The sequence below is a fragment of the Siniperca chuatsi genome, linkage group LG2, assembly GCF_020085105.1.
Source record: "Siniperca chuatsi isolate FFG_IHB_CAS linkage group LG2, ASM2008510v1, whole genome shotgun sequence".
NCBI lineage: Eukaryota > Metazoa > Chordata > Actinopteri > Centrarchiformes > Sinipercidae > Siniperca > Siniperca chuatsi.
In genome coordinates this window covers 24,734,939-24,879,117 of record NC_058043.1, presented here as the reverse complement: position 1 = coordinate 24,879,117, position 144,179 = coordinate 24,734,939, and the positions used below count along the sequence as shown (strand labels likewise).

The 144,179-nt window shown below is 42.2% G+C and overlaps 2 protein-coding genes and 1 long non-coding RNA gene across 4 annotated transcripts in view; 1 reads left to right on the top strand and 2 right to left on the bottom strand.

Annotated features, from left to right (window-relative positions):
* The first annotated feature begins 36,158 nt into the window (after positions 1–36,158).
* lrig1 (leucine-rich repeats and immunoglobulin-like domains 1) lies at positions 36,159–74,367 on the top strand. The gene is made up of 18 exons (XM_044170498.1): positions 36,159–37,263; positions 48,671–48,742; positions 49,684–49,758; positions 56,976–57,113; positions 57,478–57,621; positions 58,722–58,865; positions 59,361–59,504; positions 61,139–61,282; positions 63,484–63,564; positions 65,359–65,430; positions 65,947–66,018; positions 66,240–66,403; positions 66,819–67,172; positions 68,049–68,330; positions 69,845–70,279; positions 71,040–71,174; positions 71,403–71,690; positions 72,268–74,367. Exons 1-18 carry the CDS (start codon positions 37,061–37,063, stop codon positions 72,468–72,470), a joined length of 3,150 nt encoding a protein of 1,049 aa, XP_044026433.1. The 5' UTR covers positions 36,159–37,060; the 3' UTR covers positions 72,471–74,367.
* A 1,812-nt stretch (positions 74,368–76,179) lies between these two features.
* On the bottom strand, positions 76,180–137,127 carry slc25a26 (solute carrier family 25 member 26). Of its 2 annotated transcripts, XR_006375089.1 has the most exons (11): positions 136,916–137,127; positions 135,176–135,332; positions 133,674–133,792; positions 123,930–124,034; positions 122,911–122,958; positions 95,017–95,061; positions 90,972–91,041; positions 86,995–87,059; positions 83,182–83,255; positions 82,153–82,306; positions 76,511–76,648 (listed from the first exon to the last, which is right to left on the bottom strand). XR_006375089.1 is itself a non-coding variant. In XM_044170556.1 (10 exons), exons 1-10 carry the CDS (start codon positions 136,946–136,948, stop codon positions 76,552–76,554), a joined length of 813 nt encoding a protein of 270 aa, XP_044026491.1. In that variant the 5' UTR covers positions 136,949–137,122; the 3' UTR covers positions 76,180–76,551. The 2 variants fall into 2 exon arrangements, 1 of the variants encoding a protein (XP_044026491.1); XM_044170556.1 differs by lacking the exon at positions 82,153–82,306 and having other exon boundaries at positions 76,180–76,648; positions 136,916–137,122.
* Positions 137,128–143,410: 6,283 nt separating this feature from the next.
* The window catches only part of LOC122863808, a 9,244-nt gene continuing 8,475 nt past the window's right edge, over positions 143,411–144,179 (bottom strand). Inside the window, exon 3 of the long non-coding RNA XR_006375092.1 lies at positions 143,411–144,179. This exon is cut by the window's right edge and continues 276 nt beyond it. This is a non-coding gene — a long non-coding RNA (uncharacterized LOC122863808).

Sequence of the window (144,179 nt, the reverse complement as noted above, 5' to 3'; positions counted from 1 at the left end):
TACGCTGCAGTTCCTTAAACAACAGATCTGTCTTGTAAGTATGACAAAAAGGGGCACAATTATTTGGCTCAAGTATTCAGGTTTGAGCCTGGCCTGCAGTTGAGTCTATTGTTCAAACAAGGCTTTAAAGCAGAGCATCTCCTTTTTTTCTTCAAAGGCATGCATGCCTTTCCTTTCACCTCAGAAATTAATTTCCCACCCTGATATACAAACTTGGCCGTTTCATCCACTTTTCAGTGATTTTTTTTTTTTCTTGGTCGAGGCAGGAAGCAAACACAGGAGGTTTTGTGCTACGCTGTGGACCCCCCACCCCTTCCAGCGACTCCACTTGATGTTGGGAGATGAGACGGGAAACAGGTGTCACCCATGACCTTCAGTGCTCAAACACCACAGGCCTCACAATCTGGGGCGCTCCGGGGGGTTCCTCACAAGCTACTTTACCATTTCTCCTCTCATTGTTTTCCTTCTCTCTGACAAATATTAGGTAACCCCACACTCCCATGTTTGTCATCAAAGATTATTTCCATCAGAGTCAATGAGCGTTCAGTATTGTGTGTTTAACATCAATACTGCATTACCCAGTTCCACTGCGTTTCTCTTGTGTTCACCCCGATCTCACCTCAGCTCAGAAAGATGACCCCTCAGACAAAGAAGGGAACACAAAGTAATAACCTCTAAATCCCAACGACTGGCTTATGTGAAGCCGGAGACGATTGGGAAGTCTGCTCTTGAGAAGGATAGATGTGGGAGCTGACGGTGTCTGTCAGCGCTGCTCCTATCGCCCACTCTGTTTTCCTCATAAGAAAAAGATTAATTCTGCAGATTATCAAGCTTCAATAAAGTACACACTGTTAACCAGTAGCTGGGAGAAGTTGATGCCTTGTCCAGACGTGCATGATGGAAAGGACACAAATGACAGCAATACACCTTTGATAAATCTGAAAGCGCACTTAGTACACCTGTAAACACAACAACATAGAGTTTCTTAAAATTAGGAGGGAAAAAGGCAGACTGACTTTAGGTATAGAGCCAAAAAACAATTGAATTGACCATCAGACCAAAGAAGGAATGTATCCAAATGTGAAGTTCAGCAGTTAGCTGAAATAGCGTGGCACCATGTGTGCTCATGGCACCATAAGACCTGTATATACGGTCATGCAATTTACAGTTCTTGTTCCATTTTGGCTTTTCAGAATGTCTTAACATAAGAAAGCTATATGTAAAATATGAAATGAATAAGGAAACTAAAATATACAAGACAAAATTATCTAGCCAATTCAAGTATTATTGCCTGCATAGTTAGTGAAATTTCAAACCTAAGTTTGAATGCTGTTGGCCATCCAGTTCCTTTTAGAGAGAAGAAGAAAAAGAAGAGGAAGAAAAAGAAAAAGAAGATTCCAGCACTCCTAAATATAACAGTAACATTTAATGTTCCCTTAGGTCTATTGCAGGATTATTAAGAACATACCACGAATTCTAATAAGCAAGTAATAATCCAACAAACAGCCCTTAAAGGAATACTGTAAGAACATGTGGGTGATTTCTGATAGGGGAAAGTCTCCACATGACTTGCCATCATGCTGAAAGAGCAAGCCACATCGCGTTATCCTACATGATCCTCAATAAGTCACCCAGTTATTCTTTGACACATAAACAAACCCTCTTTAAAGGCATGTTTTCTTGATTCCAGTTCCATTTAGTCCATATTTCACAAGAACAGCTGTATGTCATAGCTTTATGGCCATTATCTCACCGCAGACATGACCATAGAAATCCCTAACCATTTGTCTATAGAAGGGCGCCTGTTTATGGACTAATGGTTATCCTGGTTGTGTGCCTATGGCATGAGCCTGACAGCCAACTGTTTGACACTGAGGCCACAGAGACAGATGGCAACCAAATGCCTTTTATTGCCTGACTTTACCACTTGTGTGTCCCGATCACATCAGTCATGAACACTGCAGGGACAACATGTCAGGAAGCTCTCAGTCTACAAAGCTCCAGGCCGTCAGCCTAGAAGATCAACATGCTGCGGCTCAATCAGTGATTTATATTTTCCATATTAAAACCTGCAGCATTCTGTATGCATGTCCGTGTGCACCATTTCTACTGTATGTGTATACGTGTATATCTGTGTGCACATATACTGTGTGTGTACATACGGTAAATGTTTGTGTGTATGTGTGTGTTTGTGCTTTAAAGTGTCATATTGCCACGCTATGTGCTGACACAGCGCCTAGAGCTACAGGTTGCACCTGGTGTGTGAGAGCAGTTCACCAGCTGCTGATGCTTGAGTGTCAGATGCACAAACACACAGACACACACACACATTCATACCACATGCACGCAACTGTATATTTGTTCATTCCATTCCTTACACATGTGCGCATGTATACATATGCCCTTGCATTGACATATGCTCCTTTGTGTCACGCATGGCCTGTAATGCATGAATGCATATTTCCATGTGCCACAAAGAACGACACACACTGCAATGATATATTGAATGCAGTTCCTCCTGGGACACAATGGACCTGAATGTACTCTGTGACCTGATCTAAAACACATTTAGTGCATTTTAAAAGTGATCTATATATTCTTTATTACATTTGTTATAAAGAGTGATTCACTAATTGTAAAATTAGGGAATTATGTCAACACATGCATAAATATATATATATATATAGAAGTTATAATGTACCCATACACAAATATTGAATGTTTCACCCGCCTTAATACCCATACTTTAATATAATACTGAAATCCTGAAAATATCATCACCATAGTTCAACATTTCGGGAAATACACTGGTCCGCTTTCTTGCTGAGCATTAGATGAGAAGATTGATATCAGTCTTATGTGTGTCCATTCAATATAAAGCTGGAGCCAGCAGCCAGTTAGCTTAGCATAAAGACAGGAAACAGGAGGAAACAGCGGTAACAAAATCTGCCTACTGACAATTCTAAAGATCACTGAATAAAATATTTTATCTCATTTGTTTTTATCTCATCCATTCAAAGAACAAAGTGTAAAAATCACCATTTGGGGTTTTACAGGGGGTTGTGCATGGGACTATTTCTTGGCCAGGTGCAGTAACTCCCTCAAGTCTCTGCTGGTTGCCTGGCAACCTCAGGGTGATGACAAGACTTCGATTTTGACACTTCGGTTTTCCCAAAGGTGGATTTCTGTTAACTTCTGGCTGGAGCCAGGCTAGCTGTTTCCCCCTGTTTCCTGTCTTTATGCTAAGCTAACTGGCTGCTGGTTGTAGCTTCAGATTTACCGTACAGACATGAGAGTGGTATCGATCTTCTCATCTAACTCTTGGCAGGAAAGGAATAAACATATTTCCCAAAACTATTCCTAACCAGTACAAAGTTATGATTTTCTGTTAAATTCCCTTGCGGTATAATTTTATTATAGTGGTAATAAACTCTAAATCAAAAAGCCTCCCCTTTTGGAAGGCACATAATGATCTGCCCTATCCTTCATTCAAAAAAAAATTGTTTAATGTGCTTTGTGGACTAATCCCCTCTTGACCACAAAAACGTATTAAGGTTGTTTGGCAAACGATTACTAGGCCCTATGTGGAATTATTTCATTCTCTGACTCAAACAGTAGGTAAGTACACTTTAACAGTGTCGTTGACATTGTTCCTCTGGCTGTTTACTTTGTCCAAGCCAAAAACCAAGCCAAGCCAAGTGTTGAGGTTTGTACCCGTACACACAGCTTTCCACTGATAGCACGTTAAGGGAATTCACACATTGTCCTAACCGCTTCAAACAAGAAACGTAAGATCAAAGACTGTCTAGACTCATACCTACTGCAGTACTCTGCTGTCAAAGTAAAGCGTGGAGCCGCCTGACATTTTGTTGAGATAAAACAGGCACGTCACAATCCTGAATCAAACAGCAATTTGCCAAAAGTGTTTGGCTGAAGTTGGAGATAAGGAATCAAAGTTGAGCTGGCACCAGTTGAGCCACCATTAGGGCTTGAAAGGTGACACTAGCAGAGCTACAATCACTTTTTTCCAATGCAGGCTAATCTAATCAGTTGTATTACAGTAAAGACAGACTGGAGGTGAAGCTGTATAGACGCCAGAAGCCCAACACTCCAGAGATTAAACTCACATCAGACGAGACTGGAGACAGTCTATAGGAAGGAATATAGAGTGAAAGCGGCACCTTCAATGCACGTACATGAGAGATTAAAACTATTTGTAGAAGATATATATTTATGTTTTATTTACTTTACATATCAACTTTATGTTATTGCTCATACAGCCTTGTTTTTAACTCAAGAAGTGCCTCTTTTCTAACAGGCCTATGTTTCTCCAAAGGAATTTCCTCCATGCTCAGTTCTTGTTGACACATATTTGTTTGTGGTGGGGCAGGGAGGAGAGAGGAGGGCGAGGTGAGAGGCAAGGAAACCATCATACCCCCTTCCGAGATGGACAAGCCCCTATTATCCCCTCATCCACCCCCCCTTCTCCTTCGCTGAGTGGGGGCTCATAATTGGACCTTTGTGCTGTGTGTGAATTCTTTGCCTGCACACACTTTCCCAGACTGTGTCCGGCCACCAAACAGATGGGGTCTGTATGCAGAGGACACACACATACTGCCCACAAACATCCACACACATACACACAGTGCGTCGGTCCACGGGGCATGTCACACACTCATGCCAGACCCTTCTCATGCTCCATTAATAAAAAAAAAGCAGCACAATAACAAGAGAAGGAGTTTGAGGAGCCCTCGGCCCCTGCAAGGAGGCCTTGCACCCCTGAATCCGTGGGTCTGAAACGCACAGAACATTCAATAATGTTTTTGTAACTGGGACGTTTGAAGTCATTGAGGGAGAATGCATAATTTTTGGGAAAAGGGGGAGAGAGAAAGGCAATGACCAAAGGTCTATTGTGTGGTCTTTCCTTGGCTTTGTTCACATTATTGAACATTGTGGTAAGTAGCATGGCTTGGAAGAAAGCAACATATTGCCAAGGCAACTAGAGCCTGTAATTGTCTGTTAGTACTTTAGAGCTTGCAGCTGCACAGGCTCTTCTCTAACAGAGCCCTGTTTTGGCCATTGGGTTGGGTTGTGTGTGTGGGTTGACAGGAGCCCCCACTTTTTCTGTCTTTCAGAAGTATCAAGCTTTACTCTCCTTTTTTATCCTCTGCATCTATTCTCTCATTCCTTCAGTTCATTTCTGTCACTCGCTCACATTCCCACCTCATCCCTGACTTTGACGCAAGCTCTGTCACATGCCCTCTTTACTCTTTTCACTCATTCTGTCATTCACTCCCCTTGTGTTTCTCTCGCTTCCCCTCTCTCTCTGTCAGGTACCTTTGCATGTGACGAGATAACCATGCGCTGTACAGCCGATTTGCTCCATAAGTCAGCCCCTTGTTAGGCTGTCGGATCTGCTTCGTTTGGACACTCCTATCCGTCAGCAAACAAGCTCTGCGATCCATATCTCCTGAGCCACGCTGAGCCCATTTTGCATCAGCACAGTGGCAGGAAAAACACCACCTTTTCATTTTAAATGCCTGTATTGTGATTGTTAGAGACAAGAGAATATGATTCATGTCCCAGATAGCAGTAACCTGTTGATTTGTATGAAAGAGACAGATTATAGAGCAGGGCAGGTCTGTCTGTCTCCTTAAAGCATTTATGTCTTATGACAACTAGGAAACAGCTTCCAGCACCTCGCAAAAAGTATGCCTGCTTCCCGCCATTTAAGAGCAGGACAAATTGAAGCAGGGTACTTTCACATTTCAAAGAAAACAAAATGATGGATTCTGGCAGGGATTTCCTCCAAATCAATAGTCATGCCTTTTTCGGATGGAATGTAGCTGGAACATCTGCTGCCCAACGAGGTCTGACCAACAGGTGCTACAGAGCGGCACAGTGTCGTGAGAACACAGAGACCGCTGGGAGCAGGGCAAGGCCAGGTGCTCCAGATCCATGTTCATCTGTGGGGGAATCAGCTTTATTAAACCAAGCAGAACTGCAAACTTGACCCAGGACAGAGCAGAGAGTTTAACACAGGGCCAGCTCGCCTACGCAGGCTAATATTGCCTTGTGCGGTATTGCATGAATAGTAGACGAGTTCCTCACCAAGCTTCTGTCACAACAACCGCTGTTGATACAAAGCAAGCAAAAAGATGTCTAATTTACAATTTTTGTAGGAAATGTGGAAAACGCAGAGGAAACATACTGAAATATTTGCAGGAAAATAGTTTTGTCTGGCCACATAGTCTGCATACTGGGGGAAATTTACAGAGGGAAAACTATTCAGAGGAAAAACTAACTGAAACGACACCTCACCCAGAAATGTTTGTTTTTCCCATTTTGGTGGTATTGACATAGCTGTTCCTTCGTTCCGGCCTGTCCTGTCCTTTCACAAACACACCCAGGTACATGTTGGAAGTGGAGCAGCCAGCCAACCTTGTCGCTGCAAGCCTTTACCACGGCAACAAGCCCAATGGAATTGATGATTTTCAACACTTCACCCTCAGGGAGTGTGTAGATTGCTGACAATGGGGACTGCAAGGTGTGTCGACGTCAAAGAAAAGACTATTACACACAAAAATACGATTAAAAACTGGGTTATTATTGAATGCTCTTGAATCAGGCGGAATACTACCCGGACGTAGTGATTTTCACACAAGCATGACGATTGCTTGTTCCTCCAGCTCGGTATTCAGACATGCTGAGCAAATCCTTTTTGTTAATTTGGGTTTTGGTGCCAGAAATGTGGTGTGATATTTCACTGAGAGGGGAGAATTGTAAAGTCCAGCTGTTGGGTTTGACAGCTTTAGGGCACAGCTGGTCTCGGCCTGTTCATGTGTATGTGTGTGTGTGTGTGTGGGGGGGGGATTCATCATTATTTAAACACCTCTGGGCAGGAACTTTGGAGTACTTTGCAGAATATAATAGGAACATGTAATTATGAATATTTGATTTACCCACTAAGATTTCGAAGATTTATTCAATCTTTTCTAATCATGCTTACTTGTCATCAACCCTTCCTCCCTATGGGACTCCACAGGGATGAGTGAGGCAAGGGGTCCTGTCCCATGGGTGTGGTGGAGAGTTAGGTGAGCCTTGGCTGTACCCTACAGGGTTCAAAGGCAGCATAGTCAGACCCAAACACCATCCTCTCCTCTCCTCCCGTCTCCTCTCCTCTCCTCCCGTCGCCTCTTCTCCTCTCCCCCATTGTTCTCGCCTCTCCTTCTTATCTGATCGGGCATCCACTCACTCTTATTTGCAATTCTAATGAAAATCAGACACCTGCCCTGCCAACCTTCGCCCCTCTCTGCAGATCTCTGCCACAACAACAAGGAGAAAAAGACAGAGAAGAAAAGAGGCAGAGAGAAAAGCGAGTGAGGTGAAGGGAGCAGGAGAAAGCCCCTATCAGAAGAGGGATATTATGTTACTCCTGGCCTGGTAGATTGGATTGTCAGATGGCCCAGCAAGGGTGAAAAAAATGGTCCCTTTCATTCTGGGTTGCTACGACAGAGGTCTTCTCACACAGTGAAAGAATCACAATATGATGTTGGCTGTCGGACTAGTCGGGGGACCTAATCACCCCCATGGGAGGTCTAACATCGGGGTGATCCTGGCCTCTGTCATTCCCTTCCATGTTGGGGGAAGAGGTGAAGAGCCTCTAAGGTGGTGATGTTATGAAGTCCACAAGGATTGTAAAGCCATCAGCACTGATATGCATCGACAAACCTTCAGATATCACCTCCAGAGTGTCATTTCAATTTTGTGTCCCCCTAAAGGTTTATTTATGAGCTTGTATCAGTGAGGGTGAATACATACCATATAATGTTACAGAATGTGTAATACCAGTTAAAGACAGTGTTCACTCTGAACAAGTTTACTTTGTATTCTTCCCATTACCTTACCTCATCTATCAGAGCACACAATCTGCACCTCTCCCTGGCCCTCACTTGCTGATAGCCAAAGGTTGAGAGTATCAACGGCCCTAAATGGGGCCTTTAACAGCCAGCAGACTAAAGAGAGGAAAAGAAGCAGGTGGGGAAGGAGGGAGGTCAGCATGATGCTATCAGTCCATTACAGACCCCCGAGGACAAAAGCAGCTTCTCTCCCTTTCAGTCTGGCCTAGTTGTGGCCTATGCAGGGCCACTGCGCTCCACATATGGGTACCTAGACAAAGAGGCCTTGATACAGGTGTCAAGAGGTGCCAGTCATTTTGACTGGTCTGTGCGCTGAGTTCAATGCCAGTTTTAGGTTACTTTATACTAAGGGACAAAGCAACAGAGATCCAAAAAGGCCTTCTACTGTGGCCAGTCAAAAGAAAGACCATTTTTAAGTAGACCACCCTATTTGTAAGTTGATGATGCACTGGAATTTAGATACTGTTTGGATTCAGATCCTGATATCTTGTGACATTTCAGCATGTGTAATAGTCACAGAATAAGTTACAACGTTTAAATTTATTTCTGCCTTGACTATTACCAGCCCCCTAGTTTGTTCCCCTCCCAGTAACCCCAGTGCTACTTTGCTGGGACAAAGAGAAATGTTTTTGTGTGGGGGCCTAGCGGACAGTTAAGAAAAAACAACACACACCTGTTTCTCTCCCCTTTTTGCCTTTCCCACCCCCTCCCCTTGGAGCAGTCACTGGGGCGTGGAGAGTGGATTGAACCGGTGCTTAATCCAGACGGGCAAGGACAGTGGTATTGTCACCCATTTAGAAGGTGCCGGGGACACGTGGCTCACCCTTTAGCACGCTTGAGGGGTATGGGTGAAAGCAGGCTGCGGGCCGCAGTGGCAGGTGCTGTGACGGATGTCCTGTGGAGTGCCAAAGCAAACACAGGGAGGCGAGGTGGGGTCAGGGTGGGGCAGTCAGAAGGGTAAAACGGGTATGGGAAGATTAGTGTGCCATGGCCCTGCCCTTTAGAATGAGGAGAAGGGGAGGGAGAGGTGTGGGCAGTGAAAAAGAGAGGTGTCAGGACACAGGGTCACATTCTGCTGCATCATGCCTGTGTGTTTTCAAGCAAGGTGCCGAATGAATGACCTCAGAATAGAGTTCAGTATGAAATAATGCAAAAAAGAAAATGAGAAATGTCCAAGTCCAAATGTCAAGCTTTAATTTCTCAAACAAAGACGCAGTATTTGAACGGCAATCAACTCTTCTTCTACTTACACTTGTAAGACCACTTTGAAGTCCAGCTCCAACTTGCAGCAGCAGCAGTGGGAGGAAGTATGAATCAGGTAGAGTTTCACTTGCCTCATGTCCTCTAATGGCCCTCCCAATCACCAAGACATGAGCATTACACAGAACATGTGCACAGGAAGCCTGGAGGTATTGCTGTTACACAACAGAAACTGGATATGCCTTGTTCGCTAACCTTGGATCCTTGTCCTGCCCTCAGCCCCCCTCGCACCATTATAAGGGCGACGAAACAAGGGCACAGAGAATGTGTGAGCTTCAACCTATTCTGAACGGAACACTGGTGGGCAGATCCATTGGTTGTAAGGACATATTTGTGGATGAAAGCTTGTATGGAGGTTGTGGACAGTTTGCATTGCTAGCCAAAGGTCCTAGACACATCTGGAAAAGTCTTTAATGTTACCATGGCAATGACATGCAGGGGGATAGGGCGTTTAGGAATAGGGCGTTTAGGGGTTTAGGGATGAATGGGAGAGGAGCAAGAGAACTAGAGAAGCTTAGGTTAGCATGCAGGCTGTGATTTTGATCAGGCAGATATAGGGGCCTACACAGCCTCTGTCTGTGTGCTGATCAGGGATTTTGACAGTGGGCCTGTCTGGCCAAAGCTGGACATTGAACCGAAAATGGATGGAAGTAATAACCTGATCACAATGGTGCAAATACAATGCATTCTCTACTGGTTGAGCACCATTGCCAGGGCAATCATCACAGAGGGATACAGGAATGAGAGTAGCAGGTGGAAATATAACTTCCTGTTGCCTCGACCTCACCATGGATCTTAGGGAGCCCCCTAGTCCAGTAAAACTTGACAACTGTCAGTAAAACTTGTTTCTGTTGTTTTGACCAATCTTTTTCTTTGCTAGTCTGGCTCTCTTGCCATTCATCATTGTAAATGCCAGGATATGCTTGAAACAAACTACCACCGACCGTGTGTGAATGGAGAATGACGAGGAGCCAAAAAAAACGTAATCTTTCAGATCATCTTTCCTCAAAGGCATTCATAGTGTTGCACTTGTATGTACATACGCAAAGTGACGAAAGTTGTGTGAAGAATGAAAAAGAGAGCATGAGAGAGAAGTACTTACCTACTTGTCTATTGTCGGATACAGCTCCCCCAATTCCAAGAGTTGGAAAGGTGTGGGGGGACAGGGTTTCAGACACTGTTCAACTATTTGACAAGCACTTCAGTTGAAGCATACTCATGCCTTTACTTTATCTTGTATAATTTTTCATTATGTATCCACAGCATAGGGTTACAAAACCAGGGTTGAGATGTCTAGTCAACCAAGCAGTACATGAGTGGTAAACATGAGCTGAGGAATGTCTGACAGAAGGTCAGAGGTCAGAACGAAGCATGCCTTGGCAGGGACAGAGGGACATAGCCACCTGGTCATCTGGGTTAATTATAAATATTGCAGGCCGCAAGGGGGGAAGATGAGCTGGACAGCTGTCTCTCCAGACACACATGTAGACACACACACTCAGGATCACAGCCCATATGCATGGTCCGCTCCGCTGAGCATCAGATCCCAGGGGCCCGTCGTGGCTGAAAAGCCCTCCACCGCAGCCAGGTGGAACTGGGGAAAAGTTCACCATCACAGCCGCCAAACTCTTTTTCACTCTCTCTTTCTCCTTCTCTGTTTCTCTCTTAGAGCCTCCCACGGAAATACAAGATGAAGTATGTTCCTTGGATTCATCTACTGTAATTCTCTGGTATTCCCATGACTATCCCGATAGAAAATAGAACTTAGGAGGCTTTGGAACACAGAATCTACTGATTTATCAAGAGTTAGACATTGTTGATCGGGTGATGAAATGAGCAGTGGAGATCAGTGCTCGAGAGGTGAAATTCTTATTATTCATGCCCTATGAAATTAAAAATTCAATCTCTTGTCTCGAGCATAATTTCAACCAGTGTATGGAGAATTCTTTCAGTAATATATTTGAGAGGAGAGCTGTACCTCCTTGTCCCCAGATCACAGTCACAGATAAACAAACACTGAAGATGTTCATAATAGGGCCTACGCCATTCAAATAGCAATTTGTCACAGGCTCCCCTTAGCTGTGCCCATGGGGCTCTGTGCTAATAGGTTGTGCTTGGTTTAATTGTGAAATAAGTGTTCCTCCGTGCACAGGCGGGAATCTGAAATCCCACAGGTGCAACTGCGAGACACACACCAGCACACGCACAGTTTGATCATGACATGATGACGAGCCACACAGCAACAGAAAGAGGATGCAGAGGTACTGACACAGAAGAGGGAAGAGGGGGGGGAAGCTAAGTGACAGGAGAAGATGAGAAATGGTAAAGGTGAAAAGGGGAAAAAGTGATGGATAGGGATACGTGTTAAAGAGACACCAAGAGAGTGAGAAATATGAAATTAAAAATCAAGCAAGAAATAGAGTAGGGGTGATCATTTGCCAAAGAGAGTGATACCAGTCATATGTCTTCCTCACAGGTTGTGAAACTGGACACACGTCGGATTATGAATATCAGTCATATTCAGCACCTGTGTTTTTACTTGATAATATTTCACTGGCCGAGTGTTGATGGGGGTAAAATGATAAGGCTGATTATTTTTTGCTGATCTTGTACATAAAGCAATGTGCTGCTCGAGACATCAGACACACAGCCACTGAAAAATTATACTGTGGTCTCAGCTGATAGCAAGTTACATGAAATATGTCTTGGTTTTCTCTGCCAGGTACAAGAGATCTAGAAAGCAGACAGTTGAGCTTGAGCTTTTGTGGAGGGATTGTCCAAAAAAGCACTGACAGTAGAGAAACAGTCTCCCCCCCCGCCCATGAAAGAGCTGTACTGTATGCAAGTGTCCAGTCACTGGAAAAGCAATTGCAGTAAAGTGGAGGAGTAATCCTGGCAGGGCCTGTCTTTTCACTTAGGAAACCCATAAGCCCTGAGCAGAATGCCTCCCCTGAGGCCCATAGCTGAGATAGCAAAGACGGCACTAGGGCCACTGTGTTTTAAATAAACACAAAACCTGTGTCCACTGGGCACAATAAGACTGATGCTGGGGTAATCGCTCTCATGGCAACAAGGGAATACTTTCTTTGTGTTGCAAACAAGTGTGTGTGTACGAGTACTGTGTGTGTTTTAAAAAATATCTGAGGTTTCATGCAAATCAAAGTGCCCATTAGAAGGATGCATGACAGCTTCCTCGTTCAAGGACGCATCACATTAATATCATACCCTTCCTCCAACCTCCTGGTAGCATGAATGCCAAACCATAAAAAGGGAAAATCCACCATTCATGTTTTGATTGTCATACCAATCAAAGCTTCTTTTGAAGTCCAATCCATAAGGATCAGCGCACTTCACTCCAATGTCGTTTGTCAGATCGAAGAAGAGGAACATCCTTAGCCTTTAATTTCCAACCGCACAATGACAGCTGGGGGCTACCTGCTGTGTATCAACCATGCCAACTCACTTCTTCTCACAGGCATCTGCCTTTGAGAAACGCCAATGTCACCTGTCACTGATGATCGCAATTAAACCAATCAGGCCCCCAGGAGATCTGATTAGGTGGGCCTGCCAGCATTTAACTCACTAAGAAAATGAAATGCCCTGCTGTTGTCCCTGCTTATCATGGTTGAAACATGCTTTCAACAGCACACAGAAGTTGGCCAGAAACACAAGATGGATAGCTCTCAGGTAGAGATGTAGTCTGATAGAATTTTTTTATGGATGCATGGATTAATTCTGGTTGTGTTAAATTGTGCAGTAATTACTCAGAAAGGATCAATAAAGTAATTTACTTGATGGTAAAATAATTAGCTCTCTAATGGCTGTTGAGTATCATCATTCTTGTTTCTCGTATGTTTGCAAATTTTAGCGATAGTAACTACCTTATGAAAGGGCAGCAAGGTGGAGTGAAGAGTCTGTCCTTCAACACAGCACACATGGGTCCTGCTGAAGTTTTTGCTTAGCAAGTCTTTGAACTGCACCCAGATTCAAGAGTGGTCTGCAATTGACCCTGAACTTTGAACTTCCCAGAGTAAAAAGAGACTTTCCCTGTACGAATCCTTAAAGTGCACAATAAAAACTGTTTCATCTCTCTATTAAAACATAACTTTGAAAATGAGCACTTTGCTTGTGTCACATCTCAGCCTGAGACACAACTTTCTCTGGTCAGAAAAGCTGGCCTCAATCCTGTCACCAAGCTACAGCATCCAGCCACAGCCAAACAAAGCAAAAGTGCAGATCAGCTGCAAGTTGAGCCCAGCTGTTGCTGGGGCTGGGAGACACGGAGAGTAGGGTGGGGTGGCGACTAAATGTCCAGTGCAGGGAGAAGGGAAAGGGCGGCGGTAAGGTGGCGGCGGCGGTGGGAGTGCAGAAAGGGAATACAGGGGATGGAAGGGATCAGCCTGGAGTGTTGGATGAGGGATCGGGTGATGTTTGGCCAAGGCCTGAGGAAGTATCATATGCGACACCATCATGCGAGAAGGTTACTCCGGGCTGATGCAGCCTCCTGGACCACAGGCCTCAGGAAAAGCTGTCCACACAGACACACATGCACATAAACACACACAAACAAACACTCTCTGCTCACATTCACACACAAATATTCAAAGATAAAGGCAGGCACTGCATCACATTCTCAGCAAAAGTCCTGTTTGCCAGCGCACACACTCATTGATTAATCCATATGGGCTAGCACAAACACAGCAGCTTCTAACAGCTGAGTGGTGAAATTGGAGGGCTCCACCCAAACAAAGCTTAGCAGGTCACAACCAGTTCAATAGTCTGCTGTCCCTCACAGGGCCTTGGGACCACAGGAACTCTGCACCATGTGCAAAATCCTAAACAAGCATTTATAATCTCATCGAAACAGACATTACACACATGATAGCAAATACTTAAGCAGGAAATAATAAGATAATATAAAGCAGAAGTCTCTTAGAAGACAATTGAAGCGTTAGGCATATCAAAAGATGGGCTTTCAATATGATGCAGGAAGCATTCCTCATGCTACAAGGATAAAAGAATCCCATTAATCTTGAATGTCAGGTCATATGCATCCATTATCATGCCAAAAGATGAAAAGGACACTTTCTATTTTATCTATATATCACTCTTTCATCCATTTATCCGTATTGGATCAGCTTTAGCACGTATATGGTGCATTTATTACAAAGAAAATTCTGCAGAGCTCAGATAAACTCCTTTACCTGTGGGTCGAAGTGTCCAATCAGCAGGTGGTGGTCTGGCGATTGACATCTGAGCGAGATGTGATCACAGATAGCCCTCCCTGTCTATTCCACCTGGAGCTGGCCCGGCACTCGTGACTGACAGCTCTGCTCTTAATAATTCATCTGGCCCTGGGTGTCTGAAGGTCAGGAGATCATCTGCTTGGGCTTGGGCACTGAGGAGAGGTGGCACTGTCATCAAATATTTATTGACCTGCTGTACTCCCAATACACTCTCAAAATACACTCTTTCGCTAAACACAGCACAGATTCGCACCCAGCAGCTTCAGCGGAATAGCAACAGCACTGATACTGTTTGGCCGTGTGTGAGGGTTGCTGGTGGTGGAAGTGGCGTACAAAGGAGCGTGGTGGCTGCGTGCATGCTGTGTGTGTATGTTGTTTTGCTTTGTGCGCATATGGATTATGAGTCAGTAAACAGATGTAACTGCTGATGAGCCAGTGTGTTATACTGCTTTAATTGTATGGCCAGATGGAAAATAGCACTGAATGCACCAACACTCGACATTACAGTGCAGTATTTGCTGCATTCACAGAGTAATACCACAAATGAAATTGCACTTGTTGAAAGGGAAATTCCAGAATTTGTCAAGCTGCGCAATTTTCACATATTGTTATCACTATTGGTCATAACGTTTACTCACTGCCTCCTTTGTAGAGATTTGGGAAACGTGGATTCCAGCAAGAATCACACGTGGCAAGGAGAATTTGCCTCCTCCAGCTTTTCAAAAACCTTGAGTGTAACAGAGATCATCTCTGTCCCATGAAAATCCCTGTAGGTGTTGTAGCACACTGCATAGCATAGGGGATCCACTCCCTGGTCAACTTCCTAGCTTGTTTCCATTAGCGTGAAGCCGTGCCTTGCTTTCAAATTAACTTGTGTGAATGCTGGAGAAGTAGCAGCAAATGAGATAACGCGATTAGTGTCTCCAACTTTCCGAATTGCAAAAATAAAATGACAACACTACACACTGTGCGGTTTTAACTGACTGCCACTATACTCTAATGCAAGACTCCAATTGTAGCAAATTGCTCTACAACTGCTGTGCAGTTTGTTACAACAGTTACAGGGATTTCCAGAGGACTACTCTCTGTGTTTAGTGGTGGCAAGTGTTTAAGATTATTTCTGTTACATAGACGTTTTTTGAAAATCTGTAGGAGGCTGATTTTCCCCGATTGATGTTGTCTTTGCTAGAGTCTGGTTTCCCAAAGGTCTACAACAGAGGTGTTGAGTGAAATCATATCATGACCAAAGTCATCATGAAAAAAGAATATGTTTACAAATACTAGAATCTCTCTTTATTGAAAGTATCTTTCATGCATTGATACAGTAGTCCTTTACAGCACTCAAAAGTCCATATATAAACAGTGGCCCTTTAAGCTCAAGGCACTGCAACTTAAGAAAACACATGCAAAAAGACAAAACCCAAGCAAATGAAGAAAATGTCTTCATGAACACGTGCACTTAGGGGGGGAAAACTGCAACAATCGAGTTTTCTTAGGTTGCAGTGCCTTGAGCTTTCAGGGCCACCGTACATATACCAGCCACATCATTTGGCAATTTAATATTTGTTATCGGGAATATAAAAAAATCACCAAAAAGCGGACCCGTTACAACCCAGAAAGTCACATTTCTGGTTCCAATTCAGAGCAAAGTGCTGTTCATATGAAATATTTTGTGAGCAGCAAGAACCTCCATATGTGGACATGTCTCCACCAGTCAAGCCCGGCAGCTGTAGAGACGCCAGCAGAACTGATGACCTAATGCTAGTCCTGCTTCATCATGATCACTCCTGAAGGAACATACAAACACACACGCACGCACACACTCACACACTCAAATACACATCCCCTCTCTGAAGCCAAGGCATTACGCTCCACTCACTCCCAGACTTCAGACAGGTGCTGCTGTTGTTTATCGGAGCGTTTGGCAGTACAGTTTTGGACTGCAGCATTTTGGTGCATCTGTATCAGCTTGATACGAGCAATTACGTGTTCTTAGTGGTATGCTGCAGACCTAACTCACAGGTCGTAACTGTTCCAGTACAAGGTTTCTCAATCTGAATGAATGTTTCGTGCCTCTTAGAGAATGACTGTTTGCACTTGACAGAATAGTTATCTGACAGCATTCAATGTCTTTGTCTGTGTGCACTTGTGTATGCATCTGCATACTGTTATGGACTTATGCGAGTGCACATGCAGTATGTACGGTCATTCGTGTGGTTATTCCACATCACCAAGGCGTGTTTCCTCGAGGTTTCCAAGAGTGAGCCAAGCAAGAATATTTTCAGGCTCTGCTGCTGCTTATAAATCTGCATACAACACTTTAACAAACCAAACTGAGGGAGTCAGGGCATTGATACACTTGTGTGTAACTGGAATAAGAGTGTGTGGTTGTGTGTGCATCTCTCTAACAATTACCCGTAAGAAGTTTCCATTGTAAATTACAAAGCTGATTATTTATTTTATTCATGAGATAAGACAGGGATTGTTTATCATGCAGTAGGTGAGTGAATATCTGCCTCAGATTGAGTGTACTCATGCGTGAGTGTGGAGCAATTTTCTCCCGCTTAGAGGCTGATGAGTTGCGCATGTTTGACTAGAGGCGTGCACATCAGAGGTGGATGTATCCACAATGACACAGTTGGTGTAGTGCCAGAGAGTGGAAGTGGGTTTGGGGAAAGACAGAATTGGAGGAGAGGAGAGAGTATGCTTAGTCCAGATGTCTTGTGTTCACAAACACAACCTACCTCAATAAACCTCTGGGGGCACACATCTGTATAGCTTTTATACCTTTGATCAGCTCTCTAAGTTGTGTATATTTTCATGAAGGATTGTCATCCCACATATTAACATCAGCCAACACACCTCTGTTCACACCTTTTATTTAAATATTTGTGAGGCAGGGTTTAGATGTTACAAACTAGTTCTGTACGTGGAAGAGTTTATGTTACTTTGCAATGTGCATGTGGCACAGTGTGATTTAATGTGCTGTCATATGCTGTTATATCCAGGCCATATAATTTACATCTCTGTAACTTTATCACATTAATTAGTCGGATTAATGAATCAAAATGTTAAATTGCTTAGCTAGTGATGTATTTTGTTTGCTATTTGGCGCCCTGGTGGAGATGTCACATTAATTGGCTTGATGAATACACTTGAAAACCAACAAGCAATCAAACAAAAAGATTTATAAAATACAGAAATGGCTAGCTGGTGCATGCAATCTGCTTAACTAAGCACGATAATTTTTGAGGCATACGAAAAGGCAAGTGCACTAGTTCACAGTACTGTAAATCATGTTTTTTTTTCAGAATGCCGTCTGCTTGTATTCATGTGTACATAAAAATATAATGAATGTTTTTAATTTCTGTTCTTGTTTTTTTTTTCATCCTAAAGTTCTAAAAAGGTTCCAAGACAGATATTACTCATGCAGCTTTTCACAAAAATCAAACAAACAAATTGTCGCTGCATTCAGGTGACCAAAGAACAAACATGACAAATGACTGCACATTGTGTGAGGATATATGGAAGATATGAACAGTCGTGTTGGAGCTCAACGGATGGAGCCACAGGTGTTAAACAGCTAAGCGCTTTAGCTGCTCCGGGGGAAAAGATGTTATTGAACCAGGAAAGCTTCTCAAACAGCCCCTCTCTGCAGGGCAACTCAAAGCCCAGGGGTCAAAGGTCACTGTGAGCAGCAATGGAAGCCATTTGTTTGGTTGTCATGGCTCAACAGGTGAGCCCTGGGTGGGTGACCAGGCTTCTCAAAACATCTCACCCGGCAAGAAAAAAAATAGCACCACAGGCTCAATATCAGGAATGTCCACCACACACGGCCACTCACTCAACACACACGTCACAACAACCCGTGTTTACCCTTATTCCACCCCGTGTTCACACTGCTCTGTTTGCTTTGTAGCTTTGTGAGGGAATGCTGCCCTGAAAAAATGCTGAAGCAGAGAGAAGGAGAAAAAATGGAAAGAACAAACATGGCCACCGTCGGTGCACAGTTCAGTGCTTGTTTTTGTTTGAATGTCACAGGGTCAAGGTTTTTTTTTTTCCTTTTCTTTTTAGTTGAGGGAAACACCAGAGCTGCACCTGTGCTTCAAGTGCCTCCGGACTGGTAGCTACTCTCTAGCTGGGTTGTTTTGTATGGGATCCAGCCTAATCATCACATTGAACATGTTGCTGCACACATTCCTCCTCTCTTTAGTCTATTGTACAAACTGTGTGGCCACTGAAGCATTTTCTATAGAAGCTGCATAACTCATTTATACAGCTTTTGGGTGACTTCCATGTCTTCACAATGAGGCCTGATTGCTTGTTGGCCACAAGTCATTTAATGCTCATTTTTAAATGATGTCCTACATTTATGGGCAAATGATTTTGTGTGAATGGCTGCAGTGTCCAAGTTAATGTATTTAAAATGGAGCATAAAAAATCTGTCAACACACCATTTCTTGTATTCAACTACCAGCAATGATGAAAAGTAACTAAACACACTTACTCAAGTACTGTACTTAAGATATTAAGAATTTTGATTTGTTAATAAAATATGATGCATTGTAATAGATTAAACAATTCAACAGTATATAAAGTACTTAAAAATTTGCTCCACTTCAAACAGCTACAATCTTAAAATGCTGCTTGAATGTCAATGCATCAATAATAATAACGCATAACACATAAAAAGTACTTTTACTGTTGATATTTAAAGCTGCACTAATCAAGATTTTCACGTTAACAATAGATCAAATAACTGCGTAATGTGAAAGGGGTCGCTTGTTTTGACAAACTCACATAGTATTACAACCTGACTTTGCAGTTCCCCTGAGTTCTACTGAGCATTTTAGTGTTTTTCAGCTAATTGTTTTGTATTTAGGGTACACAACTTTACTGTTTTGGTTCAGTCTCACTGTTCCCATCAACGTCATATCCAGACACAGCAGGAAGCTGTTTTCAACAAAAAGCTCTGATAAACCCACTGTACGCTACCCGCCCTGCACCAAATGGCACACAAAGTTAGCAAATAGCATGTAAACGTAGTGGAGCATTTAGCAGCTGAAGTGCCAGATATTTCTCTTAGTAGTTGATGTAGGCCAAACCAGAGCTAAAAGGAGAGCGAATATAGGTCTTACATTCATCAAGTGGTTAAAAACACAACTCCAAATAAATGCTAATGTAGCTTTGAGTATGCTGGGTGTGTAAAAAGGCAATGGTTTGCTAACATAAACACTTTATAATGTGATAATATGTAAATGTTGTGTTTACAGCTTGTTCCGCTGCCCCCAAGAAAATCAATTAACACTGCTTTAAAGCTGGAGAGCAGGACTTTTACATATAAATGAACATCCGTTACATTCAAGCCCTTGCCAAACGAGTTCACACAGTGCTGATTAAGTCTATCACCGGCAGGGAAATCTCTTTGTATTTTTAAATCTGGTGTCTGTGGCGAAATACCCATGCTGGTGCACCGGTAGTGCTGCAATGAATGGTTTGCCAGAGCTGAAGGGGGGAGCAACCATAGCGACGGAGTAGGTTACAGCAACCATAAGTATGTGTCTGTATGTGACAGTGTTTGTGTGATTACTCACTGCCAGAAAGGGGAGAAAGTTCCGCACTACAGGTTTAAATACATTTTGCTGTTAAAGATACCGCACCTTTGACAAAACCATCCCTACTCAAGGTCCACTTACTGGCTTGTTCTAGAGCTTTCGACCGTATCAAATGGTCTTCAAAATGGAAGAGAAATCCTAAAACTTTGAACATGTACAGTTCCATGACAACTGAGCCAACGTCATCTGCTGATGAAGATTGTGTGATACTTCCAAAAGCTCAAGAACAAGCGAGGAAGTGCACTTTCAGTGGACCTTGAGTTTGTCAACTGCTTTTTTTCCAAGGCCAAGAATGAACTGTCAAGCTCTACTGCACTTTTACTTTAAGGTCCAGTGTGTAGGATTTAGTGGCATCTACCAGTGAAATTGCAGTTTGCAACCATTTGAATACCGCTCACATCACCCGCCCTTTCCAAGCGTGTAGGAGAAACTACGGTGGCCACAAAACTTGCGAAAAACACTAACAGCCCTATCTAGAGCCAGGGTTTGTCCGTTTTGGGTTAGTGTAGAAACATGGCGGTGCAACATGGCGACCTCCGTGGAAGGGGACCCGCTCCCTATGTAGATAAAAACTGCTTAATCTAAGGTAATGAAAACACAACGGTTCTTATTTTCAGGTGATTATACATTAATAAAACATACTTATTATACAATATTATTGTTATTATCGTACAAATATTATATTCCATTTCTGCCAATAGATCCTCCTAAATGTTACATACTGGACCATTAAGTACATTTTGAATGTCTGACTTTTATTTGTAATGGAGTATTTTTACATTGTACAATTGCTACTACTACTTAAATCAATTATGTGAATATTTGTTCATCCACTGACTACCAGCCGTAGAAGCTGCCTAATGGTTTACACAACACAGTCTGTTCTTTTAGAGAGCAGATCAGTCTACTAACAAGCATGAAGTTATGGTCCAAAGCTGAACACGACAGCGCATTAGATGAATTATCTGAAGGGGCCGTGACTATTTCAAAGCTGTAAAAACAAGGCGGTACACATGAAAACATCTGTTGTGTGTGTGTGTGTGTATCTGAGTTAGAGAGAGTGAAAAATATAGCAATTTCAGACCAAGAAAAATACATGGAACATCATCATCTCAATTTTCCAGCAGTCCCCAGGCTCAACAGCACATATGCAAGTGAATACACACACACACACACACTCACAGATGTCCTATGCCGTCCCGTCTTGATGGGCTCTGCAATAGAGATAATTATGTTTAAATGCAGCCATTTAAAGATAAATGAGCAATAGTAAGTAATGATGGCTTATTTCCCATCTGTCTGTGTAGAAATCGCTCAGTAGCTGAGCGTTGTGAATGAACATCAGTGTTCTGAATGCACAGAACTACTTCAAAGCCTAAATTTATCTCACCCATTACAAGCACGTAATATCAAGCAGTTCAGAGGCTGTGTTGCACCCACAAAACCGTCCCACTATTAGAAAAATCTCACCTTGAAAGAGAAAGATGGAAGATATTTCATGCTAAATAATGTGGAGCAAACACGAATGAAAAACAGAAAGGATGGACTTGTTGATCTTTGTTACCACAACAGTCTTCCTGGTTCTGACTCATGGGCCTGTAAACCAGATAGTGAGAGAAGAGTGTTTAAGGAGGTCTTAATGCTTTGCAGGTTGATTGAAACCAGGCCATTGACATGCAGGAGAGTGTTGCTAGGTGATTGAAAAAGCAACTGTGCAGAGGAGGCCCCTGAAAAACATCCAGCACGCACTCTTAACTGAAACTTTACAGCCTTTCCCTGAAAGAGTGTGGGAGAAAATGGCCGCCTGGAGCCTCAGCCACCTGTGTCGATGTGTTTTTTCTCTTTTTGTTTGTCTTGGTTTCATCTCTTTTACCGGCTGTTTCTTCTAAACTTTTTCTCTTCCTCTTTCTCTTCTTCTCATGCAAACATATACACACATACACACGCACCAAACTATTCTAGGGCGTGCAGGTGTGAAGGTTGTGTAAGCAACTTATCCCAGGTGCAGATCAAGTGTTTCTCCTATGACCAACGCTGCATTGCATTTCCACATTCCAATGCATTATTAACCCTCTGTTTCACTCTTATTGTTTGAAAATCAGGAACTGAAAGGCAGATTTGAACATTTGATACATCTGTTGTTTATGTCAATACAGAGACTTCAAAGTTCTTTTGGCAAGGTTAAGCTGGCTGTAAAATCGGTTTGGAAAAAGAATCTAAAACTTTTCTGGTCAGTTAAGTTCGAGTGAAGCCTGTTCTCGCCCACTGTTTTTGGCAGAGGCTGCAATCAAATCAAAACCTTGTATTGCACTGGGCATGCAATCGGAAAGCAGACAAAATTAGCATTTGGTGAAATATGTGCTTAAACTGTTGCACAGAGCATGACGGGCAGCTCTTTTTGTCTGCTGAGCCTGACCTGCATTTAGAGGAGCAGACTACAGTGTGATTGATAATCTTCTAAAGAGGAATTAGATCGAAGAGGTAAGCTTGGCATAGACACACAGACTCCCGGCTGACAGTGTCTTCCACATGAGCCCATATAACTGTCACCAGATGCAGAGTTTTCATTAGACCCTGTGGAGTTACGATGACAAACTGGCACTATGAGGAATAACTCTCTCACAGTTTAACAAGGAATAGTAAAATGCCATATATTCCATAAATTCACAGGTGAAGCAAACCTTTTTTTGTGGCTTAATGGACTAATTTCCTGTCACATGCACTTTAACTTCAGAATTAAAGAGTCAGTGACAGAAATCTCAGATGCATATCTCAAAACTTGGACAAATAAAACCAAAGCTATCACTCATCCAGTGAATTATTTCTACATCTAGTAAATGAATTAGCACATAATTTTCTACAGACATTCATCCAGACAATGAATCCTACTGACTTTGGAGATCCCCCAACTTTGGCTCTACTGCCACCATGAGATTACCAATTGTGGTTTTGAGTGAAATATCTCAACAAGTATTTAATGGATTGCCATGAAATTTGGTACAGACATCCATGTCCCCCTCAGGAGGAATTTGGTGATCCCTTAATATTTTATCCAGGACAGGACTATCGTCAGGTCAAAATGTTCATTTCTCCAAAACTTTTGTTTTCTGACCAAATACCTGCAAATCTAAAAAAAATCCCATCAGCCTAAGATGGTGAACTTGATAAAAAAAAGTATACTTGCTAAACATCAACAACACTAAAGCAAACCCAAAGCATTTTTTTTTTTGCACAGCAAATCTAAAAGAATACACGCGGCAGGGGAGTGGATCTCCTCACCTTTATGGATCTTTACACGATTCTTCAACAGCTAGCAGAGACTTCACTAATGTCTCCAATCTGGCAGGCATTTCCTGTCCGATCTACTGTCAAAGAGAGAGGAAAGAGAGAGGAGAGGATGATGGAGAGAGGGTGGAGAAAACCTACAGGAAATGTTGGTGTCATTACTGCATTGGACTGTCTGTGTCTGCAGGCACGCACACACATATTCACACCTGCAAATGGGTCAGTAACCCGCAGCCAAATGTTCATTCGCATGCCTGCATGTATGCATTCATCCATGTTGACATATACACACACATAACAGGCAGGGCATGTGCAATATGGCAAGCATGCATGTCCATAGAAACCTGAAAGACAGCCAAAAGTAAACATACTGTACACACAAACATTATATAAGCCACAAATAAATGTCAGTTTTAATTCATTTTAACTCCATCTAATTCATCCAAGCTAAATAATGACCTTGCAAGTAGGGGAGGCCCTATTCCAAACAGGTCCAAGATGAAATCTGAGATGAGTGTGTATAATCCAAGATAATCAATCTTCTCCCCTCAATGACTGCCAGACTCACCTCAGCCCAGAGTTTGATTTCCACTGCAAATTTCCTGTTATGGTCATGTTTTAATCAACCTTGGTGTGTTTGACTTGGAGGCTCCTCACAGGTGTCAAGAAACGGATTATTCTGAGGACACGCTCGAAATGTTGGATTATTTCACAGCACTGGTGTTTTAAAAGAGTAAAACGCAGGTGTGCTAAGCATTGCTCTACTGGGTTTTTTAATGTTTACTATTTATTATATCATTATTGTAATAGTTTTGCGGTTTACATTATAGTGCATTTTAGACCTATTTTGGACATTTGCTATCAGTGTGAACATACAAAGAGACCGATTTAAAGAAAGAGAGCAGGATGTAAAGACTGACAGAGAGGCAGAGAGACATTGTGAGTGTCTGGTTAGAGTTAGACATGCAGAACTGTGGTGCATCTGCCTCATCACGCTTCCGGCCTCAGACTGCCTGAGGTCCCCACGCTAAATAAGCACAACAAATTCAGCACAGGAGGGGGGCGGGTGTGAACAGGAATGGGGAACATCAGGCAAGTTTGACACATAGCAGCACCTTACCGGCAAAACTAATCACCTCGTCATGTCTGGAGTGCAAAAGGTTAAATTGATCTGCTGGAGTTAGTCAAGATGGAAAAGATCCAGACTTGTGTGAATGACAATTCATTGCTGTCAGCGGCTGTAATGAGCTAATGAGGAATAAATGCAACCTGTTGAATGACTTCAGCCGTGAAATAAAGTGATGTTTATAACATAGGTCTCAGATGTCCATATCTTATTATTAACTTGATTTTAATGCCTGCCCTCCTCCACAAACCCAGGCATCTGCTGTGTGTTCATAGTTACAGTACACATTGAGCAACCCGAAACCACCAAGAAACTTCTAATTCGAGGGTGTTTTGTGGTTTTTTGCATCACCCCCAAATGCTACCAGCCCAGTAGAGGATTCAGTTTTTAAGAGTCTGGCGTATGGAAGACATTGTCAAGATCTTGTGTAATGCTAGATGTTAAATTATCACATTTGATGGCATGCCAAATTGGATTTTGCAAACTTGTTTTGCATAGCATTTCAAATTTGTCAAGGTGCTGAGGAATGCTAATTTGCACCGCATGGCTGATTCTTATTTTTGTTTTTTGGATGATAGTTTTATGATTCATTCTAATGAGTTTTCCTATCTTTGAATTTGATATCGCCAGCGACGTGCATACGGTGCTTATCTATGTTTGCATGCGTGTGTTATTGCGTGTGCATGTGTGTAAGAGAGCGAGTATGCTCAAGCATGCACATGCTCACACATTGTGTGTGTCAATGTGAGTGTGTGCGTTCGTATGTATTTTGGCTCTACATGTGAAGGTCTTGATGTGAGTTCAGTTCACTGTGTTTGATTTCTTGAACTCCAGCATTCTTCCAGCACCAGCTCCAAAGAATAAAGTAGAGGTGCATGCTAAAATGTTATGAGTGTCCATCGAGAACTTTTCCAGCTGGATGCAAAACCCTGACAGTTTCTGGCTCTGCTTTCGCCCCACTTTATCTCCAGTGCTCGCTCTTTTGCGGGGGAGAAAACATTAGCCGAGGGAAATCTCACTTTACCTTTCTCTTTCACTCATTCCCTGAGTTCCCCTCATACATGTGCCTTGCTGTTTAACTTTGACAGTGTTTCAGGGAGGAAGACTCAGGGCTTGCAGGCCTCAAAGCTCAGTTGTGTGGCGAGAGGTCCCCTGCGCTGTAAAGGAACTGGACGTACATCAGAGGCAGTGAACATCTGCTAGGTAGTTTAAACAGCACCTTCAAAATATGGCCGAAACTCAAGGAAGCTCAAAAGGCCTTTTGTTATTGTCCACTCGTTTTCCAATAAACAGACGCAGATAAATGGAGAACATTTTCAGTACACTATAAATCCTTCTCTATCTCACCTACTTCACCATTCAATACTATCTGTAAAAGTGTCAGCAATTTGACATCCAACTTCTTCCCTACCTTTAAAGATTCCTAGATGTTGTTTTTTGAAATTGGGGATAAGAAACACAATTGGAAAACCTAACTTGAACTAATATGTTCTGGATATACTTTGATTAAATCCTGTTTATCACATTCCGTATTTGGAAAAGTTTAAAGAAACTCTATTCAGTCAGTTTATACAGGTACACAGTATAAGTTATAGACCATAGCCCCAGGGCTGAGTGGCCATGGTGAATGGTGGGTACTTCAATGTCTGTAGATGAGGGCTTAAGCGCCCTTAACTGGGCTTCTAATAAAGCCTAAGTAGAAAATGGTGAAACTTTGTCTCTGCAGTCTTTAAACTGTTTAATGCCCCGTGGAATCCTGAATGTAAAAGCTAAGTATGTGTAATTTTCTTAATTTTTACTTTGGAGGTGATGTAGAAATTCACTCCCTGTGCGATCCCTGCAAAGAATTGAGGAGGCAGGCACACACACATGCACACAGCCCTCAGTGCTGCTCTGTGGGTCTTAAGTGTGCATAACATGGCAGCCATTATCCTATTAGCAGCAGCAGAGGCCTGGGGGCAGGCAGGGGGGAAGGAGCGAAGAAAGGAGCAAAGAAAACTGGCATCAAAAAAAAGGAGGTACAGTCAACGGAAGGAGGTGAAGAAGCAGTCCAAGGGTAAAAGGAGGGGGGAAGATATTGGTGAGGGGGGTGGAGAGGAAGGAATGAGAAGAGCACAAGGGAGGAAAATAAGCTGACATAAGCTTAGCAGCTGTGACTACAGCAGTGCAACAATACCATTAGAATTGTGGAAACTAGAAGGACCAAGACACGGGTTAATGAAGGATGCAGTTGTGTAAAAAAAAAAGACAGAGATGGCATGGAGAGGACTGAACTTTACAAACGATTCACACAAAAATCTCCAAATAGCCACTTGGATAAAAGCACTGAGAGACCTGCTGCGTGAATAGCATTACTACTGTACCAGGCATGCATTTGAAAGCTCTTTAAAGTACTCATTTTCTGTTGGAGCTTTAGCAGAGGCCCTGCCAAGCTTGATTTGGCCAGCATCCACAGATCCCAGCTCCAAAGTCAATCTCCCCTTTGAACTGCCCAAATAATTGACTTCTCCTACCGCTTCATTATAACATGCTAATTTCCATTATGATTGATTAAACCAAGCTGCTCTTCTTCCAACCCCAAGAGCTCTGTGCACAGTGGGGGCATAACTATGGGCTTATGCAAACTCTGTACCCTCTCTCCTCACAATTACCCCCCCCCCCCTTCTTCCTGCTTTGCCTCCCTAACTTCTATTCCTTACTTTCTCTCTCCGTATTCAGCTACCCTGTCCAGGCTCCTTTCACAAGGTCTCTATTGAAGCCAGGGAAAAAGGCTCAGCAGCAGCAGCTGGCCACTCTTTTCTGCAGGGCAGGTATAGAGGGGCTGGGAGCTCTCTGCATGAGCGAGCCCCACTCCTTCAGCTCCATTCAGCTCTGCTTTTGCCTCCGCTATTCACCAAGGCCCTACTTTGTCAAGAGCAAGGGAGCACAGAGAAAAAGGAGGGATCACCCTTTTTTCTCTTTGTACTCCACATAGCTATACAAGCGTTCCCAAAGCCTCCACTAATGAGTTGGCCTCCGCAGTGCCGTGAGTGGAGAGAGAAGCAGGTTTGTGAAAGAGAAAAGGTTTGATTAATATGGGTTCATTCTCTTCACGGATGGAACGTCAGTCTTGTGTTCATTAGCCTACTGGGTGGTTTCGCTTTTTAAGTACATTTGTGTTGTGTATGCCTGCTTTAGAATATTTATAGGGAGAGCTCACCAATTAAAGTTTTTATTAAATGTACAAGCGCAAATGCAGTTTTATTGAATCACAGTAATTTGTGCGGTTCAGAGGGAAAACTTTTGTGTCCAAGCAATTCTCAAAAAAAAAAATGTGTTTCTCTTAACCTTTCCTCTTTCCCCAGTGTCTGGTAAACACACACACACACACACACACACACACACACACACTGCGGTATTAGTTAACACATCATCTAATTGCCATTTCTCCACAGTTAATAACACACATAAGATTGCTGATGCTTGATGCTGAATGAATTGCTCGTAAACATACATACAACGCACACCAAGGGCGAGGCCATATGGTCCACCATGCAGTAAATGGGTATTCAGTTACTTCAAATAAATTGAATTTTCCACCTCTGGCCTGTGGTGCCATTGAGTGTGTTTGAAGACCTAATTGAATTTAGACTGGCGGACCATTCTGATTTAGCTGGCTAATTAAACCACTCAGTGGATGTCTATAAACACTGGGCCTATGTGTAACCAACCATGAAATGTGATAGGACAAAGGTAGGTGTAGTGATTTTATATTTCATGGGTTTAAATAAAGTCATTTTAAGAGTTCAATGTGAAACACTACGGTTGAAAATGGATTTTCTAATGTAAGCCCTTAGAGTAAAACATGTAGGGTTGAGTACGTTAACTGGGTTTAATAATTCTAACAGCGATAATTATATTCCATACAACAACAAAAGCTGTGTTTAAACACCTTCAGACACTGAGGAGAGGGCAAGAGTGAGAGACAAAGACAAAAGAGAGAATGAGATGCCTTCTTGGTACAAATGCATTTACACTAAAAACACAGAAACAAAGAGTGCTGGCAGACAAAAAGCTGTTTGGCTGCCGCAGCCTTGCAACACAGAAGTCACCTTTCAAAGAGTGAAACAAGCACATTCCTCTTCTTGTACAGAACAAAAACTGTTCCAGGACATCGCTTCTTTTATGAAATATTCTATTGAAAAGGCCTATTAAAACAACTATAGCCAAATACACAAGAGAGTCACCCTTCTCCACCCTGCCTGTCAAAGAAGCTGTAAACCAACAAGCCATGGCTTCAACTTTGTCTTCGCAGGTTGAGGATGTGAGCAATGTAGACACAAGTAAACACCTGTTGAAAGGGTATGGAAACTAACTGGCATTTTGGCCCTTCTTTCAACAATGCATACCTTCATTGCGGCTGACACTGTGGCTTGAGGTGTAAGCATAACAGACAGGGTGAACACCTCTAACAACGCCTACCTCGTGATGGAACAGGTTAGGGAGCTGGTATGGTTTGTCTCGTTTGCCGTTGGGCTGCCAAGCTGCAAGCCTTGCCTACTGACAGGAACTTGGCACAGCACAGCCCGATTCACTCTGCTCATTAGACAAACAGTGATGAGAAATGTAAATGTTAGCACACACTTTCAATATAGATTAAAAAAATAATACAGGGAGAAGAAAAGCCAGAGCTGTGGTGTTTGGACACCTGCAGATCATGTGGTCCTGTTGAACACTAACAGCCACACCACAGTTGAGCCTTCTTTATTCAGACCTCATTTTGTTTTCACCTGCTCCATTAACAGCAGTTTAGTTCATGACCTGGGTGAAATATCTGATCCTCATGAGGGCAAGTTACTATAAAAATGTAATCTACTAGGGGCTCATCCCTACATTCCCTGGGTCCTATGTTCCCAGCATGTGTGTCTCTTGATATAAACTAACATTGTAAGGTTGGTAAGGAGATTGGTAAGAGGTATCATCGCAGTTCAAATTGCAAAAAAAACAAAGGGAGATGGATGTTTCAAATGCAGTTTGAATAGTGAAAATCTGTTTGGCCACTGTGGAGATATTAATGTCTAAAGTCAAGAAACTGTATTTCCCACAAATTTGAGGCCGTTGGTTTCAAGGAGTACAACATCAGTAGGCTATAAGCTGCACTTGGGTGATTTCAACATATTGACCCAGGAAACAGTGAACATTTGACCTAAGGATAAAACATTGCAGAGAACATAAAACCCTTTGAAAGGTCTCCTTAATCTGTCATTTTGGAAAGGATTGGAGGATACTGAGCTTGGGAACATAGGACCCTGGGAGATTACAACACTAGAACACTAGACCAGAACATAGATACGCTCCCATCAACTACTCATTACAATTGCTCACTAAAAAAGTTATTTACCTTATTTGTAACATTATCTGCTCCATCCAAGGTGCCTTAAACAACTCCAAATCTTTCCCACACATATGCTTTATTTAGAAGCAGAAAAAGAAAATGAGACATTGTGGTTTAACAAGTAGTCAGCCTACGTTTTGGACATATTTACTGACCAGTAACAGCTAGCTTAACATTAGCCCTTCCTCACAGTGAAGCTGCATGATTTACACATACTGCAACTCTGAACAAAACCAGGAGGACTCCTGAATGTAGGCTTACCATTGGGTAGTGTTAGCAAGCCAGCTAAGAACCCACAAGGAGGCTAGCTGGCTCCCTCTACCTCTAGTCCCCGCTACAAGCTAACCAGCGCATTCTCATCCATCGTCAAATATCACGCTTTGTCACGCCCCTCGGCGTCTCATATAGACGCACATGGTACCCTTTGGCGTCTGTATGAGATGCCTTTTTAACCCGTGGTTAATGTTGTGAAACGGTCGCAGTGTGGTTAGGTGTAGGCACCAAAACTACTTGGTTTAGGTTAAAATAATTACGTTATGTGATGTAAGTGACATGTAAGTCATGTAAGTAACATAACACAAGTCATATACGTATATGTAACTTAAAACTTTAGTTAGTCCTGTGTTTGTTATAGAGCATCTTTGGTTTGACCCTCACCCATCCACCCCGACCTCCTCCCAATGCAGACTTTCTCAAGTTTGTATCTCTGCAGACCAGAGACTTTGAGAACTGTCAATCATTTTTTTTTATTTGGCCAATTAGAGGCTTACAATCCACTGTTAGTCAAAAACTAATTTCACCAATATGCCACCTGAACCAGTTGTCAATCAGTTTTTAATTAATTCAACTGTTCATGACCTGGGTGTGGAACTGTGTTAGACAGGAGGATTTGTATACATGTAAAATTTGGCCTCTTGCCCATGAGGACTATCATGCTGCGTGTTGTCCTCTTCTGTTTTCTCTTTCTCTACATCTGTCTTGCTGTGCTTCCCCCCCCGGTAGGCCACGCATCATGCCACTTAGCAGGCAGCCTGGTATTGACAGAAATGCCAAAACTGTTCCTGCTTTCTATTAGCAAAGCATCTCCACGCTCCTGCAACACCCGTTAGCCATCTAGTCCCAGTATGATGAGTTGGCCGGGTTTCACGCCTCTCCATTTTATAGTTGATGAATAGCTGCAGCAGATGGTTTCTTATCTTTGAAGATTCCAGTAAGACGACCGTGATGAATCGCTCCAGGCCTTATACGTCCATCCACCCTCTCACCATCCCCGCCGCCATCACGTTACCCCTCTAGCACCGAGAAAAAACAAAAGTGAAATGTGAACAATATGTAGCTGACTCATCAAGTACACCTATGAAGCTACTGCTTTCACTTTTCTCATATGAGCCCCAAAATCTTTAGACATGTCTACATAGACACTTTCATTCCATTCCAGCTGTGTAAACACCAATATGGCCGGTGTTAAAAACATCTATACAAAAAAAAAAGACAAGGGCTCATCTGGTGCAGTCATTATCCTCTTTACAATGACAGACTCACATCAAGGAGGCACACAGGAGAATGGGTGCGAGGGTGAGTATGAAGAGCGGAGCAGTTATGGTAGCAAAAGCTGTTAATGCTTTCCTTACAATGTGAATTTTTTGTAGGGCTCTCTGTTTCTCAGATTATAAATCAACCCATACCCGGGGAGAAATATCCCTCACGATGGTGACATGTGAAATGTCTGAGCCCTCAAAGAAAGAAGCCAGTGTCTGAAAAGACTTTGCACACTTTGCGCTGCTCAGAGCCATACAGTTATGACAGATATAACTTGAGAAGAGTGATAGAATAAAAATGTACATGACATAAGTCATCTATTATGTAAAACGTTGTTTTTGTCTACTGTTATTTTGCTGTGACAACACACCGAAATTGGTACAAGCTATTATGGTGTATTGAGTATTATGTGAAAAAGAAATTCTTTGCTATTTTCTGTCAGTAAGACACTGTCAGATAAACTGCACTACAACATTTGCTAACAGTGGGAATAAATGTCTACTTTCAAAACATAATATAGAAATTATATTATTATATACTGTATCTTATGAATAACATTTTATTCATCAAATGTTGCTAGAGGAAACTGGTTTATATTAATTAGGCAAACTTTACAGCAAGCTACAAACTTCTACCACAATACACACACATTTCTTGTGAAAGACCCTTTAATCTAAGCTGCATTAGTAGTTATTTGTGTGCCAAGTCATCCAGAACAGGACATCCACCAAATAAATCACTTTAAAAGACGTGTCAACAGTCTTCTCAAAATAGACCTCAAAGTACCTGGTCCACATACCCTATCTGTCAGACCTCCTGTCACTTGTAACTCGTGCTGAAGATATGTACAGGACACAAAAGGCCTGAAATAATGAAGTGAAAATGAAATGGCAATTCAGTCTGATTATCAGGCGAGGAATCCAATACTACGCAAAAAACTTGAGAATTTAATATTTTTATTACTTCATAGATGTAAATTGGGTAAATGGTAATCTTATTCTATACATGCTGAAAGAAACAAAAAACAAAATCTGAAATGTGATTTAATATTGCATCATACCACATATTGTTGAGAAATACGCTTGTTAGATAAACTGCAGCTTAACTTACTAGATATTTATATTGTATGAAATCTTATCATACCAAATCTTTATATCAAAGCAAGCATGAATTGTTTATCTCAGTGCTTAAACAAAATGACGGACAATCAGTCAAATCATGCTCTATGACAAGTTGCCGAAAGAAACGTTTCATGTTTTTTTATAAGGATTTTAAATATTTTGGGGGGCTTTTTGCCTTTATTTGGATAGGAACAGCTAAAGAGAGACAGGAAAAGATGGAGAGAGAGAGAGAGGGGGGATGACATGCAGCAAAGCTGCTATATTGATACTGTTTTTGCTACATGTACCACATGTTCATCTGCACTACCGGACTATTTATTTATACATATACTGCATCATTTGCACTCCAGTACTATGTACTGAATACTGCGATAACTCATCTACTGCACTGTTAACTATATCCATAAATTGCACTACTTTATATTCATTGCACTGCTGTTCTGCCCAGTCCAATTCATTATTGTACATATCGTTCAGTATACTTCTGTTTATAGTAATGCCATCTGTATATAATGTCCATAGTACCACTTGTAAAATATTTTCATAATATTGCTCTATCCTGCATTTATGTACACACTTAACATCCTGCATTTGCTTATTGCATTTCTGGTTAGACCTAAACTGCATTTCGTTGCCTTGTACTTGTGTAATGACAATAAAGTTGAATCTAATCTCATCTAATCTAATCAAAGGGCCAGGGCTGGAATCAAACCCGGGCTGCTGCGGTAAGGACTCAGCCTTGATACATGGTGCGTGCGCTCTACCAGGTGAGCCAAGTTATACTTTGCTATCATGAATTTTTTTTTAATTCCTAGAACCTTTAAAACGGGTATTCTTTTTAAAGACATTTTACAGCTCCAAACAATTCTCAAGTCTCAAAGTAATAGGATTTCAGGACAAACTGTAGAAATTGGCTGTCCTCCATTACTCAGTTTTCCATCACCACTGAAGTCATGTTTTAACAGGGTCTCATTTCTCAGATATTTTTCTTGCTTCTAAGAGCTGGAGGCCTCACCTGTAAGCTACTGTGCTCACTCACACACGCATGATGCAATGTGAAACCTTCGCCTATTCACTGGAAAAGGAACGAGGAACTGTGCTACTAAACTGCCTGCAGTGCTGCAGGTGTGAATATCTGAGTCCTCGCTACCGTGATTAATAGCAATGAAATCTGGGACTTCTCCAAACACGAAGCAATCACAATAGCTCTGTCAAAGTCTATCAATACGATCTGTCAGTGCCAGGAAAAAAAGTGTGATGAGAAAAAGTGTTCATGGGGCCAGGAGGCTGACAGGACCACTGATTTATCACAGATGTGCATTTTTGAGACAGCGGGTGAACATGACTTCAACATTTGGGAAGAATTTTGTGCTATCATGTGGCCATTATAGGGCACGCTCAAATGGTGAAAAGATCGGTCTGGATGCACAAAACACACAGACATGCAAGCATGTGTGTGCCTGCACACATAAGTATACACACCTAGTTAGCACACAATCATGTACACAGATGCTCAGACACACCTGCACAAAACATCCACTTTTGCTCAGTACTCACAGACAGTGGTGAAAGAAATATTCTGCCACAATATAAAAAGCCCTTGCATTCAAAATTCTACTTGAGTTAAAGTATTATCAGCAAAATGCACCAAAGCATTCCAAAGTAAAAGTATTCATTATGTAGGATGGTCCCTTAATGGAATCTTATTATCTCATTATTATTATTATTTTTTTTTTTTTACTGATTACTGATGCAATAACTTGTAAGCAGCATTTTAACTGCATATTTGGTAAGTATGGAGCCAATTGTAACTACTTCATATACTGCTGGGCAGTGGTGGAATGTCACTAAATACATTTACTCAAGTACTGTACTTAGATACAATTTTGAGGTACTTTATACTTCTACTCCTCTACGTTTTGGTGGCAAATATTGTACTTTTTACTCCAGTACATTTATTTGACAGCTGTAGTTACTTTGCACATTGAGAATATCAATACAAAATAAAAGTAACTAATACATTATGATATATTATTATTGATTAAGATAGCAGCAGTATAATTAAAACTTAGCCCCACATTTACCAGCTGCAATATTAGTGATTCTTTCAAATTAATGCATCAATAATTATAATCCAGTAATATAATCTATATTATTCCGGAATTGTCATAATGAGTACTTTTACTGATTCTAATACTTATGTACTTTTACTTAAGTACAATTTTCAATGCTTATTATTATTTTTTTGGGACTTTTATTTGTAAGAGTACTTCAGTAAATGTACTTAGTTACTGTCCACCACTGCTCAGATGCATGCTCTCAAACAGTGCACAAGCAAAGACACATTGTAAACTGAACTCACACCTCCAGTTAATTTGATCTTATTTAATAGAGCATTTTGAGTTGTTGAGGTGAATTTAGGCTCACACCAAGAGGAGATATAAAGCAGTTGCAGTATTTTTGACATGCACTACACGCACCTGATCGTCTCTTAACATTTACTTAATGAAACACGTGAACTAGATCAATTCTTCAGAATGTGGCAAACTGAACAGTTTGAGGGCACATCAAATTAATCAGATGTTATAAATAGACAGTGGTGAAAGAAGTACTTAACAGTAGCAATACCACAGTGTATAAATACTCGGTTACAAGTAAAAGTCATGCATTCCAATGCATTCTGCATGAATGGCCCATTTCAGAATACTGTATATTATATTACTGGATTATCATCATTGCTAGATTAATGTATGTATCACTTAAATGTTGCAGCTGGTAAAGGTGTGGCTAGTTGTAATTACTTTATTTACTGCTGTGCAGCTGAATCTATGATAATACATCACATTTGGTGATAATATTTTGTATTAATAATCTGAATCTGTAAAGTAACTAGTAACTAAATTTATCAAATGGAAATAGTGGAATAAAAAGTACAATATTTCTCTCTGAAATGTAGTGGAGTAGAAGTATAAAGTAACATAAAATGGAATTAGCCTACTCAAGCAAAGTACAAGTACCTCAAAAATGTACTTAAGTACAGTACTTTTTTTGAGTAAATATACTTCTCACTTACTCTCTTACTTCTCACCACTGTAAATACATGCAGCTGATGATCGTTTACAGAGCTGAAGAATGAGGTTAAATTCAATTTGTGGAGGCACACCTACTAATTCAATAGTTTTGATGGCAGTATTAATAAGAGTGTTAGTAGAATTGGCCAAGTAACACTAGTTGCTTGTTTTCTACTTAAAATCCCCTCCCCTCAAGAAGATTGAAGGAAACATAGGGTAGCTACTGTTTGTTACTTCCTCACTGACTTTTACATGTAAATCTTGATTTCAGTCTTACAAACAAACACTTTAAATGCCATTGTTATGGCATTCAAACCAATTATGTTATTATGGCTTGTTATAATGCGATTACAGAGCTTGATCCCAGTGATTGTCTCTTTAAGAAGCAGTGAGAGTGAGAGGAGGTGGTGCGGTTTCACACCCCGGGGTGGGAAACATAGGCGGGGCCAGCAATCGCTGACTGACAGCCGCTCAAAGGCTCTCCCACTCCGCGATGAACGGAGAACCCGTAACGACCAATGAGGTTAAGACCCGACCCGCCCATCAAATCGCACCAGCCAATCGCGGCGATCCATGGGAGGACCATGGAATCGCTGTTGTGCATCCAACGTGGGACTACGGAACGATCACCGGTGGAAAAAAAAAGGAAAAGTAACTCAAGAAAGGAAAAAACTCATGATGGTGGTGCACGGTCGGAAGGAGGGGGGGACTCTATTTTGCTATTAATCGGATCGTCGAGGTTTTGTGACCACAGACTACACCTGATAAGCTGTTGGTTGAGTTCTTCTGGAACGGGCTGTGTGTATTTCAAAGTTGGATTTATTCGACTACAGCGGCGAAGTGCTGGCGAGATTTGGACGATATGCAGCGCTCGGTTTGAGAGACCAACGCTGGAGTTTTCGGCACTATTCCTGCGTATCTTAACTTAAAAGTTATTTGCTGACTAAATCTTCAAGTTTGTAGTGGACATTTTATAACCCCACCTGAAGTGACAGTTCAAACGTTTTGCTATGTTTTAAAGAGTTTTGCTGCTGCTCCGTTGATCAACAGTTATTTTGAGAGTTGTCCGGGCGCACTGTGTCCTTTAACATTTTGCTGTTGCATGTTTTCAAACATGTCACCAAAAGCAGTTATGATATCGATAAAGTAATTCGTAGCCTTTTATGAACACACTCTTTCAACTTAAATTTAAGTTCAGGGCGGAATACAAGTTCGCTGTTGCCTACTTTTAGCTAGCTAGTTAATCTGTGAAATCACCTTTGATTTTTTTTTTAGCCCGCGTCGGACACCAGAGGAGAAAGTTGGACTGGGAACTTGTGTCCTAAATGACTGTTGTTGGGATGGAAAACGTTTTACTGCACCACAGTTATTCGTACTAGCATCTGTATTACAAGAAGACAATTAATGTGCTATACAAGGCATTCAGTCTCTCCGAAGCTACATTAATATTCCAGTTTGTGTGTACGAGGAGACCTAGCGGCCGCGCTATTAAACTGGATACAAAATGGCGGCGTCCCTGGGACGATTTGGATATGTTTCTCGTTGTGTTTTTTATTTAATTTTGTCAGTCGAACTGTTTATCAGTTATGGATTGAGTTCAGACTTGCCGTGTGCCCAGAACTGTACCTGCAACGGATATTCAGTGGACTGTAGCAATCTGGAGCTGACAGCTACGCCTCTGGACCTTCCCGTCCGGACTGTTTCCTTGTAAGTAAAGCGCTTAGTTGCCCTTGCCTATTTATTAACCAGCCCATAACGGGGTAACAATGTTTGTAATGAAGTGAAAAGTGCATAATAACATAGAAACTTTAAAACTTTTTGTCAAAGACTCAAATAAATATCAATTAGGCAATGGACCCCTGTTGTTACGGTTTTCTCTCAAGGAATCCCGTCTGAGAAGATTTTTGTGGTTCTGCTTTGAGTTGTTGCATAATTGTCTGTCTACTGTAACAGGGAGAGTGAGGCTAGCTGTCAGAGTAGTAGTGTTTATTCCTTCTTCATAGCTGTAACTTTGAGTGAGTACGTTTTAAAAGTAAATTAAATTGTTTCTCATTTTGCTGGGGGACCCCCGTTACCCCATTTAAGTACCCCGGAGGAAACTAATGGAACAACAAACCACTAGCACTATTTGCTCAGACAGTCCTGACACATCACGTTGTAACTTGATTAGGATTATTTATGCAAGTTTTCACCTCATCTTTCACACACGGGACAACAGGCCAAATTGTTTCTTAATTGAGTTTGACAGTTGGCCAAATGTAGTATTCTAGTATCCATTGTCTATTTCAACATTACGTGATGACGCTTTTCTTTTTTAAAACGTATTTAATCAGGCTTGATAACTTGTATATACAGCAATTTAACAGGTGTAATGATAACTGCAAGAAGAGGGACATACACAAACACAGTATTCTGTTAGTGGACATCATTTATTTAGGGGTAAAATGCCTTGCTCAAGGGCACATTGAGATATTGTAGATAATTAAAAGAACTCTGGGTCTTAAAATTATCCTGTCAGTTTGAAAACTCTTCTTAATCTGTCAGACTTCAATTTCCCCTCATATTTTTCTTTATTTATAAAATTCCGAGTGTAATGTATCTTAATTTAAAGTTAGTTTGCCTGAAAATTGGATTAACTCTCAGAAATGTAATTAAATATTACAGGCCACGACTTATCATATTTTGCCAACAGTAAATTTTTATATCTTTCATAGTTTCTGACACATGGGTACTAGACATGTGCATTCTAATGTATCTATCTAAAAATGTATTCATGTTTCCAGTGTTAGAATAAACAAGCTGTCCCCTCAGGGCAAGTAAACAAATAGACCCAAACATGTCATAACAAATAAACCTCTGCTTTTTTCATTCAGATTTATGACAGGTAGCTATTACCTCAATTCCTGTTTCCTAGCCAAAGTTCACAAATTACATTTCTTGTAAATTAAGCATTGGTTCCTCAGGATAAGACTGACACCAGTTTAGTTAATTTAGGAAATGAGCCAATTTGGGACATTTTAATGGACCGTCCTCCAATGTTTAAGGAACTCCGGCACTTATAAAGTTGATTGACACAATTTATTTACAGACAACACAACTCTCTGTCCTCCCAATCAACATTTTGGCTCTCACTGCTGCACATTGCAACCACTATGTCCAGTGGCAATTGTGAATCCTGTCCTAGGCATCTTGTTACAGAATTATTAGCATCTGTTTGTGTGCTTGTTGCTGGGAATGTGGGGTTAAAGACCCAAAGACTTCTCTGGCTCCCAGGTTCCTGTGTTAGGCAGTTTATCTTCCCCTGGGAAGTGAGGAATGCAACTTTTAAAAAGTCCTCTAAAAACATGAATAACGGCACTTGTGCCCGGGTAGCCTCATTGCCCTGAAGCACCACTTAGCCAAGTTCAAGTGCAGACACTGTTTATCATGCATGTACGCAGACACACACTGCTCATTCTGTCCTCATCGACAATGGACAACTACTGTGGGACAAATGTCCCATCTGAAACAGCTGCTCTTAACCTTTTGGTTTGTGTGAAGATAGGGTCCTGCGTGAGCCCTGTCTCGCTCCAAGTCTGCTTCTGTTATCTCGGCCAAACCTTATCGGTCAAGATTTAAGGACCGGCAGTCTTGTTGTTTTCTAAGGGAATGGCTTTATGGCTTTGAATTATCTTTTAAAACACCTAGGTTGCATATTTCCACAGCACTTGAGATAGTCACATTATGTTGGCAGGTAACTCAAAGGGAAAGCAGCTCTATTCCTCCGGGCTCTGTAAATGAGACAGATTAGCCGATGATTACTGTAAACCCAAAGAAACAAGTATGGACAATTTCACTTGTGGCCCGGTGTGATCCCATTATAAGGTACCTTACGCCAAGTCCTGTCCACTTGAGTGGATGAAATTACTTTTTGTGTTGTGGGTTGAAAGTTGTTAGTTTAGTTTTTGAGTGCTGCCTTTGCACAAGAATGTGTGTGTGCTGCCTGTGGGTGTATGTTACTCGCAGACAAAAGGGAAACTGTAGTGTTTGTGCAAATGACAATATAGCAAGGGTTACAGTACAGTGTAACAGTCACTAGAGCTGACAGAGAGTGACAGTTTGCAGTGCACAGAGCCTTAGTTTTGAACAAAGTGCATTTGTCCATCTCTAACTTCAGGCATCTGAGCCAAGTGAAATCTGTGTAGAATCGACTGTCTCTGTTATGTTTACCCCAGGGAGGGAGCAGCAGCAGCAGATTTGACTGTTAAACAAGTAGGCTAGCTAAAACGTGTGCAACTGCAGTTGTGAATCGATAAGAAGCCCCCCCAATTAATCGTACATGTGTGCTTTGTACAACTACTTACAGACTGTTAAAGTCCTCTATGTTCTGCTTTACTGTCTATAAAATGAAGGTAGTTCAAGCAGAGAGGATAAATCCAGCTTAAAATAAATTGCAATTTCCCACCCTTTTGTGTGGGCGAAGAAGGATTGCTCTGTCATGTAAATGGTGCAATTATCTTAATACAGGCTCTTAAATTGGGATTACAGTTATGAACACAGCAGTAGTACCTCAGGACCTGCTTTTATACAGCATCACAGAGGGAAATAGTTTTTAAGGAGAGTCAACATAGCTCCACCAGGATGTAGGAGCGTTGCAGTACTTTTGTAGGAGTTTTGTGCAGGTGGCAAATGATGTTGGCAACATGCTCATACTTTCTGGTAGACAACATGGAAATATAAAATACCAATCTTTTTTTATTTAAAATAACCACACGCTTCTTTAAATGTCTAGGATATATTGCTGTGACAGAAAGGCTCCACAGAAAACAAGTTCTTGCAATTTACTCTTTGTGTCAACAAGAAAATACTTCTACAACAGCAACGATTCCCCCACCACTATTGCTTAAATGATAGCTGCAGCCACCTGCTCATTTAATACATGCACATAAACAAAAAAGGGGTTCTGGCTAACCCATAATATAAAGTGCTAGATCAAACTGGTGTGAGCGTTTGGACAAAAAATGTATTTCTAGCTTTTAGCTGTGCAGAGGTAGCTTCTGATGCTTGTACAAGTGACACTATCTTCTCTGTGTTTTTTTGGGGGGGGGGGTGCCTTAAATTATCGAGGCCATCCTTTAACTCCCTTGAATGTGTTCAATCCACAGTTTTATAACTACAAGACATTATGATTAATTTCAAATAAGTGGAATAATGGTCTCTCACCTCCTACTCTGAGGTAGCACTGTTTTTAGTCACTTTCAGAGCACTTTGTAGGAGTTATTCTGGGAACCTTGATGAATATGTTTCCAGGGGAGATAGGTGGCTAGTGGGTAGGTGTTGGCAGCTTATCCATCAGTAGCAGTCCTGTGGCTGAAGGTGAAATAAAAAGCCCTAATGCTTTCCACTTGTCAAAATAATCTCCCTTCAGAACCCTGATTTTAATAGTCCCCAGTGAGAAAGCGGCCTTGATGAGGAATCAAAGAAACAAACATATTGGCACATCCTGCCAGAGCCGACTGAGCTAACAAGGAGAGATGATGCGAGATTGAGGGGAACTAGGGTCGTAGGGAAGATGTGTGATTGACTAGGAGCATGCCCTTTAAAGAAGAAAAACAATAATTTACTACAGTGTATTAATAACTTATTGCAACACTAATGAATTGATAATGTTTTGCAAGAAAATTGACCATAGGATATTGCTGTATCAATTATTTATTATTTTGTGCCATCCCTGTGATTGACCACACAGGTTTTCATCCTCTGCAGTCATGAATTTCTTTCTCTCAATCGTACCCTTTGCTGTTTTACATCAGTGCTTCTACCGTTTAACAAACTGACCACCAGTCTCAGATGTTTGTCCATTGTTTCTGATTGATGAATAGCCTAATAACATTCAAAGCAAGTTTGCTCTCACGTAGTCACATATTCCCTCTCAGGAGTGGTGCCTTATCTTATTTGCAGCCACGCTAATGTGTATAAAAAGCATTTTTTCCCACAGTGCCACAGGCGTAATGGGGTTTTGCAAGTAAATAAAAGCATGAACATTACTAATTTTGGCTGAGATTGCTGTCGTTGGATAGAGATAAAGCAGATGCATGGTGTCTGTTTGCCAGCGCCTCTCCGTCTTTTCTCCTGTGACATTGTAAAATCCTTTTCATTTTTTACTGTTACAGAAAGCTACAGTTTTTAATGGGGTTTGTCTTTTATTTTTAATTGTCAGTCTTGAGTCCTTGCACCAGCTTGCAGCAACTCTGGTGAAAGGGAAGAAGAAGCCTTATCTTGAATGGTCCCCTTTGTAACCCAGTGTTTCCCAAGTGGTTTCCCAAGTTTCCCAATGTGCTGGCCATAATGTTTGGTGTACACCGAACGTTCTGCTGTGACTCAACCCCAAGCCATAGCCTTAAACCACACAGTACAGCCTTATTGGTAAACACCACCCCCAACTGTTGGTTTTGGCTTCTGCCCTCAGGAAATGGGTTTGTGTTGGTGGTTTCCTGGCAGGGGCAGGGAGCTCAGCTGGCTGGTTGTTGCCTGGTCGGCAGAGGGTGGGGCCGCAGATCACCTGGCCTGGGGGAATATGATGGGGGGGGGGGGCATTTTCCGCCCACTGCATGGAAGTGTTTTGTCAATGTCACGGTCTGCTGCCGCTGCTGCCTTCAGGCTGGTTCCAGTACTTGGTGAAAGTCCTGTCAGTGGTCAGAAACCTCAACCACTGTCACACATGTTGTAACACACTGAGAAAACCCAGAGGAAATGAAACATTACAGGACTGTCTGCTTGTTTGTCACATATTGCGACATACAAGCACAATATAAATATGCAAAAATAATGCCACAGTAAGACTATGCTTGCCCTTGGTACAGATTTCTATCAGAAATCAGAATCAGAAATACTTTACTTACTTACTCTACTTATCATGGCCATTTCTACTGTTAGTAAGTTTGAACTTGATAGAAGGACTGGCTGATGTATGAACATTATACTGCAGAAACTTTTCTCTTGCTTAAACAGGTGAACATTTCAGCAGTTAGGGCAGAGCTGAGCCCCTTGTGGTTTCTAGGGCATTTCTCGCTATGCAGCCTTGTAATCTTGTGGTATTGGGAGTGATTATACCAAGTTTGTTTATTGTCATAGTTTCCCTAGCCTTGAGTCTCGCATGTCCTCTTGTGGATATTTTAAAGTCAAACTCGAGCGTTTGGAAGGGTTTAGGATGATATTATCATTGGCACTGATTTTTATCAGCTGCTCTTCACTTTTTCCTCCCTTATCAGGCTATTTGGTATTAAGTTGGGTAGTGAAAGTACAGGGAGTTCCTATATATATATATATATATATATATATATATATATATATATATATATATTTAAAGCAGCAATCTATTTTTTTATTGTAAATGATCCTCTTTTAACTGATTGAGATGATTCATGCAAAACATTAGCTGTGAGCAAATTAGGAAGGAACAGCTAAGGTTGTGCCCCATCTCTAATAACAACAGATAAAGTCTGACATTAACATAGAGATATGGAATGAGCTCATGGCCTCGCACTGGCTTTAATGACAATCAAACAGCTGCTGCCACAAGTCATTCTACAGGAATCCAGTCAGCAGAATAGATGACCCTTTTGTGAAGACACTTTAGGGCGCCAAGTCTTTTTTCCACCTTTCCCTCTCCCCCGAAGTCGGTGTCTACAAAGTGGGCTTGATCGATGAATCATCTGTGAATTCTCTACGAATTCTCTACATCTGGTAAGAGTTTGGAAATCTGGAGAAGATGTTAGAAAAAAAAAAGCGTGACTTGGACAAAGAGGGAGAGGTACTGTGCAAATGAAGCAGCTTCTCCCCAGAAAACAGGCAGTCCTTCAAGAAGTGAGTGGATCTCTGAGTGTTAAGTTGGGCCAAACGTTTTTTTTTTTCATCCCCCCCCCACCCCCATATTAGCCTCTGTACTTTCTGATACTGTAGAAAGGGAAGGAGCATTAGAGCTGCGCTGTCTAGACAGCCACACATTCACATTCCCTTAGATTGTTAAGATAGCACAGCCCACTATTTAGACACTTGTTTCACCACTGGCTGGAGTGTAATTATTGCAGAATTTTGCTCTGTTAGTATAATAAACAAAAAGTTGGAAAAAATTGACTAACGATCCTGTATTTGTGTTCCCTTTGAAGTCTGCACGGTACTAAAACAATAGCCTCACTAAAGAGACGTACAGTATTTATGTTATTCTTTCAGATTAATTGGAGACACTCATTTCCTTTTACTCCTAATGAAGTAGCCCGATGCCATTTGTAACAAATTACATTGTTATCCTGCTGGAATCCAGTGTTAAATGCATGAGTATGATTGTGTGTGTGTTTGTGTGTGGACAGCATGTCCACATACATGTATGCAGTGTGGACAGCATTAGTGTTATTGTGCAGCTCAACTGTCCAGGCTGGCGTCGTCAGGCCTGGCCGTGGGTTCATGCAGTGCCTCGGGCTAGTGCAGACCCTTTTCCCAACCTTCTCCCTGTTTGTTTGGAGTGCCCCGCTCCATCCCTTGCTTCAGCCCCAAACCAGCAGAGTGAAGAATGGTGGTGCACATGGCCCCAAGATGTGGCCCGCCTTCGTGCCACGGAAAACTTCAGAAACTGAGTCACGCTCCTAGCCTGACTGATTTCAAAGGCTGGAGCAACTCCTTTGTTGAGTTGGCTGCGCGGGGGGTGGTGGAAATCTGTAATGCAAATGGTGAAATATGCTGATCCCATCAGCGCCACATTTCTCTGATCTTGCACCTAAGTTCTCCTCACCATCCCAAGATCTCACATTTACTGGTGTTTTACTCAGACTTTAGCTCATCACATTTATCATTATTATTGCAAATCTTGTTTGTCAGCTTATGCTTTTAACCTTGTCAGAGTTGATAAGATACTGGCTTTGTTCTGCCTCTTTCCTTCCTCTGTATGACTGGTGTGTAAAATGGTGGCCTGGAGCTGGTGTTAGCTTTGTGTACACTCTCACTGCAGTTGCCTGGCTATAAACTGGCTCTTAATGACAGGAAGAGTGGTGTGTGTGTATGTGTGTGTCTGGCCCTCTGACACTCAGGTTATTATTTGACTAGTTTTATGATGCTCTGAAATCGACCACATTAAAGGGCCTTTGTCTTCCAGCTGGACTACAGAAGGCTCATCACTGACATCACTTCACACTTTCAGTGAGCAAAGTTCACACTGCATTTGTCTATGATAGAAATGGGAAAGATAATGATGATGGATCTCTGTATGTGTAAGTCCCCGCTCTCTTCCTCCCTCCCCATATCTCTCTCCCACACACAGACTGTGTGCTGACTTACAAGCATAGTGTCATATGCTATGACATCACTCCTGTTCTCCCAGGTTTCCTCTTCTCCCACAGCACCCATAACACAGCAATTTTTTTAAAGCCTTTTAATGAGTTTTATGTGTCAGATCAGCTACATGGTCCAGCAATGACGGTCTACTGCAGGCGCTGAGCCCTTTTTTTTTCTTCCTTAGACAGTTTGCTTAGTCAAACGGGCCTTTTATGAGTTTATCACATTGTCTTTTGAAGACTTGTCTTTTCCAGGCACGGTCACATTGAAGCTAATGTCTCAGATTGCTCATATATCCTTCCAGTACTTGGCTGATTATCAGTTGATCTAGCAATTAATTTTGTTAAGCCTATAACAAAAAGAGATAAATGCCCCTCATAAACAGTCCAAATACTTAAAGTTGTACATATTTATAATGATAGAAAGGAGAGAAAAGCAAGGGGCCGCATGTCTTTTAATACTTGATAGATGACTTAGGCCTAATCAGTGACCTAAACAGTGATCAATTAATTTTGTATTGATTCATTAACTGACTGATTGCTTCAAAACTAGTGACACTGCTTCAGGGTAACAGGTGGTTGATTATTTGTTTTTCTTTGGTGGTATTATTATGTTGCAGCCTTGCGTTTCAAATTTCTGCCATGTTCCATAGAAAAGCTTTTTCCTCCTGATATTTAACAGTCTCTGTGTTTGTGGTTATTATTTGGAATGTGTGGGGAGGCGTTTGGGTTGTGGCGGCTGGGTGGGGTTGGAAGGTGGGAGTGTAACTGCACCTCTTTATCCCAGACCAGCTCTCTTTCCAACTGCCCTCTTGTCTCTAGTCTCTCCAGTTCTGCTGACAAAAAAGAGGTTATGCTGACCTTTGTGCTCACTGATGGCCAGCAGTTTGCTAGAACACAGTTGCAATGTCGGCTTGAGCAGTTTAGAATAGACAATAATTGTTGAATGGGACCTGTTTTTTATATTTGTGAATACAATTTTAATGTGAATATGATGACTCCAGAGGAACTTTGTGCTGAATGGAGGCTGGAATGTGCCACCACAATAATCATAGCATGTTTCTGTAGTAAGTTAGTTATTGTTTGATTATTTGACAATTTTTTTACAAATTGATAAAGTGATAAATTACATTAAAATGATACTTGTAAAACAACGGTTAGTGCATCAGTATTAATTAATTAATTAATTAATTAATTAATTGTAATAATTCAATTAAATTGTCTTTTTCAACCATTAAAAATATAATGTACAAAATGCTCACCTGGCTGCAGTGCACCAGTCAGAACAGCTTGAATTCAGTGGAGAGTACCTGGCAAAGAGTTCTGTCGATTTTTGATCCCGGTGAATAATGTCAAACAGTCCTGCCCATTTGTATAAACTAGTTGTACCATACAATGGAATGTGTTTGAAGCATTAAGGCAAACTGCTTTTTAATGTTTGCCATGGTTAATCATGACGACCGCTCCCATCTCAACTATACATCCGTTTTTGGCTGGTTGAATTATATGATGTAAACTTATGTAAACTTATATGATGTAAACTTATGTGCCATCACTGGTTTGTTTTCTGCACTTAGTGTCGAGTTTGACAGGGTATTTGGAAGGTGGTTCTCATTCTTCTCAGTGCGTTTGTTTCTGCTGGTCTTGGTGTCTACATCTCTCATAGTCAAAAACTGTAATGACTTCTAGGCTTCTGATCCCGGCTCGGCAAATTCTTCCAGAAACAGCATGATTGTAAGGTTACTTTCTGGAAAGCATTAACCATGCTTAGCACTGGAGTCCCCCCCAAGCAGAGAGGGGGAAGGGAGGGAAACCAGCGTTATCACCCTCGCCTCATACAGTAGGTGTTAAAACTCTGTGAAACTTATCTAATCTGATAGGCAAGAAAATAAATCTGTCTGAATGAGATGGAGAGAAAAAGAAACTCAGTTGACTCGCCATAGGTGAGAGAGAAAGCAGCACATGCATGCTTGCATACACACACACAAAGGACCAGTTTTGTTGCTGTGGCCTTTAGCACCAGTATGGCAGGTTTGGCTCTCAAACGTGACTTGCTTTTTTTGTTAGTCATCCCTTTGTTCTGTTTTGCCCTGTTCTTTATTTTAAGCTTTGAGTTTCATGCCTATGAATATGTGCATAGCCAATTTCCTCCACCTTTTTAAATGCTAAAAAAGCTCTTTTGAGGTGATTTTCCTGGATAAATCTTTATTTGCTTGTAATGCAAAGTTCAGTAGTAGACTTTATTGACCTGTTTTGTGCCAAGAGCAGGTTGATAAAAACTAGTGATTGCTCTTCCAGATGACAGCGCTCTCCCAAGTTTGTGTTGCCTGAGCTGTGTGTGTGTTGGGTGAATAAATGTACCTCCAGGCAGAGGCAGCCCATAGGAAAGCCATGTGATATTTCACTTAGCTTCACCATAACGAGGTAATTGCCTCCTGTTGCAGGGGACGACAATTTAGTGATCTAAGCTGCGATGGGAGATGCCCCAGTAAATGATCATAACATAAAGACACACATGCACACCTCCCTGTCAGGCCTATGCCTGGAGGGCAGACACATGCTCTGTTATTATCTTGTCACACACACACACACACACACGCACGCACGCACGCACGCACGCATGCATGGAGAAGGACTTGAGGAGGGAGACTGCCATTATCTGCAATCGAGCACAGAAGACAAGAAAGGGAAATCTGTCAAGTGAGATGGTGATTAAGATTGATAGGAATAAATAGTAGTAAAAAAGTGTGTGTATGATGTAGGACAATACTACAGTAATGACCCAGCCTCTTCACATTAGCTTTCTTAATATCCATTCATAGTTTCTCTAAAATGAAGAATTAATGACATGAAGTAACAGCTTCTGCCACAGAGTTCATCCCAAATCCCCTTTCCCCCCACGGCAGTCTTTTAAGGCCACAGTGGGACAAGAGGATGAGGAATGTGTTGCATCAGGTAAAAGTGTCCCCAGTCTCTGGGAACAAGCAGCCATCTCTCTGCAGGCCTGTGAAACATTCCTGGGCCGTCTCTCACGTCTGGACAGAGGGATGGAGGGGCGGGAGGCAGGCGGCTCGGAGCTGTGGGCTCCCTTTGTCTCGCCTAGCCTAACCCCACCACACAAACACAAACACCACTCTCACTGCAGCCTCCTCTCTGCCAACAGGCAGTCTGCATGCCAGCCAGGCAGGAGGTGTGTGTGTGTGTGTGTGTGTGTGTGTGTGTGTGTGTGACAGAGATGGCACTTGTTTATGCGTGGAATAAATTTGATTAATATGGCGTGGGAAGCTCAGTCTGAAATGCAGATGTGTGTTAGGTGTACACACATACCACCTCCTTCTCACTTGCTCTATGACGGTGGTAACGCTATATCACTGGACAAATCACTCTAATAAGCCTCTGTACAAGTCAAGTGCCAGCTATTAAATACACTGTTAGTCTAAAGTGCAAATTGACTGCTGCAGATGAATAGCCTGTGGGTTATGTTTGGAAAGTGAGCCAGGAGAGAGAGACACTCTGTATTGATAGTATTGATCTAGCCCTCCTTGAAGGCCAGCTGAATGAATGTACTGCAGTGTTTTCAGGCATACTTAATGTGGACGAATGAGGCTGTTTGTCAGATGGGAGAGATAATTGTTGTTATTGATCAGGATCTGTATTTGAACTACTAAAAAATGGCTATGGCAAATACAATAAAAGTTATGAAAAATGTTGTTGCGCTGCTGATATTTTGAATAATTCTCCTCCCCTGTCTTCTATTAGGGATATATGGACTTGAACTACTTTTTTATTTACATCTTTTCTTTTTTCAGAAATCTTGGCCAGAACAAGCTGACCGCCATCAGTGTTGAAGCTTTTGACAACCTTCCCAACTTGAGAGAGCTGTAAGTAGTGACCAACAAAATACTCACACATGCACATGATTTCCATCGAGGCAGTCGACAGCAAACCCCATTCTAATGGACTTGTGTTTGGCCCTGTTAGTCTCTTTTTCTCTGTCGTGAGTGTCTGACTTTAGCTTAGTTTTTTAATTTTGATTTTGAGTGTCAGTTGTGATACATTTTTATCAATGACTTAATTCTGACTAACGTCCATGGTTGCCTTATAGTAGCATCCTCGTATGTGTTGCCTTGAACTAAGTCCAATTGAGAATAAAGTGGTGGTTTTCTATATTAAGCCTCCCCTCCACCACCCGATACTGTGTCCAACGCTGGCCTTGTAAATATTTTATATGGTGAGGAGAGGGCTTGGCTTTGTGTCACTCAGCGCCAATACACAAGACACATACACACACAAGCTAACAGGTGATACACACTGGTGACATCTTTGGCAGGCTGGACGGCCAGTCATACGCTCCTCGACATCTGTTTTACTCCCATGTTATTTTTGGTTTTTAAAAGGATGACTTGCTACTTGCTCTGTGGCAGACGTGACAAGTCGTGTTTGAAATCTTTTGATTTATACAGGGTTTGATTGCCTCATGTGATGGAGCATGTGGAATAGCCCCGACAACACTGTGGCATCTCAGCCAGCATGTACATTTTATGTAGAAATTACAAGTACAACTTCACAAACATTGAGTGTAGCTTCAGTTTGACACATGCTCTGTTTTTTTTGTGCTTAAATTTGAGATTTATTTCCACCAGTAAGGCTACTAAAATTCTTTCCTGTGCTCCTACTTCTTTCGGTTTGGAAGTATCTACTAGTATCTAAGTCCTCTAACCTCATAACAGCATATCATTCTTGTGCATTTCTTTGTGTTTTCCTTCAGGGCACAGTTTTGTTCTCTAACTTATACTCTACTATATGTGTTTGTCACTTTCAGGCGGCTGGACCACAATGAGCTGACCTCCATACCAGATTTAGGACAGGCTGCTTCCAGGATTGTATCTCTCTACCTGTGAGTACCGCCCCTTACTGCTTACCATGGTACCAGAATTATCTGGCTCTCTGTTACTGTATTCTTAGGTCAGTGGCCTCTTTGAATTGCTCTTGAAATAGTCTCTTGACATTTGTGGCGGATGCATATGCATTTGGATCTCAGAAGTAATGCTGCATTAATGCGAAGTTAGCGATGAATGTGACTATTACATTAAACTACATCCAAAAATCCCTCTCCACTTGAGCTTTGTCGGTGTAAATATGGAGCTCTGTCTTGAGCGATTAGTATGTGGTCAAGTAACTGACTAGTCTTATTAGCTGGCCATGTGGTCTTGTCTACAGTGAGCGGTGCTGACTGCTTGGAGTGTCAGCTCGTATATAGTTCAGACCTGGTTGCTCCCAGTTGGCAGCTGTGCCTGTGGGGACTGCCTGCACTGGCATCTCACTGGAAATGTACTGCCCTATTTGGGAAGGGCGTGTGTTCACTTGTGTATGTCACAAACGTGAGATCGGTAGTCCATCAGCAGTCTCATTTTTACACTGTTGAGGGAAACTCATGGCGAGAAAGTGGTAGATTGATAACTTTATTCAAGATGCTGTTTGGAAGCCAGTAAATGAAACATTTGAGGGAAATGCACAGAAATGTATCATGTTAAATATTATGACTATTGTAATACAGGTTAAGTTTATGACTTTTTTTGTTGGAAGTTAAAATAAAGTAATAATAATTGAGGTACTGCTACCTAAAGAAATGGTTAACGCCATACTTTCATAAGCCAGACCTCATTATTCGTTCAACACCCTCAGTCTTCAATGTTATCTTAGTTCCAACAATTTTCTGCGTTACTATGATACTCAAGAATGTTTAAAGGAATGTGAGGCACACAAAACAAATACAGTTCATTGAAAGGCTTTCTAAGGTTAGACCAAAATAAGCCTAAGATAAAGATCAAAAAGCCGAAGCTGATCTGAAAGCTTGTAACACTTCTTATAACAAAGATAAATGGCAATGCTTCTTCGTATGTTTCCGTTTCTGTACACACACACACACACACACACACACACACACACACACATACAGGGATAACTACAATTGTGACAGCGTTCCACCTGTATCATCTGTTTGGTGGACTTTTGTTTTCCAGCGTGCCATAGTTTTTTCCCCTCGTGTGACCAGGGAACATTCTTACATCTCACTCAACCTGACACAAGAAACTTAACCCCCCTAAGCTAACCATTAGCTTCACTCTGTGTATATTCTTTTACACCTTGCTAGCATGTCAGCTGACTGACTGGTAGTAAAGAACGCAGCTGCAGGTTCCTGTAATATTGGTTTTCGTCATATCATTTTCAGTGGGTAGCTTTAAGGGAGTCACAACTCTCCCTGTGTGTCATCTGCCTGCTTCTCAGAATTTATCATCTTGCACTAATGTGGTCAGAACATTTCTGTAAGCTGTGAACAGTCAGTAAGGGGAAATTTGAGGTTTGATTAAGCAACTCTGACATCTGTCTTTGTGTGTGTCATGTTTCCAAAAAGGTTTGAGCTGTTATTATTGTGTGTTATTAGGCTTTCTATCAGTCTAGATCTGTATAGTTTAGCACAAACTCTTATTCACTTTGCTTTTGATACAAAACAGATGGGAGAAAGTTCACCTTTTACTTGCACAAACTATGCAGAGTCGCAGCCCCTCCAAATGATAGGGGTGTCTTTTTTTGGCCTGACTTGAAGCCTGTTGCTAGGGGAAGGCCTGTAGGCCTGATGGGAGTGGAGGCTGGAGGGAGGGTCAGATCTTTACAAAGCCACACAGCTGAAGTGAAGGCCCGCTGAAGCACTTGCAGCTGCAGCTGTCAGTCACATGGCTTACAGTAAAATGGGTGACAGTGAGAAGGGGAGGAAGGATGAGAAAATAGGGAGAGAGGAAGGGATGTGAATAGTGTCAGATCAGGGTGACATCACCACATGTCGAAAGAGGAATGATTAAGGACAAGTTGTGGAGGAGGCAGTAGGAGGGTATGGAGAGGCAAATGAAGGAAAAAAGGGAAGTGAGAGGTGAGCTCATGCTCAGGGTTATTCCCAAAAGTTAATCCAATGCACTCCGTCTCCCTTGCCAACCACCAAGCCCTCTGGAGTGTAAGAGTTTCTGTGTGTGTGCCCTGGCAGAGGCAGCAGTATAGACTGCAGGGCACTGTTCCTGTGCCATTGGTTGAGATAGTCTGGAATGTCGTCTAACTACAAGTTTGTGTGAGACAGCGGTTTACACGCACACCCTCACACACACAAGCAAATATACTGTGAATCTGTATTCAGCCCCCCATCCCACAAGTAACTCTCCAAAAGGCTGAGAGCCCATTGTATGTGGTTGCTACTGTCTGACAGCCTCTGAGTCTTCAAGTGTTTGCTAGTTCAGTTTGCTAGTTGCTGAAGAGGTTTGCACTGTCTGATGGAAATTACAAAGTGAATGATGTTTTTAGAATTACACACATTAAATAGCTAAACTGCAGTTTCCAGGATTTCTGGCTTTGTAAATGTTCAATTAAGTTTAAATTTCTGTGGTGTAGGGCTAACTAGGTACTAGTGAAAGGACAAACATTTATAGTATATTTTAAGTTTGAATTACTGCCATTATCCTACTATGCCACACATTGGACTGAGCAAAGCAGCATGCCAGTAGTTAGGCACAGTATTTATCATATTGGGAGGAGAGGAGAGCAATGGTTTGTCGTAGGGTAGGGCGATATGGCCAAAATCTTCTATCACAATATATGTAATATTATATTTCATGGTAACGGTATATATCACAATACAGTAATTGTTCTGTAAATTCAATAAAGATATGGTTTAAAATAACCATACCGTACTTAATTATTTTCTTCTTTTATTTGGAACTTCCATACAAACACAAACAACTCATCCTGCTATGTATTTAGAATTTTACTCTGCTCCTCCATGTCACTCTTCTTCTGTGGTGGTTGGTGAACCAGCTTAGAGGTGCATTACTGCCACCAACTGTTGCTGTGAGAACGTGGTAAGCAGTCCTTCTACCCAAATCGCGTTACCTTGAGAGGGAGCTGGATTTGCAAGATCACGCAAGAATCCAGCCCTCATTTGTTAAATACCCTGCCCCGATTATGTAGCAGAGACACTAAGGGATAGCTCCCGCGGTGGAAACGGTATTGCCAAATCTCTACCAGTGGACGCATTTCAACCGTCACACAGTATATACCGTCATATTGCCCAATCCTAGTTTGTCAGCAAAAAAACAGGCAACAGAAAAACAGTTTTTGTTGTAAAGATATTTTATATTTTTACATGGTTTCTTTGGAAATGTGATTTCCAAACAAAAAACCCTTTTAGTCATGAACATATATTTAATACTGCTTGAAGATTTTCACGTTAATTCAGCAGCTGTTAAGATTGTTGATGATTAATTTTTGCCCAGATAATCATCAGACTGTAATCTTACCAACACATGGCTATTCAGAGCTATCTGATCAGAAAAGTTTGCACGTACAAAGAACTCGATGACTTACTCTTGTGAGAGTACAATATACAACATTACAGTACAGTAGTCTTGTATAAAAATAAAATAGGAATAGGTGGACTAAGAAGGGATAGGTGAGCAAGCTGGATTTTTCTTCCCTGCTTCCTTTTTTGTCTCTTATTCTTTTTTCTTAATCTGTTGTTTGGTTGAGAGGTGGCTTTTCTTTTGCCTTTTTCCACTTCCTGTAGCTTTCATCCCCTTCCTTTTCAGTGACGTGTCCGGCAACTCTTTTTGGTTCCTGCCACTCTTCTTTAGGCACAGATAACCCTGACTGTATGGTTGTGTTGCTGTAGTTTAAACTTTTTTCTTTTGGGTAAATCACTATCACTTGGTGAAATGTCCATCAACCAATCACAACAGAGCTCTGAGATGCATCTTCTGTCTTACATTTAAAACAAAGGTCACCTGATCACATAGAAACTCCTGACGAACTAACCAAAGACCATATGCCACATGTCTCCCACAGTCCCACAATGCACTTGGTGAGCCCACTGGCGTCCCGCAGACTCCCAGAATGCCACAGCAGGATGGCAAAAAAAAAAGAAACATCAAAAAGTTTTGAAAAACACACTGTCAAAGTGACAGCAGAGCAGCACAAACTTTCCTATTGTGCGCATCGCCTCCCCAGTCAACATCAAAGGGGGCCTTTAAAATATCTCGGGACAGAAATCATATGACCCGCTAGATGATCTGATTTGAAATAATTCTCCTTTTGTCCCAACTGCCAGCTTCAAACGGGAAGGGACTGGCCAAACAGTCGCCCCCAAAGATGACACTGGAAACGAGAGAATGGGCTTGCTAGTGTAAACCACTGATGCACTTTCCATACATCAAAAGAAGTGTCAAAATGTGCCAGGCTCATGATAATCAGATGGTCAATGGGGCAGGGTAATGAGATTTGGAATTAAGTGGAATCAAGGCGAATAAGGCCCCTGGGCATCAAAGGGAACGAGTGAACCCAGCTCCTCTTTATCAGAAATGTCACTGGCCGTATGATAATCAGTTTCTATAAACGCTACTATTGTATGTGTGGACTTCAAACACGCTGTGCGCTGGGGCTTTATCTGTCTCTCACACGCAGCTGGGCTCGGATTGTGGGAGGGGGAGGGAGAGGGAGAAGGGGAGGGAGAGGGAATTTGGTTTGAGTGGTGGATGGAGAACGGAGCGAGAGAGTGAGAGAGGTCAACCTCTCCCACCAGTTTAAGACTGATCTGTTTTTCCCATCAAAGGTCACCAGCTGCTGACCCCATCTCACCCCTTCATTCTCCCCCCTCCCTTTTTCCTCCCCCATTCCTTGCTTCCCTCCTTTGCTCAGGCTCACTGTAGCCACTGTCTGTTGCTCTGTCCTGTGTGTGTGTTTGCCCAGGCGTGCTTGCATGGCTCATCCTTAACCATTTCTGCCACTGTTTATTCAGGTGGGCCACTGTGGTGTGACCCCTCCTCCTCTCAGACACCAATAAATATGTGCGTGTCCATCTGGCTGAAGGCTAAAAAGGAAGGAGGGACTGACCTTGTTTTGATGAGTGACTGGTAAAACACCTGCTCTCTCGCTTGCTCTTTCTGTCAAACACACTCGTACACACACACCATCCTACGAAGTTAACTCAGAATAACAATGCTGAGCTTTAATTAAGAAGGAAGCTGTGTCTTTTGTTAAGGTTTTTTTTTTCTTTTCAAATGGTGTCAAACACTCCCATGGGTCAAGTGAACTGATCTTAAGATCTATGATTTAGTTGAAATTTCTACTTGTAATGCAGGTCACTCTGTGACAAGGGGTCAATGCTGGACAAGTGAGTGTCCAACCTCTTAGAAGACAATGACGTGATGCATTGCCTGATGTGTCCCTTGCCTGCATCTTGTGTAAATGGCTTGCCATGGGATAATTCATGCGGGTCATCAGATTTGGGCAAAATGGATCCCAGGCAGGTCAGCTCCGTGTTGGAAAATTTGGCTTAAACACAGGTCCTTGGTGTGAAAGAGAGGCTAAAATACCCCATTCAGACTGGCACTTTACCAGTGGTCAATCTGAATCTCAATGTAATTGTGTGGTTTATCTGTGAAGTGTATGGCACTACAGTCTATGCTGGGTCAGTACTAACAGTGACAACCCGAATGTCATATGAATTGGTCCAACCCAGGTAGACCATGCGTTGAGGAGACCCGCGTCATATCCACGTCTTTTATATGAAAGGATTACGAGAGAATGTGTGAGAGAGAGTTGATGGGTTAATAATGTTAGAAAAGTGCTATGGGTGGGAATTTTTAACTGACTAGTTATGTACAGTCAATGCAGTTATCATATGAGTTGATGTCAAAAACACTGGTTTAAGCTAAAATTGGTGCCTTGGGTAAACTTTGCATTAAAAAAGAGCACCTCATAAACAAACTGTTATAATGTAGCTTTCACTTGGATGGTGAAAGGAAGAAACCCCAGTACATGCAGCTATGGCAATTAGGCTGGTGTCATCTGTGTGTACCTGATTTCTTAGTGCTTGTATAATTTATTATGTACCAAATAACGATACTTTTATCTCTCTTGCTCTTTTTATTTATTTATTTAGAGCAGTCTGATAAATGAAAGTGACACTAAATGAAATTCCCATCCCTAGTTTGCACCCAGGCATGTGTCAAATGTGTCACCCAGCAAAGGCTTTCATGTATGCTCAGATAACACTGGCCATCAGACTCCTAACACATTCACATATATGGACACACACACACATACCTACAGACACATAGCCCACTGCTGTAGCAAGACAGATGTCTGTGTATTCTGAGTTTACCTGTTTCTCTGCTTTGCATATTATGTACCTACTATGTACATTTGTCTATGTATGTTTGCAGTAGAACAGAGCTTTGTTTGGTTTCTTTGTGCTCTACTGACATGTGATTTATTTATTTTTGCTTGTGTGAGTGTATGTCTATCACTTCCGCAGATCTGTCCAGTCTTATGTCGGGCTTGTGGCTTACCCAGGCTAACTAGGCCTGACAAAACAGCTGAGGCATCTGGATCTGTAACGTTTCCCTGTGTGGGATGATTGTGTTTTTCTAGTCAGCTCAGAAAACTGAACTAGAAAGGGTGATATGCTATTGCTCCTCTCAGGTACATCAACGGGCCATGTTTTCAGATTTTCCTGTGAAAAGAAGCGCTAATTGTTTGTTTTGTTGCATCTTTTCAAGATGGTGTAAGTTTTGATTCTCTGTTATATAGTCAGTAGTTCCTGCTTCTTTGTCCTTGGTAGATTATAGTGGCCAGAACTTATTGAGAATCACACAGCCATCTCTCCATTCCATCACACACTGAAGTACTCCAAAATCCCCCTTCAAGTGGCTCTGGTTGATCACCGAGGCCCCATCTATCTAGTAGATTTTGCGTCTAAGCTCTGTTGAGAAGCACAGGTGTCCTTGGAATTGTTTAAAGAAGGCCAGCCTCTGTTTGGAAGCTCTTAAAGTACACATTTTGTGGTGGATGAAGACCACTTTGTTCTGTGTACTCTGCTCTCTTTGTGTCTGAGAGTGGGTTTAGAGAAGCTGGGGGATTTGGAGTGTCTTCCTTGGGTGATGGGAAAAGGACACTGAAGTTGGGCAGGGTAATATTTTCCGAGATAATGATATGGACACTTTGTAGGGTAGAGTTGCTGGATTTCCAACCACACCTAATGCCTTTTTTATGTGTGTTTTTTTTATTTTCCAGACATCATAATAAGATCCGCAGTATAGATGGCAGGCAGACCAGAGAGCTGGTTTCTGTGGAAACGCTGGACCTGAGCAATAATGACATCACTGAACTCCGAGGGCACTGCTTTCCCGCAGGCCTCCAAATCAGAGACCTGTAAGTACAATCTCTGAATATTACTATGGCACATAACACACCAATCTTAAAAATGTAGATAAAATAAAATAAGGTGAAACTTTACTAGTCCCTGTGGGGGAAATAAGGTTTTTACAGCAATCAATATTAGTAGAAAAATAAAATTAAAAAGGCAAACAGTGCACACAATCTCCCTAACATTTGTATCCATAATACCAAAGCTGCATTGAGTGTATTAATGAAAACATATGGGGGGAAATTGATTACAGCATACAAGAAGTATGTAAAATAACTCAAGAGAGACAGAAACAAGGCCATTCATAAACATATGTTTAAGGTTTGTTACAAATCTCGTATGTCACAATGTGCTTTTTTCTGTGTTCAGGTACCTGAGCAACAACAAGATTAGCGTGTTGGAGCTCGGAGCTCTGGACCATCTGGGCTCAACTCTACAGGTCCTGAGACTGAGCCGAAACCGCGTCAGCCAGATCCCTGTGCGAGCCTTTCAGCTCCCGAGGCTCACCCAGCTGTGAGTACCACTGGATTTCATCAGTTTAACAACATAGTTAGTGTGCTGACAAGGTTGTGTTTTGATGTGTCAGAACAGATCGACCTGCAAAAACAATGTATTTTTGACATTTGTGTTTAGGCTGAAAACGAATTAATTTCCCAGTTGTAGCCTTTGGAGACATTACAGAATTGAAAAGATTTAAGAGTTTAAATGAGGAGGAGTTTGCAGTGTCTGTTGATTGAGCTCTGTGTGTTTAACATTTGGAACGCTGTTAGTGTGAGCTATACCTCAAGGGGTGGACATGGTCTGACTAGGTAAACACTGGAGCCATATTATTATGTGATTTATTGCCTTCTTCCATGTCCCCAAAGTGGTTAGTTCATTCCTCACACCGTGCGCCATTATCTTCGTCAAACTTCCCTCCAGCGTAGCAGCAAGGTCGATTTTGTAGCTCAACGCCTCCATTCTGGAGAGCGAAGGGACTCGCGTAATGGGAGTCTCCCCCATTGTGGCTCTAGTAGTTTCCTCAGGTGCCTTTTGTTGGACAGGTGGCCCTGGTGACACTGTATGCTAGTGGTGATACACTTCAGACACAAGAGAACTTGCTGACCTGAGGTCTTTTACAGCCTTCACACATACACATACCAGATGTACAGATTCACTGTTACATGCAGAGACTTCTCAGGCCTCATATGCAAAATAAAGAATCGCTGTGGTGTTTAAAGTCTTATATCACGTTGTCTTTTCATACCTCCTTTTAGTATCGCTGTTAATTTATAGGGTCATAGGTTGACCCTTGTTTTTAAGCTAAAGCCTGTGGGTATACAGCATGCCACAAGTGGAAAGGACACCACTGAGGAATGCCTGTTAAGCTGGGGGTTTGTTAACTACAAAATGCTCCAACTGAAGCATGCCGGCTACAGGATTATTTGGTTTTGACTTCAGTGTGATGGATGCTAATGTAGAGTGAGAGCAAAACATTCCTCAGTCAAAAGGGGAAAAAATGGTTTTCCTGCTTTGAAATGTGTGGAATATTTTGTTTTTAAATTAAGTGCCTCACTGTTTTTCTCCAATGATGAGTTGCTACATTTTTTAAAATTTGTCTGTCCACCCTGCAGTGAGCTGAACAGGAACCGTATTCGTCAGGTGGAGGGTCTCACCTTCCAGGGTCTGTCCAGCCTGGAGGTACTCAAACTGCAAAGAAACAGCATCAGCAAACTGACTGATGGAGCCTTCTGGGACCTGGCCAAGATGAAAGTCCTGTATGTCAACAACTGAAACATTATCAATACATAAACATATTAATACATTTATTACAATTATTATACATCATGTGACCGAAACATCTAACCTAATATCTGAGACTTACCATCTGATTTATGCAGTGTGGGTGCAGCACATGGAGCAAGCATTACCTGATAGGCTAATTTTATTGGCACCAGTTACTGACTATTACAGGAATACTCACCTACCAAACCTTATAAGAAGATCTTTTTGTACTTACTAGAACTTGCTCACTATCGTGGCAATCACACCTTTTCCTGCTTGCCTGCAATTTTTACATATTATTACATGCAAAATAACACAGTAATGGTCGCAAATTGCCTTGCATTTTTTCAGAATTGCAGCTACAAATTTAGTCATTTCAGGGTGCAACAATTACCACCAAACTCCATGTTGCCTGTAAACCATTGCATCAAGATCCTCAAACTCCTACTAATGATAATACTTATATTGCTCATTTTTGTCTCTTGCAGTCACCTGGACTACAACAGCCTGACAGAGGTGAACAGTGGCTCCCTGTATGGCCTGACCTCCCTTCAGCAGTTATTCCTCAGTCACAACTCTATAGCCCGCATCAACCCTGATGGATGGAAGTTCTGCCAGAAGCTGAGAGAACTGTGAGTACTAGCATTTAAATTAGCCTGAACTCTCGTGGCAGACGCCCTTTTGTCCCAAACCTGGAATTTTGAACTGAAACTAAACAGCAACTGCAGAGTAAAATTTTGCTTTAAAATCCTATAGTCCTTAAAGTCCTATAGCCTGACAACACTCCCCACCCCCATCCATATCATCCATCTACCTTCCCCAGGGTTAAATGACATTCTGCTTTAACTCAATATGCTACGCTATTCTCAGAATAAGCCTGTTTATCCCATAATTAGAGCGGGGCTCAACAGCACTCAAGCCCAAGAGTTTTTGTACTCCATTCTGAAGCACGGGTGTTCTGAAGGATCGCCTTCACGGCTTTGTCTACTGAATGAGGAGTTATTATCTGTGAGTCTTTCCTGTTCTGTTGACATGACTGTCGAATAAGTGCTTCGCTCAGGTGAGGCGTTGCTAACTGCGAAGTAGCCTGGGATATCTGTGGCGCCTATGTTTGTTTATGTGTAACAGTCAGAAGGGATAAAGCGGTAGATGGCATTCATGTTAGTTTGCTCTGTGTATCTCAATGCCGTTTCCTGTGCGCACGTCTGTGAATGACAGATTGCTCCCAGCGCCATCTCTGAATCATCCTCCTGGCGCTGTACCAGTCAACAGTTATATGATTTTTATTATCTAGAGTTATGATGACCCCCATGACTGATAGAAGAGAGTGACTCGTCTTTGTGAGAAGCCTGTTATTGCATTCCCAATGGGCCAGGCTGAGCTGGTCATCGGGGGGAATCTCTGCACACATGACTGGTCAAGCAAACCTGAGGCCTGGCCACAGAGACAGACAACGGGGGCCACAGAGAGGGCAATAAAATGCACAATACTGCCTTTGACCACTGTTTGAAAGATACCATTATTGGATTTATTGTCATTTATAATCAGGATTTATCAAGAGGTATTACATGCATACTATGAAAAACATTCTTACAAGTCATTTAAACAAGTTTTGAGTCTTCATTTTCACTTTTTTTTTCAAGTAAATCAAATTATATCATAAATGTTTTTTAGTCAGGTGTCGTCATGTTACTAGCAGAATATTCTTTCTTTCCACATTCCTAAAGCAAGTGAAACTGCTTGGAAATCCATGTACTGTTCACATCCCATTTGGATTTCCTCCACTCTTGTAAGAAAAAAAGAGACTTGAAGGCTAGATATGAAAATAAGTAACATTTTGAGGGCTGCAGTACACATGAGTGACAGTATATTCCCCCTGGGTTTACCACATGCTCAAGTAGGCTTATAAATGGAGGTTGTAGACATGAAAAGTTCCAACCAAGAATTTCTGTTCTTCCCTGTCAAACGGTTAGGTCCTCGGTTGAGCTCTAAGGTCTGCTAAGCCCATTCTCTGTTAACATCTTGTGGTGAAGAAAAAGGCACAATGGAAAAACACATCAGAGTGGCAAATAGACATTGAATCAGCCATGAAATTTAAGTATAATGATGTCGCGAGCTGCCTCAGCGTTCTGCCAACCTGTGATCTCATTCCAGACCTCACACAGAACATTTCTCTTTCTTCCCCCTTTTTTTCCTCTTTCTCTCCGTCTCTGTGTCTGCCTCTGTCCTCTTTTCTGTCTGTCTCGCAATCTGTCTCTCTCTCCAGGAATCTGTCGTACAACAACTTGACTCGTCTGGATGAAGGCAGTCTGGCTGTGCTGGGGGATCTCCACGCTCTCCGTCTGTGCCACAACTCCATCAGCCACATCACCGAGGGAGCCTTCAGAGGCCTCAAGGCTGTACGCATCCTGTAAGTACACCCCCCCCCAACCGCCATTTCCAATCCCAGACAACCCACTCATTACGGTTTTGCCCCTGCTGACAATAAGGCTAAGATGTGCCACTTGGGAGCAGTGAAAGCTGAGATGTTTAATATTGGTTTTGCCTCTGTGATATTTGATATTTAGGCTTACGTAGTCCCCTCATTTGACTTCAGAAAGCAAGAGGAGTTGTGTACTTTTCAAGACAGGTTTGATCTCTTTTACATTCATGTCTATTCATGAATTGTTGTTTTCTTTACTTTTACGAGGTGTTCATGCAACACCATTGTCATAGTTTCTGTGGCAACTCCTTATTTTTCTTTTCTCACTTTGTCGCTTTTGTCTGGTTTTGTTTTGGGTTTTTTGTTTTGTCTTTAAGACTAGTTTCCAACAAACTTGGATCTAAAAGTGTTCTGTGCCGCTCACCTCCCTCGAGATCCTTCCCCGTTTTTAGAAGCCATGAATAGACAGTTTTCTTTTCCTGATGATCCACCTTTTTCACAAAAAGCCCAAACAGTCCTAAAGAAAGAAAAGGAGGGAATGAAAGGGAGAAAGTCAGGGGATAAATCCAGGAGAAAGACTTGGGGGTCTTGGTTCCTAACCAAGGTCCTCTTGGCTGTGCCTCCTCCTGGTGAGAGAGCCAGAGAGGAGAGTTGTGCCAGAGCTCGCTAGACAAGCTCTCTCTCACAGCTGGGTGACAAGCCAAGGCACATAAGGCCTCTCTCTGCTGGCACACTGGGTGCTAGATAACTAGCTACAGAGGGAAATATAGGGTGGGATAGGGAGCTGAACTTGTGACTGCCACAGCTCAGCCCATTTCTGATGTCTTCCTTTCTTGTCTTTAATTGCTCACTTTGTTTCTTTTGACTTTACCCTTTTAAAGCACACTCAATGCCCATTTCTTCTCCTCCGTTATCCTAAGTGTATTCAGTCATCCCCTCATGTTATCCACCAATACACACACCATCTCCGTCTTGATTTTGCATAATCTTTTATCTCCTTTCTTATATCACTCCTGCCTCTGTGTCTTTGAGGCAGGCCTAATCTAATCAGTGGAGGGGAGGACAGGCATAGGCTGGGCCCTGAAAAGGAGCTGGGGGAGCTTTAATTGGGCCTGTGCTGCTGGTCGTGCTGGCATGGGGCTGGAGCCTGCATCGGGGTGTGAAAGCTCCAAACAAGCCAGCCTGCCCTCTAATTCGGCCACGGGGGTCGTTGGCTCATTGGGGCCCCCCTTCTCTGTGCCCGGTCTCCCTGCTCTACAGCCCCCGCCACTGGCCTTGCTTTAACAAGGCAACAGCCATTCACATCCAGCCAGCCAGAAAGAGTAGGAAATTGGCAGCCCCTGTCCAGTCCAACTAAGACAACAGCCAATGGAGACTGAAAAGAAACAGAGGGGGATAAGAGATGCTTGGAAAGCAAAGGGAGGAGGAGGAGTGGAGGGTGCTTTTGTGGAGATGGTGGAGGGTGTGGCTGACCATCAACCTCAAAGGCCTTTCTCAAGTTTAAAAGAAACTCTTTTAATGGTTCAGAGGAGTTCTCCAACTCTTTTGTTTTTCGTTTTGATTACCATGCAGAGGGGTGGAGTGGTGGCTCCTCTGCAGCTATGACTTCACCTACAGAGGTAGTTCTTTAGACCTTGTGAGGGGAAATGAAGTGCATTCAACAAGTGTTTGGAAACCTCCAAACGCTCTAAGAAGCAATTTTTTCTTTCCTCTTTTCTTTCTTGTCATTGAATCCATTTTGTCTTTGACCGGCCATGGCTAAGCTTGGCTCCTAACCTCATTAAGACTCTTGGCTTTGGTTTTGGCTGTGCAATACCTGCCGCCATCGGACCAATAGACCCAACTGTTTGGTCTCTCACAAGGCATTGTGTTCCCGCCAATCCCTCCATGCCGTCATGAATTATACATGTGTTTCCCTGTGCTGGGTTTGCCTTGACACACCAACGCACATACACACTCCTTCTCCACCCCTCTAAGGAAAGAATGCGCTTGGTTGGCAGAGCAGAGCGGCAGAGGGGCTCTTAAGGCCAGGTGCAGGGAGCGAGGAAGAGAGTGTGGGCGAAGGGGTAACCCGTGACTTCCAGACCAGCCTCTGCCAGGGCAGTGAAACGCTTCAGCGCTGGCAGACCCTGTCCCTGTTCTCCTCCTTCCATCTTTCTTATCCCCCTCTTTTCTCTCATTCTCCACAGGGAGCTGGACCATAACGACATCTCGGGCACAATAGAGGACACCAACGGGGCCTTCTCTGGATTGGACAGCCTCAACAAGCTGTGAGTGTCTCCCCTCGTTCTTTCTTTTAGTTCCCTCCGCCTTTCCTTCGCCATCAACCCCTCCTTTGTATCCCTCTCTGCTGTTCTTCAAAAACAGACAATCAGAGAAACAGAAATGAGCTTTCTCAATTTCTTTGCATCCAAAAGTTTCCCTCCAAATCCCGACTCACCCTTCATTGCCAGCTAAGTTTAGCTGGTCCAATTTAAGGCCACAGAGTTTGAGATATCTGTCCCCTCAGGCCCCCACACTTCACTTGGTAGGGAAGTGTTCGCACTGACCGATGACTCTCTTCCTTTTTTATAAGGCTTGTTCATGAAACATCGAAGGTCATTTTTTACTCCCGTCATCCCGTGGAAGCTCAGGCCAGTTTCTCTCCAGTTCAATCTGGCTTTCATCTTATGATTTCATTGTTTCACTGTAGCTTTATGGCCAAACTGGGTTCTCCTTGCTGCTAATGGTTCAAGAAGGAGATACAGTGAATCATTTTTTGTATCTGTTTTTCATGATTACTCATTGATGTTTCCATCGAGGCAGCTAGTAAAAAGTTCAATGTCAAAAGTTGGCGAGCTGAGAAATTACAGCGGACTTGGAGTTTCTGGCACTGAGCAGCAATCATCAACCTGCAGGATAAAAAGATGATGTCCAGCCAAGATGGTTCCCAGTGTGAGCACTGCTGAAAGAGAAAGAATGGTAGAAAGAGAAAGAGAAAGGGCTTTTCTTCAAGCTGGCAGGGGTTCGCTCCCCAATAGGCTTATTTCTATTTCTCCTCCATGCCTCCGCTCCTCTCTAGTCTCCTCTTTCCCAGTCCCTGTTGTTAGGAACTGAGAGAGGGTGAAATTGAGGGCTGCATTCAGTCATCAACATCAAACGCCCCACACGCCCCACCCTCTGACCCTGCCCCTTTTGTCACGGCGTTGGCGGAAGCGGCCTGCTGCATCCCGACGCTGGCCAAGCGAGCCATGGGAAAAAGAGATGCAGAAAAGACAAAGAAGGGGTGAGACATCAAAGTGTCCACCACACACACGGAGTTTCCTTAAAGCAGCTTGTGAATGCCACTGCATGGGAGGGAAGTTGGTCTTTATAAATCTCAGCCAAGGAAAATGATGAATAGATCTTGGATTTTATTCTGTTTTTATTTGTTTTGATAGCTTAATCTAATTCCTTCAAAATAAAAGTTGCAAAAATGACAGAGTAGCCCTTTTATCATGCCTGTGACTAGACAGCTGTTTGTTTGTGTGTACATGTGGATGAGTTCGAACACTGGACTCTTCATTGTGAACCAGCCAGCCGTGTCTCCTCTTCCTGTGAAGTGAGGGGGGGGGGATTAGAACCCCAAATCAGAGGAACAGCAACTCACTTCTTAGCTCAAACCAGGCTTGACAGACACAAACACACACTCACATGGTTGCACATATGTCCTTACAAGCTCTGCAGGGGAAAAGAACCACCACACATACACACGCCCTGGTCATTGCTTATTCTAATAAAGATAAAAGTGGTCTTTGAAGAGCAGCGCAGAGCCCAGGTGCCCTCCCCCCCAACCCACACACACACACACACACACACACACACACTCCAACCCCATCCAATCTCCCTCACCCTTCCTCAAGACTAATCTCCACACAGTTCAGATTTCCAATACCTCAATCCCCTCACTCTTATCAGATTCAGCCTTGCTAATTGCGCTTCTCTCCCCCTCTTGCTCTCTCTTTTTCACCCTCCCCCCACCCTCTCTTCTCACCCCCTTCTTCTCTCTCTCTCCTATCGACACCCTTCATGTTTGGAAACGGCAGGACTCTGTTTGGAAACAAGATCAAGTCGGTGGCCAAGAAAGCCTTCTCTGGCCTGGAGACCCTGGAACACCTGTGAGTATCCCACAATGCTTGGCTGCTGCTCCTCCCAGCCAGAGAGAGAGAAAAGAGAGAAAAAGAGAGTGAGGAAGAGAGGGTGGGGTGGTATTGCCAAAAGTAGCTGGCAGAGAGCAGGCTGCTAGCAATTTAATAGCGTCTTTGTAAAAGGAGAAGACAGAGGCTTTTGCGAGGGCCCAGCTGCTTCTCTCTCGTTAGCCTAGCACAATCTCAACTTTGGCCTTTTTTTCCTGCCTCTGCACAGGAACGAAGTTATTGAGCATATGGCGAGTTTCGCAAAAGAAATGGAATTCCTATAAGCTCTTTCACAGGCCTTTGTCAAACGAGGGCAGGGAAGGGTGGAAAAGCTGGCATGTATCCTCAGACATACATATATTTCCACCTTTGTTAGAAGCCAGATCCTTGCTATTGAAAGCCTGTGTGTGTGTGTGTGTGTGTGTGTGTGTGTGTGTGTGTGTGTGTATGGCTGTAAGGTGTATACAGTTTATGAGACAATGTGTAATGTCCCAACAGGAACTTGGGAGAGAATGCTATTCGTTCCATCCAGCCCGATGCCTTCAGTAAAATGAAGAACCTCAAAACCCTGTGAGTTACATTTATGCATTTACACAAATACACATAAATGTATGTGCACAAATCCACACATGCAGAAACAGCCAGCAGCAAACACACACCCACACACAGCTCAAATACCTCAGTGCTTTTGGCATCCGCACACATTCTCAGAATTACATATTCAGTTACAGATGCAATAGATGTGATATATACCACATGTACTTACCTCTCTCCTCTCTTCTCCTCCACAGTCTCATTCAGAGCGATAGTTTCCTGTGTGACTGCCAGCTCCACTGGCTGCCTGACTGGTTGGTGACGCGTGGTTTGCAGGCCGGGGTCAATGCCACCTGTGCCCACCCGGAGAGCCTTAAGGGCACCAGCATCTTCCAGGCTCCGTCCAACAGCTTTGTGTGTGGTGAGTTATGTGTGTGCTTAATCTGTGTTTATGTGAGCAGGTGTGTTGAGCAAGAGCCACACTGACAGCTTGCACTGTTCTGTACATAGCTGCGCATATTTGTTTGTGTGGTGTTTTTGTTTAGCTCTGCATTTGCACTCAGGCATGCTAATGGATCCTTATGTGTGTTTTATTGGCCTCTTTCACGTCCATTTATGCATAGCAAGCAGATACCTATTGAGAGACATTTGTGATGTTGGACCACACATGTGATTTACTTATGTTTCCTTCTTAAACTCACTTTGTCTTTTCTTTTCTTTTCCAATAACTGTCCTTACTCTGGGCTCCTTTTCTTCTTTTTCACATACTATCTTTTGCCTTTTCTCACTTTCTTTCTACCTGCCACTTCTGCCTTTCCATCGCTCTCCACCTTCAGACGACCTTCCAAAGCCCCAAATCACCGTGCAGCCAGAAACTACAGTGACCGTCCTTGGTAGCGACGTGCGTCTCACCTGTACGGCTGCGAGCAGCAGCTCCTCCCCCATGACCTTCGCATGGCGTAAGGACCAGGAGCTACTTCGCCACGCCGAGACGGAGAACTTCGCCCACGTGCACGCTCACCACCAAGGCACAACATCTGATGCGGCAGGTGCAAGTGGAGGTGTGATGGAGTACACCACTATCCTGCACCTGCGGCATGTCACCTTCACCCACGAGGGCCGTTACCAGTGCATCATCACAAACCACTTTGGCTCCACCTACTCCAGCAAGGCCCGCCTCATCGTTAATGGTAGGTTGTTTTTTAAAAGATTAAAGAAATTTTGGGCTGAAATTGTCTACCAAGGCTCAGTAAAGGACTAATTTATGTTAAGATAGACTGCAGTATATTATTATTATTATTATTATGGAACGGTAGAGTTGAGTCATTGTGGTTCTAAAATTAAAATGTGAGGGAAAATAGAGGAATATTAGATGCCAAGACAAGATAGACGGAAAAAAACACCACTCCAATATCGCTGTTGATGTGTGTGTGATTACATCATTTCCACCAAATAAAATGCTGAGTTTAAATTGTCCCGTTTGACAGAGGAGCGATTCAGATTAGTGGCAAGGCTGAGTTCTTCTTTCACTTGAATAAAGTCTTCTCTCTCTGGCTCAGCCTCCATCTCTCCTAGGATAGTATTCGGAACAAATTGATTTAGCTGCATGTCAGCGCTAACAGGGGCCATCTCCTGTGCGCTCTGTCACTCTGCTTTTCTGCAAATGGAGAGTATTTATCTAGAGTTTGGTTCCCTGCCCAAGTCTGCAGCAGACCTCTAGCTGCTTCTTTACTTTGTGGTGTAATGGCAGAATTATTTTGTCTGTTGTCTTAGCGTACACATGCATGTTAAGGGGGGGGTCAACAGTTACCAATAGAGGTTAGGGGTGGGCCTGCGCCAGGAAGTTCACCGGAAGAAATTAATGTGTAATGCTCTATAATCCTGAACAACTGCTGTCGAGGTTCTTAGCCCAAAACGGCTCCAGAAGGGTTTGTGATCAGCTCGCAGATGTGAAAGTGTAGAACTGTATCACTATGAATGGCTTCCCTGAATACATAAAAGTTAAAGAAATTGATGCTGTTTTGCGCAGAATATACTGATGTAAACAGTGTGTCTTCTGTCCACAGTTCTCCCATCCTTCGTGAAGACTCCCAGGGACAGCACCATCAGGACGGGCCACACAGCGCGGCTGGAGTGCGCCGCAGAGGGCCACCCGGCACCGCAGATCGCCTGGCAGAAGGACGGCGGCACGGATTTCCCCGCTGCTCGGGAGCGACGAATGCACGTCATGCCTGATGATGACGTGTTCTTCATCATGGATGTCAAGCCGGAGGACATGGGCGTGTACAGCTGCACTGCCAAAAACACAGCAGGCACCGTCTCTGCCAACGCCACCCTCACCGTGCTGGGTAAGAGCTGCGTATTTCTGCGATATTTCTTGTAGTTTAGTTGAGCTAATATTGGCCCATTTTTGACTTGTGTTCAGTGTAACCCAGTGTTGATCGTTTTCCCACATCCCCAAAAATGAGCACTTGTAAATAGCTGGGAGCTCAGTTGGGAATTGGTCAGTCCGAGGCTGCAGAATGAGAGGCTTTATATTTTTCTTTTCTCTGCAGCTGTGGCCTCGCTGCAGGTCAAGGGCCAAAGGTCACAGTTGGGGGTCAAAGGGGGGATGGTGAGGAAGCGAGGGGGGCTCACAGAGGGGTGTTTGTTAGGCATTCCCACCCCACCCTTCTCCTCTTGGTGGGAGGGACAGTCATGGCTGCTTCACTGCAGGCCTCAGTGCTCCAACTTTATTGGCTGTTTTACACTGTTAATTCAAACAAAACAGAGCTGCTCTCCTATAACCATCTCAGGACATAGATCATCTTTGTCCTTTGTCTTTGAACTGAGCAAAGCAGCCCCTTGTTGAACAGAGCTAAAAAAAATACAATAAAAAAAAAAAAAGAGTTGGGGGGTTTCCTCACTAATACACAATAGTTAGAAGCCTTAAATGTCCCCTAAAGAGCTCAGAGGCAACAGTTTCTATATTTAACATGGTCGGACTGGTAGAGGCGGTATTTTAGTGACACATTTGCACTTGTGAGAGACTTGTTAGACTTCTCAGCAGTTCAAGCTGCTGAGTGCTAATCCACTCAACAATGTAAAATTGCAAGTGACCATGCCTCTGGACTGAATCTGGGATGTTTGGGTTTGAGAGACGGGGGCGGTGTTGAGGGGCCCCTGTCTGGAAAAGAGTGGCTTAGGACAAAAATGGGAGCCAAAGAAGAACTGGAGTGGAGGAGTCGGTGTGTGTGTGTGTGTGTGTGTGTGTGTGTGTGTGTGTGTGGGGGGGCAGGCAGGCAAGTAGGATTTAGAGAAAAGAAAGAGGGGGAGGGTAGTAAAAAGGATTGATAGAGAGGGAGAAAGTATTGATAGAAGAGAGAGGGGCGACTGAAGTGGGTTAAGTGAGATCTCTTCATCTGCATATGTCCCAGTGTGAGGGGAAGTGCTCAGTCTACACATTCAGTTCAATGTGCTCCATTCAGCACAATATGAAGTTGCCGGGGAAACAGTGAAAACATTGTTTGAAGAGGATTCTGTCCCGACAGGAATCTTGTTTGTGTGCTATAATTAAAATGTATGAATTTGTCAGCATTACAGATGTGACCTCAGATGTATATATATGATCGTGAGATGAGGTTTCAGTGGTTGAATATCAAACTCAGAGCATCACACTTTGCCCTCCATCTATCATCTATCCAGCTGACTCACCAGTCTTTAATCAATACGATGAACAAACTGAGCTGAAGCAGAAACCTGAGAACAGAAACTTAAAACGTTGATGCCATAGAATAACAATAGAATAATATAAAGCACTGACCTCAGAGACCTGGCGTCTCCAAGCTTTTGATGAGAAACTTATCACTCTTCTCCTCCACAGAAACACCCCACCTGGCCCAGGACCTGGAGGACCGCAGCGTGGTGGTCGGGGACACGGTGGCCCTGCAGTGTAAGGCTCTGGGCAGCCCGCCGCCCCGCATCACCTGGCTGCGCAACGACCAGCCGCTGCGCCCCTCTGACAGACACCACTTCACCCCGGGGAACCAGCTGCTGGTCATCGGCTCGGCCTCGCTGGAGGACGCCGGCCGCTACACCTGCCTCATGTCCAACACCCTGGGCACGGAGCGCGCTCACAGCCAGCTGGTGGTGACTGGGCGCCGCAGCCCCTGCACGCCGCAGGTGGGGCCGAGCACGGTCACTATAGGGATCATCGTCATCGCTGTGGTGACGAGTATCGTGGTGACGTCGTTGGTGTGGGTGTGCATCATCTACCAGACCAGGAAGAAGAGTGAGGAGTGCAGTGTCACCAACACGGGTGAGCTTGGGTCTGTTATATCACATTATCATGGGTAACGATAGAAAGTCAGATTTATTTTTTTTAGGCAATCTAGGGGAAAAAAAGTGATGCTGCATCTAACAATTTGATTTGAATCTATGAAATGATGAAAACTAGTGAAAAATTAGCCCAAGGTGACATGTTCAAATGTTTTGTTTTGTCCAACCAACAACTCAAAATCCAAAGATATTTAAATTGAAATAATAAAAATACAAAAGGAGCAAATCTTCACATTTGATAAGCTGGAACCAGCAAATATTTTCATTACTGTATCTATTAATCTGTCAGGGTTTTTTTCTCTCGATTTATCTATTGTTTACTTAATAAAATGTCAGAAAATAAGTTTTAAAAAAAACCTGTCCAAGTTGACATATTCAAATTGGTTGTTTTGTCTAACAGTCCAAAACCCCAAAACATTAAGTTTAATATCGTAGAAGACTAGGAAAAGCAGCACATATTCTCATTTTAGAAGCTAGAACCAGATAATGTTTGGTATTTTTTCTTAAAAAATCACTTTAAAAAATGTAAAAACCAAAGAAGACTTTGAAAACTGCAAATATTTACATTTGAGATAGTGGAACCAGTGATTTTTTTCTTTCTGCTTTACAAATGATTTAACCGATTATCAAAATAGTTGTCAATAAAAAGCTATTAATCGACAAATTGTTTCAGCTCTAGTGTCACGGTATCCACAGCCCTGGTTGTAATGTCTTGTGTTCGGCTCTTTTGTCTCTCCCAGATGAGACGATAGTTCCTCCAGACGTACCCAGCTACCTCTCCTCCCAGGGCACTCTGTCCGAGCGGCAGGATGTGTGTATCCGTGTGGAGGCCGGCGGTGGACCTCAGCCCAACGGACACATCGTAGACACCGCAGGTACCCGACAGTTCCGTCTCTGCACGGCCTTTCAAATGTTTGTGCTCCCCAGCATTTTCTACCACTTCGCATGAGCAAAGTTGGTGTGTTGCGTAACGATGAAAGGAGCGCCGCTGTCTGTGAAGGCCTGCTCAGCATCAGAAATAATTACAGCAGACACCCTAACCACATTGTTGACATACAGTTGTTGATTTTCTGTCTCCAAATCTTCTCACTCCCTGCCTGCAGGTTTCGACGGTGCAGTAGTGTGTACGGATTGTATGGAGAACGGCAGCAGCTACTCCAAAGATCCGGACTACCTGACACACGGGTTTGGCCCTGCTGGAGGCATGGAGTACCAGCAACACTCTGCTCCCCCACCCTACTCTCACTATCATCCAGGCGAGCAACATGACGCAGGGCCACACTCAACCCCGCTCTGCAACGGGACACCCAATGGGATCCGAAAGGACATTCAGGGATCCACGTTTCCAAAAAAACACAATACGTTACAACTGAACCAGCATGATAGAAAAGGTAAGTTGATTAGAGTTAAGTGAGTTTGAATGTATTGAATGGGTTTGTAGCCCTCAGGACCTTCACTACTATACTGCTAACAAATGCCAACAGCCTTATCACATAGACAAAACTCTTTAAAGCCCCAAACGGTCTGTTTTTCTAGGAATATGATTTATACCATGTGATACCATGAGAAACTATCGGCAATTTAGGAACCCCTGTCGAGGCAAATTCCTTTAAATGTGGTTGTTGATGGATTGGCTCGTAGCAGCATTTGACAGTGTATCATAGTTGCACACCCAGAGCCCCTCAAGGTCTCTCTCTGCAAACACTGTAAAGAAGCACTGACTTCTCACTGCTGCCAAACTCCTGCAGTTGCACGTCTGGGCCTGTTCCAGGATCAGCTTCTTTAGCGAGGAGTAATACCAGTGGAATTGGCCTCCAAATACCAATTCTCACCTCCACATGTCATAGCAGCCCTATGCATGCATTCCACCGCCTCTGTATCCTAAAGCTGAATGAATATTTGTCTACACACGTCGCGTCATTGACTTTGCCCGTCTCTTTCCTCCACTTTCTCTTCTTTGTTCATCAGTGAGCAGAGCGGGACAAACGCCGGCGTGCTCTCCATCACAGGAGGACTCCTTCCACAAGCCGGTGAAGCTGGCCGGCGTGACGAGCCACAGAGGCCTCGACAGTGACTGTGAGCCTGAGCTCAGACAGACTCTGCTGTCCAACGGACACACCCTCAGAGCCTCTCAGAATGAAAGCGCCCCCCTAAGGAGAGCCAGCGACTAGCAGGCGCTCCATTCAGCCCAAAACGTGGACTCGCAGTAGCTGAGTGGACTTTGATTTTTTGCACTGAGAAATAAACTGCTACCTCATATCGAGGCGATTGATCCTGAGCCTCCTGGATCTGGACTGAAAGGGAGCACCAGGAGAGGGAAAAGTCAGGGGGCATCCGGAGTTTGAAGGTGGAGCTTGTGTGGGTGGCGTCCCATCTGAGCGTATCAGCTGTACATAGTTAAAAACCTTCTTTTGGGAGGTGACCAATAAAAATTCTAGCTCCAAAAAATGTGACTTGCATTTGAAGCATGTAAATGTAGGGAATCTTGTACAGTATGTGTATGTGCAGGGGGTAAAAAGAGAAATATACCTTTGGACATTTTACTGTACATAAGAGTTTTCTTATATTATATATTATATAACTTTTACAAAAGAGTATTTGAATTTATGTGCATGACAAAGAAAGGAGTGATGGTATTTTTATTTTTCTTCAAAAAAAACAAGCCTTTTTCAGCTTCTACCAACATTCAGCTGCGGTGCCTTATTGCATGATCAAAGAAAACGCAACTTGTAATAGCATATATCGAGAGACTTTTGTGAGAGATACTGGTACACTCTTTATAGCAAACAAAGCAAACACTTGATTGCACTTGAATGTTTTTTTTTTTTTCTTTTGACAAACGCTGCCAACCACGGCCTTACAGAAACACAACTCGCATTCATTGTTATCGTATGAAGGAAGAGCTTTGGTGTAAATTATTTTGGTACGTCAGATGGTTCAAGCTGGGACATTTGTGGGCCCTCAGTTAAAGCACTTTTTATATTCACTTCATAAACAAGCAAATTGTGTCCATGATATCTGCCAATAGGAATGCGGGAACCTCCTCTGTATGGAGACATTCCACTTATTCTGACACGGTCAAGTCGACAGCATGTACTGTACCATTAAGGCTCTTCCACCTGTTTCACAATACTACAAGTTACTGCGAAGCTGCTCTGATCTAGTTGGGAAAAAATTCTCGTCTGTACTGATAAGTTGTTTTTTTTTAATTTGTCCAAGAAAGTAACTTTGGCACAAGTTCGCAACCAAATGTGGACAGCTGTTGTAAGCTGTAAAAGCCAGTAATGATCTCTCAGTATGGACACGAGACACGTCATGTGTTCTTGGTCACATCCATAATGAAATCTGCATCTATGTGCGCCGACATTTAATTGGCTGAATGCTTAATCATACCATTCTTATGCTATAAATTTAAGAAAGACGGAGAATCAGGGAGAATGTTGTTGTATTGTGTCATTGTGTTACTGCTGTAATATGCCTCAAAACATCCACCGTTGTGCATTCACAGGCAAACGGCCAGTATTCTGCCTCTGTCACATCACCACAGTGTAACAATAACTTTCTCATCGTCACTACAGTTAGAATAATGTTTTGTGTTTGAGGTAACTAAAGGTACAGGCTCATGCTGTGAACAGTGGGGGAAGCTTGTGAAATGTGCTCTAACCAAACATGGAGGTTTAATGCAGTCAGGACTGTCACAATCCCTGGATACACTGGCTCAGAAATCAAAGTAGTTACATTGTCTAACGTATGCATGCGTTTCGCCAATGTGCCCTCGTCTGAGTTACCGCTGGCCTTATCGAGGTAACCTGGAGGACACGTTCCTCTGGTTACACCTGATAGCACCTATCAGAGATGATTTTACCAGCAGGACCAATCAGAGATCTCTGTTGGAAAACCAATCCCAGTGTAGCAGGTAAAAGGGACAAGAGGGAGTGAGGTGCAGTTCGTGTTCTGAGTAATTTATTGAAACAAACTGTGCGAAACCGTTGTACCAATGTCAAAGCTGAAACAGTGAAGTGTCTAATGTGGCATTGAAGTGTCTAATAAAATCCCATTTTGCTATTATTGCAAGTGTTTTGCCTGTTTTCTTGCGTGTATAAACAGAATGAAAGGATGTTTGTGTGAAAACAGAATCACAAACAGCTGAGTTAGCATTTAGCGCTGCTCACACGTCACAGTGGTTATGGAGAAGCCATCAATTCAAATGGAGCATGCACAAAGACATGAAATCCAGAGACCTTGGTCTTCAAAGCAGTGAAGTAACTTGCGCCTGGACCGCACACACACACACACACACAAAGCTAATCTTCCAACCAGGAATGTGTCCTGGTTCCCTGAAGCTCCAAAGACAGCAGGCATATTTTTTCCTTCTGCAGGCTGTTTAAAATATTTGCCATTGAGTCGGGGCTGACTGAGGGTCAGTGGCTGGCCAGAATGCACATTCCAGATGGGTGTTTGTCACCAGATGATTGACATACCCCCGGCCGTGGCCTCCACCAATCACACGCCCGACCATTGTTGTCCAACAGCCTAGTGACAAGCAGCATGACAAACATTCCCACCTGTGAGGCCATCCGTCTCCCTCTGCCCCCCCAAAAGGATTTACCAAGTCTTCACTTTTACCTCCACAGTGACTGCAAGGACAACACTGAGCTAATTCACTGACTTCAAAAAGGGAAAACACTGATACTATGGCTAACTGTTCTTGCATATGTCGTTTAAATAATCCTTCAATAAGATGTAGAGGAGTGATTTGTTTGTCTTGTAATGAGTTACCTCGGATAACTGTGTGCTTTTATTTTGAAAGAAGGACCATGTGGAAACCATCAGGACTTGTACAACTGACTGAAGAAGGCATCATTTTACAGCAGCTACACAGGAGAACACGCCGTATCTTAAATATATCAACTGTGAAATGAATCCCTGAGAAATCTACTAATTCAGTACATAATAAATACATTTAATTCCAAGCTTTGCTGCACCGCAGACCTATAACATTTATTAATCAGCTTTTTTTACACAGAATCATTTCCTGTGTAAGACCAGTTGCAATTGCTGTAGTTCATGTTGTATCGTCTTAACTATTGGTATTTAAATGGTCAGTTTAGACAAAACAAAAACATATTTTCCCCACTTACTCCCACTTGATCTTGACATGCAGATAATTTTGGTTTTAGGCCTTAGCAGCTGATGTTGCAGAAACTAGGCAAATAAAATCAAAACCATCTGCACTGCTAGATACCACTAAGAGTAAGTGGGAAATATGCTTTTTTTTTTGTGATTTGGGTGAACTGACTCTTAGGTTTGTGCACTTCTTTTATATGGGCAATTTCATTTAACAAAAGGTTGTTTTTTTCAACTTTTTTTTTTAATCAGTGCAGTCTTTGGATAAATCAATCAACCATACAGTCAAGACAACTTCACGTTTGACAAATGAGGAGGTTTTGTAAAAGAATGAAACACAATTAGACGAGTATGAAAAACTACTAGATAACTTTTTCCAGTCACCCAATAAAAATATCTCACAATAAACACGATAGATAAAACCCAAACTAATACAAAAGCTTGTGCAGGACACCTGAGGCTCTAATAAAACTAAAGCCTTGTTAATTTAACAAAGTGTTCCATTGTTGTAGGCATTTTAAGTTTAAAATTAAAGCTCTTGCAGGTGGATGAGCTCAGTTGTGCTCCAGCGGGAATGTAACAATGGTGAGATATTACTATGTCTCGCCCCGGTGGGTCTTTAACACAGGTGGCCTGGCTTAGCAGAGAGATAAAAAATCTGATAAAACACTGAAACGATGTAGAGGAAGCTGTACAAAGCACACTGGGCAGCCTACAGGGAACTTAAGAAATCACCAAACCTCACTCAAAGCATAAAAAGAGACAGTCTTTAATACCATAACTCATTGATTCACACACATTAAACAGTAAAGATGCTGCATTGCTAGGCCTGTGTGGCTTCATCTCACCAAACCGCTGTTACTGTTACAGGAGTGTCAGTTCAGGCTGTTAAACTCAATCCGCAGGGCACTGATGAGCAGGAATGCAGCACCCTGGGTAATGCGATCAGGCCCGTGGATGACTCTTTCCCCCGGGCACCAGGTGTTCCTAGCGTCTCGGGAGGGGCAGCAGCATGAAGGTGCGGGGGGCCTCCGGCGGATGAGGGTGCTCCTTCCAGAGACGCTTTCCCCCTGCTGCTGCTCCTCCACCAGGTCAGGGCTCAGGACAGTCACAGAGGACGTGCTGCTATAGGAAAGTGCGGCGGATCTTCTCATAGGCTCCCAGGAAGATGAAACCACCCACACTGATGAAGGTCACCCTTGGTACGCTGCCCGCAAACAGACTGCAGAAGAAGGAGAAAGAGCAACACATGCTATTCATTTTGAAATCACTATTATGAATAAGCAAATCGGTATTTAAGAGAGCTTTCATTTTTGCTGACTTACTTCCGATTATCACAGTTTTGTCCTGTGCTACAACAACAAGGACAACACAGTGGTGAAAGAATCCGCACACTTACATTTCACCTGCATTATTCTAGTTCCCACTGATCCTCAGGCCTTTGGAAACTTGAGAACACATAGTCATAATAATATAATATACAACATATTATATATAACATAATTATATGATGACCTGAGATATTAAAGGATTCAAAAAATTATTAACAATGTTACTGCTAATGGTATAGTGCTGTTTTAGTTGCATATTTGTATTTGACCTATGACTGACACACTGGCCAATGCATGTTAAATGATATGTATTCGGAGCAGTGCAAACGTGCGTGATAAATGGTGATGTAATTATAATTCTATCAAATCGAGTCTGTTTTATTCACATCACTCAGATGAAATGTAAATTTATCTGTTCAATGTTTTCATCATTTAATTTTTGTGAGTTTCACTGTTACATACACTACATTGATAGGTGAAACAATAACATTTGATTTGTATTGACTGAAATTTAAAATTCCTTGAATCTTCAGAATAACTAAGTGTGTTTGCTCAAAAAAGACAGCGCAGCCTCTTTGTGGCTTGCAGCTTAATTTATGACTGGTTTGAACTAGTTTGACTAAAGCTGCTAACACAAAACAAATGTGTCCACAGAGAAGGTGACATGAAAGAAAATGGATGGTTGCAGAAGGAAGTGGATTTTTTTCTTCTTTTTTTTTTTTTTTACTTTTTCCCCAAAGTTTGCCTGCTGCAGCTTTAATTATCTCCGTGAAGAAATCCTGTGAGCAGAGCTGAGGGCAGCTCAGACTGTATCAGGTATCACTGCACTGATCGACAGTATCTGTGAGGGATTTACGGCGCCTTCGTGGAAGCAGGGCCTCGTGCCCGGGTGCAGAGGGTCCGTGGGAGCGGGTCAAACATGAGGCCTTGTTGGTGAAGCCACTTTTAAAAAGAGGGAGAAGGGGCCCAAGTTCCAGCGACTGAGGCCCAACAAGAAGCTGTTGGTGTTGTGGGGGTCAGAGGATGTGAGGAGCCATGAGAGAGCACCCGTCTCCCAAGAACCACCCCCTTTCTCCCACCCTCCCCGCTACGCACAGCTGTTTTTGGGATTAGGCTTCAAGCCCTCACCCTAGGGCCTCCCTGGAGCTCTCACCCCCCCACTTCTTTCCCTTTCTCTCTGTGCGTGACTGATGGCCGGATGACATCCACACATGTCCATCCATCCATTTCTCTCTGTCTCTGTCCAGCGACGGGCCCCCTCAGCTGGCTCAGTTGTTCGGGGATTTCTCCTCCGTCTCCTTTTCTTGCTGCGTCATCCACTTCTCAGGCACATGTTCACTGAGTCCCGTCCGTTCATCTGCCTTTTCGTGTCTTTCTCTCTCTCTCTCTCTCTCTCGGTCTCTCGCCGTGTATTTGCCTACCAACACCTTCGGTCTGCCAATACGCCCCCGCGCTCACATGGTCTGGCCCCGTCCGAGCCAGATGTAATGGATGAAGAGTACTTGTGTGTTTATGGATGTGTGCCTGTGTGTGCGCCTATGTGTGTGTGTGTGTGTGTGTGTGTGTGTGTGTGTAAGTGAGGAGAAATGTCTACGCACACAAAATGTCTGTCTGCATTCATCAGCTGTGTGCTTGTGTGTGTTAGTACTTATGTTTCTGTCTATTTTAATTTTTAGAAAAACTTGTAAAATATCAGTTTGGTTTCCATCAGCTGTGCTCAAGCAGATACTGTAGAGGCACTGAAATGTTGAGAAGAGTCCAGCTCCAGTCCTCCCGTTCTTCTTTCTCATTTTCCTGATCCTTATTATTATTGTTACTATTATTATCATTATTATTATTATTATTATTATTGTTGTTGTTGTTTTTGTTATTATTGCGGCCTGAGGTGCTGGAGTTGGACCCTTTTGGAAATGTCTGCCTTTTTCACGGCAGACATTTTGACTAATGTGTTACTAATAACATTAATGATGGCTCTGTTTTATTCAAGTAAGCTGTGACAGCATGCCAGCATACCAGGACCCTGAAACTGAAGCAGCTAAATGGAATTCAGCCATCATTAATTTGACTGTTAATACTGTTTTTCTACTGTGACATGTGACAAAATGTCTTCTGTGAAAGCGTTTTCAAGACCTAGTAAGTCGTGGGCAGGTTGGTGTTTTCATTGGAAAGTGGTCGCAAAAACGTGATAGGGGCCTTTGAACAAAGAAGAAACCACAGGAGAAGGTGTACAGATATTTTACATACACCACTTCAGATCTCCACAAGCCTCTTATTATTTGTTGTGTCATGAGATAAAACCACTTGCAGAGCCACATGGACCAAAGTGTGATCCAGTTTGCTGCTTATCACTTCTAATTACAAGTGAGCACGTTAGTGGCTTTCTTCTGACATCATCAGGGTTCTCTCGGCCTTGGTTTGGAGACTACAAATGTATAAGTCTGCATTACTGTTGCGTGTAGAGTTTGAAAAACATGGGCATTTGCCAGGCTGGGAGTGTCTAATGCAACTGAGCTGCACTATGGGAAATGTAGGATCCCGGGTTTCTGGAGTTTGACCAAAACTAAGAACTAAAAATCAGGATATCGCGGCCTCTGCTGCATTTTGGCATCTTGGATTGATCTTGCTTTTTATGCATTATAGTCCATGATCTTTTGCGATGATCCATTTTTTTTTCTCTCCTGAAAAGCAAGAAAGAAGTTGACATTGCTCCAGAAAAAAGCTAGTAAGTGGACCTTGAGTAAAGATTGTTCACGTTTCTTACGCGTTTTTTCCTACTTCAAGAATCCATCCATGAGCTGTGGTTTATTTCCTTTTGAAGATTTGGGTCACAAACAGACTCACTGCTTGTGCATCACGACCCAGCCTGGATCGGTTGTTTTTAAAAGACCAGGCCAGTGAAGGATTAGCTGTGCATGGTTGGGCTTGGTGAGTGTGTGGGACACAAAGAAAGTGTATGTGTCTGAGAGAAAAGTGTGTTTGTGTAAGCACACACTGGTGTAAATGCTCCAAATAAACGTGGAGACATTAGTCAGAGGTCGTTGGCCTGCCCTTCAGAGTGCTCTTTCCATCTCAACACAGCTTTCTCTCTCCATCTGATGAAACATAAGCTTCAGGCAAGAACTTAGCATTACTTACACAACAATATTACATACGATCCAAAGCGAATCAAAATCCAATGACAGAAAGACAGAAAAGTGAAGAGACAAAAACCTGTACACAAGCAGCTGGAGAGCTAAACAACAACACAGTAGACACAACAAGTCCTGACATATTCTCATGTGATGGGCCAGATTGCCAGCAGTGTGGGGAATGAACTAATTTTAAACTCAATGCTCTTGTTTTGTCTCAGATCCTGACTACTGTTACATTTCCTGTCTGGGATCAGGCCCACCTGTGGACTCTGCCACGTCAGAGCAGAGCCAGAGCTCAAATATTCCCCTCGGCTCCCCCGGGTGCCCTGAGTCATTCTGACATCACGGCCTGGCCAGCCACTGAGAGCTGTCATCCCTCTTTTGTCGGCCAATCACCTCTCTTGGGGAATTGGACTAAATATAGTTTCAAGGCACGACAGGAGAGTGCAGAAGAACAGTGGTGAACTCAAAGAAAATGTCTTGGCTGCAGTTTAAAAAAATGCTGGTGCTCTTGAAGAACAGGAGGGTGGAAATCTTCATATGTATGTGGGAGCAAATTTCTGGCACTTGTGTAGGAGCAGGAACAATGCTGAGGCAATAATAAATATTATATTAAATATGATTAGTTATGCAACTTTTTCACAAGATAAAATCAAAAGAAAGAAACCAGTTTTAACCTGTGTGGGTCTTCATCAAAACTCTGATGTTTGATGTTTCATACATTCCTTCAGTAGGGGGTGGCTCTACTTGAATTTCTGGGACAAACGGTGGATGATAATAACAAACGTCAAGTCAAAAACACAGATGTTACAGCTCTTTCCTCAAAAACCCAAAACCCAAATGTGTCCGCCCAAACACCACACACACACACACACACACACACACACACACACACACACACACACACACACACACACACACACACACACACACACACACACACACACACACACACACACACACACACACACTGTGTCTGTGGCATTGGGGCTGTTCTTTGGGAAAGGGGCACACTGCACATCTTTGCCAGCAATACTCTGCGTTTGCGTAGCTTTTGTTTAAAGGATAAGTTTAGTAACAAAACCACCCATGAATTGATCCTACTACCTAACAAGTATTGATTGTGTAGCCAAAGCCTCATGTAGCTTATTCCTCTGTGCCATTGAGCTCCAACACATCAGTGTGCCACACCGTTGCACTGGGTGACATGTTCTTTTATTAAGGTGAACACGGGTGCTGTAGTTTGTTTTGACTTGTCCTGCTTGTTAGTCACTAGAGAAAATCCATGGCTTTCCCCATCAAGTCCCCAAGTTTGGGAATCGATTAATATGGAATCCACAATGAAAAATGGCTTTTCTCCAGTAGCAGTAGAGTGAAACTACAGTATGTGCCAATGTAATTTAACATCCAGTTCCATTTTTCTCAATGTGTATTTGTTAATTAATATTTACTGTTTACTATTGTTTATTCAAATTGTTTGTAGGCGTTTCCTTGCTCCCGTGAGTAAGAATAGGCTTCATTGCCTTGCACGGTGAAAGGATACGAATGGATTCAATCTTCTTTATAAAGCAGAAATACTTGGAGACCATCTGGATCTCACGCCGACAGGTTGGCAGGAGAAAATTGCTCATCACTGTCATCACGTGTGTGAGTCAGTTATAGACGCCTACTACACCACATGACTCTACACCTAAAATCACATTTATATAAAGTATGGTTTGAATTTATATGATTTGAATTGGGTAGGTGAAAAGCGCTCAAACTGCTCGACTTAATTTCTTACGTTGACGAACAAAGACTCCTGGTGTCATAAAAGGACAATTAAGGTTTACCACACATTTTCAGAGTCTCTACTTTGTTGTGTGTATGTGGTATAAACATTTGTTTACTTTTCTTCCATTTTGGTTTACATAAAGCACAAAGCAGACACAGGCTGGAGGACATGTTGCTTATTAGTCTTTGTTTGGACATGACTCCTGGTGCAGTTTGGTTGTTTTGCAGGTTACTGGGGGAGGCCGGTGTGAGCTCCACCGCTCTCTGCTAACCCGGGGTCTCTGGGGCATGGCACACACATGGAAGCACTTTAGAGCTTCACTACACTGCAATTGGGCCTATTATCATAATTACAGCTTTAAAGCCCCAGCAATTTGTATCAGGCATGCACCAGCGCAACCACCAGGCCTTTGGCCCTGCGGAGCAGCTGGCCCCCCCTTTTACTTTCTACACACTCTCCTTTGTCTCTGCATTTCATTTTCTCGTCTCACTCTCTTAGTTGCTCTCTTTCTTCTCATTCTCCACCTTCACTGGTCACATCAATATCAGGGGAGGAAATGATTGTTCACGGAGTTCATCATGTTCCAGAGCTTATGGTGCATGTTCTCCGGGCTGCACAGCATGAGTGAGTTTAACAGCTGGCCCCTGAAGATAGTTGGAGGTAAGATAGTGAAGGAGAGAAAGAGAGGAAAACATCAAAGGTTGCCGTGTGGTGCAGAGGTGGGGGACTGGCATCAAAGAGCTCCCCTGTACATTACCACTTGGTTACTGTTGCAGCTGGGAGAGTGGGACTTAGACTTTTCCACAGGGGCCCGCCAACTATCACCTCATTGAGCTCGTGCAGTAGTCTCAAACATGATCTTTATTCACATTAGAGGCTGGGTTATTACTAATGTTTGAAAGCAGTTTGTAGGGAATCACCCTTTGCTCATATTAAACACAAATCTGAAATGTAATTTCTCTCTGATGACATTCAAGCACCGCAGCCTACGCAAACAAACAATAACACAGTGGTGATTGCAAGTGTTTGCGTGTGTGTGAGACAGAGAGAGGGAGAGAGATGTCCCACTGGTGTTTGGCCCAGCCCCAAACCAAATCTGCTATGAGCATTAAGCCGAGGTGCATCCTAACTAAATGATGGCGGCTTGTACACAAGCAGGCCTATTATTCACAGTGACTGAGGGTTTGTTTTAGAGCTGGCAGCCCTCTGCGGCCCCATTAGACCTGGCCTTTTGTCCGGTGTGCATTATAAACACATCAAAACACTCAAAATAAACCCTTCCACTTGGCCCCTGTAACACCTTAATCAATAGGACGGTACAGCAAGTCAGCAGGAAAAGCTTTTATGCATCTCATTTTTTTTAGCGTAGTGACTCTATTATCAAACTTGATTACGCGAGGGATCAGGCCGAGTTAAATCAAATCATAAAACGGGCTGGGATCAAACGGTTTGTGTGAAGAGGCTGTTCAGTTATAAACAATCACAATGGCCTTTCTCTAAAATGAAGACACACACTCACCCTGTAAGGCCTCGGCTCTTCCACACATCGTAGAGCACCAGCGGGATGTTGCCACTCGCTGTGGTCGACCCGGCCTAGGGAGGGAGAGGGGGAGGGAGGGGAGAGAGAGAGAGAGAGAGAGAGAGAGAGAGAGAGAGAGAGAGAGAGAGAGAGAGAGAGAACTGCATCAAACCTGGGTGCTTCTCAAATACCACTGGTTGATTGAATTAAGATGTTTTTGCCCTCATGTTCTGTAATACTAGTGTGTACTATCATGGCCATAAAAGAAGAACATTTATAGGGGACATAGCAGCCAACATGAAAACTACAAATGACTACCACATCACATCCTTAAAATAGCAATGTTTTACAATAAAGAGAATCAAGACAGGACGACAAAATATATATCAAAATCAACCTCACCCCAACAAATGGTAAAACATATTTACACAGAGACAAAAGTCATTACATGACAAAGCTAGAAGTCACTCTTCTTCCCAACCTCCAAAAAAAAAAAAAAAAATAGAGGTGTGATGACGGATGGAATCGTCTCCTTCACTTCCTGCTCCTCCAACAGACACCCTGTTTAGTCTTCCTCAGCTGAGCTTCCTTTAACTCCCCCTCCCTTCTTTCATTCCTCCATTTCTCTTCACAGACAGCTGTGTCAGCGAAGGTGACACCTCCAACACCCGCCCAGCCATTTGCCCACCCAAAAACACACTCAACAAGTTCTCCTCGTCTCCCTCCACACCCGTCAGTCTAGAACTTCTATTTACACAATACGGCTTAGCTGGCCAGAGAGTTTTTAATCCATCACTGTGGAGTGTTGGAGGGGTATGCGAGCTGCAGGACAGGGCCAGTCAGAGTTAAGTGAGGGTGGGGGGGTGGCAGCCCGGAGGAGAGAGAAACAGGAGAGGAGGGAGAGCAGGCGGTAGGAGTATGTGTGTAGGTGCATGCATGCCAATCCACGCTACAGCTCACTGAGCATGTAGGAAACAGTTTGCGGCGTCCGCTGTAAACTGTGACTCCCAGATTGGCTGAAACGAGAGGAAGATTCCCGCATTTTATTCATGTGAGGAGGGGAGGGGGAAAAAAACCCATATTCCTTATGTTTCTGTTGGAGACAGGTGGCTGAGAAATGACTCTCCCCTCTCCTCGTCTGACAAGTTTTCTTTTCCTTTACCACAGTGGAATGGTGGAAGGAGGGAATGGAGGAAAAGGGTGTCCAAAACACACACACACACACACACACACACACACACACAGTCCCTGTGTAACTTATGCTGACATACAAAAATATCTTCATGCAGCTCAATCTATAAGCTTCTCAGGCTTATGTTGGCTTGCTACTTTGTTATCTGAGTTTCTTACAATCATGTGCGAGTTGTAAAAATTAGCTTCATGCTGACCGTCTCCATGATCTCTAGCATCTCCACCGCTTCATACAATGAAATGAAGGACAGTGATGCCTGTTGGAACAAGGTGTTAGACCATACCAGCCTGACGCTGACTCCTGTGTTTGCCACAATTAGTTCCAGTGGAAGGTAGCGAACATGACATTGATGGCAGCGGTGTGGTGCACTAGCAGGAAACATGCCAGCCTGAGGAGAAGAGCAGCGTTGTACAGTAGCAGCGTAGGCGGCGTACAGCAGCATGGTGCGCCAGGCACGTTGCCAGTGCTGCAGCTAGGGCGGTGTGGCAGGAGTCCTGCCCTGGAGGGGCTTTACACGTCCAGCTGTGCCCTGGACGTCCGCCCGCTTCGGGCTCGTCTGCGCCAGGCTGCCTACTGTACAACACCACTCTTTCATTCTGCCTGCCGTAGAAAAGAAACAACCTTCTCCTCTGCTGCCGTGGGACGGAAACTAATGTGACAAGTTCCAACACCCACATTTCCTCCCCTTCGACCGATCCAAACCGTCCATACCCATCAACAGCAGCCCTGCTCTCTCTCAGTCTCTGTTTCACTCTCCTGCCTGGACTTGTCATCCTTTACTGCGGTGGGAGTTTGTACAACTAAACCAAACTTAAGTCTGACACGATTTTAAAAAATGACATGTTATCTTTTAGGGTGAGGCACTGCAGGTGGAAATGGAAAAGTCCATTTTGAGATGTAATATGCTGCGTTAATATATTTTCTGGCCTCATAAGTTCACAAAACACATTTTCAATTATATTGTTTAGTACATTTCTATTAGTTGATTGACAGAAAATTAATTGCAACTATTTTGATACTTGAGTAATCATTTCAGTCACTTTACAAGCAAAAATGCCAAAAATTAGCTGGAAACACTTCTGTTAGCTGGAAACACTTCTGTTGTTTTGTATTTGCAGTGCGTTTCTGTATTTGGTTGTTTGTTGTGTTTTGTGTGTTTTTGCAACGCTTGGTTGTAAAATTGATGAAGATGTTTTCTTGATTTGCTTGTGTTTTGTCTATTTGCAGTGCATTTACCCTTGTCGGCCACCATACATTTTTTATATAATTATAATTACGATTTTGGAGTCTTTTTTCTAATTTTCTATTTGTGGAATGCCGGATAGAAAAATGGAAAATTGAAAAATAGAAAATTGGAGAGGTTTTATTTCTATTGGTGTCTTGAGCTGCCTGAGAGGACGGGGTCTAGATGTCCGACTCAACTTACGTGTGATTGGCTGGCTTTGAATTTTAGACGGTTGGTTGGTTAAAACAAGACATTTGAATATGTCACCTTGTGCTTTAGGAAATTGTCATGGGCATTTTTCACTATTTTCTGACATTTCCGAGACTAAGCGATTAATCGTTAATCGAGAAAATAATCGGTAGATTAATCGAAAATGAAAATAGTTAGTTGCAGCCATAATTTTGGATCAAATAAGGTCGTAAAGGTAAGGTTTTACAGCTAATACCCCCCCTTCCCACTTTTCAATTTGACTAATTAATATGGACACAAGTTTAACGGCAGTTTAGCTTTTAGTATACATAGTGCTGGGGTGTTATCAGCTGATATTAAATTTCGTTTCAGTTTTTTCCAACGTTTCTGTGTTGCCTTAAGTGAATCAAAAACTTGGCCTTATAAAGTTATAATAACCGAACCTTATTTAGGCAGCACAGGCCAAGTCCTTTGCTGGTGGTACATTACAGCAGCTGCATTTCAAATTATGTTTACAGGAAGTTTTTGTACCGTGCTGAGAGATCAGGACTGTCTGAGTGTTTTGTTAATTCCAGTATCTCATTAGTTAGGATGGGGGGGGGGGGGACACTGTGTCTTCTCCAAGGACAGTTGTGTGTGTGTGTGTGTGTGTGTGTGTGTGTAGGGTAGTGAGTTCAGAGTTACCCCAATCAGCCCCAACACACACACACACACACACACAGGATATAGTCTGGGAAGAGCGAGCCAGAAGTCGAGGAGGTGGGGAGAGGGAGGAAGAGGAGGGACACTTCAACAGAGGGGGGGGTTTTAGAGGACGGGCAGAGTAGAAGAGTTAACAGGAGGGACACTGGCCTTCTGGTTCACCTCTCAGTGACAAGCAGCCTTGAGATGGAAATTCCTCTGGAGCAGCAACAAGTCCTCACTCTAACACTAACCATGCACACAAACATGTCTTCCCAACACTGTCCATAGTCCAGATCAGATGATAGATGTGTGTGTATGTCTCACTACTGTCCTGATGCTACCTCGGTCCGCTCTGTCCTGTGTGCTGACACTGTTGAAATTTGCTCAGGCTGCAGGCTCGCTCAGCTCTCTGCCTGCGAGGCATCACCTGACAGCAGTGTTTAAAAGTTGCTGCCAGAGGAGGTGGTGCGCTCTATGTGTGTGTGTGTGTGTGTGTGTGTGTGTGTGTTTTGAGTATGTATACCTTTGCAAGCATGATCCTGGTCTTCGCCACGTCAAGAGGAGTGGTAACAAATGCCGCTACTGCACCTACAAAAGACACATACACACATTTAGCAAAGTGCAAACATAAAAGGCTCTCTCTACTCTCAGAACAGTCTTTAAATATTAAACATAAACCCATAAAAAAGTCAAATTACTTAACCACAGTACTTAATACAGTAACGTATTAATTCAGCAATAAACAGTGGAACTCTTGGCCCTCTGCTCCATTAAGTTCATAAAAATGATAATATTCCCCATCCAAGACCTTCCCCATTATTAGACCACAAAAACCAGACAGACACACTTCTATTCCCTCTGCCCCCCTCCTACTGCCTCGTCCAACCCACACCTTCCACTGAGCTACACACACACACTCACACACACTCACACACACACACACACACAGACTCATACGCTCACACACTCCCTTTTCCAACACACTCAATCACAAACATACACACACACCTAGTCGTATGCACAAAAAGCAAAAAAGACACACATTTGGATACATTCAGACGCACATTAACACAAAAGTCACTCACACACATACACACACATTCAGGCCCACAAATGCACACACACATACACACTATTGAGTTTTATAGAGCAGTTACACCCCAACTTCCCTCCAAGTTGGAAGCTGCGTGGGCGGCGCGATCCAGAGGTGTCCCCACTGAGCCGCAGTGTGTGTCTAAGTGAGAAACTGTGTGTGTGTGTGTGTCACAACATAGCAACTGTCCTCTGTAAACATATCCATATGGGCCACCGAGGGGCAATGTGACTTGTGAGCTGAGGATACAGGAAAACATTAGGATCAGTGTGGTGTAACACACCGTTAAGTTTTACAAGTTAATACTGACTGATTATAAGAGTGGATTTTAATGATTTCCCCCCCTACTTCGATGGATAAAACTTCAGCAAGGATAAAGGATACAGCCCTCTTACTGTAGCCTGTTTTGCAATATTCTTGGATAGCAGTAAAAGGGTGCATTATCCTAATAAATCTTACACATGGAGCGCTGAATTGGAGGATCTAAATTTGCCTGGAAGAACTATGTGATGTGATGAAGGTTAGACCCAAATCAGACGGTGACGTAATCTCGTCTCGGGCTCTGCAATTTCTTCTAGGCGGTTCAAACGGGGTCTAGTCCGTCGTAAGTCAATGCAGGGGGCTAGTGAAGATATTTGGGATGATTAAACGCGCCTGTGTGAGCATTTCCAGTGTCAAGCAGATTATGTATGAGTGAAAGAGAGAGTGTGAAGTGCGATGTAAGGGGAAGTGACTGAAACTTGAGGATCCCTCTTGGACAGCAGCTTGGTTACAGAGGGACGTGAACTTGATTCCTACCCTGGACCCATGCCGCCCCCCCCCCCGCCGCTTTTTCCTTCTCTCCTCCTTTTGGCTCAGATTGCCTCCACCTAATTTCATAATTCTTTTTCCTATATATCCCAATTAACAATTTTGTCGATATGCTGGATATGCAGACTGTCTGATTGCTTTGAGTTTAATAATCTAATACTACACATCTGTATATGTCCATATTTATTTACAGTTAGTGCATTATCATTAAGAGTTTGATTTTCAATAGCTTTAAAAAAGGTTCAACCCATGTGAGAGGGTATTTGTCCCTTTGTCTGACAACTCAAAACATGTTCTTACGACTCTTTTCGATCGTCTATTATGTTGTTTTTCCTCTGCATGTCTCAGTCTGCCAGCACTCATCCACATCTCCTGTCTCCTCTTTCTCTTATTCTATTCTGATTCCTTTCTTTGTCTTCTTCCCAGCGTGGACTGAGTCCAGGCAGTGTGGCGCAGGGCCACGTCTCAGCTCCTTGGGGTGCTGTTTCCTCATCCCCTCTTCTCTCCTTCACCTCCATCTCCATCTCTCTATCACCCCTAGAGCAGCCAACCTCAATCTTCCTGTCCTGTCTGGCATGTTGTAGCGTCACAAGAGTTATGGACTGAAAGCTATAACCGTCCAACAACTGCTCCACGGAGCGGTCTGCAGAACTCTTCTTCTTCTGAAATATTTATTTTGATTGTGGTTCTGCTTTTTCATTGCAAAAAAGGTGAAGACGGAGTGGAAAGATATCTGATGTGACGCATTTTTTATTCAGAGCTACATTACTGGAGGTACAGTACATGCTATGTTGCTACATGCACCTGGACCTACATTATTCTCTCTGGTTACAGTGATACTGTACAGCACAAGACAAACTGCGTTTTGAGTTGTTGTTTTTTCAGTTCAATAATTGTAGTAAGTGTTGTGTGTTTCAAATCAGCCCTTTGCCCTTTCTTCACTCTTATATCAAAGCCATGCATTCATGTCAGTATCTGACCATTTAATGTCTTTTTCCCCTGATGCCTCTTTATCAAGTTCAAACTTTATGCAGGAAAGCTTAATTTTATTGAAGGCATTAAAAAGGATCACAAAGCACAAACATCAGCATCCATAGTTTCATATAAAAATAAGTTATAAAACATCTTAAGAACAAAATATACAATAAACCCAGCGAATAGAGGTCAAATCTGATCAAACAAATGAACTGAATTAAATGCGCTGCACACCCACAAATGGGGGTTTTCACTTATTCTGGCTGATTAGACCTCTGCTTGAAGTTGGGAGGAGCTATGCTCGGCATTACGTGAGAGATGCTCTAACTTGTCCTGCCCTAACAAATGCAACTAAACTAACATGAGAGTCAGAGAGATGGCAGTCGAGCTCAGTCTATACACACCTCCACAGCTGGATCATCAAGGCATTGAAGGATTCAATTAAGTTTTTTGGTCGCATGTACATAACAGATGTCCTGGACCATAGTTTGTCACCCCCCAGTAATTTTACAGGCTGATGCCAATAAAATGATTGGGGAGTGACCACTTTTGTCAACCTATTTGTTTGTTTGTTTTTTTAATCAGACTAAGGCAACCATACCAGATTCAGTAACAAACAAAACTAAGTCATTAAAAGTTTGCACACCCTGCAGGTGTTTTTCTTTCTTAAAAAGAACAAGCACTTCTGGACCTTCTTGCAAATACTGTTAATATTTGTCTCCAAAAAATCATTATCAATCATAGTGCTCAGGGATTTATGATCATAAAACAATTTCCTTATCCTTGATAAGGGTGACACTGGGCTGTGACCTCTATCTTCAGATGGAACTCGTTACATTAAAACACAAAATCATCAAACACAGAACTATGCTCAAATTCAACATTTTACACATCGACAATCACTGAATCTCTTTGACGCTAGCATTTATCTCTCGGTTTCATTCTCTCAAGTTTCTGTCTTTTCCTTTCCCCTATTTGTCTTGTTTTTAGTCCACTCCCCTTCCTCTCTTTCACTCCTTTCCTGCGCCTTCATCGCTCCCTCTCTCTTAAACCACTTCAGGCCCCAGTGCTCAGGAGGTCGCACAGCTGCAGGGGCCAATACCCAGGAATCGGCCCCTCTCATCCCTGCTCTCTCCTCCCTTGGTTGTCTGTCTCTCCCCTGATACTCATCCAGGCTAAGACAGAACCATAAAAGTCTGCCATGGTATGATTTTCATTGGCTGAAGGGCTTGAGAACTGTGATAATGAGACCTTTTTGAGACAACAATGCAGAATCGCTGTACTGAGGATTGCTAATTTAACGCTGTAAGAAAGTAATGTTTACGCAAAAGGTTGGAATTGTCTGTTCTCCTTTCCCCTCCATTTATTCTTCTCTACTCCTTTCTCTTTTCATGTCTGATCTGCTGTGCAGGTGAGGATGTGATTTGCCAGTTGAGCTCACCTTTGTGCAATCTTACAAGAATGTGGCTTTGGCTAAACTTGTCCAGCCCTCCTGGCCATCTATTAACCCATCCATCCATCGATCTAGCCATCCATCCCTCCCTTCCTTCCTCCACCCCCTCTTTCCCCCCTCCTCTCGCTCTCTCCGCCTCTTTCCCAAAGCAGCAAATAATCCCCTGCACCTGCAAAAGCTCCGCACACTGCAGCCTGCCAAGAGTAGAGCGTGTGACCTTGCCTCCATGACCACAGAGTCTGGGAGAAAGAGAGAGAAATGTCGAGAGAGAAAGACAGGGTTGTCGATAGAGGAGGATGATGAAAGACCGAGAAAATTGGAGAAAGAGGGAGGGAGACAAAGAGAAAGAGAAGACTGTAGTTAGTGGAGATATCAGACACATTGAAAACACATTGTGAACCTTGGTCTGGTCCGGGGTCCAGGCCCGCGGCTGGGAACCGGGCTGTCCGGCTATTTTTGTGATGCCTTTTTTCCCCAGTGAAGTCATGCTACTTGTTTCCCAAGACCTGGGACGGGATAGGAGGGAGGCAAGAGGATATGCTGCAGCGCTCACACTCAATCATGCTACAGCTTTACACATTTTGTCTAGATGCCATCATGTTGAATTACAGTAGATCAGCACATATTCACATGCACCGATCAACACATTGTTTTATTTGGTAAAATTTTGGTATTGAAGCACTACAATATACAAATTAATTAGGCTATACACCAGGCGACTCAAACTCAAATTACATTGGGGTCACTGGCCAGGTTGTTCTGTCCAAGTGAGGCCACTTGAACAGAAAAAAACCCTTTAAATTTCAACTATATACATTCTGAAGCTGAGTAACTCGTGTTTCCCTTTCCTATCCCTTGTACATAGCATACTGTTTCGTATGTTTAGTAGTGTAATGCTGCTTGAGACTGTATTCCTGGAGAACGGCAGCTTTCTCCCTGTAGAAGAGACAGCTAGAAGTAGCAATGAACTACAGCTATCCACCCCTCTTGAAACTGTCTGTGCTCCAGGTCAACTTTTCATTTAGGTTTAGAAAGATACATTTGAGTGGCAGGTGTGCTACAGTAAACCAGAGTGCTGTTGGTCAGTGCTAAAGTCTTTATATTGACAAATTGAGCAGTTAGATGCAGCTTGCTAGAAGTTAATTGAGCAATAAAAAGCCAATTTTTATGTACCGATTTTTAAGCCTTGCTAAAAAATGTAATGATTACACTATAATAAAAGATTGGGGGAGTGTGATGAAACTGCCCCGCAGTCAGATCTGGTCTGGTAGGATGGCAGCCCTGCTATACAGAGAGTTGCCAGTTTATTAAGTGGACCTGTACAATGTAATGCTAACAGCCCTACAATAAATCCTACCTTTGTGATGTTTAAAATGACAAAGCATCGCTTTCTCTGAAATTCAACCAATTATTGAACCATCTCACAATGATAGTCGAGGTTGACAGATATCAAATTTTATGAATCACACCTGGCAACAGTGAAACAAATAAATACACAAATAATAAAATTATGGATTAATTGGCAAGTGCATTTATTTTTGCTGACAATGCATCACGTAATTATTTTGACGTACATATATATTTATTCTGACATTTTACAATTCAGTTAGTATTTACTTGAGTCCAAATTACCTCGCAATAATTAGTCTTTGGAAAATGTACTTCTTTTGAGTATTGACCAAAGGATTACACAGCTTTACAGGTTCTACAGGTCAAGCTACACTGAAGAGATTTACTTGAAAACAAAGCTAATGGCACAGAATTTTGAATTTTGAGTATAAAGGTAATGCATATGTAAGTACTTTCTGTGTCTGAAAACACACCACAGGACTGCTTGCCCAAATGCAACTGGCTACTGAGTGAAACCACCTGATGTTTTTGTTTGGAGAATGAACTCTTCGTCTCTTTTTCTCCCCCGACTAGTTTCAGCAAAGAGATGAGGAGACTGACTACGCAAGGTTAGTCTTTGTATAAAATGTGGACAGCTGGGCTGCCTCGGGCACTGCAAGGTATGATTACTTCTCGGGGAGAGCAATTGAGCAACAGCATGGAGCGATTACTAATATTTTCTTTGTCCATTCCTCCCCTGCGAGTTTAATCTGTTGCATGTCATCTCATTCTCCTACTATCTCAAACACATGTGGACATCACAAAAACCGTGCACACATGCAGACCCAAACAAGTAAACACACAGAAAAAGACAAAAAGGAGCAGAACCGGCAGACAGTGTGTACGAGCTTAGGATGTATCATGTGTATTTCATTAGAGGGCAGATTAAAAAGGAGATTTTGTTTTCCACATCAAAGGCCTCGCGCTGGGGGATTCCTCTCTGTCTCTCTCCTTCTCCAAATCCCTCCATCCCTTCCTCTTTGTTTCATGAATAAATAATAAGGGGTAAACCTGGGAAAACAAACTTTTTGACCTTTGAACCCTTGTGTCAGGGTCAGAGTTTGCACCTGGACGACTTCCCACAGGAAAGAGGTGGTGGGTCTGTGTGCATGTTAGTGTGTCAGCACATCATGTATGTGTTTGTATTTTTGTGTGAATGTATGTGTAGGGAGACAGTATTTGTAAGTGCTTTCATTGGTTAAATTTGAGTTCGCATCATGCCTTCGATGCAAAATTCCTTGAATTTTCTGTGGCTCTTTCTTGGTGTTCAGTCATAACCTAAAAGTGTTACACCCTCCTATTTTGCTAATGTTGTTTTTGAGGTCAGAACAGATGGGGTAAACTCTTAAGCCTTACTCTACAGTTGCTGTTGGGAAAAACAACTGATTGAAAACCACAATATTGTGAAATTAAAGTGTGAAAAAACAGTGAGAATTATTCATATGGATACTGAAGTCTGGTGTGAGAAAAGACTTTAAATATGTATACAGTGACCAGTGTGTAAAATTATTCTTTCATATCCTGTGACTTGCCTGAAGAATGTATAAAATTCCCTGACTTTTCCTTTCTGGAATATTCAGAAATTCAAGGGCGAGTTGAACTTAATGCACTCTACTAACTTACTCCTCTTCCAACAGGCATATAGCTGTTGGTTGGTTGGTTTTCTCCCTTTCCCTCTTTCTGATTCTCTCACTGACAGCTGTGCTGGCTCGGTGCGAAGTAAAAAGAAAAAGGCCATAACGCAGCACATTACTATCCCACAAAGCAGATGGGAGATCATGCCACACACATGCACTCTCTCAAATTCCTTCACTCTGGCATATTTCGAACTAAATCACATTATTCTTGTTTATGAGAGCCTCTGAACGTCTTGGTGGTCACTCTGAAGGAATGGCAGTAAAAACCTGTTTGGTTGCAAGTATCTGCTTTTTCTTTTCCTTCCGCGACTAGTCAGTTAGTTTCTGCCACTGTAACTGAGGAAACGCATCATTAACTATTCAGAGCACCATGTTAATACAGAGGATACATCTGAGAGGACTGGGAGTAGGGAGTCAATGGATGGAGAAGAAGAAACAGAGAAAATGGAGAGGAGAGGTCCAGATTCCACCAGTTCAGCTCTCCGCCAACGGACATGTCCAGATGGCCTGGAGAGAGAGGGCCTTTGACTGAGGGACAAAGAGACACTTGTGAACGACAAAATCTAACTCTCACAAATGCACAGACGCACAGATACATACACACACACAGCTGTGCAGTGTATTGTTCGTCTTAGCTCGGCCGTTAGCTCCTAACATTGATGGAATGTTTGACTGTCCGCCTCTCGAGCCCTTGAGACATGATGTCACTCCAACAAAATGCCGTCTTTTCAAAGAGAAACAGCTTTTTATGTGTTCAGGGCCACACAATGAAAAGAGAGAGAGGAGGCAAGGAGAGAGACATGGGAGAGAAAAAGACATTAAGAAAGAAAGGAAGAAAGATAAAGCTAGAAAGAGACAGATATGCAGGACTGGATATGCTCATGATAAACTGAAGGCTGGTTTGATGGTAGTCGTGACAACCCATTAAATCGGGGCGTAAAGTCCCATTCTCCCCTGGTACAGGAGAATACAGAGGGTGAGCTCGCTGTAAATGTGCCAGAGCGTAAGCACACTATTTAACTTTACTACGGATTTATCACTGAGAATAATTACTGTAAATGATTGTACTGAGGAATGGTGGAGAGTGTGTGTGTGTGTGTGTGGGGGGGGGTGATAATAACGCATAATAAAGACAGAGAGGGAATAAAGTCAGTTAGACAAACATTTATGGAAAGATTTGATACATACCTTTAAATATTCCCAAAGTGGAAACTGCACTAGCGAGAAAGGGATCTGAAAAACAAGAAGGCAGAGTTTTAATCATCAGGATTATCTCAGCATTCGTTTTTGATTTTCTGGAAGTTCAAGTTTCATCTTTAACCTCCAATCTCCTGCACTTGTCATTCCTGCCACCTTTCTCTGTTTCCTCTCTCTCTTGTCTGACTGCTCCCTTGTTCCTTCTCACTGCTGATGATTAATGAATGAGACGGGCTGTGGTCTGGCAGTCCTGAATGGATAGATGGATGGATGGATGGAGCAAACTTGGAAAGAGGAATAGAGGAATGGACAGAGGGCTCTAAAGCGATGGTTGGAGTGTGAGTGTTGCCACTGGAAACACTAAATCGGCTCAGGCAGGAAGTTACAGCGGGAGGAAATCAATGGTGGTGCCAAGGCAAGGGGCAAATGACACACAGTCAGACCACACACACACTCACACTCACACACTCTCACACACAGCGGCAGCCGCGTGCACAGGAATGGGCATACTTTATATAAACATACACATACAAAAAGACACACAATAATTCACATAGACACATGAATTCTCTGATTCACTTTAGAGACACACACACACACACACACACACACACACACACACACACACACACACACACACACACATATCCTTTCATTTTGAGCTGCAGGAATGGCAGAGCAGAACAGGAAGGAAGAGAGGGAACAAAAACAAAACCAAAGAGAGGAATAAATAAAGTGACACTGAGTTGTGTCACCACTCTTTGATCACAGCAACAAGAGGATCATTCATCCATCTGTCCCGCCTCCTCTGACATGTTCCATCAGACTACGTTAGCACATCGGTAAAATCTGGACTGATCCAACTCTGAGTCAGCCAGAGCACAAAGACAATAAGTGAACTGTGTTTATGCCACTTAATGAGCTTATTAAGCACTTAGTCCAAATGAACTGACCTCATATAAACACTCAATCTGAAGTTGATTAAGTTAAAGGGTATCTGCTTTCTGAGAGCTGAATATAAAACTTATCAAGTTCTTTATAATGACTTGGAGTTTTATTAAAGGCCATTTTAAAAACAAAAGTAAAGACATAAAGCTGTCAAAATGAGTATAAATTCAATTGAGCACAGCAAATTCTGTTTCTGGAATTAACTGATAAAAGACCTGATGTCCTACTGTATTGAAAGTAATGACAAATAAAGAATATTTTATTGTATTACTAAGCCTAATGTACATTAAGAGGAGATATTCAGAAAAAAAAGTCACCTGTCGTCATCCAGTGAACAACATAATACCTCTAGCAACTATTTAAATGGTCTAACATGTCCTCTTTTTAAAAGATTAAGACTTTTCATGCTTGTAAGAAACTTATACCGGGCATCTCTAAATTAAAAAAAGCCTTTATCACACAAAAATGATATTGCTCCTATACAGATATTTAATTAAAATCAGATGTCCATGACAGGCCAATAGTGTACTGAAATCAACATTGTAGTGAACCTAAATGTAGACAGAAACACTGACATGTGACTAGTACACTCTCCGACTGGCCGTCCGATAAGCCCCGCCTCACTGAGGTACTGTTGCTACACCTGTCAAGCTTTCCCTTCTAGCACTACACATAATGACAAAATGCAGTTTACCGTGATAACGATGGCAGATCTGCCACTCGAAATTCACAGTCATTTTTCAGCATTGCTTATCTGCAAGTAATACAGACTAGTACTGAGCAGCCCTATGTGAGTATATTTTGAAACCCTGGTTCCCCCTATATAGTTCAAGTACACACTATGATAAAGATAATAATAATATTCAATTGTGAGGCACTGTACTTTATAGCCCCCTCCTATGTTATGTGTTGTATAATGTGTCATTGAACTATTCTGTAGTTTTTGTTATTTTTGCTGTATTTTGATGTTTGTTTCCTTTTTTGTATGTCTATCTTGTACAAATGTAAAAGTGTAAATAAAAAAAATTTAAAATAATGCTATAACTGCAACTTGGCTTCCACACAGTGGATGTTCCAGTCCTGAACAGGTATTTGTCTAAATGTGGCATGCTAATGTCTGCTGTGTATGTTAGATACATGCTTGATCCATCCAGTGGAAACTATTGGTGCCCATCTGGTCTATCCGGACAGACAAAAGCAAATTCTCTCAGTCCTTGGGAGACAATCTAAATACTTTATTTAACGTAGGTCTGGTATCCAGCCCCCTGAAAGTGGAGTGTTATATGACGAAGAGAGTATACCGCTGAAGATAAGATCTGGATCTGGAAAGACTGATGCACCAATGATTTATGACGTGGCTTGACACCCCTGGCACACTGTCTGTCTGTGTGTGTGTGTGTTGCCTGGCAGAGATGGAACGTCTGAAAACCACATGTGGTCTGATTAAAATTGATAATCCATTTATAGTTAAGGGAGGGCTGAGGGCACACACACACGAGCGCGCACTTGAAACGTGTATTAACCTGAGTAGATGTAGCATATGGCAGAATCCAACCACGTGTGTTTTATTTATTTGAGTTCTAAAATCAAATATACAGGGTGTTGTGAGCTAATCGCTGTAGTGTAATTTTTTTCCAGAATGATTGCTACTCATGTCACATCAACAAGCTCTTACATACCAATACTTTAACCTGATGTTGGTGTAGTGATGAAAGGAGATGACAGACGTAATAAATCTCTCAGATGAATGAGAAATGAAGACAGGTAGAGACAGACAGAGAAGTGGTGAATAAAGGTGACAAGTAATCAGTCTCTCCCTCCTTCCCTTTTCCTTTCTTAGACCAGGCATCATCGCACTGTGAACATCCCAATCAAAAAGTAACCTGAAGTCTTTATTTTCTATTGAGCTGAGCAATGCATGCAATGTGTTACCTGCTGTGGAATGAATTATCACCACAACTGCAATCCTTGTGTCATTGCTCTGATTTGCACTAAAAACACAAACAGGATTTCTCAACTACAAAGGGGCCAGGGGAGCAAGTTTTTTTGTTGTTGTTTTTTTTTTTTTTGTGCTTTTGCTATTGTTTTTGAGGTGCTGTAACCTTGGAGATAGACATCACCATTGCAACTGATAGACAGAACGTTGCTCATATCCTTCCTGTCCCTGTAGTTTTGAGTGAAGATAATTAGAACTCAGAGATGTGTTGCCAAAAGGAGGATGAAATACTGAAAACCTTTTCAGCAGTTTGTCCATTTCAAGTTCATGTCTTAATGGCCTGATAAGCTACACCCCTCAGAGCTGCTCTTATTTTGAAATTCCATTACATTTTCCATAAAATGTGTTTAAAACTTCATGAACAACGCCACCATCTAATGCACAGCTACAGAATGAGACACTGTGGGAACTGACATGTTACATTTTTGTCTGACTCCTTAGGCAAAACAACTAATCTCTCCACAATATCAGGGATCTGAAAGTACAGTTCTTAGGAATTATGTGACAGTTATTATTCAATTGGCTCATTGTGCAAGTGCCTTAAAGATGGGGTATGCGATTCTAATCCAATACACGTCTTTTTGTCAATTTCAGCGAATATATCTCCTCACGGTCCGCTAGCTGTCAGTTCTCCGGTGTTTGTACACAGCCCTTCCTCTGTAAATAAGAAATAAACAAAGTGGCTCGGATCGGGCCACACAACACTATTCCAGCCATTTCAGCCATGATCTGTGTGTCAGGTAACGCTAAATGACTTGCCCACGGACATTCAGCTTACTTACAGATATGCTGTTGTTGTGATGTTAACTTTAGTAGCAGGAGAGTTGTGAGTATTGCTGTCTGGAGCTGGGTTGCTGGCTCTAGGAAACATCTCGTCCAAATTGGCAAATTCTTGTAAACTTACTGCTGGCTGAAACAAACCAGCCCCTCCTCCCTCTACCAGCGGTACGTGCAGGTGAATCACAGCAGCAGCAGAGGGAGGAGGACAGAGGACAGTAGGAAGGACTGATACTGACTTTAGAAAGACTGAAGAACACAGACATCACTCAGTATTTTGATGTCAGGAATATCAGGCTATTTATTTTACTGACATTTTAGATTTGTTTCCAGTGAAATATCATTGAGTTTATATAGTGACTTTGCTGTTGGAAACTTTACCGTTGCTGCTCTAGAAACAACATTTAGTTATATTTAAAATATTCATTTCAAATCCTGTTATGAATTGATTCTTTTTTAAATAATATATTTTTTAAAAAGCAATTATTTAGTAATGAAAAAGAACCCGATAAGAGTAGTGATAAGAACAGCAGTCTCAATAAAATCCTAACTCATGAGAAAATGGCTTAGTTAAATAATTTATCACTCACTCACAGTTAAGCAGTCCATCTCTAGGCAGAAGGAGGGGGGATTGTCATACCATTTTCAATATGTTTGTTGCTTTGCATCTATTACACATTGTGTCCTTGTTCTGATTCATTTACTTTATTTATAAAGATTAAACATGACAATTAACTTTAGTTTTTGTTGTTATTTGATCATCGCTAATAAATAAAACAATTTGTATAGGGGCAAGTAAAAATTGACTTCTGACCCACTTGCCTGACTGGGCAAGTGAAAAAAAAAACCTTAACGTTGAACCTTGTATCATGGTATTTATCATGGTATTGGATTTCTCCAGAATCGAACCCCACCTTTAAGGTGAAATAACCCCTCACCCCCACCCCAAACTGTGCTGCTGAAAACTATATTTTACAAAAAATCACTGGCTTGCTCAACCAATCAATATAACTAAATATCTCAAGTAAAAAACAATGGCTATCCCACAACCTCAAGTTTACTTTAACACATTTTTTTTATGAAGTTTTAATGACATTTTCACAGTGTAGGCCTCTCAATAGACACACAGGGAAAGCAGGGACTGTGCATCAATTGGACTTGGACTTGAACTGGTTGTAGTCCAACCTTCCTCCCCCTCTTCCCTATTTGATCTTCTCTTGTTGACAAAATTACTTATTTTGCATTGCCCCGGTATTTTAACAATAACATTTTTTGATTTTATTCTATGATTCTATCTTTATTCAACGGATCTTGAGATACATTGTTTGTCTCATTATAGGGGTGTTTTTTTAAAATCAATTATTGATTAAATTGTCTCAGGTGTTTGTGATTTGAATCCATGTTTTCAACTGGTTGTTGCAACATTTGGCTCTATTATAAAGATGTTGTTTCATATTGTAAATTTGATGAAACGTTGCATTTTCACCAAACTTTTGCTGACAGTATGTGGGAACTGAATACTTTCTTTTGCATGATTTCTGTTTCCTATACACCTATCTACCAGGTGTGGCATTAGACAACACTTAATTTAACTTTCAAATTAAGAGTTATTCATTTTGTTTTAAAATGGGCCAAAGTACATAACTTTTTTTAAAACTTGGGGCTGGATAGATAAAACACCATCACTGAGCTTTCATTAAAAAAAAACATGCATCATGCAGTTACACTGTTATCCTGTGCAGCTTGTGACTGAGAGAGTTAGGGGCTCAGTATATTGCTTAAGGACACAGTGAGAGACCACCTGGTTGTAACTGGTTGCAGGTGCTGAACTTGAAGTCAAGAGGGGACATTTTCTCTAACCATTGGGCCAGTGGGTTAACCGCATGGTTTTGATATTCTGGATTGACAAAGAGGTCTGCCACAAGTGTTGGGGGCACATTTAGACCTGAATTACGTCATGGTAGACTAGCACACAGCCATGCAGACAGGTCGTGCTACGCTAGGCTAGCATGAAGGCAGCCAGGAAGTATAAAATCCACACTGCTCCTGGTGCTAACTGCTGACTCCGTCTCATCCCCCTACCTTGTATAATGCCTCAGCTACCATGGCCTATTCAGCGCCATGAAGCCAAGCTAAACTTGCCATGTGTGTGTGTGTGTGTGTGTGTGTGTGTGTGTGTGTGTGTGTGTGTGTGACTATGGGCCAGTCAATCCAGGGTCGCTATGATAACCCTAAGAAACAGACAGGACTTCATAAATCCCAGTAAAAACGATGGAAAAGAGATATCTGTCAACACCATCAGCATACCACAATTACATAATCAAAATGTTCACTTGCAAGGCAAATAAGGGAGAGCATGCTTTTATCTTGTTTCATTGTGTCATTTCACACAGATTAAATGTGTAGCTGTTATTTAAATGATCAGTTAGCAGAAGAAAACACTACCCTGAAGGCAGAGCAGCAGTGATGTTTATGTCCATTGAAAACGACTGAGGTTTTTCCATGTCTGCCAAAACCTTGCTAGCTCACTCAACTCCAGCTTGAGCCAATCAGTACACTTCCATGGCCATATGAGCAGTAACCGAATCATAACAATAACCAGAGACGAACACACCCAGGGCACTTAACACGTTGTTGAGGTCTGCGAACATGACCTTGACATAAAAATCTTGACACAAAACACACACAGACTCAAGTAAGAGAGGCACAAGTAATAATGTCTGAGCTATGGAATAGGGAGTTTTTACAATATTTAAACATAGTGGATTTGTTCAGCCATGCCAGCGGTGTGGCTCTAGGGATAGCAAGGTCAAGGTCAGTCAGTCCACCACTTAGAAATATCTCAACAACTACTGGATGGATTACCGTGTTTTGTTCAGACAGTCATGGTCCTCAGAGGATGAATCCTACTGACTTTGGTGATCCCCTGACTTTTCCTCTAGTGGCACCTACAGGTTGACATTTCGGGTTCAGAGTGGAATGTCTTGACAACTGTTGGATGGATTACCAACTAAACTCATTTTTCCAGGAGAAAATATCAAACATTCTTTGGTTCCATCTTCTAAATTTTGAGGATTTTCTGCTTTTTCTTTGTTTGTTTGTTTTTTGGTCTTATGTGATAGTGAAGTGCAGTTGCAAGTATTATCTTAATATCTTATTTTCAATTTTATATTTATGTTTCTTGACCTGCAGTACTTGCTTTATCTTTCTTTATATTTCTACTATGTTTACTGTTTTTGCACCATAATACCAAAGCAAATTCCTTTTTTGTGTAAACCTACTTGGCAATAAAGCTGATTCTGAAGTTTTGAGCTGTTGGTTGAACAAAACAAGCAATTTGATTATGTCATCTTGGCATTTTTCACTATTTGCTGAAATTTTATAGACCAAATGATTAATTGATTAATCGAAAATAATCAGCAAATTCATCAATAATGAAAATAATTATTAGCTGCAGCCCTACTTTTTTCCCCATCTCTCCCATCCAACCCTACCTATAGCTGGAGTATTTTAAGGATAAGACATTTTTTGAGTAAGCAAAACATTGTCTGTCCAGATAGACAAGGCCCTGCAGTTAATTTGACCTTTTAACCCGTTTCACTCTGAGCTAAAGCTTTTCTGAAATGACTCAGCAAGCCTCAGATAAGTCTTCTGTTCACACAATTGTCTGGGCCACTGTTTCTAGTGTCTACCCTGTTTCTGGCCCTCTAATACATCTGGCTGTCTAAAACCTTTCTCTTCACTGTCTGCATCAAACCTCCATCAAATTCTTTTCTCTCCATCTACCAATCTACCTTCTCCACCCTACTGACAACTCACTTCCTCTGATGTGTTTTGCTGTCTTGGTGCACAAAGTAAATAATAAGGATCACAATTGGTCATTTTATAAAATCATGCCCAAGTATGGCTCTGCAACGGCCAAAGTAAAGACCGTGCTACAGGAGCTCAGCAGCATCTGCTCCCAAAGCCCACAAACATCTGTGTCATCCATCTGGCCTCCAGGGACAGGATTCCACTGCTGGGAAACACATGACGTGCTCTCACACAGACTTGCTCTCCTACATGTGTGTGTCTTGCATTTCTGTATGAATATGTCGGCATGCTTAATCATATTTCCGCTGATGTGTGTGTATGTGTGTCTTAAGAGCAGCATTTTATTTTTTGCTGGCTGACACATTTTGTCAATGATCAAAGGTGACAGTGCCACTTGCTGTGACTGTCAAGTACTATATTATAGGAATATGGAGATTGCGTCTGCTATGTCACTCTGCTGACAGTGCTCCAGTTTGTGTGTGTGTGTGTCTGTGTGTGTGTATGCGTCCTTGCCAACTGTATTAGTGCTAACTTTATTAGTATTCAGAGAGGCTTCGGGCTGTCACAGGTCCTTAGGCACTCAGCAGAGGGCAGGAAAAACACATGTCAAAATAAATTCACATTGAGCCTGATTGCAGGAAAGCCAGTTGGCTGCAATTTGACAAATGACTTTTAATAGGTCATACTGCAGCCTCTGCATACTGATGAGTATTTAGAAGGAGAGAGAAAGAGTAAAGAAGATAGACATTAAGATGGAGAGACAAGCAGGCAAATGTATAGATGGCCAAACCAAACAGATGAGACATTATTCATCTTTTCCAGCAGATTCCTTTCCAAAAAGTACCTCATCCTTTAATGTTTGCAGTTTTCCTACTTTAAAGTATTTACCTGCTGCTACTGTGGAATGGCTCTCCAAAACCAACTTAACTGGAAACCAAAATTCAGATGCTTTGCAAAAAAATTTAACAATTCATCTCAGCATGTCTGACATTTAGGATAGTAACACTGAGATGACACAAAGCTAGTTTGTACAGTCCACTTTACATTTACATTAACCGTGCACTAGAGACTTTTATACCATGACCAAAAAAACAAAACAAAAAACACTGATTAGTTAGCAGACGTTTGTTACAGGACAACTTAAACAAACATCAGGTCAATCATTTAACCACCGTTGTAAACTCTAAACTGCTGATAAACAGTACTTCTGCTTGACATTATGTTACCAGAAAACTGGTAACACGGACCAAGTTACTACAAAAAAAAGAAGATTAAGTGGGATTCAGACCAAAAAAAGCCCTGGGTTAAAACAGTTGTTTTAACTTTTTAAAAGTATATATATATATATATCATTTAAAAACAGTTATCAGTAACACTGACAAAACTGTGACAAGAACTAACGTTACCTTCAGAACAGTCATTCACCTGTACATGGAGAGACATTACACCAAACTCCATCCACAAATCTTACAATTTGATGATTACTCTCATATCAGTAGGCATTTATATTGTGCTAAATGTGACTGATAAAGCTGAAGGAGCCACTTCAAAACAGTGGTTGTTTGTTTGTGCGTTGTTTAAGGTACCGGTGAGACAATGAAATACGATCCAGGAAGTCCAGTTGGAGTAAGAGATTAATGTGGTTAAAGGCTTAGCAGACACCAAAACACTGCACAACGGTTTGTAATTGACACAGACAGAATTTTACAACTCTTAGTCTTTCATCGCGACGATCATGAGGTAAGCAGTAGAGTGGCGTTCATGTTAAAAAGTAATCTACCACGAATGTGCACTTTTATGTGATTTATTGGCCAACGCAATGCCTTGCCGGTTGTTTTGCCGGAACCCTCTGCGTTGGCACCCCCGCTGTGCCAATGGACTGACCTCATTCAAATGAATGAGGGCTGCATTTTTCACGCTGGGCTCAAGTCGGTCTGAACGTGGCCACTAGCCATGCTAGGGACTTTGTGACACTGTATTTAGGCACAGCGGTGTTTTAGCATCAGCATGCTAATATTCTCACAATGACAATGTTGACATGCTGATGTTCAGCAGGTGCAGTCTTTGCCATGTACATCATCTTAGTTTAGCATGTTAGCATGCTGACATTTTCCTAATTAGCACAAACACAAAGTACAGCAGAGGCTGATGAGAATGTCAATAGTTTTGAAGGAATTTTGTTATAAACCATAGGTATAGTATAGTATAAGTATAGGACAAATTAAAATTTTGACCTGATGATGGCGCTAGATGAGAAGTCTAGAGATCACCAAAGTTTTTTCAATTCATTTTCTGAGGAGCATGGATATCCACAACCAATAGACCGACTTTGCCATCCATAGAGCCACGTGCTAAAAATGGATTGAGATTTGAACACAGCCTACCATCAACTATGGCAAGTGAATAACTCAAAAAACACAAAATGGTAAGTTGATTGCATAGTTTGATTGAATTCTTATGTAAATCTTTGTTATACTGAAAAGCATGTCACTTTTCACAACAATAGTTTACAATCAATCTGATTGTTCACATGCAGATAATTCTTATCTTGGTTGAGATGCAAGTCTTGTGGAAACCAGAGAGCTACAATTTTGTTTCATCTAGATTTATACCCACATGTAACGGCTCCCGCCTTGCTGAAAACATTTCTGTCAAAACTCGCATGATATGGTTTAAAAAGATAGTATATGCTTAATGACATTGTTTACTGTCATTACAATGATAATAAGGACGCCCTCCCAGATTTTACTGCTATATTATGAAATCCCAGACACAAACAACAGTATTCAGAAAACCACTACTCACACTCAGTCAAGACACTGTGGTGCAATCTTGAATCCAACAAGTTACGCACTCGCAACTCATTCTGCTCTGTTCTTGCCACCAGATGTGGAGCAAATGAGCAAAAGAGCAAATGATTCATGAGCCAGAGAAGTCTGCTGGATCCTCTGTTAATATTTGATACTGAATGACCATTCCAAATCCATTTGGCAAAACCTCCTAAACCCGTGGATTTGGAATTTACCAAATGTACCATTTCAAATGAGACCATGTGTGCTCTCTCAAATTCAATTTATGTGCAAAATAAAATAAACAATGGCCCCTTTTAAATGTTTAGCTGTAGTCATGTTAAGAAATGGTGAGTCACTAAAGTGTTCAGGTTGAGATTAGAGCAACAGTTTTACTGTCCAGTTAACCTGTTGTTCTTTTATTTTATTCAGAGCCTTTTACAGTGGTAGTTTTTCAACTGCATCACAATCGATCAGTCTCAGCATTTCCCTTGCACTCCAATACTCTTTTTGTAGCAGCAAAGCACACCCTGTAGCCCTGAACTTTGTTTGCAAAAGTATCCGACACTGTCTTCTGACAGTCCGATAAAGAATAAATTATATTATTTTTATTTTTTATGGTAGCAGGAAGGACGACTGGCCAAGCTGGTCGCCAGAGCACTGGATTCTGAGGGTCTCTGTGAGAGAAGCAATCAAAAGCAGACAAGTTCAACAGTGTCTCACACACTTCCTAGTTAGAAAAAAGGTCAGGTGGAAGAGCTGGGAGGGAAGAGGAGAGGAGAGGAGCTTTTAAGAGAAAGCAGATGGGAGTCAGATGGTGAACATCAACAGCAGCCTTATTCAAAGTGAGGAATCACTATGGGTCTTGTGAGCACCAAAAGACACACACACACACACGCAAAAAAATCATATGGACTGGCCAGGCGGGGGAAAGCCCTGAGTCTAAGTTCACATTTATTACCTGCTAACAGTGCTGCAAGCTGGATTCACTTGCCAAAGTCATACAAGCACACACACAAACACACCCACATTCCATCTGCTGTTTGTCACGAAAGTATGACGAGGAACTGACTGGTGACACGCTGATAACAAACAGATCAGATCAGATTTGAATATGTTGAAAGTTGATAAAGTCATTAATCATGGCAGAGAGGCAGGTGGTGTTGGACACCTCTATACATTACTGTACCAAGTGTTCAACCTCAGTCTTAGAAAGTCACTGAGCAGGAAGAAGCCAGACCTGTTTGTCTGTCAGTTGAAGAACGATCTAGATGTAAATATGAAGACAAAACATGCACACAAGAGCACAAGCAAACAAAAATACAAACACAATCACTAAAAACTGCCCAGTTGAGTACATGCTATGACAAGCACATACATATACAAACACACACACAGGCGTGTTGCTGGTTAGTGCTACTCTAATGAAGCATGACAGAAATGTGATAAGGATGCATGTTGCAATACCCTGAGCTCTGAGTAAACGGTGAGTAGGGGGGCAGCAATTATTTCCCTACAATAACTCCAGCTGGGCTGTTTTTGACTAACAGCACAAGCCAGGGGACGAAATAAATATTTTTTAAAGAATATATATAAAAATTATTCTTATATATATATATATATATATATATATTAAAAAAATTCTTTAAAAAATAGATTTATTTCGTCCCCTGGCCCGAGCTGTCAAAAACAGCCCAGCTGGAGTTATTGTACAGAAATAATTGCTACCCCCACTCACCGTTTACTCAGAGTTCAGGGTATTGCAACATCCATCCTTATTTATTAATATCACTATATGGCAAATAAAAATAAAAAAACTAAACAAATTTATGTCTACAGCAATTCAGGATTTATCCTTTAACTCCCACATGAAACAAAAGTCAAGGACTGCCTTTTTTCACCTACGCAACATTGCAAAAATCAGGCACATCCTGTCTCAAAATGATGCCAAAAAACTAGTCCATGCATTTGTTACTTCTAGGTTGGACTATTGCAATTCCTTATTATCAGGCTGCCCGAATAAGTCCCTTAAGACTCTCCAGTTGATCCAGAATGCTGCGGCACGTGTACTGACAAGATCTAGGAAAAGAGATCATATTTCTCCAATATTAGCGTCTCTGCACTGGCTCCCTGTAAAATCCAGAATAGAATTTAAAATCCTTCTCCTCACCTACAAAGCTCTTAACGGTCAGGCACAATCGTATCTTAAAGAGCTCGTAATACCATATTACCCGACGAGAACACTATGCTCCCAGAATGCAGAGTTACTTGTGATTCCTAGAGTCTCCAAAACTAGAACGGGAGCCAGAGCCTTCAGTTATCAAGCTCCTCTCCTGTGGAATCAGGTCCCAGTTTGGGTTCGGGAGGCAGACACAATCTCCACATTTCAGACTAGGCTTAAGACTTTCCTCTTTGATAAAGCTTATAGTTGGGGCTGGCTTGTGTGAGTCCTGAACCATCCCTTAGTTATGCTGCTATAGGCCTAGACTGCTGGGAGACTTCCCATGATGCACCTCTTCCCTCTCTCCTCCTCTCCATCTGTATGCATTTTAATCCCATTACTGCATGTTACTAACTCGACATCTTCTCTCTCCCATAGTGTTGTGCTTTCTCGTTTCTCTCCTCTCTCCTTCTGTCGCTTTCAGCGGGTATTTCTACCTCCGGCGCTGCAGAGTCTGGATCTGTGATTGTGGGCCACATGCTGCCCCCGTGTTCCTGCTCGACAACTGTTACTACAGTTGTTGTTATTGGCTCTGTTACTAATACTGTCATTATTATTCCTATAGCTGTGATTCCTATTATTATTAATTTATTAATATTAATGTTACCACTACAATTACATTATTACTATTTTAAAAATTCTAGGTGGTATTTGCATTGTGCCTCCCTCTCCTGCCTCTTAAAGGAAGTTTTTTCTTGCCACTGTCACGAAATGCTTGCTCATGGTGGGATTTGTTGGATCACTGTAAATAATATTATAAAGAGTACAATCTAGACCTGCTCTATAGGAAAAGTGCAATGAGATAAATAAATAAAATTGAATTCACAAACTTAACACTTGACTGATATTTACTTGATTTTTTTTATTTAATCTGCTATTATTGAATTGTATTTTTTATATTTTTATATATTTATTTTTGCTCCTTTAATAATAATAATAATAATAATAATAATATCTCATTATCTTCCAGCTACTGGATGACTAGCTCCCGTAAATTAGGCTGCGCTAGCCTGCTGGATTTTCCAACATCCTCCCTGTTTTAACCACATATGGGCTGCTCATTATGGGCTGTTAATTATTTCCCTATTATGGGCAGCTCTATGTTATGTTTCTAAACACTGGACACAAGTCATCCGTGTACATATGAGCTAATGTCACACCTAGTTACTGCAGCGATGACACACGTTACACCCGGCAGTGATGCTGCAAAAACCCTGGCTAAACATAGGAGCACAGGAGGAATTTGTATGTGTGCAGTCCAGTAATAGAGACAGAGAGAGAGAGAGAGAGAGAGAGTGTGTGTGTGTGTGTGTGTGTGGCACCTAAGTACACCTCAGGGACAGAGGGGTTCAGGGCCTTTTAAATAAATAAACAAACACATAAATAAAGTCAATCGATAGAGGGAGCCTGATCCGGCACTCCGGGCCTGTGTTTGGGCTCTCACTGCATAAGAGAGGCCTGGGGGAGAGACAGAGGGAGAAAGGGGTGGAGGGAGGGGGAAATTGAGAGTGCCAGAGAGAAAGAGAGAGAGAGAGAAGGTAGGATTACTTCTCTCTAGATGGTTGTATAGTGCTGGTTAGTGGAAGCCAAGGCCTGCTCTCCCGATAACAGACCCCCATATGCTGTCTCAGTTCAAGCACGCACACACACACACACACACCTGTCTTTACACTCCCCTGAGGCACACTTCACACAAATCACATGCCTATCCAAACCTAAACCTATAACACATAAAAAGCATAACTGCCCTTGTGCTCAGTGCAGTTCCTCAAAGCCTAAATTTGTCACAGTGTTGGCGGCCATGCAGTTGTGTGCATCCTGCAGCATGAGCACGTGTCCCTTTAAGGCCTATACTGTGTAACTATGTGGAGTGCTCTGCCTTAAGCGACTAGCAATCACTCATCCTAACCTTTCTAGCTCCCCCGGCGCTGTAAAAACCAGAACGAGAGTGAGTACACTTGCTGAAGAATTCCATCTGACAGTTTTGAATGCCAAGGGCAGCGCAGAGTGTGTGTGTGTGTATGTTTAAACAAGCCACACTAGGGAGAAGTTTGAGCACCGGCACATCTCCCGTGTGCAAATCAAATCGCAGCTAGCCCCAGTTTCCATAAGCCGCTGCAGCCTGGCGAATGTCGGCACAGGGCAGTAATATTCCCGACAAATTAAGACTTGTTCTGAGGGGGAGGTGGGGAGATAGAGGGAGCAGAGGAAAGGAGGAAGGAGAGGTGGTGGGGGAGAAACAGTGTGCTGGCAAAGATTCAAGTGAGCAATTCCATCGACATAAGAGAAATGCTTCCCAGAAACTCTGAATAATATTTATGTTGTGCTGGTGATTTTTTCTTCCTCCCACCTGTGTGCAGCTTGTTGCTTCAAAATGGACACCTGATACATCAAAACAGGCTAAGCCACAAAGGGAAAAACACAGACTTCCAACAGACACCTGATGCTTCTTTTTATCCACAGCCTTTAATGAAGGGATGTGAAGTATAACATGCTGCTAATGCAACACTGTTGCAAAGCAGGAACATTCACGTGATGTAAAATGCTAAACATTATTATTGGGACTTAATACACTGTAAAAACAGGCTAAAGGCATGCAAGCATGTATTATGAATGTTAGGGCAGATAAACTGTTTCAAAATCCTTAAAGTTGGTATTTGAACACAGGGAAACTGTGCTGTGTTTAATATATCATTTATTGGTTATATACCAACCCAATGAAAGACATTGGGTTAAAAACATAACAGTTCGGATCTGTCACAGCCACTGACAGATGACATCAGTGGCAGAGTGCATATTAGCCAATGAATGGTGTGGGGTGTGACACAGGCTGCCCTGAGGGCCAACCAATTAGCTGCTGACAGGAAGAGAGATGTATAGCTGCCTGAGGATGTGGCTGAGGCTAAGAGTAAAACGTGGGAGAGTGGACTGAGAGAAAATGTGTTGGTGCTGTGTGCCTAAACATGGGAGAGGTTGGTGGTGCAGAGTTAGCCTAGCTACACAGCTGGTTGAGAAGCATCGAGGCTACTGAGGAGGTTAATATGTCTTAGTTACTTACCAGCAAATGATGCTTGCACTGACAGGAATGTTTGGTATCATTAACAAGTCTGGAGCTTAAAAGGAAACACACTTTTCAACATTATCTCTATCTCATATTTGGAGTCATAATACTGTCCTATGTTGTGTGGTTCTCTGAAATGAAGATGTACCATTAGGTACATTTTTGGGGATAGTAAGTAGATGAAAAAAAGCACCAACTTCCTGGGTTTTAGCTGCTACCCAGAGTGGGTGTGGCATTGTCTTTTCCAATTATGCTTACAAATACCTCGATTTAGAGCGATTTTAGAGAAAACATTCAGCTAAATGGTGCCAACGATGCTAACAGCATGAAATGAGCCAGTGTAGACAGACATCTGAATGTGTGCAAGACTGGCACTTTAATCTCCCTTCCCTCCTTCAGACAAACTGAAGGGAACAACAGGAGAAAGACGATTATTTATACAAGCTAAAGACACTGGGGAACCAAAATGAAGCCTTAGCCAGCAGAAAATCAACAGCAGTGCTTAACTGAGCCACTAGCAATGCTAACATGAAAAATAAAAACTGACACAGCCAATAGCATGTAAACTAGCTGGGATAACTTTGCCAAAATGGAACAAACAGCTCTAATCAACACAACCAACATATTATGGTGTGTAGTTAACTTAACCATGTTGCAGATTTCTGTCTGATTCTATTATGGACAGCAGCTCATAGGAATTCTGAATTTATGTGCCAATATAACACAATACAGGCTTTTTAAAAGATAAACTGTAAGAGACAACCAGTCTCTTAAGAAACAAGAGCACCTGACTACCAGAGTCCGAAATTAACTTTTTGACTCAATGGCCATCTCAGCAAGCATATTTTACCGACCAAAATAATAAATTGCTTTTTTGTGTCACATTTACATTCACTTCAGTACATTTCATTGAGATAATAAGGTATTATGTTGAATACAAACTTAAAGAAGAGGCCAGAGCAAAATGTGAAGCAAAATTATTTTAATATATTGATCAACGGTTAAATGTACTTAATGATCAAACATAAAAGTAATGGGTCAAACACAGGACTTTCACACAGGAGACCAGGTTTCATTTCCGTGTGAAATCAATAGTCAACGTTGATTGTTTTAAGGAAGATGTTATTCTAACCCAAACCATGATCTTTTTCTAAACTGAACCAAGTAGCTTTGGGGCCTAAACCTAACCAAACTGCGACCGTCACCTGAAATGTTTCTCACCAAGCTTTATTTTGAAAGTCTAACCAGATGTTGCATATTTATTATTACTAACTTGATGAGAACGTGTTGAAAACGTGACACTGCCACAGTGGACCAGCGTGTGTGTTACACGCTTTGGCGTGATACCAGGTTGTAGCAGCAGGCCGGCGGCAAGTGATAGCTTAGCGGAGTATCTGATGTCCCGTACGGTAAACTGTGCCGCGAAACTAGGAGCGCTCGAGACGGTCAGTTTCGTGGCACTGTTTAGAGGTGCGTAAAAACACATATGGTAGTGTCAGTGTGTGTGTTAGTCAAACTCCGACACAGACAGCAGAGGACAGAGGCAGCGCGCCCGTAAATTACACCAAAACGTGGTAGAGACTCTCAGCATAGGTTTTTAATGCATGACTATTTTGGTAAAAACATTTAACTGCCAGTGTGAGTCCAAGATTTACTCGCCAAACGGAAAATCTACCCGCATTTGGTGCTTGGCGGGTGTTAATTTCAGACCCTGCTGACTACCAACTGAATCAGTGTTTGACCAAAGATGTTTGTATACATCCAGCAATGAATGTAATTCCTTGAGTTTATATTGCTGCTAACATGTTAGCATAGGTTAGCTTCTAATATCAGCCAGTTGGTCTGACCCTATCCAGTCACAGAAAAATGTCACTACAGTTACAGCCAAAAGTTGGCTAAAAGCAGAAAGCATTGCATGTATTTGGCAATATATTCAAAAAGTGTTTGTGTCTATAAATACAGGTAACATTAAAGATTGTTAAATAGCCTCAGTAATGATGTGAGCGTTTCCCTTTAAAGGAAAGAGAGCAAACAAGAGTAAAGTGGTCAGGAAGGTCCAGAATAAGGCTGCTTGCTTTGATATCTCCAGCATGGTACACACACATGCCTGCATGAAAACACACATGGCAGAGGTGCACACACACACACACACACACACACACACACACACTATGTTCTCTGGGAGCAGTGCCCACAGCAATAAAACAAAGACCAGAGTCATTCCAGCTAACCAATCACTGCCTGATGGCCAACTGAAATGTTTCTCTCTCCGTTTCTCACTAACACAAACATATCTTATCAGCTGGAAATCAGATAAGAACAGCAGCAGCACAGCTGGAAATAACTGAATCGCCATAGTGAGAAAAGTGTATACTGGCAGTGACCAACCATTTTGAAAAAAACACACACAGATAGATGAGTTAGTCAAACAAAACCAGTCATGGACCTCATCAATCCATTACAGGCCTCAACAAATGGCTGCACACAGGGTCCGAAATGAACACCTACCAAGCACCAACAGTTAGTTGACACAATGAATGAATGTGTTAGCCATCATACAGTTATTATTGGTTAAGGACCTTAGATTTTATGTTGCTGACATTTGAGTTTCTGTGGGTGGTACTTTTTTCTTTGTTTATTTAGCCATTGTAGTGATTACTGCTCACACTCAGACAGCTTTTGTTCTGTTCATTCCACACAAATGCATAACATCTCATTTCACAGGTAGTTTTTAGACAGACATATTGAGCAAACTGTGGGAAAATCCAGGTGGGGAACATGATGGTTTGTAACAAATTTCATTACAATACATCCAATAGTTGTTGAGACATTTCACTCTGAACCAAAAATGCCAACCTGCTTGTGGCCCTAGAGGAAAGGTCAGGGAATCACCAAAGTCAGTAGGATACATTATCTGGAAATCTTGAATGTCTATACTAAATTTTCTTCCAATCTATCTATTGCATGTCAAGATATGTCTTTGGATAATCTAAAACTTTGACGTGGTGGAGGCAAAGGAGGCGTTCACTAAAGTCATTAGGATTCACCCTCTGAGGATCTTTAATATCGGAAACAAATTTCATAGCAATCCATCCAATATATTAGTTATTTACCTCAAAACCAAAACTGTCAACCTCATGGCGACGCTAGAGGAAAAGTCAGGCAATCACCAAAGTCAGTAGGATTCATCCTCTGGGGACCATGAATGTCTGTACATATTTTATGGCAATCCATCCAATAGTTGTTGAGATAGTTCAGTCTGGACCAAAGTGGTGGACCGACCGTCAGACCAATCAATGTGACCATCCCTTGAACCCAGCCACTGGGGCTAATACGTTTGTATAGATGTGCTGGAGAGAAGTAATTAACTTAACAATGGTCTTTTACAAGAAGAATGGTATTTTGTTTGGTAAAGACCTTCTCACTGTTGACATTAAACATGTACAAAAAATATTTCATTAATCTGACATGGTTTGAATTAGTATTGTAGTATACCAAGTACAAATATTAAAACCATGAAACCCCTTGGCTCACATAAACAACAGCTCCAGTTTGGACTGCGGTGAATGTAGATGAGTGTTGAATTATGAATTGGTTTGAACTGCTAACCTTTACTGGGGTTGAATGAGGTGAATGCTCATGGTGCGAGTGACACTTTATATTTCTTTTTTCCATTAGACATTAAGCAGTGACATCATAGCGTGACCCTTGACATTCAGGTGTTTTGTTCCAGATGCTTTTGGGTCGTAAGCACTGCTGCTAGCAAGATGATGGTTGTGGCTGAGGAAACAGGGGGCAGGCATATGCCGGGCTGGGTGGGGGCAGCAGGTGCTGCTTCTGGAGAGCCTCATATGACTGTCTGGGAAAAAGGGCACTTATGCAACTGAAAACCTCATAAACTACAAAACAGTCCTGCGAATCGTAATGTGATTGAAAAATGCAACTCATTGTCTGAGTCTAAAATGATTTACATTCCAAACGACAATTGAATTCACAAGGGGTCATATATTACATTGAATTGAACGTTACTGTAAATCCACAGAAATGAGAGATAAGACTGCCTGGTTTCGGAAAGGAGGGGAGAAAAGGAGTGGGATGTGCATCGTTGCTTCTCATGAAAGAGAAGTGGTGCTGTAATTACCGGGTGCTTCCCTATGTCTGGCTATTGCACAGCAGTGATTTATCCTCCTTTCACTCCCTTAACTCTGATTCTCTCCTGTCACTCCATGTGGATAAAGTGAAAATAAGTTAGATGTTAGTTATTTAGAGTAGATCTGTTTGAAGGTTTAACTCATGTAAAGGTTTCTTACAGTGATTTTATAATAGGCTGAGATGGGTATTACTGTAATTAGGCAGTTAGGGTATTATGTCACTTTAATGCCTGCTAAACTCAAGTGGAACAGAACAGGTGTCCAATTCAAACAAAATCTGCATTGCAAGTATTGCTGTCAGGGGAATAATGCATCACACTCAATCTTGTGTACTGGCACCAGGTTCCAACATACAGGAGCATACTCTTGACACTTATTTCCTTCCACATGACATCCAAACCACTGCTGTCCCTTTTCCCTCCATTTCAGACCTACTCCCCCTCCGTTAAATATTCTCCCACCCCCCCACTCTGAGTCCCTTGCCAGGCCGTCGGAGCTGTGTGTTATTAGAAACACATGTGGAGTACCAAAGGTTTTCTGCTCGCAGACAAACATGCGTAAATTTGTAGGAAGCAAACATAGACACGAGACCTGGAGAGACATACTGACTAACATGGCCACCGTGGTCATGTCCATAGCACTCACACAGACACACATACAGCAGAGGGGAGAGGCATAAAAAAAAACTAAGCTAAAATAACAGTGTCTTTTTTCCTAGAAAAATGTCTGGCAGTAGATATCGGTAATAAGTCCCCACACAAAAACGCAGAAATGCACAGAGAATCCCTGCATTACGAATTATAGCCACAATGATGGATTTTTGAGTGGACTGAAGAGCTCAATGGGGACAAACGTACTTAACATAAGAGTGTGATCCATGGCTCTCAGTGGCACAGACTTCCAATGCATCATCCTCAACAGGGAAGCACAGAAAGCCATGCACTGTCTCCCGGCCAAGTCTGCACTGAGCAGAAAGCACACATGGGGGGTTTGACAGCGTGGCAGCTAACTCCTTAAGCACATTTGACTGTAGAAGTCATTAATAAGACCACGTGTTGATCTTAGGAAGGTTACTGAGGTTTAGTCACATTTGCAGCAAAAGCCACCATGCCAATGTCCACCCCAAAGGAACTGGATGTATCATGGGGATGTAAAACAGGTGCATGGGCCAGCATGGATGTATGATGAGGCACAGAAAAACAGAAACATTTAAAGAAACAGTTGTATTCACACAACTACACTAATGTGAATGACAGGTGCAGCCAAGAAGCCCATCCATCCGTCATCCAGAGTGGTGGTGGGAGTAAACCATTAATCCTGCAAGTGACGTGTTTGGTAAAGTGATAGAGATCATCCAGTGACGAAGAGGAATCGTTGTCTGTAGCTTAAGAAGACCATCACTCTTCTAACAAGGGTCGGCTCGACCTGTAAACAACTCAAACGGGGGCAGCATTCAAAAATGATAGTCCATAACTCAAGCAGTTAGACAGATAGTGATTCATCAAAGAAATGAATACTGTTAAAACTCACAATGTGAATAGACACATGAGGCTGAGGCCTCTCTTTAGCTGTGGTTGGCTGCCTTTGAATTCCTTTGAAAGAATTTTAAACATTTCTCTAAAAGTTTAGGAGTAGGTTCATATCAATTTCCCTCTTTCTTTTGGCATGCTGGTAGTGGGCGTGGCTTATCAATTAACTCAGCGAAGGTATATTATTGTGTCCAAAGGACTGACGCATGCACGCCATTTCGGTTGGCCGCTTGATGGGGCTCAGCTTGTGAAAGTAAAGCTCAAAGTAAGCCCCAAACAAGCCCCCTTAAGAACAATAAGAATGTTTTAAGATGGTATGTGTCTCTGCACAGTGTATAAAACCTGTGACATTTGAGTGGATGTTCTCATCTAACTCTTGGCAAGAAAGCAAATAAGTGTTCCCAAAATGTCAAATTTTTCCCTTTAACTGTCTGCTTATGTACATCTGTAGTACAGTTTGTGTACAATACTGTATGTATGTGCACCCTGTTAATTCAATGTCAGATCTAACTATGTCCTACACCAGACAATACATTCAAAACACCGAGATGGCTGACATTCTTCTATTGTTTCTCCATATCACAGAAACAGTCAAATACACACCCTTCTATAGGTCAAGTCATGTCAAGGGTCAAATTTAAAGAGGTCAACAGGTTTTCTCAGGTTTTCTGAGTCTACTCATTGATCACAGTGTAAACAGATAAGGTAGCACCAGTAGCTCACATTCTTTAAAACATTCACCTCCATCTTTGAAACCAATGGAGCTAAACTCCATTTCATTGGCTGTTACTCTACTGGCTTGGAGAGGCTGATCAAAATTTCATTCTATAACTGTGTAATTGCAAACAGCTACACATTGAAAATGGCTATTACAAACACTCTAAAATGAAACTAGAAAAGTCACAATGTAAGTGAACACAGTCATCTTGCTGGTAGGCATTATATTTAATTTTCAACCATCAGTTTAATATTATCCTTGGTTTGAGTTCTCTTTTTTCCAGTGCAATCTTCTGACATTGTCCATTTCATTTAATTCATTTAAATGAACTGAATGAATCCAGTTCAAGCCATTTAGAAGAGTTGGTTTGCTGGCTGGCTCTGAGAGGCAGCTGCTCTGACGAGGTCCAACTCTAAACACAAAGCAGGAGGAAGCCTCCGCTCCTTCACACGTGTCCCACAAATCCTGCCTTTACATATATAGAGGAAAATAAACACTTTTTGCTTCCCCTGCCCTGTCTCTCTTCCCTCTTTCTGCTCTTTCTCCCTTCTGCTCTGTCTTAGTCATATGAGTGTGTATAAACATGAGCCTCTGTGGATCAGTGCGCACTGAGACAGGATATGAGAGTGATTCCCCTCACCTCTCCCTTTTGAACCTGCGTCACAGACAGTGAAAAGTGGCTGTTTTCCAAAAAAGGGCCATGCAGGGGTCAGCTCTGCTCTGCTCTGCTGCAGGCCTGTTGATACGGTTTCAACCTCAGCATCCCAGCAGTGGAAGCAGGACCCCCTCTCACTGCTCTGTATGGACAATCACACCTCAGTGGACACACCACGAAACCTCAGCTGCCATTGCACGTTTGTTATTGCACATACCATACACATCAGACCAATCCAGCGTGACTGAAGCTGAGCAGGAGGGTAAACAACAAGGGAAATCAAACACACTGAAGCGGAGGTTCGACTCGGACCCGAAGGTGCAAAAGGGCCCTGCAAGGATGAAGAGAATGAGAGCGAGAGAATGTGGTAAGGGGTGTGTGCTGAAACGATTAGTCGATTAAACGGTTAGTCGATCAACAGAAAATTAACCGGCAACTACTTTGATAATCTTTAAAGACATTTTCAAGCAAAAATGGCAAATATTTAATTGCTTCCATCTTAACAAATGGGAAGATTAGCTGCTTTTCCTTGTTTTACATTATAGAAAACTGAATATCTTTGGGTTTTGGATTGTTAATCAGTAGAGCCCGATATTATCGGCCATCGCAGATATATTGGTAAAGGCGCTAATGTTATCCGATACAAGCCAATATAAAATTGTTTTCTCTTTTATATTGGTGTCACTATAAAGTTTATCCTTTAGTGGCAAGCGGTATAAAATGAGAGTGAAAAAGCAGCTCTCAAGAACTCACGTCATACCAGTAAAACACAGCTGGTGTCAAGAAATGTAACAGCCACTAACAAAACAAAAAGTAACAAAAGCATTTTGGAACATAAGGCAGCTAACTTAAACTGTTTTCAGCACTAGGCAATGCATGCTGGGAAATGTGGGCCATCGCTATCACTACAATACTCTCAGCAGATTGCAGTGTGCCCAGCTGAGCAGACATAGTGGAGTCAAAGCAGTGTGTTCACGGTAAGTTGCTAACTAGTTTGTGAAATACATTGCTGGAAAGTTAATAAACAATGAACCCATCATTTCCCCCTTTCAATATAACTCTAATATAACCGTCACGTCACTCATGCTTATCACATCTGTTTGCTGTGTTAGCAAACTGAAAGGTAAGCATCAGAGCACCTCTTCATCATTCTGCAGCTCAGAAGACGATGGTGCGGTGGTGGTTTGAGTCCGTTGAGTGTTGACTTCACGTTACGTTGTTAGCTAGTTGGTGAGATGCAATGCTGGAAAGTAAATAAATAACGTCAGGAGCCTGTTTTTTCACCGGATGCGCTGAATGTTTTCCCTGAACGTTTAAAGCAGAGGCGCTGTTTATTTCTTGACTCTGCAGCAGCGAACCATGAGTTAATGTTTGTGACCGTTACATTAACAGCGGAATATTGCTACAGATGACATGTTTTGATAAGGTTATTTATTTTATTTATTCTTTATTTTCTCAGTGTTCATTTCTAGAATTGGTTGACAATGTATATGTTAAATTATTTAACATGTTAAAAAATATTTAACTTAAATATATTAAGAAGAATATTTAAGTTAAATATTCTTTAATAAAGTTATTTGTTTAAGAAAGCAGTCTTCTGAGTACCTTTGCATAGGTATATTGGTGCAAAATCGAATCAATCACGCTCCAGAGAGAAAAGGTCTATTTTCATTCCAGCTCAAAAAAATCACTATATCAGCCGCCATATCAGATATTGGTGTATATTTCCCCTATAAATCGGTATCAGTCTCAAGAATCCCATATCGGTCGGGCTCTATTAATCAGACAAAACAAGCAATTTATAGACATCACCTTGGGTTTTAGTTAATTGTCGTGGCCAACTATTTTCTATAAGCCAAGCGATAATATATATCATCGAGAAAATAATCAACAGATTATCAACATATAATGAAAATTACTGTTAGTTGCAGCCCTAGTCTCTCTTCTACTAATACTTTGATAAGTGATTAATTGTTTAAGTTACTTTTTTAAGTTGTTCTAGTTGTGAATATTTTCTGGTTTTCTTGGTCTTCCCATGATATTAAACACAGTATCTTTGGGTTTTGGAGTCTTTTTGACAATTGGTATATGTCAAGAAATTGTGATGGCCATTTTTTATTCATTTTATGGACCAGACGATTAAATTACTCAATCAAGAAAACAATCGACAGATTAATTGATTATGAAATCATTTGTCACAGGCCTGGTTTAATGAGTATCAAAGTAATGTGAATCGTATGCTATGGACTACAGTCGGAAGTGGTAGACATTGCGCTCTAATCACCATCATCATAACACCACATGAGGGAATATGTTTTGAAAGAATGATGTTCATCCCTCCAGTAGAGTTCCAGAGACTCAGAGAATCTGACAAGAAGCATTGAAGCTGGTCTGGAGGCTTGTGGTGGTGGTAATAAAACACTTTGCGTGGTTTTCCTTTAATTTGTCACCCATATGTAGCTCAAAGTCAGCCCTAGACATGCTTTGAAACTGATCCTTAAAAACCTTAAAATCAGTTCTAAAACTGAACATAAGTGCAGAAATCCCAAAGTTGAAGCAATGAAATTTGGTCTGTTGGTACCAGTTAAAACTTAAGTCAGCAAGTCTTTCCTTACAGCCAAACCCCCTGATGGAGGAAGCAGAGGAGGGATCAACCAGGGATTGAAGAGGAGAGGGATAAAGAGGAAGCAGAGGTGTGGTGTGGAGGAGCCTGGATGGAGAGGTGTTTCATAAGCCCTACCGCCAGATCCTGTACCTCGTGTTGCCAGGTCCCAGCTGTTGGGGTGGAGAAACTTTAAGGCTGATTCAGAGGCTGGCTAAAGAAAAATATATAAAACACCGGTAAAGGGAAGACCAGGAGCACATTTTTCATCGGTAGACTTAGCTAGCTGTTACCTTCCCTGTCTATGTGCTTACCCAATTAAATATGTGAAAATAATGGATTTAGATAAAGTGGCTTTCAGACTGAGTGAAAGAGTACAAGTATGAAAAATATATGTAGTGTGGCCGTATGCTATAGTCAATCAGACAATGTTCCAGGCTCTTCAGTCGACTGTGTCAGACACTGTCAGCTTCACTTACACATATCCCTCCACAGCCCTCATACCACCACATCACTAAATTACTATCTAATAACCCATCTCAGGCTCATTACTCAAACTCAAATTGGAGCAGTTTAGATCAAATCAAAGATCACTTCACAGCGCTTTAGATCAGAAAAATAAAGGGCTTGCCATAAAAAAAAAGCCATAATTTTCACTGCAGTGACTGCTGCTCATAAATGTCATAAAGCTGGTTCAGTTGGGGGGGGAGATGAGAGAAAGTCAGGCACAAACTTCCAAGGCAGTGCTAATCTTAGCATGCCATCTAGTGATGAAAGGTGGTATTACCCAAAAGGTGCAGCTTGGGGTGTCCTGTTAGAGCTTGAATTAGGGGATCCTGCCAAAATGACAGGCATCACCAGATGATGAAATGTAAGAACAGTCTGGATTGATTGTATTTTCATAAAATTAATACAAATTAATACCCAGACAATATGAACAGCTGATATCTTGGACTTAAAACATGACTGTACTCTTACTTAAAATCCTGACCAAAGTCTTGCTGATGTTAATTAATATATCCTCGTTTTTTCAGAGTTGAATAAAGTAATTTCTTACAAGACAATTTTACTCACCACAATCTGAATCTCACTGATTTCATGCTCTATTCAGCTGGAACCCAAAAGTTGCAGACTCAGCAGACAACTTGCTAATTTCTCTTAAAGAGAAGGTAGACAACAGTAAAGATTAATGTGGTGCAATAGAAAAAATAATTTAATGCCTATTAGTGAATAGTCCAGATATGGTTTTTAAACTAAACTTAGGGCATTGTTGGGCGGTGCTGTGTAAAATCCCCCATAATTGTTTAAAACTTGTTCTGGTAGGTATGATGACCTAGATGTGGGTTGGTACTACAATGTGAACCGGATCGGCAAATAAGTCAAACCTCCACTCCACCTTCCAAGTCCAGGCCAGCGTCCCGACCGTGGTCCATCCTCACATATCCCGCACTAATGTGATATCATGCCTATCAGAAATGCCTTCTGAACCCTAATGAATATATAGCACAGAGAGGACCCCAATTAGTGGGCCAGCGAGGGGGAGGAGGCGCCACGCCATACCACATAAACAAACTTATCTTGACAGGGTCGGTTGGTCGAAGGAGGGAGATGTGCAGATAGCAAAGGAGGCCGAGAGAAAATGAATTACCTTCCTGACACACATCAAAGCCAATCACCGCAGAGCATCCCTTGCCGTTCCCGCGCCCCAAATCCCTGCCGCCACCGTTGCATTTCATCTGCCAGTGTTAGTATGCACACAGGCCGTGCGCCAGCCTCCAAATGTATTCATTTATTCAGAGCCCCTCGGAGAAATCACAGTGTCTTGTTGTCCTTTTTTTCCCCGGCTGTCCAGATGGAATTTGCGTGAATAACATCAGTTTAGTGAGGCAGAAAATAAGTACAGGCTAGCACAGCGGAGGGGACTAGATTACACCCTCACCCACCTCCCCAAAAAAGGGTGGAAAGACAAGTGTCACCTTCATATACTTCTTTCTCCTTCTCTGTCTCCCTTTCTCATTTTCTTTTCCAGTTCTACTGAAACTTATCAGGCAGGGGGGAGGGCTAAAAGTGAGAGATCTATACAGCTTTTGCTACAATTATTTTGTGTTATCATGCACTGCAGGTGCAATTACACAGACGATCATGAATCAAAGAACTAGAGCAGCTTTTTCATTACAAAAAGGTGAGTGGCCATCAAGGGAGTTCAGCCCAATGCTCATTTATTCTTGTTTTGTTTTGCATTTATAACGCAACTAATTGCATTAATTAATCAGATGTACTTCTAATAGGAGGGAGAGCATCTTGCACAAGTAATTGAATGAGATGAAAGTGAGGAAAAAAAACTGTAAATCAATATTTCCAACCTCAATAAAGCCCAAGAGAAATTAAAATGTTTTCAATCAGAAGAGTGGAAAGCCTCAATATTCATCCAGCCTATCAAAAAGAATTCACTACAGTCTTCAGTGAGTCAAGTAATTGTCTTTAGTATAAACTCTTGAAATTGATTTCAATAGACACAACAAGTGTGCGATCTGCTTTTGAACAGGGATTATTGGTTGTCATCTTGGTTGTGATTACTAGTGGACGGCAGACCAACTGAGAAAAAAACACCTGAATTAATCCTACCTCTCTGAGAACCGTACTGCCGTATCCTCTGTACAAGCCTCGGACACCCTGCTCAGAGATAACAGAAAAAATTCACAAACACACGCATATTACAATCACAAATATACACTTACACACACACAATAAATTGAGAAATGTTTTCCTTTAAGAAATCCTAAAGATTTATGCAGTAGCACTAGAGAGTATTACAAAGCAATTATTTTACAGAAAACCACGTTCAATATTTCACAACAGCCAAATGAAAATGTTTTAAGTGAATCTGTGAAATCATAATATGGAAAAGAAGAATAATTTCATCTCATTACAACTTAGAAGATTTGGCCTTCATTTATACTGCTTATGGTGACATTTTACTTATCAAAGCAAGTGCTAAGAGCTGGTTTAAGGTTAAGGCATTGGTATGCTCCAACCAAAGCACTTGTCAGATGGTCTAACAGCCTCTGAACACCCTACCCCACCTTTCTGATGTTGGAATTGGGGCAGCTGTGTCAGACAATTTCTGTAACTTTCCAAAACCAACAATCTGACAGTCATGGCCACTTCATGCAGTAATTGGCTAGGTACGTGGAGTTGAGAAAGTAAATAGGGTTTGAACTTCTCTCTCAAGATCTCTTTTTACATTCTTTACAACTATCTCACTTTTTATGTGTGAAACCGAGTATGCACTGTTATCCCCATATTTAAATGATATCATATCTCATATCATATATGATGGCTGGCTTTTCACCCAACCTTCTAGTGTGGCAAACACTTTTGCTTTCAGACATGGTTGCATATGAACTAGTTCTTTTCGAGCATACTCCAGCCTTTAGTATTTTGTGTCCAGGTTTATGTCAGGTTTGTTTTAAAAATGTCTGATTGAGCTGTCTGTGCTTGCCCAGATCTCAGCAATTAACTTGGTGAGCACAGTGTTATTATCACTGATAGGAATGATGGCCAAAACCACAAAAAAATCAAAAGATCAAAGTTGTAATAAACCAGAGTTATCCTTTAAGAAAGTGCCTTTTATTACTGTGTACCTCTTCTCTGAGTGTAGACAGCAGCATCTGGTAGGTGGTGGAAGAGGGAGAAGCCTGGGTCCTCTGTTTGACCACCTCTGTGGGCACCCGGATCAGACATGCCACCTAAAGGATAGAAAGAGCATGGGTAAACAGAATGGCCAGATACTGTCCAATGGTGTTACCTGAATAAAAATAAAAACATCTACAGTACTGTATATCCTTCTGAAGGGCTTTCGATATCCATATTGTACTTACAGTGGTGTGGAAAAGTGTTTGCCCCCTTCCCGATTTCATATATATTTTGCATGTTTGTCACACAAATTTAAATATTAGTCAAAGATAACCCAAGTGAACACAAAATGCAGTTTTTATATGAAGGTTGTTATTATTAAGGGAAAACAAAATCCAAACCTACATGGCCCTGTGTGAAATAGTGATTGCCCCACCTGTTAAAACATAACTTAACTGTGGTTTATCACACCTGAGTTCAATTTCTCTAGCCACACCGAGGCCTGATTACTTAAATAGGACCTGCCTGACAAAGTGAAGTAGGCCAAAAGATCTTCAAAAGCTAGACATCATGCAGAGATCCAAAGAAATTCAGGAACAAATGAGAAAGAAAGTAATTGAGATCTATCAGTCTGGAAAAGGTTATAAAGCCATTTATAAAATTTTGGGACTCCAGCGAACCACAGTGAGAGCCATTATCCACAAATGGCGAAAACATGGAACAGTGGTGAACCTTCCCAGGAGCGGCCGGCCAACCAAAATTACCCCAAGAGCGCAGCAACAACTCATCAAAGAGGTCCCAAAAGACCCCACAACAACATCCAAAGAACTGCAGGCCTCACTTGCCTCAGTTAAGGTCAGTGTTCATGACTCCACCATAAGAAAGAGAGTGGGCAAAAATGGCCTGCATGGCAGAGTTCCAAGACGAAAACTACTGCTGAGCAAAAAGAACATTAAGGCTTGTCTCATTTTTGCCAGACTTTTGGGAAAATACTCTGTGGACTGATGAGACGAAAGTTGAACTTTTTGGAAGGTGTGTGTCCCGTTACATCTGGAGTAAAAGTAACACCGCATTTCAGAAAAAGAACATCATACCAACAGTAAATTATGGTGGTGGTAGTGTAATGGTCTGGGGCTGTTTTGCTGCTTCAGGACCTGGAAGACTTGTTGTGATGAATGGAACCATGAATTCTGCTGTCTACCAAAAACTCCTGAAGGAGAATGTCTGGCCATCTGTTCTTGACCTCAAGCTGAAGCAAACTTGGGTTCTGCAGCAGGACAATAATCCAAAACACACCAGCAAGTCCACCTCTGAATGGCTGAAGAAGAACAAAATGAAGACTTTGGAGTGGCCTAGTCAAAAACCTGACCTGAATCCTATTGAGATGCTGTGGCATGACCTTAAAAAGGCAGTTCATGCTCGAAAACCCTCCAATGTGGCTGAATTACAACAATTCTGTAAAGATGAGTGGGCCAAAATTCCTCCACAGCGCTGTAAAAGACTCATTGCAAGTTATCGCAAACGCTTGATTGCAGTTGTTGCTGCTAAGGGTGGCCCAACCAGTTATTTTAGTTTAGGGGGCAATCACTATTTCACACAGGGCCATGTAGGTTTGGATTTTGTTTTCCCTTAATAATAACAACCTTCATTTAAAAACTACATTTTGTGTTCACTTGGGTTATTTTTGACTAATATTTAAATTTGTTTGATGATCTGAAACATTTAAGTGTGACAAACATGCAAAAAAATAAGAAATCAGGAAGGGGGCAAACACTTTTTCACACCACTGTATTTGCAGGCGGGTGTGTCAGCAGAGACATCCCCCCCCCCCAGCCTGTGTATGTTCTTGCTATGTGGCAGGTGGCCATGATATGGCACAGCCTGAGGAGAGCAATTACATCGACCTGGCGGGCTAACGAGTGCTTTAGTTAGCGTCCAATTGGGCCAATTAACAAACCAGTACACACAGCAGACATGACACCTGAGCAACAGGTAAAAAGGTCATCAGGCCGACTGTGTATCTGTGTCCAAAGAACATGCGCTTCCATCAAACACAATGATAGATCCAGACACACAGGCACAGCTCAGTAACCACACTCCCAACTACAAGTTCCAACCCATCCACCATATGTCAACAAAAATATGGACTGCCAACAGCTAGTGAAGATAGACATGAATATTTATGCTTCATAACTCCCATCGCCCTAAAGGCAGGCAAGCACAGCTGCCCACCTGGCGACTTGATTTCCCATTTATCCAGCATCGGAGCGGAAATACCGGCTGACGGCAAGCAATCTTACAGAGCGATTGGTGAGTCGCCCCCCTGCTGTGACTCCCCTTGGTCATACAGATGCCAGTCTGCCGGTGCCACCCTCGCCACAGCACCGTGATGTGGTGAGAGGAGGAAAGAGAGAGTGATGGAGACACTGCAATAAAGATAAAATTCACCCCTTTCCTGTTTTGCTCCTTATCCATTCAGCTATCCATACTGATTTAGCGTTTTGGGCCCCATCACAAGTTTTTAGAAGAGATTGGCCCTGGAGGATAAGGCTCTATTGCCGTACTCTGTAAGGGGTAGAAGGCTACCCCGACAGCTGTTAGAGGGCTCACTTCTGTCAGCCACTCGTCCTCTCTGTCGTCTCCTCTGCCAGACACCAAGGACACCTTATGAGCAAGAACGTGAATATATGTGGAGCACAAAAGGAGAAAGGATAAATCAGCAGTGCTGGAAGTGAAGTTAAATCACAGAGCAGAAGAACACTTACAGACATAACATGTGAATCTGTACAGGCACAGTTCTGGCTCTGTATCTCTAAAAATCCTATTGACTATTGATTATTATTTGGTCTATTTCTCAGCCTTGTTTTGACCTTCACTGTATCACTTTTGCTGCAGGCCAATGTGAATTCTTCGTCTTTTCAATACACAATGAACAAATAAACTTCATTCTCTGTACATAAGAGAAAAAACAAAATACTTGAATAAGTGTCTATAATGAATTCAGCACAATTTTCATTGGTATTTCAGGTATGTCAAAATGACCATAGTCTAGCTACAATCTAACCACAGTGCAACAGTACCACCAAGTGGCCAAACTTTCACCAGCATCACCTCCCTGTGGATAACTAAGCTGGCTGCATCCATCTCGGAGATCTCATTTGCCCTCCCTTTGGTCAAGTTACCATTTCTAATACATTGTACATCATGTTTTCCCCAAACCAATTCTCCAAAGGACCAGAATAAGGCAACTAAATAGAAAGAAAGTGGCTATGACAAGTAATTACTGACGTAATTGGATGGGGGGCCTGGAGTTGAGACGGCCTTTCCTCTCCTGTCACTGCTGAGGGGAAGGCAGAATGAGCCAGAGATTATATAAAATAAATTAGGGACATTGTTTATTTGGGAGTAATTTGCACGCCTAGGGGTGGGGACAATGATGTTCAGTGGATAGAAGATAAAGTGTGCAGTCTCCGAGGCCATTTCAGATCTCTGAAAACAGCAGGAAAGGGGGGAACAATGGTGATGAATCAGGACATGATAAAATAGGGCTGGGGCTTAAAAAAGTCTGGATAATAGAGTCATATCCTGTGTGGAGATGTAGATGTAGTATGTCATCACATTTTGAAAGAAAGAAAGAACAAACAAAATAAAGAAAGAATAAAAGAAGATTTAGGTAGGTGTCCCTCATTATAAGTAAGGCTTGTTATTCCATGTTTAGGGGAAGGCTGTACATGGAAGAAGATGACAGACGTCTGTTTCTGCACCTACTTTGCTTGCCCTTCATTCTGAATGCTTTCCTCTGGCTTGTAAACATATTATAAACCCACTGGCAGTCTTTTAAATTCCTGCTACCATTCATCTTTATTTACGAGCTGTTGGATTCGTCAAGCAGCGTTAATTAGGAGGCTGCCTATCTGCGATTGGAGCCTTTCAGTTTCCCTTGGCCTGTTGTTGTTAATCCAAAAGACAGAGCGTGTTTTCAATTTCCAGCACTGGCTGCCAAACAACAAGGTAAGAAGCCGGCGCTCAATCATGGGCGAACCACGGTAAGGAATGGGAAATTAGCAGAGACTCACAGCCCATTATCGGCATAGCCAGTGAATCAATCCACAGATTGAGTCATTACATCCCTTCATCCTCCCCTCCTTTGCTACATCCCTCTTTTACCGCTCATAGCCATCAGGACACAGTGGTCAGTCAACCAAGACCAGGATTACCATTTGGCACCATAAAGACACAACAGGTAAGAAAAACATACAGGCTGCAACAACTGTTATGGGCCTCAATTGTGGATTTATTTGTGATTGAAATATACTGCATTCACCACCAAAATAGACAATTTTCCAAAGAGGAAGCTGCAGTCATACATATAAAGAAGCATGTCACTAACTATAGCTTAATTTTAACAATGCCCAAACCAATAAACAAATTAACTCCATCTGAAAAATGTGCAAAACAACTTAATCTCTTACTTCACACGTCTCTGTCAATCACAAGACAATAAGTGCAACTAAAGGTGCTCTAAAGCCCTGTTATAGATGCTGTTACATTAATCTATGGTGGAAAAATAGTTCCTTTCCACTCAATGTAAAGCCTGTGTAGACCACAATATCTACATCTCTGCCCTTGAAAGACAGTATGTACCATCGTATGTACCAGTACCAAACTCCCATGAGTTTCTGATCACTCTCCTAATCCTGGAAACGCATCATAGTACCAAAAAAGGCTGAAATAAGGGTTGACGAAGGAAGGAAGGAAGGAAGGAAGGAAGGAAGAGAGGGGAAGAAAAAGGTCATGAAGAAAAAGGGAAGGGATGAGGACACTGCGTGCCTCCAAATTTGAAACAACAGCCAATAAATCACAGAGCGTAGCGCTGCTCGAAGGCGATGCATGGATTATTTCTCAGTGCCAAGTTAAGTGGCTGCCAGTTTCTACCCCCAAAACTCCTCCCTCTTGCTCCCTCCTTCTCGCTGTCCCCATATCTTGTCATGTCACACTGTATTTTCCAGTACATCCTCCCACAGACGTGTGGTGGTGGTGGTGGGGGGGTTTATAGATGCTAGAGAAGCCCGCCGCCTGGCCTTGACAAATGAGCTTTCAGGGCAGACGTCGAGCGAATGGGAATGAAGATAAATCTGATCTAATGGCTGGATAACAGCCTGCTAGAGCCTGACAGACGCCATCAGCTTACACATTCTTTATGGGAGCGTCCCATCACCGCAGTCACACAAACATCAGGATGCTTCTGGTGGGGGGCGTGTTTCTTTCATTGTCTTGACCCTCTCTAGTTCATGACTGTCCTCCTCTCTGTCCTCCCTGTCTCTGTCTGTCCTGCTTCTATTTACAAGTTAAGCCAGGCATTAAGTAGGTTAATATAGAAATGGCATAGTTATGACATAAGAAGACCGCCCTCCAACAGCTCTAGTACATTTCTGCTTTATATCTGTGCTTTTAAAAGTACATATATCCACCACCAGTGATCCTGAATCTAATGAAGGAACTTATTTAGGTCTGGAACTTCAAATGTATTGTAAAAATCATGATTCCTGTAAGTTATCTCTCACAGGTATTTCACATATGGTGATAACCATGGTGAGGCTTGTTCTTGCTGTATATGCTAAACCATTCTGCCTTCCCCTCGATGAACACCTGTTAGACCGAAGGCTTAACTACAAAGATAAAAGCTGCTTAGATTTAAGTGTGTATACGTGTTCTCTTTTCTTTCTTTCTATTCCCATCTCTTACTTTATGCAGATTAAATTCTGAGCTACAACTCCCTCTAGTATGATCATAGACATATGATAACAGACTTTGACTGAAGTCCACATCTAGTAAGTTAGTGCCAAGTCGAGCGCATCATCCATAAAAGGAGGCTTGGGGATGGGATTAGCAAAGCAGTAAGTCCCATAAAGCTTCTGTTGTGAATGTTGCAGAGTGTAAACAGTTGGTGAAACACAACTAAATGGACTCCTGGGGAAAGAATCACGGGCTGATGAAGGGGTGGAGTGGGGTAGTCAGACAAGGGCCAAATAACAAGTTGCGTTCTTCTTTAAGTTTCTGTGTGTCAAAGCCTGCCTGCAGCCAGCTGCTCCCAGCAAGAGAAAGACAAGCAGGAGGAAGAGCAACAGAGAAACACAATGAAAACAAGTGACCCTGTCTTATACTGGCAGAACAGAACATATAATACAGAGTGGAAGATGAAACATAATGCTAATGAATATCTGTTTGGAGTTTGCATTCAAGTTGACAGTGTGATTTGTGTTTAACAATTCAGATTTGGACTGAGGTAAGAGATAGGCAGAAGAACTGCGTGTGTGTGTGTCTTTGTGCCTGTGTGGTTTAAATATAGCCAATAAGAGAACTGCTAAATGAATCTGTCTGCCACATTACAATTACATTCTGCACTGAAACACAATAAAACACAGCCTTTACAGACACAAACTAGACGATAAAGAGGCAGCAGGTCAGACGGTTGTCTTCTTTAAGAGCATGAGGACTAAAAAGTTTAAGGCTGGCTTAAAACTAGAGGATACACACACTGAACTGAGCAGGTACCTTACAGATATACTGTATTCGGAACCGCCTACTACATACTATAGAGGAACGCAGTATGCAGTACGTACTACATACTGCTTACTGCTTTTCATAATAGTAGGAGCAATAGGAGGAATATAGGTTAAATGTAAATACCACTTGCATTGTGGGACACAGTAGACGATGTATACTGGTCTGATGCATACTGGAGATTTTTTCTGAATCAGTACGACAACCGGGTATTTTTGGCATACTGTAGTTTTTGCTTTTGTCTGCATACTACATGCTACATTCTGGCCAAAATCAGTACATACTACTAGTATATATCTCCTCTCAACCTCAAACCAGAAAAGGCCTGTTACAGCACTGAAATCGTGTGAATGATGTGAGATTCATGTTCTATTCCTCATAAAGTATGGCTTGAAAGACTTTGCAAAGATAGAACCTACCTAGACAGAACAATCACAAAACAAGATGATGCAATATACTATTGTAGGCAAAGAAAACATACAATGGAGGAAAACAAAGGACTTAAAATGTATGATGACGCGAAAAACTATTGCTGCAACGATCAATCAATTCAGCTATTTTTTAAACAGAAAATCATAAGATCCTGCTGATTTGATTAATTTTCTATCAATCGACTAACTGATTAATCAACTAAGTAAATTGTGCCCACTTGGCCAAAATTCAGTCAAGCTCATGTTAGAAACTCAGTGCAATAACTTTTAATTATAAATCATTAGCAATGACTGAGGAGACACAGAATCATATGTGGCAGCGATTGCATCATAGTGCAGGCGTTTAGGCCTTGCATACCACTCAGGGCAGCACTAGGGTAGGCCTTTCATGGCTAAGCCTGAAGATTACTCTCCTTGAACAAGACGTAGCCAGTTGCCAGAATGCAGTGGGATACCGCCCCTGCTCTGCTCAGCTCCACGCTGAGGATTTGTGCCTTTGATGTGCTCAAATCCAGAACAGCGGGGAAGGGGTTAAAGGTAGCCGCGACCTCAGCCTCACCTTTCACACTCATCTGGATTGCGCCATAGACAAAAAGGGGAAAAGACACATATTGTTAAGTGCTACACTCCTAGCTGCATTAACTGCTACACTGATTGTGACAACCAGAGGATAAAAACAAAATGCAACTTTTATTGAATTTGTGCTAACATAAGAGTAACATGTCTTCTTCTCTACACTGTGAGGCACCAAGAGACAGTGAAACTCGAGTTCAGTGAACACTCTCCCATGTGGAATGATCCCATCCCATTCATAAACATGCAAAACTTGGCTAAATTACAACCATCCAAAAGCCATGAATACTGACAACCTAGTATTTTGCGGAAAGCCATGGTGGTATAGCAGGGGGGCATCCCTCTTTCCATACCTTCCATCCCTCTACCCCCCTTCATGCCAATGTGAATACGCGTGGCCCCCATATGGCTCAGATTCTGTGGTTCACTGCGAGTGATTGGGAGAGGATGGAGAGGAAATTGCGCTGCTCCTTGCTGGTTTCAAGCCGGAATTCCCCAGACTAAATCAGCAGTGTCTGGGGGCCTGAGCTGGGAAAGTAGATGAGTCAATAGGCAGCATTTACACAGCTAGTGGGGGAAATACTGGGACAGTCCTGAAGAAGCCCCCTTAACTCACCCAGCTGGACACCGGGGCCTAAAGCCAAAACCGCATACTCGCCCCCCCTACCCTGCTACCCCCTTGCATAGTGGTGTGTGAAATTGGAAAGGCGAAAACGTTAACAGACATGCCGGTGGTGTTTATTTGAAAGTTACAGTGGTGGGAAAGAAACAAAGAGGGAAGAGCGAGTGCGCAGAAGAGCAACAACAAGTGCGGAGCTGGCCTTCTAAGAATGGAGCGACTGAGAAAAATAATTAGAAAAATAAACTTTATTTATATTGCACTTTTTAAAAACAAGTTTACAAAGTGCTTCATAGACAAAAACAGAAAATACACAGTGCAATCACAAATTAAAATAAGTTCATGCAGTCAAGAAATAAAAACATAGATAAAGGACACTGAATACAAATCTTTCAATAAACGGAGCAGTTTTATAAAAAGGAGTTTTTAGAAGAGTTTTAAAAGACACTGAGGTAGCTCGTCAGATTCTCAGTGAATGGTTATTCCACAGTTGTGGAGCCCTTACGGCAAATGCCCTGCTACCCTCTGTCTCAAGCCTTGCCCTGGGGACTGAGAGCAACAGTTGGTCTGCAGATCTGAGAGTACGAGCAGGGGTGTTTGGGGTGAGAAGGTAAATAATGTAGGAAGGGGCAAGGCCGCGCAGTGATTTAAAAACAAGTAATACAATTTTGAAATCAATTCGAAACGCCACAGGTAAACCAGTGCAATGAGGCGAGAATAGAGAAAATGTGCTTGTATTTTCGAGTTCTTGTAAGAACCCTGGCTGCGGTATTTTGCACAAATTGGAGATGGTTGATTGATTTCTGGGGCAGTCCAGCGAATGATGAGTTACAGTAATCCAGATGGCTAGAGACAAAAGCATGAATGAGAGTTTGTGCATCGCTGAAGGAATGATCTCATCTTGGCAATACTCCTGATTTGACCGATCGCTGATTTGATGATGGGTGCACGGTGGCAGAGCGGCTAAAGCTCCTGCCTCCCAATAAGGAGATCGTGGGTTCGTGGGATCGATTCCCGGACCAGACCAACATCACACAATCTCTCTGGGTGGAGTCTGCATGTCCTCACATGCATGTCCTCCCCGTGGGTTCTCTCCGGGTTCTCCGGCTTCCTCCCACCGTCCAAAGACATGCATGTGTAGGTTAATTGATAACTCTAAAATTGCCCGTATTGAATGAATGTGAGAGTGAATGGTTGTCTGTCCTTGTCTGTGTCTGTGTTAGCCCTGCGACGAGTTGGCCACTGTCCAGGGTGTACCCTGCCTAAGGCCCAAAGTCACTGGGATAGGCTCCAGTCACCCGCGACCCCTAACGGGACCAAGCGGTAGAAAATGGATGGATGGATGGATGATTTGATGATATTGCTAAAATGTTTATAGAAGTTTAGATCTGAATCACGGGTTACTACCAGATTTCTGGCCTCATGGGTGCACTGTAAACCCTCAGGATCTAATAAGGCCTCCACAAACAAACATGACCTGGAAGTGTAGTGACAGAGTGAAAGAGGAGTAAAAATCCAAATGAGAGGAGGCAAAAGTTGGGAGAATGAGGGACAAAAAGACTTACTATTTCTCCCAGGGAGGCGGCCAGCATGTGAGTGACAGGTGCCACGTGTGGTGCTGCTAGCACTCCGCCAGCGCCGAGCAGGGACTTTGTGCAGTCGTAGGTGACAAAGAAAGCAGCGGCTGAAATCAAGCAGAACCACAGCCGTTTAAGGCCCATTAGTCAACCAGCATACAGCAATTAATATCCCTCACTACCACTGACAGGGGAGAAACTGAGGGGTGAGCGTGTGTGTGTGTGTGTGTATGTGTGTGTCTGTCTGCAGCATGTAGAATAGAGGTAAAAGCTAAGAAAGTTAAGTGTGTCTCATGTGGAGTCCAGTTATTTCTTACTCCGACTGGTCACTTAAATTCATCCTGCAAAAGTGTTTATTCATTCATTAGAAAACTGCAGCAAACAGATTGGATTATATTCAAACGCCTCATCTTTATCAGTCTCTCCCTGATATGCTCGTGAAAAGGGCTTGGGCTTAGTCATACTGAATTATTCAATAGTCAGCAGATTTATGCAACCAAATACCAGTGCTTCTATTTGCGCCCTACATTACCCCAAAAAAGTAGTAGTAGTAGTAGTACTAAATCCAAAGTGATTCTTTAAAATATTTTTGTATTTATAACTTCTTCTATTCAAAGGTCTACTTGCAAATGCAGTTGAAATGACAGATTGACTAGGTACATTTGCAATCATATAGATTGAAATAATCTGTTTATGGATGCTGTGTTGAAGCTGACATTCAAGTTTTGGATATGTTGAAGCTTCCAACCTGCAGCTGATCTGCTCCCCACCAAAGGGCTGACTGCGACAATTAAATTACCTGCCTGTGGAAAACACTAGAATACAGATAGCAACAAACTGTTGAAAAGATTTTTGTTTCGAGCGCTCTAGCCACAACGCAATCTTAGTTAGGCAGCTACATTTAAACCATTTAAAGAAGAGCCCCAGAGCTTCAGTCATTTTAAGGTTCCACCATATTAATCTGACTGTAATAAAATGATGTCCTAAAAAAGTCAACTTTAAAATCTATCGTTCATTACCATAAGCACATTTCCTCAAAATCTAGAAACAAAAAAGTATGATCTCACCAAGAGACAAATAAAGAACAGAACTTTGCCACCACTTGCAAGCTGAGTGCCTATCTGATACTACAATACAAAGCAAAGAAATAAAACTCATTTGATTGTGAACTATTAAACTGATCCATGCAACCCTCAGCTACAATCCAACAAAGTTCACAAAGTTGCGCTCTAACTCATTATCACAGTGCTGTGACTTTAGGCATGATAAGGAAACAAAATAAATGAATGTGTAACAACTAAAAGAAGCTCTAAACTCAAACAATTACTTTGTGGATATTATGAGCAATACAGTGCAAGGTTAGGTCTCGGAATGACAAAGAATCTTGGTTGTTTGGTATGTACCTCTGGGAGAACGTCACGTTACAAACAATTACTGAACAGTGAACCATCATCAGAACATATATCCAGCTGCCACAATGAGCAGCTTACCATTAGGGAAGGAGCCGACAGCAGCAGATGGGACGCCAGCGTAGATGCCCCTGAAGCCCCCTGCCTTGTAGAAGCCCTGCTGACTCTGCAGTCTTGTCTTCATGGTGTCCAGGGGGAAGAGGGTCAGATCCACACACATCCCCGCGCAGCCTCCTGCCTGAAGAGACAACAACTTTGTGAGACATAAGGCCACAACACACACTCTATGACACCAGTGGTTGAAGATACAGTAAGTTTTTACTTAAACCTTTAAAGCAAACAACCCCAGAAGACTCCGGGACACCATGAAGAGGATCTTCGAACAAACCTATTGTGACGGACAATGAACTTGTGTTTGCAAATGAGCTAAATCGCTTCTTTCGTTTTGACAACCCTGAGAAATGCATAGATCTACTTAAGACCATTACTGTACCAGTGCAATGTTGACTGGCTAATTGAATGGTATGACAAAAACGCTCTTATCATCAATACTAATAAGACAGAGGAAAATATTTTTGGCTTTCCTCCTGACTGTCAGCTGCCTCTAGTGACAATTCACAATGTAGAAATTAAAGTCTCTTCATACAAATACCCGGGTGTTATGATAGATGCCACCCTATCATGGACTCCTCATATAGAATTTATTTGTAAGAAGATAAAGCAGCGCATTTGCTTTCTTCGTAGACTCAGATCTTTTGATGATCTCAGATGATTTTTCTGTTTTTTAAATCAGTGATTCAGAGTGTCATGTTGTACTGCAGTATGGCCTGGCTCAGCAGCCTGTATGTGAAACTCAAAACTAAACTTTATAGGCCTAATCAAATCCAAACACTTTAATAAATGTGCAATAACACAATAAGAGTGGGTAATTTTTGCACTACACACACACACACACATTTTTCCACCACTCATGTCTGTCTTTTGCCTTTACTGTCACCTCATCTAAGAACCAAACGAAAACATTACACATATAATGTAGCACATAATGCTCTTCCTCACTTCTAGTCAATTTTCAGTGAAGGGACACAAAAGGTTCTCATTTACCCAAACACCTATACAGTGAAAGTAGCAGTCATAGACACGCGAAAGCCCTGTCACACATGTCTTCTGTTACTTCGTCGATTTTTCTAAACTGATAACATTTCGTTCATTCTCTGTTTGGCCAAAAAAATAGAAGACGGTTGAGAGGAACAATAAGTTTTAATTTGTCATTTGAAAAGGGCACGTTTGTAAAAGGGTATGGTTGCCCCGCCCCCTGGCTCGTGCACACAGACAGCCGTTACTCCACAATAACTGTTTCTACGTATTTACAGTAACACTTTCTGTCTGGGTTTATCTGTGATAGTACTTATAATAAATCAGTTAGCTACCTCCCATAATGTCAGACTATTGTATTTTTGTATAGTTTTCGAGTAATAATGTAATGCTAACGTTAGTTGCTGAGCTAAGAAGCTAAGAGCTATGATTAGGATTTAAAAGGACATGAACCGGTGACTGCAGTAGGTTACACAGGTGCTTGTGATCTAGCTTTGATTCTGGCTTGTCTGATAAGTTACTATATTTTGCAAATTGATGATATTTTTAGTGGCTTATAACGTTATGCAGAACACAAACAAAATATATCCACGAAGCGGTTGTGGTAAGTTGGTATTCAACTGCGACTAAGCGACTAAATTTGTGATTAAATGTGGTTAAATAAGAGGTTGGTTGAAAGCAACAATAACACGTACCATGATATATTGTACAAAATTGCCACCTTACCACCAGGGACGCGACGAACTCTCGTCTCTCCATGCTCCGCTCTCAAAATCTTCTCTTGTCAGTCGTGCAGCCCGTAAATTTGCAACTGTTCAGCATGTTTGACACTCAACTGTAATCAAAACATGCCTGTCAAGGACGCTGCCATCTTGGTTGAATTACTTCCGCGTCGCGTCATGACGCTTGCTACTCACGTGATGTCGAACGCTGTTAAGCGAGTACATTTCTGTCACTTCTATGCTTTACGGGCTTTAATGGTACCGAGACTTTAGGTATAAATGTGCGGGCATGTAGGGGTTGTGTGTAGAACTTGCGAAGAAAAACATAGAACAAAGAAATTACTAAAAACATTGACTATCAGTGCTCATTGTGCACTGGTCATTGTGATTGTAAGTTAAAGACATATTCACCCACAGTATATATGATTTTTAATGTAGCCTACAACTGGGCTTTTAAAAATATAGTTATATAAAACTAAATTATCCAAAGATACAAAAAGTACTTATTCATGCTCATAAAAGAATGGAAATGCTGACTTGTTAAAAGTTTTCTTCCGTGTGCTGCGCCACTCTCTCCCACATTCTCTGGGAGACTGACCACCTCTATGGGCTCATTGGTGTCATGTGATGTGTGAAACTGTGGCAGGTCCACCTCATTTGTTTGAGGGATGCCTGATGCCTGGAGCAATAAGCTGCTGTTGCAGCCTACGCAGAGATACAAATATATAAATATTTGGTCCACTTGTTCTGAGAAACGCTGGACCATTGCAACTGGTTGGCCACTGGGTTGAATTACAGGCTATTTGGTAAAGGAGCTCTAGGGTGCACTCAAATTTGCCTTCTCAACATTGCAGAAGGATGTAATGCCACTGGTAATAAAGAAACAGTAAGCAAAACAAACATAGACCAGCAAACTCTAACAAGATTTTCTCCTAGACTGGGAGAGTGATGGTGCCATTTGTTGTCTGTAACATTGTCCTAATGGGGTGATGACACCACTTGAGTCAAACACAAGACAGATCACGACAACGCTACTGTCTGACAAAGGTCAATTTGCATGTTAAAGTTGAATGAAGGTGAACTGGACCTGCGAGACTGCCTTAGCCAAAACACTTTCTTGAATTTATCGGTTACACAAGTTTCAATGGAACTGAATGAGACACTGGTGCAAGTATAATTGTGCCTTTACTGAGTGGACTGTTTCTTTGAATGGTCCCTGTGCGGAAAAAGCAACTCTGAAAGAAGCGCTCTCTCGTTTGACTGTGCGGTCTGTGTGGCCGTCAAGATCAGTCTGATTCCAGTGTTCTGCGTGGCAGACTGAGTCATGGAGGGGCTAGGACTTGCTGCCTGCTTCACCCCCAGATGCTTCTCCTAGAAGATTCACTCATCATCGCAGGACTCATCTGAAGAGGGCTTCTCATGAGTCCTATTTCACTGATGAAATGGCAGAAAATGAGAGGCTTGGATTTAAACTCCCAGAATGTCTTCAGCTCTGGTTTTCACCTGTGATAAAGCCAGAAAGGGAGAAAAGAATTAGGTTTAGGGAGATGAACCAGCAGAGGACACAAAATTAAAGTTTTGATCGGTTGAAAAATATTACAGTGTTGTCCAAATTAATTTAGCCTGATTTGGTGTCTGGCATAAATTAAACCTGATGTTTTAATTTGACCACAAATATGAGATATTTAATGACGCAATGCATTTTCAGTGACATGAAAAAAACCCAAATGTTTAAAAGTAAAAACAATGTGCTTCGGTGACCTACCCTCACACACACACACGTGTTGCTGTTCCATAACTGTAGGCCCTTATATTCTTGCGTCTCACCTCTCCCTCGTGATCCTGTTGAGTGAGTGTGCTCAGGTGAGTGTGTGCCTTTCCAGTGACACACCGACTGGGTTATTTATGGGCTGCTGTCAGCCAGGCAGCGCCTCCTATTAGGGAAGAGCAGGCGAGGAGCCACCACCTCTTTATTCAGCCCGGACCCAATGATGTCTGGGCTGAGTGCGCCCAGTTTGAAGCTCGGTGCCCGTCATCCATCTTGTTGAAGCGGGTCTCACAGGGATCCCATTGGTTGTGAGCCCCAGCTGGATCTGGACCGGGCAGCTGTCTCTGCTGTCTTGATCTGTATTAGGATCGAGGACGGCAATAGCATCACGTACACTCTGCTTCTCACGCTTTTATTGTCTTGATGCAGCACTTCATAAGATAGTCTTCAGAGTACAAATATTTCACTGCGTGGAAGGATTTCTTTCTTGCTCTGGTTCATTTTAGGCATGTTATTTAGTCATGTTTTACTGCATTGAACATGTGCAAAGTTATTTTTTGTGGCATTGCCATTGTGCTGGTGCTTTTACATTACAGCCCATTCCTAAGGAAGACTTTGTACAGTCAAAACAGTGCATTAATTCTACACCATACCTGAAATTGATTTTTTTTTTCTCCTTTCGGTTGTTGTTGAGAAGTTTGCAGATTTGTCCTGTCTCTTCCATCATGTAAAACCATTTATCACCCTGTCACAGCACGTCCTTGGTTAGAGGGATTTTTGTCATTTGTGCTCCAAATGCTGTATTCCTGTAAGTCTCAATGGACTGTTATCAAACCTTAAGGTGGCATTAAAAATCATACAAATTTCTTAACAAGACTGGACCACCTAGGATCAGTTTTTCAATAAGTGTGTTGCTTCTGAAAGATTTTTGTGCAGCTTATGTACTAAGAAAGTAGATTGGCTGACTGTTTGCCACAGCAGCGATGGGAAACTTACCTTTTAACACTTACAAGCTGCTAATGTGTTTCTGAATGACTTCAGCCAGAGACATGTCAGGAGTTCATCTTACAGTTAGAGGCCAAGAAGACCTTAACTAGACCAGAAACTGGTCTGCTCCAACATGGTCCGTGACTTTTTGCTGAAAGCCCTGCAAAGGGTAGGTGAATTTATCCATTGAAGTTAATGTAAAAGCTGGCTGGATGAGAGTAGGAGTGTTCAGTTACCCCTGTGTGAGGTCAATGAGAAGCACCCAGAGCCTGGGCAGATTTGCAGGGAGCACCATTGATCTTGACCCACTCAGAGTATGATCTCAGAGATAAAAGGGAGGAGACGAGAGGGGAACTTATTCACTGTCAGCCACAAGTCAGCAAAGGGCAATTCTAGCCCGCAGGCTGTCTTTGAAAAACTGAAGGGCAAAAGCACGGAGGATTAAGCCACGAGATTGGGAGGGAGAGAAATGCAAGCAGCCATAAAGCTTATTGTAATAACACAGAGCCAACATCTATTGGTTTCGCTCTCTTTTAAAGGCATGTGAGTTAGGTGACAGCCAGAATGAACTCAGAGTCAAAAGGTTATGTGAACCTCACAGGTGAGAGTGGGAAGTTTTTAGACACTTTTTCTGCCTGTGTGTGTGTGTGTGTGTGTGTGTGTGTACACTATGTGTGGGTTGTTTCAGACAGAGCAGATTGCTTACATTTGAAGTCTTTAAATGAATTTTCATTACCTTCATTTTAAAGTTGCTCCTTTGGACACTGTTATGGACCAACAATTGTCTTTTTTCTTTCTTGTGTGTAACTGGAGAAAGCACCATCTGTAATGGTCATTATTTGTGAGCTGAGAGGAACACACATCTTGAGTCTGACACGGTGATATTATTCATGAGGCAGGGTGGTCGAGCAGCGCGGTAAACTTCAGCCGAAACATAACTGCTGCTCATTAGCCGGCCTAACATTTGCATCATTAGGACACTGCAACAGCAGGGGTAGGAGGAAATGCGACTAAGCGCCTTTCATATAACTCTTTGTTTTAACTCTTGGGATGATAGGCTACATGAGTCTGTGACAGGGAGGGAGAGCTGGAGGGAAGGGAGGGTGGGAGTGATGCTCCAACGAAGAGAGGAGGGAGGTGACAGGAGGAGACGAAGGAGGGAGGTGGGATAAAGGGAGTAAAGGAGAAGAGAAAGGTTAGAGAGAAAGAGGAGAATAAAAGAACATTCATTATAAATTCACTGAATCGACAAGCTGTCAGGCTGTGCTGCTGTCTATGTAGCGTATAAGCCTCTGCTGCACTATTGACTCCTACGTCACACCCAAAACTTCTCTCTCCTTTTCTCACCTTTGGTTGCATCCATATCACCTGTTTCTGCTTCACGCTATCTGCTCTCTGGATTGACCCCCGAGAGCCTTGCAAAGCCATGTCATCATCCCATCTTCCCCTTCCCCTTTCTCCCCCTCTGCCCTCTCATCCCTTCTGGGCCACCAGTGAAATATGAGCTGCCTGTAGCATATTGATCCCATGCCTAGCTCCTGCCCAAAGATAGATAGATCACAGACAAGGCAAAGCACTCCTGATGCCTCCTCCTCTGCAGCAGCAGCAGCTGTGCCAATGGCTTCACTGGTTGATATTGATTGCAGTGATCAATTTCACCACAATGCACGCTGATGGATTCTGTGCTCCGGTTGTCGTTGTCTCAGTAAGAGCAGGTGAGCTGAGTGAAGGGCTGTCACACAAGTCAAACTGTGATGGCCTTCGATTGGTCAGGACATGTGTAATCACCCCTGTGTTATAGCTTTCCAGAAGCAAGTGGCCACAATAGAGGCATCAGCTGTCATGATCTCTTTCACACTGAGAAAATCACTGAAGATAAAGCTTCATATGTCATTGGTCAAATGTTGATTTTGACAAGTTAAACAATGACACATTGTTTCTTTTACCATAATGACTTTATTTATGGTTAGTTATGAGTTGAGATCTTTCTGGCTGCCTTAGTTTCTTCTCATATTTGTTACAGTACCTGTGTCCTGATGTAGCATTGCTCCAGCACAAGGGAAAGCATAGGCATTGACTTACAAGTCCTCCAAATTAAATGTCAAAATACGCCGTTTGGACATGCTTGTTCTTTGTCAGAACCAGCTCATCAGGGCTTGTAGGGGGAGCTCAAAACTTAAGTTAATTCAATAAGATTTCTGATTTTAGCCATGCTAGCAGTGCGGCAATGTGTTGGCAATGTTGGTCTGTAGTTTGGTTTACCACACATTAACCCATTAAACGAACCCCTACCCATCAGGTCAAAATTTCAATTTGTCCAATACTTGATGGTTTATGACTAAATACCTGCAAAACTAATCACATTCCGAATTTTGCATTTCGTGCTAATTAGCAAATATTAGCAAGCTAACATGCTAAACTAAGATGGTGAACATGGTAAACATCATACCTGCTAAATGTCAACATGTTGGGACTGTCATTTTGAGCATGTTAGCATTTAGAACAAAGCACAGCTGTGCTTAGCCTAATAGCCTACAGCCTAATACCCGCTAGCATGGATGTAGACCTAGACTCTTTTAGTCTTGTTCAGGGTTTGTTTGTAGTCAGTTTAACTCATGGTTAGGTATGTTGCAGTATGTTTTAGTCTTGTTAAATAATACTGCGCAAAGTAATATTTTGAATTAAACTGAGAAACTCTCTACAGCTTATGCCAATGTTATCCCTTTATTATAATGTTCTCCTGAAGAGCTCCATTGCTTTGTCCTGTTAACTGTTAAGTGCATTCACATTCAAGTTAAAGTGATTTGTTTCACATGGACATTGAAATTTGGGTAAACAAAACCCTTAATTTGCATTCTGCCTCTTGTGCCTGCCTTGCTTGGTCCCTCACAATCATGTACAGTGTTATACATAAACATTGCCATTTGAGCTATTGGAGCACAGTGTTTTTTAATCAATTAATAAATGCATAAATATAAAAGCTTATAGGGGAATTAATGAAAAATAATTTATAATTATTATGATTATGCTTATTTATATATGGCGTATTTAATAAAATAAGAATGAAAAACTAAGATTTTAAAAGTTATTACAAAATACAACATGTGGTGAATATGTGGTCTCTTATTACTGTGTGTCAGTCTTTTTGTATTAATATTTAGCCTTACAAATCCTAATATCTTTTTTAAAATGTGTCTGAGAGTGTGATCCGAGACAGAAGCAAGCCTCTCTGAAGAAATGTGCTGACTGGTGTAAAAACAGGAAAAAATGAACAGTCAGTCTCCTCACAGAAAGCAACTTACACAAAATTATCTCAAAGGAGATATGGTATCTATTCATCACAACTAGTGGGGCTGACTTCTTCCCGCCGCTGGTATTAACTGACTGGCCTTTCGCTGCTCTGGTTCCTAGTCACAGATGGCACTTGCATTTGTCATGGCCTAAATGCTGAGGAGGAGAAGGTGAGAGCACCAAAACAACAATACTTCACAAAGAGCTGCAAAATGAATCATGGGAGCTTTGTTTGCAGTATCCTGTACCTACCCTTTGATGAATCGCTTCACCAAGTTTTACTTCTTTATAACTGACCATATAGCTGTTTTTATGTTTTCTATTAAAACACACTTTTCTACCCGATGAATTACACACATTCAATAGGTGATGGTCTGATGGAGAAGAGTGTGGGGGAGGTTCTCATGCATGACTGATAAAACAACTACATTTAAAGGACAAAAAAGCTCAAACACTAAAATCTGAATTTCCTTTGACTTTTTCCTTTTTTTTGCATAGCATAATATGCTCTTTTCCCATTAGAGAACATTTTTTGTGTGATGTGAGTCACACACACACCTCGTTGACTCCACTAATGCCACTCTGTCTTTGTATCTGCAGTGACAGATATCCCTGCCAAGCCTTATTGCCGTCTAGTGGTTGATGCCTCAGTGCTGCTTTAACGCTCCACAAAGCCTCGTGCAACACTGTACAGCTTTCTCATGCATGACATTGTCTCTTTTAAGACTCTCTCTCATTTCTCTGTCATACATATACACTTGAAAGCGACATTGACACACACACTGTCTTTCCTGCTTTTGCCTAGTGTGACTGTATGGTGTATGTCTTGTTCTGGGAATTAAAACAACTCATGATGATTGCTGATAATTGGCACTAAAGACCTGTTGTAGTTGAGAAACGTTTTAAATACCTTGGAGTCATTGGGGACAATAAGGTCAGTTTGGATCACTTCACCACCATTCACTAGCCCCGTTTGGGACTGTCCCTAATACTTCCTACTGAAAAATTTAGGGAAGCGGCTGATCTTTACCGGAAGTGGGGAAGTGAACCAGATGTACATTTGCCAAACAACCCAGTGACTCATCATCCTTGAGGATTTTTATTTTGTAAAACAGGAATAAAAAACTAAAAAGGACACTAAAATGGAAAAAGGCATGTTTGGTAAGAGTCTCCCTGCTTACACTTCAACTAGTACACCTTAAATGAAAACTCTACAGTCTTG

Coding starts and splice junctions, on each gene's coding strand:
- lrig1 (XM_044170498.1), top strand. CDS start 37,061: ATGGCGGCGTCCCTGGGACGATTTGGATATGTTTCTCGTTGTGTTTTT. Junction 65,431..65,946: donor CTGGAGACCCTGGAACACCT/GTGAGTATCCCA, acceptor ATGTCCCAACAG/GAACTTGGGAGAGAATGCTA. Junction 68,331..69,844: donor CGCCACCCTCACCGTGCTGG/GTAAGAGCTGCG, acceptor TCTCCTCCACAG/AAACACCCCACCTGGCCCAG.
- slc25a26 (XM_044170556.1), bottom strand. CDS start 136,948: ATGGAGAGACGAGAGTTCGTCGCGTCCCTGGTG. Junction 135,333..136,915: donor AGTTCGTCGCGTCCCTGGTG/GTAAGGTGGCAA, acceptor TTGTCTCTTCAG/GCAGGAGGCTGCGCGGGGAT. Junction 95,062..122,910: donor GCAGTACGGTTCTCAGAGAG/GTAGGATTAATT, acceptor CTTGTTTTTCAG/ATCCCTTTCTCGCTAGTGCA.